The sequence below is a fragment of the Strix uralensis genome, chromosome Z (genome assembly GCF_047716275.1).
Source record: "Strix uralensis isolate ZFMK-TIS-50842 chromosome Z, bStrUra1, whole genome shotgun sequence".
Taxonomy (NCBI): domain Eukaryota; kingdom Metazoa; phylum Chordata; class Aves; order Strigiformes; family Strigidae; genus Strix; species Strix uralensis.
The window spans coordinates 83,084,998-83,229,176 of record NC_134012.1 but is presented as its reverse complement, the minus strand read 5'-3'; the positions used below and the strand labels follow the sequence as shown (position 1 = coordinate 83,229,176).

The window sequence follows — 144,179 nt, the reverse complement described above, 5'->3', positions numbered from 1 at the left end:
ACTTTCTTACAATTTTCACTGGACCTCATGAAAAATCTGTGATCTAGAAACCCCAGCTAAGCACAGCTATCAGGTGTCAGGAAATGTAATTGAACTGACACCTGCACAGAAAAGGGATTGTAAGGTAGGGATGAGATGAGGGCAGCCATCTGGACAGGGAGAGCCATTTCGTTCTTTGTATAAAAGTCTGTGATGCTAAGTCACCCTACCAATTCCTCAATGGATAAAGTGTGGTGAGATCTGACTTCTAATTTCTAAAGCATATGTTTATAATAACCACAAAGAAAGCATTTCACTTCTATAGAATCTGCAGAGCTACACCAGGAGCCAGCTCTAAGAATTCACATGGCTACAGGCTCCTTTAACACATTTCTGTTGCTCTCTGAGCACCTCCAAATGCAGGGTAAGGGGTTCTGACCATGTCATTCCTTTGTGCAAACAGGGCGATTATGACAAAAGAAAGAGAATACCACAGGAAAACGTACTTATAAACCTAGAACTACATCTCATTAACCTTCAATAATATATATATACTTTACCTATCCCAAATGTTCCCAATATATTGTTCAATTACTTTTTTTTTTTTTTTTTCCTGAAAAGAGTTCTGAAGCTAAACATTTATCTTAGGATGTTAATGATAGTAAAATGTCTAATTTTCTCCCAAAATCTGTTAAGAAGTGTGAAATTACTACAATTCAAATGAACAGATTTGACAGCCTCATTTTTTTTTTTTCCCCTTGGACTACAATACAAATAAAACTTGGATTACCCATCTGGAAAAAAATGTATTGTCTCTGTGCGTGTGTGTGTATGATTTCTCTATCTGATACATATTCTAATAGCAATTTAAGGTCTTTTTGGAATTTGTATTGCAAAGATTTGTTTGTCAATTATGAGGCATCATAATTACTTTTATATTTTGAAAAAAATTATATATGAAAGTATCCATCTTTTCTCTGTATACACATATGTATGAAAATATACATATATACTGGCACACATACAGAGTCACACAAATTAAATCCATATTTAAATAATCTCCTTGACAGAGCTCAGAAGAAAGTACAGGTTTACTAAAAGTGAACATATTTAATGTGATTTAATAGTGATATATACAGTTTGGATATTGACAAATTAGTATATTTTAGCTTGAAATGCTGCTTACCAATATTTAAAAGACATAAAATAGAAGCACATATTCTTTCCAATGTCAAGAGAATTCTGCATTCCAATGCACCAAAACTGAACTAGACTGGTTCACTGCAAAGCACCTCTGAAATGATCCCCCCTAACAAGTGTGCACAATGAGACATTGACCTGATCATCTTAGAAATCTTTATGTGCTACGGAGAAAAAAGACTGGGATTTATCTATGAAAGTGAGAGAGATGGCCAAGAAAGCACAGCTGCATAAAATATGTAATAAGGAGCCTTGGTCTCTTCTGGAAACCACAGAATCAGTGTGGTTTCTTTCTGCTTTCAGACCAGCATTCTGGGAGAGCTGCCAAAAGCAAAAAGAACTGTAGGATGATAGTGAGGCTGACTGGAAAAGGGAAAGACAGTTAAAATAAAATGGATTTTCTCTCTGAGAGGGAAATCTGCAGAGCACATAAACTGCTGGTAGGGTCATCAAATGATGAAGGAAATTTGTTAGGCCAATAGCACCTCTCCTCCCAGATGGAAACTGGGGAAAGGATCCCATTTCCTCCCCAGTAAACAATGGCCAGAATTGATTTTCTGGGCTTTGTCTTGGAACCAGAATTTGGCAAAAAAGTAGTTTTCAAGAGGAAAAGCTTGGGATAAGAGTCTGGAATAAAGATAGCCAGGTGTTGGAACAAGGACTTCAGGAAAATTAACTGGAACAATTGAATTTGGGGTGAACAGCTGCATCATAAGATCATGAAGACTCAGATGGGATGTGTGACGGACAGCCCTCTTGACTGTTGAGTGTGGGGTGCACTGCTCTGAATACACACCCCATGTTAGAGGTGGTAAACCTCTGTATGGAAAAGGAGTTGTGAGGAATGGATGTTGATTGAATGCTCAGGAAGGCTGTAGCTCTAAAAACAGGCAGAACAAAATCTGCATAACTGAATTAACCACCATAAGACAGGTGATTATTTCAAGTAAAGGAATGCAGGCAATGGTTTCATTCAGCAGGGTAAAGGGTAAAGTGCCTGAAACAAATTGAGCAACTGCAGCACTTCTCTTCCCAAATGGCAGACTGGGAAAGTACTGCACATCCATATTACTCTTTGGGCTCTTCTGGAACCAGGATTTGGCCAAAAATGACACTAAAGCAACAATGGAAAATAAATGCTATTAAGCAGTCATTCTGTTATGTCTATTAAAGAGTTTATTAGGTTCTAGAAGGCATTTTAGAAAATATGGCAATGTTAATTTATTTTATATCTTCTGTATATATGGAGAGAAAGGGTCTCCTTTTTTCATTTTTTTTTATTTCATTCCTTGCTCCCAAGCCATGGGCTGAATCACAGCTCTGTAACAAATTGTGCAGCACTGTAAGACTGAATCTGCAAACTCTATTCCAGAAGCACTTAGTACGTGCATAAATCAATTTTTTCTCTTGAACAAAAAAAACCCTTCTATGTTTCACTTGCAGAAGTTACATTTAAATAAATTCTGCACAGCAGGATTTGGAGGAGAATTCAGCTGCTAATAAACACAAGACATATTTTTAAATAAAAAATAATGAGGTACATTTTATTGACTACTACTGTATAGACCATAGACACTCCTTGAAGAAAAAAAAGATAATTTTTAAATAATAATTTTTAAATAACCATACGTAAAATAACTGCCAAAAAAACTTTCTTAGTCCCAACAATCCAATATTCCACTAATTTCAGTCACCAATCTCACTTACTTATTTCCAATTGCATAACAACCAGTAGTGCTCTTTTTTTTACTTAATTAGCTTCGATTACTAATGTTAAATTCGTACATCAGATTTAAAAGGCCATGGTAAGTCACATGATGTCTGTAAATAAGTCTGTTGTGAAAAGTTCATATTCGAATGCACACTATTGATGACTAGGAACACTACAGGTAATCAAGACTGTAAATCTGTCATTGTGACAAACAAGGTACACACCTAGTACAAGGGCAAATATGAAAGTGGAAAACTTGAAGATGAGTATTGTGAAGAAAACAAGCAAATTCCAAACAGTAATTGGAGAGCTCTGGTTAGTTTAGGGGAGTTAAACCCTGCATCTGAAAATTACCAACTTGGAATCACTACAGATACTGAAAAATTCTGTGATAAACCGTTTGTCTGTTGAGAATCACTGTCAAAATTGATATCGTTAGATAATTATCTCATCAGAATGAGCAAGCATTTCAGTTGGACAGATTGGACAGATACTGAAAGGTATTTTGTATCTGAAAATCTTTGAAAATGGAAGAAGTGAATTTGATATGATGGTATTCATGAGTCATTTTTATTTATGACATATGCACACCTGGGCTGGGAGAATTTTGCTGTTTGCTCCATTTTTGTGCTTGAGATAGCTGCTATCTTCTTCTGCCAATCTCCTACTTTTTAAAGATACGCATACTTATTCCCAGATTGTTCAACAGACTGATTTGACTTTTATTAGAGTTTCTGCAATATAGATAGAGATGAGTACAGGTAACTAGAAAGATCAGTTCAGGCCCTCTACATGCCACGTAACTGCATTTATACATTTATGTGAAGTCATGTTCAGTGGCTGAATGAACCACACAGTGCATTCTCTGTTAAAAAAAGGTACAGAAAAATGAGATTTGTGCAGAGTGAAAATGTGTTGTTCTCCAGCATGCTGCTATATTTTATTCCATGCCTTCCACAAAAGATGTTATGATTTTGTATATCATGACAGCAGTGAAAATCCTAGCAGTAAAACCCACTGAATCAATCTGTTGAAGCTGAAATTTTATGACACCACAAGAATTATCTGTAGTAAGGCAAATCACTGAGAAAGGGAGAATTACTGGGACTGAATAAAATGATTTAATGTCAACCTACCTCTGGCCACCATATCCTTTGAGGGTATTCTCTGGTCTTATTTTACTTTTCAGCACCTTCCAGTTGCTTCCCAAGTTCACAAGGGACTTTTTACTGCCCGTCCAGAGGCAGTACAAAGTATCAGAGGTAATACAAAGTACCTACAAAAAAACAAATTAACAAAAACATTAATCAAAAATTCCATTCTCCTATTTGTCACACATTGTGTATACACATACAAGAAGAAATTACTATGGAGCAAATGCTGAAATTGCCATGATGAAGAGTATCTCACAAATCAACTAATTTTACTGATCTCAGTGTGACTGAAGGTCACAGTATTGAATTACCTTTTTTTGCTACTGCTGTCTCACATAGTCAGTTTTACCAAAAACTTGGATGATAGTGTGCTCATACTTATCCCTGTTCCAAGTTAGTGGTCCCTTCATAATTCTGCAAGCAACAGAGTAGGAAGCAGCTGAGTCATTTTTCATTTGCAGTTTTGTAGACAGAAGGAAGTAATGTCCATCGAGCATTCTCTATCCAGCTTTTGATTTACCTGAGAAGAGGAATGGATATATATGAGCTTTTAATAAAAGCACCAACATGATTTGAATACCACATGCCACTCATACAATTCTCTAAAATTGCAGGATTGGTATTCACATTGAGAAGAGTGCATGGAAAGACTTGTCATTGAAATACTCTGAATAAATACTTCTGCAGTGACTCAGTTTTTACTGTCTCTGGTGATTCAGTACATTGATGGATATGTAGAGAACAAGAAATAGGTCCAAGTTAAAGCAGGTCTGTTCCCAGGAGACTCCTGCATGGACAAGCGAGCATACATTTTTTCAGACCAAAAAGCGTATGAGATTTCCACCATACTGACTATCTGAACTAATCAAATTATAATTTTTGTGCCCATTTCTAAAAGCAGTGGTATTGTAGGCTGAGCTCTTGGGACAACCATACTGGGATTAATGCTTTAACCAAATTATCTCAGATCTGACAATTCAATGATCAGGCCTTCCTGTCTCTGCACATCTGTCTGAGGAAGGTACTTTATTATCACCAAATGTTATCTTAGCCTGTTCTGAGACTCTGAGTGTACTTAAGTGATACTGGTGTTTACAGTGTAGTTGCATCTCTAAGACAGCTGCAAAAGAGTGACACCACAGATCAAAGCTCTGTGGAAGTTCTTCAGGTTATGTTCCTAATCACAGCCTATTAAAAGAAACAAAAACCTGTCTGACTCATGGAGTAAGTGACCTGTAAATGACACTGCCTTGTGAACTCTATGGACAGTTCTCTGTTTGCCATACACCTTTTGCTTCAGAAAATTTAGGTCAAATAGCTTTTCAATTTTTTTTTCTAGCAGATTAAATTGGGTCACGTTCCTAGAGAAGTGGGTCATTTTTCCCTGTAAATAAACATTTTCATGTCTTCACATCTTTAGTTCAAAGGCTCTATTGTTTGTACTCAAAACTGCACAATTCTTTTGCTTAGCCAAGAGGCAGTGATTTTTTTTTCCAAAGGGCAGTCTTTAGCCTGACCCAGTAAGACATATGATGTTTTTCAGTACATGACAGTGAAAAGTGTCCCTTTTCTGTCTTCCCATCAAAACACTGACTGGGGACAAAACCCTTAGCCAGTATTGATTGATGTGCTCCACTGACTTCAACAGAGCCGTTCTGATTTGTATCATGTGGGAATCCATGCTAAAAAAGATTAGTGTCCAGTGCATAAACATAGAAAAGTTTTTGCCAATTTTCTAACACACCACAAAAGATTTTTCTCACATCTGTTCAGGTGAAAATAAGGACGTTTAGGAGAACATGGTGCAACTCTCTGACAGGGTATTCTACCTATAAAGATTCAAGCCAAACCAATGATTCAGCAGGCAAGGCTTAGTTGATTTATATATGATAGTTTAGTTAATTGTTAAAATAAAAACCAAAAATCTAACAATGATATAATCTCTCCTAGTTTTCTTTTCAATATTTATCAGTGCTGTTATCATTTGTATCATCATGAATGAAAACATGACAACTCCCATATTGCTTAGGTTTCCAAAGAATTGCATACTTGTCTAATGTCCATAAATACAGCCAGCCATTTAGAGTTCACATATGTGAATATCATGTCAGGTCATTCTTAAGCCAACTTCTCCTCAATCCTTTGTGTTCTTTTTCACAATTATTTTCTAATGTGTAATGTCTACAACAATTTCTTCTCTGTGTTGTTAGCCTTTCACTGTATGTCTCACAGAAAACCCAAAGATTGAAACATTCTTTCTTTAATTCACAACAATCTTGCTCTCAAACTCACATTACGTGAATGTGCCTGACAAACCCCAGAACATCTACTGTCTTTACAAGTTAAATTCCTCTTCACTATTATTTCTTCATTATCAAAAAAGGAATGAGTTCACGTTAAATATAAACAAATCCCAGTTTATTACTATCTCAAATTTCAGTAAAGATAGGTAAATTAAGCATTTTAGAAGAGCATCAATTATTGAACAAATAACATAATTTTTTTATCATAGGAATAATGTTTATTAATTTTTATTTTGTGGAAAATCTAGTCTCACATTATGGATATAATTTACTTTTTATCTTCTGTACTGCTTTACATGCTTCAGGAAAGACTATATAATATATTTAAAGTGTAACAGCAACAGACAAATTTTATTCTTACTCTTTAGTCACAAATTTAGCCTAGTTTTAATATCCAGTATAATTTCTGCATATATAACGGGCTCACAGACAGTCCTTCCTATCTGGTTTTCTGGGGGTTTTGGAACCAAACCTTTGAATAGAGCTATACCAACAGCTGTTGGTTTGGAAAGTCCTTCCAATATGTCCTAGAATTTCCCAGATTCAGAGATATTCCAGAGGTAACTCACCATATTTTCAAGAGAAATGAAACCTACATCCAGATTTGACAGCATTTCTCAGTTTGTTAAGATTTTTTCATAGGTATCTTGGTATCTTTAGCTGCATGAACAATAAAAAAACCTCTACTATTGGCAAAAAAATTCCAGCAACTGCAGTGTGTCTTCAGCAGTTTTACTCTTAAAACATTTGTTTAGCTACTTAATGAACACAATAACTAACATCAGTGAATCTCTGCTTCTGAAATGTTTCTGAAGAGAAACAAAACTAAAACTAAATTTTATTCTTTGTCAAAAGAAGCTTGCAGAGGAATTACAAAATACCTAGTCTAACTTTAAATGAGTAAAAGAGTCCTCTTCTGGTTGCTTTTACCATACTGATTATCTTGTTACGGTGATTTTTACTCCATTTATTTATATGTGAAAGAGGAAAGGTGACAACATGTATGAATGTACGTTGCTTCTGTGGATTAGATTGAAGGGGAGTAATTCTTCAAGAGGAACACAGCACATCCTGCAGAGATCTGTATACTCTGCAGCCCCAGATGATCACCCACAAATACAGACCAGAGCAGCTGTGTTCTCAGATGAGGTCCTTGACAAGTGTTTTTCGTTACATACCTTTGTTTACTTTGAAAACATGGTACTGTATGAGTATAAAATAGATTTTGCAGTTTTCTCGTAATAGCATTGGGCATTCTCATATCATGGCTAGATTACACATGAGGTGTGTGATAAACTAAACGAGACAAAGAAACCAGATCTCATTCCAAAAGTATATAAATGAGTATTTTTATCTGAAAAAATGACAGTCAGGACCAATATGAGAGAACCAAATAAACAAAAATCTGCACACAAAAATGACAGAGAGGGAAGCTGCACAGTCCTAATGGCTAGCACTGGATTGTTTCCCAAATTTAGGGGTTGTACACATTTATTCACCTATCTAACAACTAGCAGATTGAAAAGGCATTGATATTTAGATACCAGATCTTCAGCTGGATGCAGTGAAAAAGAATGTAAATAAAGTAGAGGAAGGAGATGTAAAGATAAAATGTATGAAACTGAGAACTCAAAATTTGGCCCAAATTTGCTTTTGCTTTTTGATGGTTATTTATCAGAAACAGAAATATAACTTCTGAGCCTCTCTTCAGAATGAAAGCAACTAGAAATGGAAAAAACAGTAGTGTGAGACAAAAGAGCTAAAAAGAAGGACTGAATTAAACACAAAATTTTAAAAATAAGTTCTCACAATTCTTTGTAAATGGTGGATAATGTGTGATAAGTACTAATGGATATGGGACTACGTATGCAAAAAGATCAATCATGACTTTGTTTTCCCTTGTGCTTTCAAAACTGGAACAAGAAAGGTAATAATCAAAGTAGTTGCAGGATATGAGAAAAGGAAAAAGAAGAAAAAGTAGAAGAATTGTATAAAAAATTATCAACAAATCAAGAGGAGATTGAGGTATTGAAGGAGAAGGCTGGGGTGAACACCCATAAGCATGAACAAAAATTTCAGATTAGTGTAAGAGAATACTGCTGGCAACCTAAGAAATTGAAGAGTTGGTGTAGGGGAGATTTGGTGACTATGTAACTACATTCCCAATTCTGAAAACACACCAGGACTATCCACCAGTTTTGGTAATCACGAGGTTTATGCCTCTATCAACTCTATACAGCCCAGTGTGACCACTATTAACCAAAATCAAGTTATGAAAATAATACTAAATCTATATTTAACAGCCTGTCATAAAATTTATTTTAACAGTACTTTTAGTCAACAGTCTTATCATGCTTTTAACAACAGTGTGATCAATATGAACATTATATCTAGCCTACAATTTCACCCACCACTTCAAAAGCTTCATAAATCATCAACTTTTATAACTTCTTGATTACCTCCTAATGTTCATACAAAACAAGGATAAAAACAAAAATCACCCTCTGATGAAAGCATGCTGAGCACTTGAAAAACTTTTATTAAATGATACCCAGTTAGCAACACCCTGTTGGGCCATCACTGTGTAGTGATGATTATGGAGTGCTCTTTCGCATAAACTGAATAAATCTCATAAATTGTTGATGGAGGTGCTTTAAAATATCAGCTATTGACCAACTTTACCCCAGCAACAGAAGAGAATTGATTTAGTTTTCCTCTCTTCTAAGAAATTTTATCCCTAGCCTGGGGCTTGGGGACTGTACAGCAAACAGATCAATCCCATGTACTTTCAAGGGCTGGAGAAAACTCTTCCCTCCATGTCTGGGTTTCCTGAAAGGTCTGCATCTTGCTACCTGATTTAATGATACTTGTCCACAGTATGAGAAGAAAGGGGGATGAGAGTAACCCATCTTTAACATCAAAGAGAGTTCAGATAGGGATGATTAAAGCTAAAATTGTCATGCCACTTTTTATGATGAGGATGGGTCTACAGCAGGCATGTAATTGAATTCCAGTTCCACTCAAGCCCCAATCCTCCCTGTCCCTTCCCTGATCTGCCTTTACTGTACCAGACAGTATGCAGAGAAAACAGGCAGTGCTGCACATGGCATATGTGATATTTATGCATATAGACAGGCTTCTTGGGCAGTGCAGCTACACCCAGATTGCAACCTAAGGAAAGAACAAAATCAAAACAGAATTGTAAAGGAGATAGTAAGACCAGAAATGCCTTCTGTTGCTCTTCCACCTCTACAAGGTTTGTGTTATAGATGTTCCACAATACATTCTAAACTTGCACAAGGTATAGGAAATATTTTTGTTTGGCCACAGCCTTCAGTGAATTAAAAATGTTACCAGCATTTTACCCCAGCTCCTGTTAGACCTTTAAAGAAAAATATTTTTTTGCCACTTTTTAATCACTATTGCAGATGAAAAACTGAAATGCTTCTAGCACTCTTCATGCTATTATGCCTCTCTCTTTCATACCTCTGTGATGCTGCTTTGTTAACATACTCTGTTACCATACTGAAAAAATAAGTCCATGGACAAATACTATTTGTATTTGTTGTGGTAAGACAACAGGTGAATTCAACTGCAATAAGGAGTCTTACAGCTTATCAGTGTTGTCCTTGCAATAACATGATAGCAATAACATGTTATCTTACATTTGGGTAACATCTCAAGAATACAGAAAGAAAGCCTTTTTAGGCACTAAGCCTATAAGCACGTGTCACAAGGACCATTGACTTCCTTGGGACTGCCAGTGCTTTTGAAATTAATGGACTTGTAAATGAGACGTGGCAAAAAGATGGAAGACGTCTAAAACCTGACTGAGTTGTCTCATGAGCTCTGACACAGGTGCTGAGGCACCTCTATGAAATGCTTGTGTGGAATTATTTTCCTTATAATACAGTCCTCAGAAGTCAACTTATACAGTGGAAAGTCTCCTACATGAGGCAATGAGAAAAACCTTACTATATCCCCAAATGAATGAGATGTGCATTGAAGCCTCTCATAGCTGTTTATTGACTCAGGCATGGCACTGCCTAGAGACTTGTGACTCCTGTCCCACCCAGCTTGTGATTTTGTGATTTTCCTTTTGTTCCCATCTTATCACAGATGGTCGAAATAGACTTGAATTCAGCCTTTCAGGCCTGTGGGCACATAGGAGCATGATTTTCATCACTACCTTCAATGTTACTGTATGTAGAAACCATTGATCCTACTTGAAACTCTTACAGAAGTGACACGGTCTGGTACTGTAATGTAGTTCTGGAACTCAGATAACATTTTTAAATAAAGTGGTATCTCTAATATGATATTGTCTGATTCATTCTTTCTACATCTACATCAAAGGATTTCTCATTTACTCAAAAAAATTTATAGCTGGTAGAGGTCTTTGGCTGCCTTTCTACCAGGCAGTTTAACATCCAAAAAGGGGATATACTGGGAAAGGAAAGAAAACCAGCTCTATTTTTCTTCAGGAGTTCCTGGCTAAGGGAGTAATCCAGCAAACAACTAGTTTTAAATTTTCTGTACTCTTTGAGCCAGATCTACCTCCCACCTGGGAATTACTTCTTTTTCTCCTCCATAAATATGCACCAGGCGGCTTAGGAGGGCCGTAGGAAGGCCTAAAAGGGCACACTACAGAAGAGCTGTAATGTTACATTCAGAAGACACTGAATACTCCTTTGTGAAGCCTACTGTGTCTAGGCTCTTCTTCCAGAAACTACCTTAATTCTGCGTGGGAGACTGGAAAGGATTAAACTGACTACAAGTCAGTAAAGTATGTTGTGAATGGATATTAAGGTAAAGATTCTTGCATAGTTAAATAGTTACACAGTTAACAGAAATGAAAAGCAAAAATAAATATTTTACTGACCTGAAGGCACACAGGTCTGATTCTGAATATATAAAAGAAATAAAGATATGGTACAAAAAGGCATCAGTCATTTTTCATAGTACTACTGCATTCAGGGAGAAAATATGGAGATGCTGCACTTCCTTTCCTCCTCTCTTACTGAGACTTCTTTTTATTTCTATAAATGCACCACTATGTCTAAAGAATATTTCCTCAGCTATTTGTATATATCTATGACTAGTCTCTTTCATCCTTGGAGAGGTCATAATATCAAGTTCCTAGCAGCATGACAGTGAGAGAAGACAGGGTTTCAGGTTTAACAGGAGGCCCAGGCATATAGGGAGAGCATTAATATATCTGCTGCAGTTTTGTTATTGCTTGCCACAAGTCAGCTCAGCCTTTCTGTTCCTTATTGTAGGCATGGAAGGAACAAAAGCTCAAAAGTTTTCGGTGAGCCTGCAATAGAGAAGCAAGAAGATTTAAGTCTTCAGCTTGTTAAAATGCAGCCAAAATTTGGCTAATAATTTACAGCTAGGTACAGTTGACAAACCCCAAAAAGATGGGGTTTACCAATGCAAAATGTAATAGCTAATCCATTTTTTACTACTATCATCTATACCAAATAAGGGGTTCTTCTTTCCTACTATCAATAACTAGTTTAAATCCAGCATCAGTTTTAAGAGTTTTTCATGGGAAAGAACAAAACAGAATGAAATTTTAGCACACTACTTTAAAAAAACCAACAATGCACAATAAAGTCTGAAATAAAATTTCCCAATGGTAAGTACTGGGCTTCTGAAAAAAATCTGCTTTTTCTTTTTAGTATTTGAATAGGAGCCAAATTCTTTGGAAAGTGTATTAGGATATTACCTTTCAAAACCATTAATCGCTTCTTGTTTGTAACATTCATCTAATGACTCAAACTGGAAATTATATTTTGCCTGAATTCCTTTAATATCTGCACACAGCATGTAATGGTTGAGTCATTCCCTCTCTTTGCACCAGCTAGTTTGAAATAAATACATGCCTGCTTATATGTCACAATTTTTCAAAGTTGTTCACAGACATCTGTATACATATACAAACTCCATTAACAGGTAACAATGTATGCAAGTACCTCCTACACACTCCTTAGTAAAATGCTTCCCTCTTTAACTGAAGAGGGGAGGATTGCTGTTACAAGAAACAAAAAAAAAAAAAAGAACAAACAAAAAGAGGCAGCTTGGGTGATGTTGTGTTTCAGATGTAAGAGGGGTATGGGTCACATAAGCTGTTTCCCAAAAATTTCCCAAAAGTTATGAATGCTTTGAGTATGGGCCAAGCAAGTTCATATCTGAACTTCCTCAATGCTCAAAAATTTTGGAATCAATAGTTTGGGTTTGGTCCATTTTCTTTTAGTGCCTTCATAGGCACTATGTGACACATGACAAATAGGACATCACTGCATGCTCACACCTTTCAGAAATAAGCCTAAAGGCAGAAAAAGTAGTCCTCCAGCTGCCCATGTAGTAAAATTTAATTCTGGGATTTTCTATATCTTATTGTTTTCTTAATATGACTTCTCATTCCCAGAATTACTCAGAGCTGGTCATTTTATCAAGTAAGCTGTGCTCTATCAGACTTGCAGATGATCTGTAAACGCAGCACAAAGTGTTTTGATCTGTTGTTCCACTTACCCTTACAGCCTAGTGAGAGTGCTGAAGGGAAACCATTATCTGAAAAGGTATCAGGTCATTGCAGAGCTGAAAAAGAACCTCTCTGAAACTTGTATCAGAGAAATGTGATGCTTAGTCACAAGGAATTCTTCTAATGTACACATGACATTTGCTCCCTGGATTCATATTGGGAACAAGGATGACTAACATTTTCTAAACATTCCAGAAACTCTCTCCAGTTTAATTCATTGCAGAGAACTTGTTCAGGAGGGAACAAAACGTTTCTCAAAGTCTTTGCCTGGCACAGCACAAGGGAAAAAAGCAAAAAACAAAAAAAACTAAACCACAGCCTTAAAGGTCAATACTCCCATCTTGTGGCTGATGAAAAAAACGCACATATCTAAACAAAAATTAAACCTTAGTTTCATGCAGATAGCTTATAAATAAGAATTTATTTGAATAGAATTTTTCTCCCATATTGTAATTAAATTTGGATCTTAGAAATGCCAATGTTCTATTCAGAGAAGGAAAGATATAGAATTTTTTCATCCACACTTAGCCACAAGACATGGAATTTCTGAAACAAATTCCTAGTTGCAGGAAGTTGAGAGGGTGAAATCCACTTTTGCCACAGTTTGAATTCAGTGTCTCCTGAATGAAGGCAGGGTATGTGAAGGACGTTCACAGGCCAGTGGAGCAGTAGATAGTACTAACAGTTATGGATACATGATGGAGCAGAAAGAAGCAGTTCATTCATGCTACCTGGATGCAATTGATACAACTATGATTTCTGCAGTTCTATAAACCTCAGAAGCAGGGGCAAGTCTCACTTTTCCTAGGTCTTCCAAGGGATTCTTCTTGATTTGTTAGGTATCTGCATAAGGCTGAAATGAACAGCATGCGGCTGATGTGCCTTATTAAAGGTCCTATCTTAGGTACTCATATACTCTACTTATTTACATAAATCATTGTTGAATAAACTTGTTTCCTCTGTCATGTATCAGAAATAGTGTGGCTAGCAGGGACAAGGAAGGGACCTTACCCCTGGACTCAGCACTGGTGAGGCTGCACCTCGATTCCTGTGTTCAGTTTTGGGCCCCTCACTACAAAAAGGACATTGAATGACTCGAGCGTGTCCAAAGAAGGGCAACAAAGCTGGTGAAGGGTCTGGAGCACATGTCGTACGAGGAGCGGCTGAGGGAACTGGGGTTGTTTAGTCTGGAGAAGAAGAGGCTGAGGAGAGACCTCATCGCCCTCTACAACTACCTGAAAGGAGGTTGCAGAGAGCTGGGGATGAGCCTCTTTAACCAAGTAACAATCGATAGGACAAGAGGGAATGGCCTCAAGTTGCACCAGGGAAGGTTTAGACTGGATATTAGGAAGTATTTCTTTACAGAACGGGTTGTTAGGCATTGGAATGGGCTGCCCAGGGAGGCGGTGGAGTCCCCATCCCTGGAGGTGTTGAAGAGTTGAATTGATGTAGCACTTAGGGATATGGTGTAGTTGAGAATGGTCAGTGTTAGGTTAATGGTTGGACTGGATGATCTTCAAGGTCTTTTCCAACCTAGATGATTCTGTGATTTCACTGTGCCCATAGAAGTCCTAAGATAGTATCTTAGTATCCTGATAGTATCCTGATCTTAGATTAGCATCTCAAAGTAAAAATAATGATAATTTATAATGTGTGCTAACGTCAATGTGAGAGCGCTTCTGCTCTGTTCGGAAGATGCTGACACTGAGCTATTTACTGTAATGTTTGGACATAGACAGTTCCTGGGAAATGCCAAACATACAGTTTCAGAGATAACTTTCTCAGTGGAAATACAGCTGGAAACATGGTTGTAAAGTTAGAATGGATGACAGCTACAGAGATGATGAGTCAGGTCGTAGCATCTTAATGAGCAGAAACAAATATGGAAGGAAAAAACTTTCTAAAGAAGCTTGAACATCATTTAAATATGCTGGGTCACATAATACAACTAAATATACAGAATGGGAAGATTTAGGAAACATTAAGGCTCAAGCTGATAAACACTATGTTTTGTTCTCACTTATCTCCCCATGTGACTGAAATGAGACCAAGGACCAGTCTACTGACTTAGAAATGGGACTACTTGGAAATATGTGAACCATGCATGTAGTAAGAAGTTCTGTCTTACCAAAGTGGAAACAAAGAAATACAGAGCTCTCTGCAGATTAACAGAATTGACAACAGGTGAGGCTGGACTTGAGAGCAAGATCAATGCTCAACAGACATGGTAGATGTAATATTTCAAAGTAGAAGATTCATGAAGTGCATTTTCAAAGACTGCAACAACCAGTCAGGAGGGCTCAAACTGTTTGCTAACAAGGCTGCTGGCAAAATGTCTCAACAAAAGTGTTCAGCTAAGGTTTGTAACACAGAAATTACAGCTCCTCACGTGAATGGAGTTGTCTGTCTGCAAATTTGCTCATAAAGCAGACCCCCAAAACAGTGTAAAATTATGAAGGACCACAATACTGAAGTCAGGGCATGTCAGCCTCAGATTAATAAAATGGCATATTCATAGGCTACAGATTGTAAAAAGGGAGAAAAGACACAAGAAGAGCAGTAACAATAACAACATCTTCAACTCTACACTACTCTGTAAGTACACAGGCCAGAACACCTTGAAGGGATTAGCAACTTCGGTTAGTGTTTCAGTTTGTTGGTATGTTTTAGTCTGAGTTAAAAAAAGAAGTATCCCTTTGAGACAGAAGCTGTCTGGTACTTATTGATAATTGTGTCTGATAACAGCTAAAATGGGCATGAGGGATATTCACCATATTTAAAAATGACTGAGAAGTGAACCCTTGAAGTATGAAGATGAAACATATGCTGAGCTGTGTTAACAGTGTGGTAAACTGTACTAGACATTTGTGAGGCTGCATGTGGAATAGTGGGGTTAATTTTTGACACCTCACCCTGTACAAAAGAGATACTGATAGACTTGAGAGAATCTAGAAGAGAGCCAGCCACTAAGATGATCAGGGACTGGAGAACATGGTGCTAGAGAAGCTGAGGGGACTATGTGTGTGTGCCTGAAGAAGAGGAGATCTAATTGCAGATTCCATTGCTGGAAGGTGCATTCTAGCCTTCTCTTCTGAGAGATGCATAAGGAGAAGAGATAATGATAGAAGGTGCAACAAGGGAAATTGCAATTGTACATGAAGAAAAAATTATTCTTAGTGATAGTGCTGAAGCACTATCTGGACTGGAAGAGGTGTTTGGAGGTGGTGTGGAACATCCATTCTTGGGGATGCAAAGCTCAAGCCTGATCTAACCTTGACATTAATCCTGTGTTGAGCAAGAGCCTGAAGTAGAAGACCTGCAGAGGTCCCTTTCACCTAAATTTTTCTATGACTGCATATTTTAAGAGCGTAGGCATAATACTATAAGAAATATTGTAAACAGGATAGATCTTAAATCATATCAGGGAATATTGTAAAATCACCGATTTGTCTACAATATAGATACAGCATTCTCAAAGGCAATTTGCACATCTTCTCTGTCAGTCAGGTCTAGTCTCATGTAAGATCATCAGAAATCACATCAACTATACCCCAGTCCAACATGATAATCTTAGTCCAATGTGATAGATGTCAAAGATAAACTGAGGCTAATCATTTACTTGCTGACTATAGGCTAAGGTTGCTACCTTAACAATTAAAAACTATTTCTGTGGTCAACAGAACTAGTGAAGCTTTGTTTAAGAAGAATTTGTGTTCTTCGCTCTTTCATATTATTCAATACACATCTTCCATAACCTCATCAAGGAAAGAATCAACAGTACTGTGACTGGTGTGAAGGACTAGCCAGCAATCATCTGCTGGCAAATAAAATGTGTAACAGTTGAGTTCTGCCTCCACTTTGTTCTGTGGACAGAATGACCTGTGTTCCACTCTCCCATCTAGCTGCTGTATATGTAAAATTTATAGAAACACACTTATTGTTGAGACTTCTTCCCTCCTCGAAATGTGATTGAAATTAGCTAGCAATTTCAAATCCTAGGGTGTACGAGCAAACTGTTGATTACATAAGTCTTGTTTTCTAGGCTTAATACAAATATTTATATTAATATATATTTATTAATTTTAATCATAACATTCATGCAACAGAGGCAGGTAAAACACAGCTGAGAAGAAATTCTGATCATGAATTTTTTTTCCCATTAGAAATCAGAACAGAAACCAATTCTGCCATGAAATACAATTTTTCAAAATGTTACTTTGGGTCAGACAAGCTGTATTTATAACCTATCATTTATTTCAAGTAACAAGCAATTTGAACTAAAGAAGACTGTATTTCATTTTCATGTAGCTAGGAAATACTGAAAGACCAGAAAAAGTCAGAATGCTTTAACTCACTTCAAACATTTTTTACCAGATTTTTTGCCAGATTAATATATTCCTATAGAAAAACATATTTTCATGAAAAGTTCCTCCCACAGAAAACTTTACATCAGAAAAATATTGTGCAACTGTAATATGCCACAGATAAATAGATCTTTTGGGACATAACTGTTGTTAGAGGAACTAAGTGGGATACATCTGTAACAGTGCAATAGATAGTGCAATAGTGTCCTCAGCCTGAGACAATTCCTGAGGTCATATCTTCAAAACTTACATGCATGAATTTCTACTCCAGGTATTGTTGAAATATAGATACCAAGTGGGGATGTACATAATCACCAAATTCGCACACAACTGCTTCCTACAAGTACAGAATTCCAAGTCTTCCTGCTTGCTGAATTATGTTACTAACTTCTTATGCTAAGAAGATAAACTGAATTTAGTTGCTAAGTAATATCTTAAGGTTTCAGATCTTCAAGTGCAACATGAACTCTGCAGTACTAAACAGGAGTGTTGATATTGATATACAATGTTTAAAATAACTACAAGAATAATTACAAAAGGTTACATTGATCATACATAGCCAGACTGTGCTTCCATGCAAAATATAGAAGCAAACCGGATCCAATTAATAGACCACCTGGTTTTTGCTTATCAGTTATGAAATCAGGGTCTTAATAATTCAAAGAAAAAGTTCTGGGTTTGGTGAAATCTTCATGCCTATGTTCTTCTCATGTGGTTGTTTATATTTTGGTTTTGTTAGGGTTTTCACCCCAGCAGAGAAAACAACTGTATTTGGTAGAAATTGAACTGAAAACTGGCAGTGTTTTCTCCTCCCCAACATGCTACTGGGGATTTTCAGACTTGTTCACTGTTTGACCTGATATTTCAGACTAAATGAAATTAAAACCCGTATGTCCATTTGCTTATTTGAGACAGGATATTTTGGGTGAGAGTGCGGAGCTATATGCTTTCAGTCTATCAGAAGTATCCAGTGACTGATTTTTAAGTATGCAACTCACAATGGCACTGTCAACAACAAAACTGGAAGCAGTTTTCCACCACGCAAAGCTTATAGTCTACTAATGAAGATATTTCTTGGAAAGTAGGAAGCCTTCAGGCAATGGACATAACTGAAATGAGTACCCTAAGTGGGTGACATCCTAAAAATTGAAAGTTGGGTATTTTATCTTTGTTTTCTTACCAAGTCATGACTGTAGCTTCTCTTTCAGCTTTTGTTTTTTGACAGATATCTAAATCTAGCTTTCCATCTTCATGGCTTTGTGTTTGTTATCAGTAATGAGAAACAAAATCTTTCAGGTGTGACTCATTTCACCTCACTTCAGATTTCTATAACATTTTACATCTGTGCCTATCCTTGTAGGCTCTCTATATAGTCAGCGAAAAGAAACAGACAGTTTTAAGACATGATTCATCTGACCAGTTGCAGACATCTATTTTAGAACAACACTAATCACCACATTCCTCTATGGTCATTTCACAGACCTTAGGGTAGCTTAGATGCAAATATATCTACCTGTACCCAGATGAACCCTTCATGCTAAGGAAACTTTCATTAATATTTTCCTTTATCCATACGAACATAATATTATTCTTAGGATGAGTAATCTTACATTATTCAATGTAGTAATGGGCCATTATTATCATACACTAAATGTTTGTTTTTATTGCTGCCCAACTGAGCCTTTGAACTGAAAAAATGAGAGTTTGCACTGTTCTACCCTTATGCTATGTGTGGGTGATCATACTGTATAATTTCTGCATCATTATCAACGTATTTATGGCACTGCCTATGTCGGAGCAAAAACAGGACCAACAAAAACAGGAACAAAACCAGTGTCATGTAAACAACACTTTATAAGCACCACCTCCACACAAGCAAGACAAGTGAAAAGCTGGAGAAAACCAAATAAATAAATGCAAGCAATATGCACTGTAACACTGCAGACTGCTTATACACTTTACAGTTCAGTGGTTAAATACAGAAGGAAGAACCTAGACAAGCAAAGGTGGATTAAACAGATGAGAAGAAAGGTATGAAGGGACTGAATCACCTAGCTGATCTGCTCAGGGAAAAAACTAGTCAGAACTCTAGAACACTTTTAGGATCGGTTTCTGATCTGTTTAACCTATGTTAACTGATGCTTTGCCAGCTTCATTTTCTGCCTGGCTCGTTCCTGCTGTTTCTTTCCAATATGTTATCTGCCAGAATGAGAGCACTGTCTAGGTCCTGATTTCACAGTGATGTCCAAGACTGCCCAGACAAGGCCGTATCTGAATCTGGGATATTCCAGAGCAGTGGGATGGAATCATTCAGTCCCCGTTCCAGCTTTTTTCTCCCAAACTCAGCAGTACAGCCTCACCAATGAGTGCATTACAAAATGACTAATACTCAAATATTTGCAGCTAGTCCTATATACAATAGAAAAAAGCTGCAGTATGGTCAAGAACCAGCTGGACATTTCTTGGCTATTGATGGTACCAGAGAAAAGTAGAAAAGTGGCCCTTCTTGCCTACCATCAGCTTAAAAAAGAGTTAGAGACATTTTTTGTGAGCAAAATAAAAACCATCCTGACTGGAAATTGTATACATTTTTGTCTCAGAAAGTAAATGCTCGTAGCTGTAAAAACCACATAAAAACAGAGGAGTTTGCATCTACAATAGTCACATAATGCTGCAGTACTGTAGACTTCTGGAAAATCTTTCCAGATATCATATTGTTCTATTTCTTATCCTACATAGCCAAAGAACTTAACTCAGCAACAGTTTCCTCCATCTTTCATAGGAGCAGGTCCTTCTGATGAGAAGGATGGGAATTTTTAGTAGCAGCTGCATTTTTTCCCTTGCTGAAGAATGAGAACTAACTTGAGGAGAAGCCTATGACCTCTAGAAAGAGAGTCACAAGTCTGAAATGAATGCACCTTTTGCATCAAAATATAATTGCAGTCAAACCCCCTTCATTTGGAAAACTTGGAATCTTGATTTTAGCTGATTTAGTTGGTCCACTGATAAAAATTAAAAATTCAAAGAGAACGCGCCAAGCACCAGACAGTCCCAAAAGTGTTGCAATATATAAACCCACTTTTCATGACAGACTACATATGTAATTAAAATAATGGGAGCTAAAAATAAAAGAGCTTTCACTCAACCATGTAAAGATGATTCTATGTACAAAGGAACAGCTGAATGCAACTGCTGTTCAGCTATTTAAAACAGGATGTATGGGAAAGTCTGGGTGAGAGCATTTTCTAGGTTTCTCTTTTGTGGTGGGAAAATTTTAATCTATGATTTGAGATTTGCATTCAAAGAAAAACCATTTGGTCTTCTCTTTTGGAATACATAACTTTCATATCTAGTTCACACACTTAAGCTTTGTCCAATTATCATCCAATGCCATTTACAAAAAGATAATTTTCTGTCTCCCCTTTAAGAAACTCTTGCTGTAGACTAAAGAGAGAAAAGTTATAATCCTAAATCAAAAATTAAAGAGGCACATAAGCTTCTGTATTAACATATCCAATCAACCTAAATGGGATTAATAAACATACTAAACAGTTTTTAATCCAAGCCACCCAGCAACCATGTTGTAATGAAGACATTTACTTTGAAAGTTTTGAAAAAACAAAGTTTCAGATTCATGGATTTGCTGTGTTATCATTCCAGTCTGAGTATTTCTGGTACTCTGCCATTATGAATAAAGTTAGAGCTACAGATTTCCTGTAAGAAAAATAAATAAGATTTTTTAATTGTAGAGTTTTGGCCACTTTCAACATTACTGATAATAAATAACTTTCTTTGTCAACACGACGTAGCTATTAAGAAAAACTTGGTATGTAATTTGATCAGTGGCAGTAAAGAGCATATGCTGATTTTGTACTAAATAATGTACATGAAGCTCCCCTCTAAGAAGATTTGTTTTCTATATTGCAGAACTATCTTGCTACCAAAAGTAAGCAGTGAGGTAAATCATGAATGAGATTACATAGCAAAGTAAAGCCTATACTGTGTGTTTGACTTCCACAGCAAGATGAAACAATAGTTTGTATGCCAGCTGATTTACTCGGTATAAAAATATAAGAAAAAGTTTACAGTTTTATGTTTTTGTACAAATATGGTGTTCAGTGTCTGCCCATACAAATCTACAATTATTTGGCTTCTGTTTTACATGATCTTGTCACTCCATACCTAAATGCCTCAGTTGTAATATGAATGGAAGATTTTTTTCCTTTTCTATTAGCAGCTTCCCCAACATACAGCTGCTTCCTGAAACAACTTCTGCTGAATAATGTTTCCTTAATTTCTCACTGTCTGACATTGATCTGTACTTATTTTTGTGTTAGATGTGCTTCTATCAATAGAGAGTAGGACCTTGCCCTTCAGTTTCAAAAACAAAAATTTGTTTAATATTTAAAGTACAGAATAGTTCTGAAATAAGTATTTTGGGCCTTTAATGGAATTTTGAATTGATAACTCAAAAATGAAGGCTTTTTTCTTCTCTTATGTTAAACAGAGACCTTCTAAAGCTCTCTCTTTACCCAGCATGACCCTTGATATCTCTTAATATAACAAAAAAACACTTGCAGGAAAACAGTGTTGAGAAATTTAGTTAATGTGTTTTTATATAAAATACAAGATGAAGACAGTTCATCCAGCAAATCTGATTCAGTGCAACACAATTTGGAGATTATGAAGGAATAGCTTCTTTGCATATTTGGCATATAATAAACAATAATGATTCATTGCAGTCATTTATGATTATTGTCAATATTAGCACAAATGAATTATTGCTTTAGGATATGGCTTGAAAGTTAATATTACTAAGATGCTATCCTGTCTACACTGTTTTAAAAGATAAATGAGTTCTTCAAACTGTTCCTGCTGAAAACAGCTACAAACGCCAGGACAGATCTAAAGCTGCTAAAGGTCTTTTGAGGTCATCTGAAGATGGAGTAGCGAATAAAGCTATATCAAGTATTTCTCAAAATACCTGCACAGAATGGCATACTGGTTATTTGAATTCTCTCACTGTTATTGTTATGGTTGGACTGATGCTAGAGACTATCTCACTATTTCTATGCTATTTAAGTATTAAGTCAGCGATGTATTAATGTCAACATATCTACAATTGAACACCACAAATCAGGAATTCTCAACATTTAGGAATTTAAACAACATTTGCATAATCTGTTCAAAATTAAGCAATTAGAAAGGCACAGAGATTCAAAGTCTCAACACAGTCATTCTTATAATAAGCCATTTATTTTAATTAAGCCAGGATAGGAAAAGTTTCACTTAAAATGGGTTATACAGTCTATTTCTACTACCAGACAAAAGTACTTCTAGGCGTATGATGGACATCACACTACAACGATCTCAGAAAAAGAGATAATAGGCCAATAGAAGAGTTCAGCTTTACAAAATCACCTTTCTCATGTCTCAAGGTCCACAGGAAGACCTTTCTAGAAGTGTCTCAAAGAGACCTATGGGTCAATTATTCAATAGACTGAACAAATGCTGTACGCTGTGCTGTACGCTGTGCATTGTACCACTGACAAGGAAGTATGACACAAATGGTCACTGCAAGTGCCTCATACATGATTTCTCTGAACTAAATGACTTTTTCATTTCAAAAAAAGTAAAAAAAAAGTATTCAAAAGGAGGATATGTAAGAAGAGTTAAAAAAGGGTATCTAAGGTGGGATTTATGTAACACTGAGGCATATAACATTCTGATGCTGAAGACATACAGTTTGTGTCATCTAAACATTAAAGTTGTCACATTTTTTAGTTCTTCAGGATTATGTATGACATTCTTCATCAACCCTGGACTGCTCTCATCAAAGTTTGAAATATTTTCAGGCACAAGAACAGCAGTAGTGAAGATTTCCCCTCCATGTTCTGTTTCTATGTTTCAAAGGTGAGACAGAAGAAGGGTGAGGAAAAAAGAATTTATCATCTCTGACACAGCCTCTGGTCCAAGAAAGATATCTCTTCTACTGGGAGGGGCCTAAAACTGAATACAATATTCTGGATGCAGTTTAACAAATGCCAAGTGGAACGAGTATCAATGTAACGGAGAATTACATAAATTAAACCACTGAGGTATGGTATTTCAAGTTACAGCCACAAGGTAGCAGAATAACTTTAATTTCAGCCACTTCTATGATGTAATCAATGTCCAAGCAGATAAGAGAAGCATATATTAAAAAAAAAGAAACCACCACACATAGCTCTCTCCTCCCACCCCTAAAAACCAGCTCCCAAACATTCCTTAATGACATAAATGGTAACATTCAGCTGTGCCTGGAAGTTCAGTGATGGGAAAATCTGGATAATGTGTAACACAATCTCATTAAAGACAAAGACTTAAAATTTATATTTCACAACCCATGAGCCACAGTTCTTTTTCCCTATTTAAACTCTCAAGAGGGAAACAAAGATTTTGGAGCTGAATATCATCATCAGTCAAGCCTGTTCTAAACTTCTAAGGAATACTAGCCGCCTTACTGTCTGTGTTTGTGCAATACACTGCAGAGTGAACAATACTTCTACTTAAGATGACATATTTTCTTCTCTGTTTTAGTTTGTACTTTACCTCATGTTACTATTGCACATCAAGGATATGGTTCCTCAAGGGTCTAAGCTCTGAGGCAATTCAGATCTTAGATCACAAGAATCACTTTCTATAAGTATTTAGAGACAGATTTTAGCCACCATGCAGAATGCTAAAGTCCTTCACTTTCACAGACAGACCATAGTTCTGCAACAGATCTATTAAAATTATAACATTTGATACAGGATTCTGAACTTTTACCTTGCAAACTTGTTAACTATTTTTTTCCATATTTTACTAATTTCTTGGAATGTTCCCCAGTTCCCATGATCTGGAAGTCAGCAGGCACTTAGCTTCTGTCTGGTATCAATCTGCACAGGGTCACATGAACTCCTCACCTACATGAAGTAAGAATAGCTAGGATTTTTTTACTGATTATTTCTTATCTGTAACTTCTGGGTATAGCCAGATGGGCCCATCCAATCTGATCCTTGTGATGGTGATATTTTATATGTATCATATATAGCATAAAAATCTATGCACAGTATTTGGGCATGATGGGAAGCAAAGACATGGGAAGCAGAAGGGCAACAGAATGTAATTACAAATCTGATGTGAGATTAGCTCAAATAAAAGTAATAGGGAATTAATATTTAATTTATTTATTGACTACTACTAATGAAATTTGTTGTGAGATTTTCACGATGATTTTAAAAAATATTTTATCCAACTTTGCTTTCAATATAACCAAACTTATGTCTGGTGTCTGATTACAAAAACAACAACAAAAATAAGAAAATCACATTTCTACCTTACAAAGAATTACCTGTATTTGAACGTGAATGTCAATGTTTTTGTGGCTATAAACATTATACAGGAAATGGGAGGCTTCTTAAAAAAATAAAAAGTAAAAATTTATTTCAATTTTATATAGTTAAATTGTTGTTTCTTCATGTGATTTCTCATGGATACATGAATTGTTTCTGATCCACTGCTTACATGGAAGAGCAGATTAAGCACTTTTGTCTGGGACAGGGAGGGGGAGATTCAAGGCTGAGGATGCCTTAATGCAAACTCATGGGTCTTGATAAATGGCAAATGTCATTGATGTGCCAGAAACCAGGAAAACACTGCTCTTTTACACCTCTAATTACAGTAAGCTGAAATGAATATTTGAACTTAAAATTAAATGTAAGTAATTATTTTAAAATTTTCATCCTATTCTGTGTTGCTGAGTCACTCCTGCACTGTTCTGTACAAAACTTCAGAAAGAGTTGAAAGTTCTGTCTAGTCATTTACTTTACTTATGTTACCACTCTACAGAAAATCAGACACTTACGTTTTATCAAGGCTGACCAAAAAAAAAAAAAGAGGAGAAAGTTAGAAACCATTCTGTTATTGCCTGGCTGGCCGGGAAGAGAGATGAAGTGGTGAAGTGTTACACTAAGCAGCCTAGGAAATGGGGAAATAACTTCTGATTAAATGCAGATGCTGAACTAAAAGTTGCTGCTGATCACACTCACTGATCCTGCTTTAAAGAAGGAAAGAGTAAAGACATGACCTCCATTCACTCACCATTTACTTTACCGCCACATAATTCCTCATGCATAAATACTGCAGTGAAATAAGTTCAGTCTTCTACAAATGTTTCTACACATAAGCAGGGTATTACAAGACAAAATAGAATGACTATTTGTAAGAAGAGAATAAATCACAAATAGAGGAATTAGGGTTGTGAAGCAGCAGAACCCTAGTAGACATTAGAGATGAATAATTGAAAAGAGAATAAAAGGAATCCATTTAAACATGTGGAATGCAGAGTAAGCATTAAAATAAATTTTAAGAGAGGTCAACATAATACTGAAGTACAGAGTTAAATATAAAGTTTTGTGTTAATACAGCCTGACTGTAAAAGAATCTGTCTTTATTTTGTGATCACTAAAAGGCCAACCAAAATTAAATCAAGGTTTCCACTGATTTCAAGAAGTTTGGACCAGGCTTCAGAAAATAATAAAATTCTGCATTTTTTTCTTGCCAGATTTAGATATTAAAATTCAATTTTGTAATGTTTCAGCAAAATAAACCAAAGCAAAAGACACACAAGCTTTTCTAGAATTTGTTCTTGCATACGACAAATGAACAAGTACACATTGCTCATTTGAAATGCTCATAAATCAAAGAGTTCTCACCCTATAATGCATGGCACTGTTTATCATATCAAGGCAGAAAAATTGCTAAAGGGGTTATGGGATGCTATCAGAAAGGCATCCAAAATGATATATCACTGACCACATGTTTTGTGTTTGGAAAACCTTCAGTGTGCTATATATGGAGCTGGGGAGGTTACACTTTTGGTATCCTATCCCACAATTTAATCTGTGTGGCTGGACCCTTCTGCCTGCACTGATTTTCACTAAGGCCCTTGGGGTTAGTCCATGTGTATTTCATTTTAGGCTGCAGAAATATTTTCTTTTAGAAAAAGCATATGTCATATAGCCAAAATTCTTTAATGCTTCTACTTTAAATGCCCCAGTGAAGACACCCAGTATTCACAGAATTCTGATTATCCCCTCTGGGCAAATGAAGCCAGTACAAAGCTAAGCATTCAAATTGTCATACAAAAATCTTACTTCTAAGCACCTTCAGTTTAAGCTTTCCTGCTAATTAAATTATGGTTCATAGTGAGATAGGCAGTAATACAATAAGATCACTGTTCTTTCATGGAATATTACATCAGAAGAAAATGAGAGACTTCACATATTTGTGGTGTATATTTCTTATTTGGGTAAGGAATATTTTATATATTTATATTTTATATATAATGTATGGTAAATTAAAATTATTTACTGTATTCATTAAATATTAAACTTTGATTCCTAAAACATAGGAACATTAGAAAGCCATCCTGAATGACCGCAAAAGTTTGTCAAGCCCAGAGCCTGGTCTCTGGTAGGGATCATAGGCAGATGCCTAAGTATGAGTAAGAACAGGGAAAGGATATACATTGTCTCTCCTTAAAACCTTCCAGCCTTCAAAAGCATTTTCAGCATTTTCAGGTTTCTGTATATTTAGTAATCTTCAGTTAATTTCTATTCCCTTAAATGCTCCACTCTTCTCTTGAATTTATGTAGATTTTTACTATCCACAACATTCTTTGACAGAGAGTTGCACTAATCAGCTATCTATTGCATGAACTACCTCTTTTATTTGTTTTGAAATTGATTCCAATTGGTTTTCACTTGATTTTCTCTCCCTCCTTCCATCATCCCCCCTGTATCTTATGGCATTATCTACAACATTATCTACAGTTTACAGCATTATCAAAACTGAATTAATAATACATACCATAGCTGCAGCACACGTCAGCTGTTAAGGACTGATTGCTCTCATCTGTCAGAGGTAGAAAACAAGAGCGCTAAACTTTATGCCAATGCAAATATATGAGCAATGTAACTACCCCTAAAATTGGCTGCTTCTTAATCTATGAATATACAGCAATTTGTAAAGTCTATAATGAAGAAATTACACATCCCCTTTGTCAGGAAACCTTCTGACTCTCCTTCACTTATTTCAACAAAAATGTAAATGAAAATACTATCAGAATTCATTCTGCAAAAACATAGCAATTCTGTGAATGACTATCTTATTTCACCTCAATCATTCCTAGGAGCAGCACTCTATGAAACAGAAGCTCGAAAGACATTAATTAATGTGGTGAAGTGGGAAAATCTCCAAACCCAAAATTACAGAGCTTGATAGCCACTGCAGAGTTTGGATCCTGCAAACAGTAGGTCACTGAGCCAAAGTGTATCAGCCAAGGATCTATGGCCATTTGGTTTGCTTCCCCATAACTCTGTGTTGCTATTTGCATCAAGATTTTTACATTATTGTTGCACAACAAATAAAGGTACTGAGGCCATTTCAACTACAAAATGTGTTTAACATACAATTTTCCTCATGTGTAGAAATATTCTCCATTGCTTTGAATGCAAACAAATCCAGGAGATGTTTTCTATTTCAGAAAACAGTGGAAGTGGGGGAAGGATAGCATTATATACAAGAACTGAGGGGAGAAGCAAAAAAGGAAATAGTTTTTCACACCACATAAGTGAAGTAGTCCTCTGTGTCTGACTGTATTAAACTTTCCCACCTATACTGATACAAATCAACTTTCATTAACATCTGCCAAAGTGTTACTTTGAACAACAGCAAGATATGATTTGAGGTTATTTTTATTTTGGGTTAATCCTATCTAACTTTGTTTGTACAATTTTGCTTCTGTTTTACAATATTTTTTGCTCAGTGTTGGCTATTTAAATCAGATTGCCTTGTTCTAGCACATCTAGCTTAGAAATCTCATGCTTTGATAGCACATTTAGCAACTGAAACTGGTTGACCTGGCAGTGCTAAAAAACTTAATTTAAAAAGCAACAAAGATTAGTTAATCTTCTAGAGAGATTAGTAAAATACCTTCTTACACACAGTCTGTTCCAACTCTGGTTTTAAGCCAATGTGAAACTTTCAAATAGCTTCAGCTGGAGATAGATAAATTTTTCTCTCAAGCAAATCATCAGCTTGGGAATCTCTGCCTAAATATGGACTTCACGATGAGAAGAATGTCTCTGAATCTGAAATCTGACCAAATTCTCTCCACAAATAGAAGCAGACAATTCTCAACAGTCTTCAAAAGACTTAATTTCTGAGACAGAATTACTGTCTTTCAAAAGCTTTTGTATTTCTATTAATTGCTTCTGCTATTTTTGCATTAGCATGTAGTTACTTTCACAATGAGATTTTTGTCTTGCCCTGCCCCAAACCCACTAAAACCAGTAAAACAAACACCCAAGTTCTCCTCAAAATTCCCATTTCACTTTTCAGTATTTTTTGCATTACAAAATACTACTGTATTCTGAATTATTTAGGTTTATATACAGTACTGTCTGTTGTTTTGCGGAAGCATTTCAGTATGTTTACTACATTTTTTTATTGCTGTGCAATTTTAAAACTTTCCTGTGAAAATGCAACAGTGATACACATTTTCACAATGCACTTATTGTGTTTATAAATGGAAGGAAACCCTCAATTTGTTAGCAGAAATTATAATGTCTCTCCAGAAACCCTCACCTCCATATGAATTCTAAGAGTTCTCTGTGACACGACTGATCCTTAAAACAACCAAAGCAATTTTCAGTAAATCACCTTATTATTCATATTCACTGTCTGTATTCATTTATATCCAGCATGCTTCTTTATCACTTCATTACTTTTCATTTTTACTGACTGCAGCTGTTCCAATTTCCCTTGCAGAAATCTAATCATAAGCTACCATGTGTCATCTTAGTGATATTCACTAATTGTAGTAAGTTTGTCTTTATCATGTCTTCTTTATTACTTTACCCAGGATCTTCTATCTTCTTTAATAATTAACCACACTCAGATGTTACAGTTTTATTAGTCTGAAATGTAACACAATTAGATTATTAACCTCTGCTTTAACACTACTCTACAGCTGCCTCTCCAAATAATCATGTTATTTAAAAAGGAAGGGGCGACTCAGCCTCAGCCATTTTGGCCCTTGGGTAATGTTAATTGGGTCAACAAGATTGTGTCTAAGCTATAACCGAGAGCAGAATTTGTCCCTGTACAAATGTACAAACTACTCTGGGTTTATATACCTATTTTCTTTGTATAGGTAAACATATTTTTGTGTTTATGACTGCTTGTGCTAAAGGTTGTTGACCTTTTCAGCTGCAGAATTCAGAATAAGGGAGCAAAACTCTTTGAAACAAGTCCTTCCTAGCTGTTTCATCAAGAAAGCAAGAACAGGCACTACATGGTAGACCACAGATACACTTCACAAACTGTATACTTCTTGTTATACCGTCAACACTGTGCCACATACAGTGCACCTTCCATGCAATAAGCCTGCTGGATTCATTCCTACTTTTGGCAGCTCTGAGTCACAAATGCAATTTTAACAAGGTTTCTTCGAAGAAAACAGCTAGGAGTATTCTACAAGAATCTTCACAAAGCTACTGGGGTAATAATAGGCATTCCTGTGGGACTGTTCTTTGCCCAATTCTTCCTAAGGGTATCCAGGAAAAAACAGCTGGCCTTTGAATTAGTTCTTACTGGTCAGAAAACCACCAATTTAAATTCTCTAAAAAATGTCTATTCAATGATTAACTGAGGCATGAAATAAAATTTAAAAAAACCCAAACAAAATAAAAAGAAAGTTAGGAAAGAAATGAGGCATAAAGGAGAAGCATCATTATGTTAGTGAATAAATGAATGCTGTATCTGTATACAAAAAGTATTCCTCAGTGTTTGCTTTAGTTCTAATATTCCTGAACCAAATATCTTTGGTGGCCAGTCAAAAAGATCTGGATTATATGGATCGTGGGCCTGATGTAGAATATCAATTCTGCTGTTACCATCCTCTCATATACTTAGTTAAGATACCCCACAGAAATGCGCAATCAAATCCCAAAGAAATATTTCAAAGGAGGGTGTTTGAAAATAATTGCATCTTAACATACGTGTGCCACCAAATCGGACAGTTTTGTAACTTGAAAAATAGTCCTCTGTGTAACACAGTCTATACTTGTTTAGTGTGCTTCAGCTCTCACTGTAGTTTACCATCTTTATATCTTTTAAATTTAGCTGCTGAACATGTTTTCCAGATAACAATGCTGTAAAACACAATCAGTTTCCTTCTTTTATTTTTAATACCAAGCTACAGTAATAATGGTTTACATCTTTGGTTTTTCCACTTTTTCTTTGCAAAATCCTTTGACTTTTCTGTTTTAAAAAAATCTTTATTATTACTTTATTTATCCTGATTTTAAATTGATTTTTAAAGTACTCCATGTTCAATTTATTTAATTTCATTCCCCATGTTTTCTTTTCAAGGCAGACATCTTAAACATTTTAAAAATTGATGCTCTTGACTGCTAAATACCTGCCTCTACTTTCTGACTGCTCTTCCCTCAAAACCCCTCTTTTTTTCTTTCTTCCTAGATCTGTTTCACTACTTAATATAATTTTCTTTCTGTCAACCATTTGTTTACTTTAGAGAACTCTTCCTTCCTGTGTTCACTCATTGTATATATTACCCCATTGTGACTTCTTTTCCTATTCATTGATGACTACCTGCACAGATTCCAGCTATCATTTAAATCACTACAAAAACCATGATTTCCATTTAGCTATTTCCCTCAAAATAATCCAAGCAACTCCTAAACTTCATGTCTATGATGTCAAGTTGGCCATAAATCTGTTCAGTGCAGCTCTTTTAATTTACTCATGTTGGTATTGCCATTCACTTCATTAAAAAACATGAAAAAAATTAAGAAAAATATTTACTGTCTTCTCCATTAAACATAATTATCCAGCGAAAGTATTTCTACCACATGCACTATTTTGTTTTTGCCTGGTGGTATTGCTGTTTACCAGGGCTTTTAAGAACTCTGCTGGAGTCCCAGCTCTACACTGTTTACAAACACCGAAAAAAATTACAATCCTGACTGGAAATACCTTGCAGTCTACAGGAATCAACAGATGGAAAGAGCCAGATGAAGCAGTACTGGCAACAAAGATACTGTCTTACCATTCTAAGCAATGGTCTGCATGTCAGTAACATAACAATTGCAGAAGCACTTGTAGGCATCACACAGGAAAAAAAAAAAAAAAAGAAAAAGATGGGTTTGGCTGGAGATAGCAGCATTCTTATCTTGGGAATCTCATTTCAAACACAAATGGTAGGATTCTGAAAGATCTAATAGTGCTTGTTTGAAAAATCAACAATGGGATAATGGCAGCTGAAATCCTGGGCAACCAACAGTAGGGAGAAGCACCCCAGCTGCAAAACAGATAACATAATAGATAAACTGCTGTAAGGTGTTGCAGGTGGATCAGTCTGCTATTCTAACAGCAGAAACTCAAATGCCTGATGACCAGCTTATATCATTCTGGCTTTCTTCTGGAGGATGTAAGTGTTAGTTAAATAAACAAGGTAATAATTAGATATGCTATTGACAGTTCACATGTTCCAGATCCACACATTCAAAATTAACAGTCTCAAGACTTATGCCACAACTTGAAAAGCTAAGCTGTATATAAATTTAATGTATACATCAGAGAGGCAGCAACAACACTGGCAAACAACAGTGGGATTATCACAGTCCAGTGCTGCATGTTATGAAAGAACAAGTCTTCATGCTGCAGCCAGCCTTTTCTTTCAGAATACATTTGCTTTCACTTGTTTCACACAGTGTTTGCATGTTTCTCATGTCCACTCTTTTCAAGTGAGGATTTTTATGTTTCCTCGGTTTTTTTGAACTGCCTGTCACACTGCAGCATTTTTTCTTTCATTCTAAACAAAGACATTCAATTTCACCCTGGTTGAGACACACTGTGATGGGTTGACCTTGGCTGGATGCCAGGTGTCACCAAAGCTGCTCTATCGCTCCCCCTCCTCAGCTGCACAGGGGAGAGAAAATATAACAAAAGGCTTGTGGGTCAAGATAAGGACAGGGAGATATCATTCACCAATTACTGTCATGAGCAAAACAGACTCAACTTGGGGAAAATTAATTTAATTTATTACCAATCAAGTCAGAGTAGGGTAATGAGAAAACAAAAACTAAATCTTGAAACACCTTCCCCCCACTCCTTCCTTCTTCCCAGCTCAGCTTTGCTCCTGATTTTCTCTGCCTTCTCCCCCTGAAGCTGCACAGGGGGATGGGGAATGGGGGTTGTGGTCAGTTCATCACCCATTGTCTCTGCTGCTCCTTCCTCCTCAGGGGGAGTACTCCTCACACTCTTCCCCTGCTCCAGAATGGGGTCTCTCCCATGGGAGACAGTCCTCCACAAACTTCTGCAGAGTGGATCCCTTCCATGAGCTGCAGTCCCTCAGGAACAGACTGCTCCAGCGTGGGTCCCCCATGGGGTCACAAATCCTGTCAGCAAACCTGCTCCAGCGTGGGCTCCTCTCTCCACAGGTCACAGGTCCTGCCAGGAGCCTGCTCCAGCGCAAGCTCTCCATGGGGTCACAGCCTCCTTCAGGTGAATCCACCTGCTCTGAGTGGGGTCCTCCAGGGGCTGCAGGTGGAGATCTGCTCCGCCGTGGACCTCCATGGGCTGCAGGGGCACAGCCTGCCCCACCAGGGGCTGCACCAGGGGCTGCAGGGGAATCTCTGCCCTGGTGCCAGGAGCACCTCCTCACCCTCCTTCTTCACTGACCTTGGTGTCTGCAGAGTTGTTTCTCTCACATATTCTCACTTTCTCTTCTGACTGCGGCTGGTGTTGTGCAGGGTTTTTTTTCCCCCTTCTTAAATACACTATCACAGAGGTGCTACCCGCATTGCCAATGGGCTCAGCCCTGGCCAGTGGGGGGTATGTCTTGGAGCCAGCTGGCATTGGCTGTCAGACATAGGGGAAGCTTCTAGCAGTTTCTCACAGAAGTCACTCCTGTAGCCGCTCTGTTACCAAAACCTTGCCACGCAAACCCAATACACACACCAAACCACAGCTGATTAGGAATACCATAAGTACTCTTCATTATTATTAAACTGAAGTGTTCTCAGTACAAAAGCATCATAGGTACCTGCAACTCTAACAAGTTTTAGGAATCCAGACACCTCTACTAGTCTATAATCCAGAAAGAAATTATATTTTTTGTGAATCATAGTTTCACAAGAGTTCAGTTCCTTTGCTGAATTTTCTGCCTGAAATCTTAAGGTGGTTCTTTTCATAGAAACTTTTTTCTTCCCCTGTGTGTGCAGGTCATTGTCCAGTGAATTGTATCATATGGTGTCTTGGACAAATGTCCTTTACAGTGTTTGAATTAGCAACACTGTTCTGATATTCTAACAACCAGAAACAATCCCCCTGATGATCTGGTGGTTGGGGTTTTTTTTTATTTTGGGAGGTCCTTGAAGTCATTTAACCTTTAAAGCTTATAAGGGACTTCTTTCATAATAAGATTATGTCTGTGATTAGTCCTGAGGCTTCTCCCTGGGGATTCTCTTTTGTGCAAATTTGTTAGATACCTTCATGGCTGAATGGCTTGTTCTGCAGTTGATAGCCTGGGATTACACTGAAATCAGACTGTAGCTGATATCCACAGGAATTTGCTGTGTCCCTTTACAGGAAAGCAAACCTTGACTCCTCCCCTCCTCATTTGGAATGACTGAGAACTCTCTAATAGAGTTTGCAGAGATTTCCTTACCCATTATGCTGCACTGCAGGTTTTCCTGTAGGAGGGGTGCTCAGACTTACTTCTCTGCGTTTTTAGTCAAACCATCTGCAACAATAGCAGAAAGTTGATGAAATAGCTGAGAGTGGGGAATGATTGCTGTTTGTTTAGTTTTATGTCCTGTTACAGTATTTCCTGCACGACATTTAACATGTGTAATACATGGAGCAGCATGATCATGTAAGCAGAAACAGTTTTCCCACACAATATTCAACTGGTATCCTCAAAAGGTCCAATCTGCATGCTTTCAACTTCTGCTGTGTTTGTAGCTGAAAGGATTCAGCACCTTCTAATTCTGGTTTCTAAAATCTCAACTGCAACAGAGAAAGTCTTGAACAAAAATAATTTTGAACCTCATGCCAGCTGCTGTCAGGATGTGGAAATGTATATGTGGTGGCCATGTGGCAGCTGCAAACTAGAACTTACTAGTCTGACTAGTACTGTAAAAGACCAATATCCCACATCCCCACTCCATTCATTCTGCTCCCTGTACTTCTATCTAGAATCCAGCCATACCATACACCAATGTAAATAGAGTTCCCAAGCCTCTCTTAAATTGCTGTGGATTGGGACTTAAAATATAACCTACCACTAAGCCAATACTGGGAATGCCTTTGCTAGCACTCTCCACACTTTGAAATCACAAGTTTAGGTTCTTCACATGGTCTCAGAGCTTTCTTTTCTTGTAAAGTTGCTACCCAAATAGTAAGGTCTTTGGTATCATGCACAGAAGAACAAGATTCATTTGCCGTCTTTTTGCCTTGACATGTTTTTATGGTTCAGGTAGTGGAGCATTTTGGAGTAAGAAGTAATTTTCTTTTGAAGTTGATTTCATTTTTATCATTCTTTATTTCCCTCTTTTTTTTATGACACAGCCTTATTAAACTTGATTCCAGCCCTCACTATAGTGGCTGATGCACTATCAAGGAGAAAAGAGTTCTAAGGCAGCCATACTATCATGACAAAAATCAATCTTACTTTTTAAGCCACATTCATTGTCACGGTTCTGAAGTTCAAAGAAAATGGCTAGACCAGATGCAGCTGAAGTCTTGGTCATAAAGTCTATAGCACAGGCTGTGAAGAACAGTTTTTCTTGTGCTTTCATATTTTGAAGTAATTATTTTATAGTGTCTGCAGACTTATCTGAAGACCTATCTTAGGGCACCATCTCTTGCTGCATTACTACAATAAAACATATGTTTAGTTTATGAAGTAATACCATTTGTTAGGTTTAGCAGTGTTACACAATCTAACAGTGAACACACAATTCTTAATTTGCCAGGTGCAGTTTGGAAGGAATCTTCCCATGAAAATGAAAGCTGTTTTCATTGGAGTCCTGATTACTAAGATGTGCCTAAAGATTTCTTCGGTAATGTGGAGTATGTGTAGCACACTGACATCTCTACTGAGAAAATATTTGAGCCAGTTGGAGACATGTCCTCACTCACAAAGGTCAGCCAATGTGAAGTGTAACAGCTATTATTTTGGGCTTTCAAAGACTGGGAAGTCTGTACACTGTTTTTTCCCTTCTCTCCCTAGAGAAAGGATAAATACCAAATGGGCCCAGCTGAGATCTGTAAACTTAACAGATAGAGATGGGGAATAAATGATCTCAGATCAGTGGTCACCACAGATTTTTGCTTCAAGACTAAGTTAAGGGCATCTCTTCATGTGGGTCTGATTTCCTTTCTCTTTTTCCCCTCGGGAATATTCAGCTATGGGATTGTATGTGGCCTCTTGCCCTGCATTTAATATCATCTTTCTTTCTGATTTTTTTTTTATCAGAGAAGTAGCTTTAAATTCATATTATGTCTCCATTGCAGCCTTGCTGTTAGAGGATTTCTAGATATTACACTGAATTAACCCATCTCCTACCCCAATCAAGCCCAGACCCTGGCCTCAGTCTGGGTTTGTGGTAGCTGTGACCAGTCTCAAGATTCTAGATGTGTCTTCTTACCTTCACACTGTACTTCATCCTAAAATTTGTTGAGCATTCAAGTGCTCCTGTCATTAGACAAATCATGAAGGCTGGACACTTTCATTATCCTCTTGCTATTCAAGAAAAATGTTACAGTAGATGGTTCTGAGTCACCATTTTGGCTTGCCTTGATGTAGATATCCTCATAACGCTTGCAGCAGTAGTTCACTGTAGAGACATTATTTTATCTGCACATTTGCTTGTAAACTCAGGTAAACATGTAATACTGAACCAAGTTTGCAGACAGGGTGGAGAGTTTCTGTGCTTCTTCAGTTGGGTGAACAATCCAGATACAGAAGATTCATTTTTGTGTCATTACTTAGTCACAATTTGCAACAAAATTAATTAGAAATTAAGATTTTGCTGTGTAAATGACACCTGCAAAATCCAACAAAGTGACATGAAAAAAAAAACCAAGCTATTATATCCAGGTAAGCAAGGTATATTCAGTCTGAGAGGATGAATACATTAATGAGTTTAGACTGCTACCAATAATCCATTTAGTTGTGTCCACAATGCTCCAAGTTGGAGAGACTAACTTGCAGCACAGCTTTGTTTTGTTCAACACCTTTGCAAGTATTGAAATAAAGTCTTTCTAAGGTCTGAACTTCAAACTTGTCCATTTGCCACTACTGAAATGGAGCTGAAGAAAATATGTTTCAAGAATGGTATTTCTGGAAGAGAAAGAAAATTCATGTTTCAGTCTACAGTGGAAAAGATGTCCCTCATTTAGTGGCTTAAAACTATGTTTTTCATTCAAGTTTTCAACATTCTGCCTGTATAGCACTGTCTACTTGAGCTTTCATTGGAAAATTTTTGATGGCATGAAGACTATTGTTGACTCAGTAGAATTTCCAATATACTTAACATTAAGCCTATGTATCAATGCTGTGTGGGGCAGAGAACTTAATATCTCAGATCTTGAAGATAAACTTTCAACCAGAAGCCCCCAATGATAAGCAAGGGCTTAACTGCTATTTGCCTATGATATGGGGTTTCTATCCTATGTCACCACCAAGCTGGTATTTCATTCCATTTCTTTAGGTTTTGCCACATAGGCACAGAGACTTTTATTTTCTATGACCTGGAAGCCATTGCATAAAAAACATTTCTTCTGGGAAAGTCATCACATGAAGGGAGCAGAGGTTACTGCTGTTAGTACAGATAGCTTCCAAAGGAGTAGGAAAGAAAGACAGCTGTGGCTTCCAAATCCCTCACAACCATTCCTAAAACTCTTTGACATGTTGAAGGAAATGGCATGCACTTTTCAAAGGTGCAGAAAATCTATACTCCAGCAGTGAAAACCTTCTTGCTGCATAGTGCACAGGTAGTTGTTATGAAGCTAAATACTTATAATAATAGCTTCATAAAACAATTAAACTGTGTTATTGTTTGTTACCAAGGATTGCGAAGAATGAAAAAAACTTACTCAAATGCAAGTTCAATCACTTTTTATACAAAAAGCATGCTCAGGAAGAATGCAATTTATATTCATATGTATTTTTTACCTGTCATTCTTTCAGCTTGATGGATGTCAGAATACTACATTTTTTTAGTAGACTCGCAATTGCTAGAGAACTTAAATACACCCTGTGATTATATGCTGCAGGGCCAACAGCTGAAATGCCAAATGGCCATTGCACTGCTCCTGGCAACACTATTCTCCCTTTGTGGCAGAAATTCAGGTGCTTGTCTTAAGCTGCAATTAGCATTTGATGTTTGGAATAGGTTTTGGTTTCTCTCTTTCCCTCTCTCACTCCTTCTTTCTCTCTCTTTTCAGGCCTATTGAGTCAGTCAGAACACTCATAAATTATCATTTCAGCCAGGTCAGAAAGCAGGTTTCCTACTACATTGTTTGACGTTATGGAATTGTTGTTCCTTTTTGTGTTAAGAAAGGGCATGGCAAACTTGCCAAATTCGTAACCTTATAAAGATATCTAGGAAGTACTGGCAATGTATGCATAAGAGTGAAATTAATATTGAAATGACTAGGAGGGCACCATTATAATCACCAATAATGGAGTGACCAAGAATAAAATGTTGCAGAATCTCAAAGCTCAGATTAAATATATATTATAAATACAGATTATAGATATAGTAAAAGTGACCAGTTTTCTATTTACAACTTCTGAAAATTATTACAGAGAAAATGTACAAAAAACTCCCCTATTTTTTTGGTCTTCGTAAGTAAAAAGAGAACCAGTAGATGGCAAAATAAGCATCTATTATCTGTATCTTCATGGACATATTACATGGACCCTTCTATATGAAGAGATAAACCATCTTCATTTGATTTTCAACTCAATTCCTTGGAGATACATGAATTGCTTCCTGGTTTAGCAAGAGCTAACATGCCACTTCAGGGTGACCAGAAACGTCAACTGCAGTTCTGCTGGATAAGCTATTTTATACTGCAGTGACATATATAACAAGGTATGCCGTGTACATGGATGTTAGAGTTGTTCAGTTACCATTTGGACAGACGCTAACTAAATCTAGTTAGTATCCCATATCAACTTGCTAAAACCTTAACAAAATCAATTGCATATCTAATTCTCTATGAGTCGCCTAAAGCATTTTAGCTAGATGGCACTTAACCACAATCAGGGAAAAACATGTCCAATCAGAATGTCAGCAGTGTTTTACTGTTCGCTAGTCTGACAGCATAGTCTAGAATATTTTATTGCTCCTGAGAGCACCTGCACTTGTTAATTAATTATTTCCTAAGTCTAGCAAAACACAATAAACTTAATACCATCTTGATTTCTTCACCACTTCAACTCTCACTTTATTTTTAATAGCTTCTATTCTGGAAAAGCTGAAATAAGAAACTAGTGCTTTGTAAGAGTGAGTGTTTGAAATACAGCTGTCAGATGTAAAGCAGAGACAACTAATGTTAACAATGAGTTTTAAGGTGTGATCAGACCTAAATAGTCATGAAGATGTGAACAGATTTAATTACCAATCTTCTGTAAGTTTTAAGTATCCTACTCTATACCAATTGGTTTTGGATAGATTGGACAGTGACATGGATTCAGTGGAACACCAGTCTGATTTAGCATGACGGTTCCCACATCCATTTTCCTGGTTTATTGAAAGGCTGAGAATAAAAATTGTAATAGTTCCTGGGGATCTATATAAAAGCAAACACAATGATGTATGACATGACAAATCAAGGCCTCTTGTAAGATTTCAAAAACAATTGTATTAGTGTCATTTTTCTTGCAGAATAGGATTCCTGTGTAGAATATGAGATCAGACAGAATCTAAGAAATATTAGGTTATTTTTAGACAAATTTAAAAATACTTCAAAAAAGAAATTATACAGTAATAGCAGTGGACTAGCATTAACATTGCATCAGCAAGAGACATTTTTTGTTAGATTTTAAAACCTTCATCCAAAAAAAAGCCCTGTTGAAATTGATGTCAGTATGAATAAGGACTACTGAAGGGTCATTAGTAATAGTTCCACTATATTAAGTCTTGTAGATATACACTGTGCATCAATATGAAGCCTAGATATATTCAATAGTTGCCCAGAGTACTTCTATTCAGGATGTCCTTTACTCTATCCCCTGTTCAAAGTTGCAAGTAACTAGACAATCATGTAAAGCTGAAAGACCAATAAGTAATTGTGTCATATCTGTCATCTCCTGCGTTGACATTTTCATGGAATGATTAGCATGATTCCTGAATATATTATTTCTATGAGCAAAATACAAATCAAAAGCAAATAAAATCATGTCAATCATTACACAACAGTACTTGAATATCCTATACCAAGTTGGTTCCTTCACGTTCCCGACTGAAAAGCCCGTGGCTTACATCAGCAGCTCAGTGTATAACAATAGGTATGGGGAAGCAGCAGAGGGAAATATCTAAGCCATATTTTCTACAAAAAAAAAAGACTGTCCCCCACAGCCACTGAGGTTCCCCTTATCCTAATGAGGATACACTGATATAAAGGCAAAAGGAGAATCCATCATATTATTCTACGTAGTTCTGTATCTCTATTTTCTTTGCATTCCCAGGAAATGAAACTAGAATTCATATCTAAGTATCTCCTGCATAGAAGGCAAATGATGTGGTTGCAATTGTAGCACTGAGGTTGTTTAAAAATAAGGGCAAAGTACTGAGTTAGCAAGGCTGACATACACACATTCTAATATACATACAACTGAGGTTTTAGGGTAGACCTCAGTTCCACCACTGCCATGCCAGGGTAATATAATGCCATTGAAGTGCCATTCTGCTGTTTGGTTTGGTTTGATTTTAAATCTACAACTCATAAAGTTTCTTGCAACAGATAAAGAAGAGGAAGCACAAACTATTGTAACTGCAATAAGTTTCTCTCATTTAAAGTGTGGAAGAAAACGAGTTAAGAATAAGCATACTTCTGAACACTCTTCTGCTATAGACTGTAGAGGAACTACCATGAAAAGAACTGAAGATGGTTATTTAAAATATAGGTCTCCACCTTTATATTACACTAACTCATTTCTCAAAGAGACATATTTTGATGTGGCTGCAGTGACAAAATGTCAAAAAGTCCCATGAATTTCCAGTTATTTTAATAACACTTAGAACAGGTACCAAGAACATGGGAATGAGAACAGGCCATTGTCTAAAACAAATGCACATCATTCCAGACAAACTCTAGACATGTTGCCTTGACTTAGCATTGTGATGCCTGTTAGCACAGTACAATTAATTGGCTTTTTCACGGAAAAAAATGCATTTAGATCGTATACTATTTCCTGCCAATGCAGACTTCTGAGCATCTCACCGTTACCATAACATCAGTCAAGATACTAGGAAATAGTGTTATCCAATAATATTAACGACAGAGAGAATTATTCAGTTGCTATGGATTAAGACCATAGTTGACTCTGTAGCAGGACAAATTTACATGGACTAAGAACATAAACCTAATACATTTTTATGAATTAAAGGCATTGATTCATGTAACTTGAACAGCCTGTGGATTCTTTCTTCCTCCTTGAATGGACACGACCAATAAGATGTTGTTCATTTGTTAGCTCACACTTTTCTATTCCTCTTCATGCTGAACTTTTTTCATAACTCATTAAAAGTGACTAGCATAATCCTAAACTTCCATAGTGCATGTTGCCTCCCTTATAGCAGTACCTCTCTCTATCCTTCCTTTCCTTGCCACTTTTAAAATGTAAGCACATAGTCTTTGGATCCATCATGGTGAAAAATTCACCCTTTGCAGTCATCTGTAGATCTCTTCAAAGCCCAGATAATAGTGAACAACTGTGTCCATATACACCTCAATAATGTTATACATAATGCATTTCAAAAGGTAACAGAAGTCACTAAAGATCTTTGCTTGCTTGTTCTGGCTGGTGTGCAAAGCTGATCATGTGTGGCAAAGCTGATCATACTTATTTAGGAGTGGTTAGCAGACCATGAATAAATGTTAGCAGAAATTCTAACCTTTCCATGTTAAAATAAAAAACGTCAATAAATTATTTAAAATAACACCAGCAGCTCAGACATGAGATTTTGCATTTTTCAGTTCATGTCAGCGTACTTTTGATGGGTGCATCACTATTGAAGGTTCATCATAGTTGAAAATGACAATATAGGAATAGCATGATATGAAGTTTGGGAACTTACGTAGGCTAGGATTTGATGCCACTGATAACAGTATTCTTGCTTCTAAGCATTTTGTTATGGAGGAAATACATTTGATCAGCTTCATCTCTTGACATCTGAATATGCGATCTAAATTTTTTGGTTTAATGTTATAAGTGATGAACCACTTGACCATGTAGATGCTCATAAACAAGTGTACCGGGTCTGGCTGAGCCGGAATTGGTTTTCCCCTGTAGCAGCCCTCATGGTGCTGTGTTTTATGTTGGGAGCTGGCAGGGTGTTGATAGCACACTGGTGTTGTGGCTACTGCTGAGTAGTGCTTACACAGCACCAAGGCTCTTTCTGACATTTCCCCCCCCCAGTGGGACGGGGTGGGCAAGATCTTGGGAGGGGACACAACCAGGACAGCTGACCCGAACTGACCAAAGGGATATTCCAGACCACATGACATCTGCTCAGTATAAAGCTGGGAGAAAGGAGGAAGGGGGTGGGGTCACCCTTGGTCCTCCGAGGCAACCACTACGCGTATTGGAGCCCTGCTTCCTGAGAAGGCCCGACATCGCCTGTTCATGGGAAGTAGAGAATAAATCTGTTTTCTTTTTTTTTGCTTCCGCGCGCGGACCTTTGCTTCGCTTTGCTTATATTAAAACTGCTGTTGTTTTACCCACAAGGGTTGTTTTGTTTTCCTATCTTATTTTCTTTCCCCTCTTTGCCCTGTTGAGAAAAAAAGGGGAAAGCGGGGGAAGTGATAGAGCGACTTGGTGGGTACCTGGCATTTAGCCAAGGTCAAACCACCACAACAAGGTAAATGGGAAGTCAAAGCCGTAAATCTCAGTGACACAAAGTATCTTTTCAAGCTGGTAACATGATTTTGCCCTACCACTCAATCAGCAAAGTATTATTTGTGGAGGAATATATGAAGGACTAATTTCACTCATCACAGAAAGGCATCAAACTCTCCTCTTTTAGCAGCTTTTTAATAACACAGAGGAACACTGTACTATATGGTCTCTTTCACTTTTTTTCATCCATTCATCTTTTATAAATGGAAAGGTTTGCTTTATCTGCTGTCAGTAATTAATCACATCTCCAATCAAGATCTATTTTTTCTGTAGTTCATTTGCTTTTTAGGTTAGGAAGACATTTAGCAGAAATAAGCGGATTCTGCTGGAGTGTTTTCATATATATTAAAATATTTTACTCAATACTCTAGATCTGTTTAATTTTTACAATGTTTCATACAACTTTGTAGTTTTAAAACATCTATTCTGCCTGTGCTTCATTATCTCACTTTCTATTCTTTTATCCTGTTCCCATGCTAGTTTAAATGAAGCCTTTACTATTTCTCTCCTCTATCAACTTGTTTTAATAATTCAATATTTGAATGACTTTATCCACTATAAATCAAAAATGGCTGATTCTATTACTGGTATATATCTTCAAGACAGAGATTTTTTAACTCAAAACAAATATTTGTCTATTAAGGACAATATATAGTGGACATGTGCTTAGAAGACTTTACTGACCAACTAATCAATAGCTTCTGATCACCCTTATATTTCTCCCTTTTCCCATTCTCTCCAGGTTCAAATGGTTGTCTTCCATGGAAATTCCGTTAGTGTTCCCTTAACTGTATTAGTACCACAGCAAGTCAACTGAATGTAAGGTCTTATCTCCCGATCTTCCATTCAGCTTGCCACAGCATATAGTGCAGCAGACAATATACAGAACAAGCCTCAAGGGATTTCTGATAACCACTATTCTTCCACATCAGGAAGACTTCTCAACTTCTACATCAAAGCAGCTCTGCAGTTGCTTTATGCAGTCATGTCAGGGACTGGAGATGTGACCCAAAAGGGACTGCTTCTTAAGCAAGGTATTTTGAAGAATAGTTAGGTATTGACTTCTATTCCTTTAAGTGATTCTGGCTATGAACCTTTAAATAAGGAGTATTTACTGATGCAGAGAAATATATATGTTCCATTGAACACTAAAACAAATTCTATTTTTTAGGTTTTGGCAATAGCTGTTGTAACTCCTGACAGAATTTCCTTGTTTTATACTTTCCAGCTAATGGAAGCCAGGAAGCACTTGTAAAAACTGTAACATTTCCTGCAGTGTGTGAACTGTGGCTGAATCCAGGTTTTACATTCCAGTATATTGATGTTTAAACCTTGGTAATGGTTTACCTGAACAGAGCCAGTCTCCTGCTCAGCAGTGCAGTATTTTTGTACAAGTAGCTGGGAGGGGTCCAGGAAGTTCTGGAGGTGGGAGGGAGCCTGGGAAATGTCAGCAACAGTTTTAGCAGGTTGGAATAGTTCAGTGGAGGTCAGGGTAAAGAAAAGGGCTGGAAAAGCTTGAGGGAGCCTCTGGGTGCTCAAGATACTGATAGGAGACAGTAGGATTTCAGAATGTCTCCCTAAAAGGATAGGGAAGAGCAGAAATTAGTAAATCAGAGTTTCAAAGAAAAAACTGGGCTCTGTTAGGGGTTTCCGAGAATACTGCAGGCATCATTCAGTGCTCAGCATTACTCATCTGTGCCTCAGTCTGTCCCTCAGAGGGACAAAAGGTGTGAATTAGGTAATACATTACTATGAACAATAATGCACTAAAACTAATGTTGGTGTTTAAGACATTTCCTGATTATTTCCACACAAATTTCTTGTTAATACTGGAATTGAACATTATCTAGCAAGTGAGCATAGAAACTCCTAGAAAAAGAAGCTGAATGTGAAAATGAAGACAACTAAGTGATGAAAATTATCTTTGTTTATAAAAGCCAACTCTCCTGCTAGCAAACAAAACAAGAGTTAGTACAACTCAGCAGATATTCATATTATATTCCCCTCCTAAGTTACAGGCCTGATCCAAAACCAGGTTGGGGTGAGGGAGAAAGACAAGGGACAGATTCCCTAGATGACAGCGATCTTGGTATTAGGCCTATTATATTGTTTTATTTTTTCTGAGAAACCTACTGACAACAGAAAGTGATGAAGAAATACCAAAACAGAAAGAAGTTTTGGTACTGTGTTGGTTTACCTGGAGACATACTCAGATTTTCAGAGCAAAACTGGAGAAAGACAAACCCACAGAGGCAATCAATTAATCAATGTAGCCTCCATTAACATCACTGATTATTAAAGTTGTCTAAGAATCTGGCCTGAGACCATGTAGAAGTGTCAAAAATATTTGACTTGCTATAAACACTATTGTCATTCTAACAGTAATAATAATAGAGTAATTTTCCTCAATTTATTTAATGAACTTTCGTCCCTTAACTCTCTGCTTCATTGGCATCTATGTTTTAAATTATATTATGTATTATTATCCTCAGGTAGTATATATACAGCTAAAAATAAATAGATACTTCTAATAAAAAAAAAAAAAAAGCCCAGCATTCGGTACTAAATCTTGCCACTTCAGTTTACGTGAGCTGTGATGACTTTTATTAGCAGCAATGGTCCTGCTTGGGTTAAAAGATCTTGTCCTTCTGACAGATTAAAGCACTTGTTATATTTCTCTTGCTGCACAATTCACATACTGGTTTCTTTGGTCTTCTTTTTTTTTCTGGTTTACAGGGTCTCTGGGCTCTGAAGCTTTCCTGGGCCCAGAAAGGAAGCATTACTGTTTCTCCTAGCAGTTTGGCACATATTCCTTCACAGACCAGGGGGATTCCATAGCCCCCGGTCAGTGCTTGCCTCCCCACTCAACTGAAACATGCCCTTCCTCATACAGTCTACCATGCCAGCCCTTTGCATTTACCATGTAGTAAGTAGAAGCATGAGGTAAGTATAGAGCAAACTTTGTTTAGGATTCTAAAACAAAAGTATATTTATACATAATTTATACATAATTTACATTTCAAAAAATCTCACGGTAATCCATTTCTCTGCCTTCTTTCCACACCATGCTAAAAAGAAATGGGGGAAAAAAACCAAAACAAGATTTGAGCAGTATGAGGCAGGCAGGATGTCACCATGCATATGGCATCTCCCCAGAATTCTGGGTCCCTCCTCTCTCTCTCTCTCTCAGACTGTCTCCTCCCACCCCCTCCCAGCTCACCATCTGTCAAACAAGAACTTCTGCACATTTACATTGTGTAACATCCCCACCTCTTCTCTTTCCTGACCCAAGCAAGTACTATGGCTCACAGAGTCATTGCTGACCCAACCAGTGTCTGGTTCAGAAAGCCTTACATCAGCCCTTTTTGCCTGACTTCGGGATTTTCCATTCTGCAAACCTATCTTTGCAGAGCAGTGTGGTAGGCCTAGTTCACCAAATCTTTAGCCATCTAAATTGTCCCAAGGCATTTCCTCTACATTAGGCAATTATAAGGCTTAATGATTGATTTTTGTAGGCACATATAACAGCCTTGTCAGTTCATAGTAGATGCTGAGGCACTTAGTATCTCTGTGTCACAACATCAAATAGAAACTCCTGATGGAGTTCTTGAACTTTAACAGGTTATTATAGGTTAAAGGACAAGGATGGAACCACTATCCATCTCTGAGCTGAAGGAGAGACAAGGAGAGGGCACAAACAAACTTTCTAACACCCCTACCCAGAAGTACAGTGAAAATTCTGCAACACAGGCTCCACCCAAAGGAACAGACCTGGGCTGCCAGTACTATTGATAAAAAGGCTGTCTTCAGCCTTGATACCTGCACAGTTCCTTACGGGAGACAAGTCTCCTCTATTCAAGAGTGGTATTTTCTTGACAGATATTGGGCAAAGGACAAAGGTAGAATAGCTTTACATTTTTATTTTCTGTTAGAGCTAGCTAAACCAGAAACAGCCTGGCTGTCCTTTAGTTCCTGATCTGTTTCCTTAGGAGCTAAATCCTAGATTTATGATTTCTTCTCATTAAAATGGCTCCCTGTTTTTTTATCAGCAATACCTAGAGCTGTGTATCCAGGTCTGAAAAGTTTTACAGTGCTATGAGAAGGGGGTTAGGAAGACAGGGATTATTAATTTGTTTTAAATTATTGCACAGCCTTGGGAAGAAAATACAAATGGTACATTGCATATTTCTTGATTTAATACATGTATTGTTCACTAAGATGCTGCTGCCTGCCCTTGCAGTTAATTTCAAAGGCACTTTTAATTACAGCTTCCATCATTCCAACTGCTTCTGTGTTATTTTTGCCAGTGTCCTGCCAGAAATAAAATTGAGTGTTAGAACAGCAAATAGCATTACCAATGAAGCAAACCACTCACAAAAAAAAACCCAGCAAGTATCTTTCTCTCAGAATAAACAAAGAGGAATGAGCATCCTGCATTACAAGGTTGTCACATACAGAGAACTCCAGCAAGCTTACTTTCTCTGTTCTTCATCCAGCAACTAATTTTTAAATAAAAATTAGTTTCATGCAGTTCTGTGGTACATATTCCCCAGTTAGCTCATGGTGAACTTGGCTCAGGGAACACTCAGAGAATTGTTGTATCACTTCTAACCATCACCAGATCACATGTCAACACAAATTTGGTCAGAACTGCACAGCTAGCAAAATCAACCAGTCCTGTCTCCTGGAAGAGACACCATCTCTCCTGGTACTCAGACTGCTCCTTTTTGACAGTGCCTACAGCAAGAAATAGAGCTGGAGGTTCAGAATTGAAGACATCGCAAATGAAATATCCACTTCCATTATCTCATCGCTCACTCTCTACCTTCTCAGTGTATCTGCATCAGGAGTAGTATACCCTTGCCTAGGTCTTGTATCTGCAGAAGGCATGGTCTTGGTGGAATTGAAGCAGTCATTTATAGTGGAAGGCCTACTCTTACTCCACGTCTACAAGCTGCTCCAGGTCTGTCTGTGTCTGACACAGGATTCTCCACACAACGCACTGTGATATTCCTTTGTTCCTTCAGGTTCCAGGTTGGTGGGATCGGAAGTCACATTTTGGAAGCGGCTGTACATAAGGACTCTGTGAAGGTAACTAGTCTAACAGTCCTCAAGGTCCTGTATACCCTTAGTACACTGCATTGTTTCCCATAGCTATCAACTCTAATTCTAAGAGCAAATCTGAGTGAAACAATCAGAAGAGCAAAGGCTACAAAAGTCAGAAGACCAACAGAGTAGGAAAAACTGGGGAAGAGGAGGTGTGACATTTGAAGATTGCCCCTAAGCACTGTCCTTACTTGCAGGGGCATGAAACCAACATGCCAATGGGCATTAAAAAGGTGATTTGATCACTCAGAATCTGGCAATCCATATTCATCCCACTTCATTACAAGTGGGATCAAATTTGGGGGTCAAAGAGTTGACAGCATCACAACTAAAAGGCAACCTCTGCTGTTTGTATAGTTCTTAATTCAGGTTAACTGTGGCTGATGGTCCTCCTCTCATAAAAAAATTCTGCTTTGAGTCAGCCAAGAACATCGGTCATTTCACTAGCTCACTTCAACTTGCTATTGTGTGACATGGACATTATAGCAGACATAACAAGGGAGCTCCAGGAGGCATAATGCAAGCAGTGACTGGCAAAGTTCAGCTGCCAAGGAACTGTAAGTACACTCCAATCAAAAAAGGTTCATACAAAAAAATCTACCATAAAGCTGCAAAAAAGAAGCAGCTAAAAGAAGAAGTGGAGAGCGAAGAATGTGTCCACAGATGTTCTGTTATGGCAGTCAGGTTACTGCATAGATTCTGGACATCTTTTTTAAGGTTCCTGGCTCCCAGGTCTTCTCCTTCCACTTCCCTAGACTTCACTCCTTTTGACTCTTCTACTACAGATAGTTCTCATTCTAGTTTTCCTCAATATTCCCAGCACATGAAAACTGGTCCCAGAGATCATTCCACATTCTTCTTCATGGACGCTTTGGTGTACTCCAGTATGATGTCACTCTCCCAGATGTACATGCCCCTTATGGTAGAAGGGGTCTCTTTTGATGTCAGGATGTTCATTGTTGCCTATGGCTTTCTTCTCCACACAGGGCCTGCATTGATTCAGATACCTAATAACTCCAAATACACTACTTCAGTTAGACCACAAAATGACATGTGTTCTTAAAAATTACTTTCCATCCATATATTCCTGCCCACATTGAATTATATCTATAGTCCCCAGCTGGGATCATGAAAAACACTTGTGAAATGCAACTTACTTTTCTGCAGTGTCATAGAGCTCAGACTTCAGCTCCAACTGAGCAGCAGTGGTTTTTTGTCAGCACTGTTGAATCCAGCTGTTCCAGATGTTTGTTAATGGGACTGAGGTGGAAAACAGTATCAAAGAAATGGAATGCCCTCCCACATGCATGTCCTAGTGAAGATGTGGGATAAAAGGTTTTGGGTAACATCAAAGAAATTGTCATGGAGCAAGGAAAAGTCCAGATTTCATATATACTCAAACCATGAAACAGGATGTGAATCTAAGCCAATCTATAAAAGTGTGACACCCTAAAAAGAGATTTATTAGAGTATTTGGCTACAGTTTTGCTCCTTCATCCTTCATAAACCCCAAAATGCAATTTACATACAATGAAATTAATCTTTGTGCTAATACCTAAGCACCACAAAATTTAAATTTCACTCAATACAAGAGAATTTCATAGTAGTCTTTATAGTCACCTGAAGAAAAAAGTTAAGACTTATCCCACTGCTTATAATGTTTCCCTTTACCTTGAGTATGGATATAATTTTTGGGGAAAAAAGTTAAGAGCAATCACCTCATGTTGTAAATTGTTTTGTTTCTTTTAGATGAAAATGACAATATATGAAAGTCTTTGTAGCAAACACACAAATCAATGAAGAAATTTGAGAAAATCTGGTTTAAAATCCAGGAATTTTAAAATGTTAGGTTGCTTCATTAATCTTAATCATTAATTTATATCCTGTACAGATTCAAATTAAGAAAAACATTCTATATTTGGAGTTTAGTCCTGCAGTCTTTGATTACTAAAACAAAATTTACTCAAGTGAATAAATCCAATTCGCCTGAAAGGACTACTTGCATAAGCAAGTAATTCTTCCAAGTATAAATGTTCTGAGAACAAATATTTGTTAATTGCACAATAGAAATTACCAGGAAGTATATTGTTGTCACAAGCTTGAAGGCCAGATGGTCTTTTCCACACTCGTATTGCAAAAAATTACCTTGATCTATTATGAACTTTCTTGTTAAAAGGAAACTAGAAGTCATTACTTGACTCAGCAAAGAGGATTCCCACACTCCAGTCAGCAGTCAGCTAAAATGTTCTTGTTGCTTTTAAAGTTCATATGCTACTTCAAATTATTATTTTTAAAGAACCTCAGTATTTTCAACTATCTAGAAAGAGATTATTGAATTATCATTATCATTCTCTAGAATAAAAGTCCATTTAGGTCTGAAACAAAATCTGTTTCTTAGCATACCCATGCTCCTAAGGACGTGACTTAAAAGGAAGACTGAAGGCTGGTGGTCCCATTGCTTAATTTTCAGACCTGTAGTGATATTGGCAGAAATAACAAGACCGACTCTTTAAGTTTTCTGGGGTTTTCTTTTGTGTTTTGTGTTTTTATTTCAGTCAAAAAGAAACAAACAAAACAGAGTCAAAAAAAGTAATTTTGTATTGCAGTGGTCCTTAAAACCAATGGAATTTCCTATCAAGCCCCAGAAGAAATCATCAGGTAATCATCAGTCAAGCTGTAACAGATCCAAACGCTTTTTCCTCCACTGTTGTAAGGAGGTCCACCTGAAACTGTGACAGCCAATGAGAGCTACTGAAATAAAACCTAAAGCATGTCTTTCTTTGCAGTAACATTACAACAGAAACTGACAGAGCTTCTGGACATGGGACACAGCCCACACTTTGTTGCCAGAGTGCAAGCAAATCATGATTTCCTGAAAGAAATATTGTCTATGATGCCAGTCCTGGATCCCTACTCGCATTAAGATGGAGAGAGGGGTTTCTCTGAAACTGGTGTTCAGGGACAATAGTTTTCTGCTCTGTTGGCTGAGAAACCTCACAGACAGGGATTTAACCTCTGAAATGTGCATTTTTTTCTGAATATGCACACTGATTTCTGAAGATCTGTCAGAGACTGTAATCATACATGGGTTGGCCATGAACTCCTGTACTCCATTCAGAGAGTGATGTGATGAACAGATGAATAGAAGTTTCCTACTACATAGTTCTCCATGGAAGTATTTACAGAGGGAGTAAGAAAGGATTTACCAATCTAAAAATAATACTGTAGCAGAGCTGTTGGCAGTTTTCGAGGAAGACAAAGAACATGGCTGTTTCCAATAAGATTCCTTTATCTCTGAGTAGAACTCCTCTAAGGGACTGTGTTAGTCTGGTGACAATATTTACATGTGAAACAGACTCGCTTCCTGAAGGTAAGGAGAATATTCATACTGTCAAGTTATAATAGGGGCTAGAGCCTTGGGGTGTAACTAATCTTACTACATGTAGCCATCTAAATGTTAGACGGGTAGTCCAACCACTATTTAGGCTCCTTCTGCACACACTTCCCCATAGGTTCTCATAACACCTATTGTAAGATGGGAAGAATCAGTTTCCGGAGAAACTCTCCCTCTTCTTTAACTATAGAGAAAGCCCAAAAATGTAGCTTTCACAACATTCTCAGATGTCAAAAATTAGATACAATCAATCCCATTTTTGGCAAAATATACAAAAAACCCTTAAGACAGTTTGAGACTGAACAAACCTGAGGATTAAGGAATTTTACCATATTTTACAATATAAGTGTCAGAAAAATCTTTTCAGATCTATCCAAGAACTGAAACAGAAAAGACAATATTGCAAATTCTTGATGGTAAATGAGGAAATTCCTTTAATTCCAGTTCAGATCTCCTGCTTAGCTGCTTGAAAACTTCTCAAGCTCTCCTACAGTACATCACTCTAGGACAATCCTGTTTCTAAGCACCCATGGATTAAATTATAGTTGCAGGCAAAACCTCAGCAGATACACTTTTTATCTCATCTTATCTTTAGTCTATTTGCCCAAATAGAAACCTGACAGTAAATAAGAGCTCTGGGGTTTTTTTTATAAATCACTGCAGCTCTCCTCCAGGAAGACAAGCCCTGAAATGTCTTTTTGCATCCCTGAATGTTGAAGCACCTGCGAAAAGGTGTGAAACATTTTTATCCTGAATGCTCAAACACGGAGTTGTTCACACAGTGCTTTTTTAATGGTTAACAGCATGTGTTGTATCATTTTAAGAACTTGCCACGATGTTTATTTTGGATGGGAGGTTCACTCATATTGTGTTAAAATCATGTTAGTTTATTCAAGGGCATGCATTGTTTAACTACTTTCACTTCCAATTTAATTAACTTGAACAAAAAGAAACACACCCAAACTTATGAACAATTTCCAAGAAAACATTAATCAAATTTTGATACTGAAAAAGGATTTGAAGAGGAAAAAAAAAAAATACTCCAAATCTAGAGAACTAGAGGAGGAGGAAACAAGTAATAAATAAAAATGCCCATACATATCAAATCATGATTTAGCTGATACTAATGGATATCTTCATAATAATTACAATGGTAATACTTCATATTATATATAGACATAGAAAGTTAACAAAAGGTAGACTTCACTTTCCCTACCTTTAGCCATTTCAATGTTACACTCTTAGCCTAAGATGGCAGGTAGGCTCCCTCTTGAGTTGATGGAGAAAGGAAGGTACAAGAGACCTACTGTAGCTGTTCTGAAAAAAAGTAGACTAGCTATGGCTAGGGGGTTACTTCATTTCACTGACTGTAAAATGAGCCTTCACAAATGGCTTAGATTAGACAGATGCATTTTCAATGCAGAAGATGTATCTTACCACAAAATGCACTGGCATGACTTACTAAGGAATCTTCTCCAAAACTGAATTTCAGGATCAGGGCTGTTTAGAAATGTAACAGAAATGAAGATCAAAACCCTGTATCCAGTTTACCAGATACCCAGTATATTGGCACTAGATTTCATCCGAGGCTGAATCTAACGTATTTGTACACGGCTTTCAGATTTTATGTCCCTTTTTGAGCCTTCAAAGGATCATATTTTCATTTAACTTGGTTGCAGAATTCTGGGTTTTGTCAAATAATTTTATCATGTCAGATAAAAATTAACCTAGATGAGACTTTATAACAATAAAGTAGCGTACATTTTAGAGGTAATTTGTTCTTCAAAGTAAAGAATTACTTAACTGTTCAATAGAATGAGCACTTTTTAAAGCTAAACTGTCATTTTGGGGAAATAAGATAAAAAATGTTATCTGACTCAGTAAAAAACAGTCAGAAATTTCATTAAATTGATTTTATCTATTATGGGAGGTACTGTACAAACATAATTCAGGAAACCAGCTTTTATATTCCAAACAGTATGAAAAGCTTGAACTATCCAGTATATGAGGAGCATGAAATGCAAATATGATTGTTCAGTGGTCTGTTTGAGAAAACAATTTCCACCAAACTTCAAGGCAATCTCTGCACTGACCTCTACACATTCTTTTAAATCCACCTATCTTTCATGTAAAACTCCTCAGCAATTTTTATTTAAACAAAAAAACCTAAACCTTGACCCTCCATTTGTCTAAGATAACTAAAATCCTTGTAAGTATTAAACCTGGGATAAAGAACTGTGGTTTCAGAGATATCATACAATGCATTGTCAGGAAAAGGCGTGGATAGCTTGCATACGAAATTTCCTGAAAACTGTGTTTACACGGAATTTGCTTTGTTATAAAGCTTTTAAACCCATTCCACTTCTTATTGAACACTGTTCTTTTGGGAATATTTTTGCTTCCTACAGCAAAATATAGTATATGGTTTTCCCTCCAATATTTCTGTTCCAGATAGAACTTAAACTGGTATGAAAATCTGCATTGCCTTTCACAGGTGGGAAAATATCATCTATTAATTATTACAGCATCTGCTTTTATCACTGTTACCTCTGTAACAGGAAATAGAGCACAAATAACCCAATAAAGCTGGTGATAAAAATATAAACACTATCTTGCTTTCTTGCTATTGTGTTGGCTTTTCTGCAATTCTGGATAGCCTGTGTCACAATATAACTCACACAGTCACACTGGAGAAAGACACCAGAGGAAATCGTGTTTATGTGCAAGTTGCTGGAGAAAGAAGCTGTTAAGCTGGACCTGAAAATTAACTTTACAAAACTACTTCATCAGCTTATTTTGATATTGTTTAGAAATACTATACAACTCTTCACACTATATATATGTATATAACAAAAAATACATACTAAAGTTATACCTCTAAATATAGATATTGTACTTCAGTAGTAAAAGTACTTCAAATTCACATTCTGTAATTATTAAAAAAACCCCAGCTATAATCATACTGTTGAAGTTATCCTATTCTTTTAATTTTAGATTTTCTCTTGCATTTTTTGACTTTGTAGTGTTTCACTCCCTATTTTGGTGAAAAGAAAATCAGCAGAGGCAAAACCAGAAAAAAATCATGTATCATATATGAATTAATGACTGTTATTTCAAAATAGCATCTTTAAAATCTTATTAGATGGAATTGAGCATTCAAAGTATCTGATTTTTCTTCAATATTATATATATATAAACAACAGGAGGTCAGTATCTATTCAAATTTTACAATATATTCTTGTTTGCCATAAGTGGCTGGAAAGTCACAGCACCTTTTTTTCATTAGACTACCAAAGTGTTTGGTAACTTTGAACAGATAGCTGTGCCTAGTCAAGTCCCAGATGCTGCCACAGAATTCCAGTAAATTTAACACAAGTTTCAGTCTTTTAATTGGGTCTCTTGTAAAGGGAACAATATTCTTTTCCTTTCAATATCTAACTGAAAGTTGATTTAAGACCAAAAATGTTTATTGTATTTGAATTAAATTTTTAAATACAAATGAGGTGACTTATTTGTAATTAAAAAAAAAAAAAGTTCTCTGAATAACAAAACTAATGAAAAATGGCTATTTTTCTATGCATTTGTCTTGTAAATCTCTTCCCCTGTTGCAATGATCTCAACTTCTTCCTTCCCTCCACCCACATTTTCTATCAAATACCTTTCCCCACACAAGAGAAAACAGTGCTGTTGCTACCCTGAACTTTCAAGCATGATAATTAGCTATTTAGTATAATGTATACTGCTTGATCAAGGCGCTAACATCATCCTGCAGGGGAACTGGTGGAAAAGATGAGGCTCTAATTTACCCCTACTAATCTGACTAATGCCCACACTTCCCAAGACTTGTGAGACCATACTCAATCCTCTGCTTCTCCCTCAAATGGAATCAGCTGAAACTGACTGTTAGGTTCAAAGACTACTTGGGAAAATGGCACATATGCAATTGAACTGATAAACTGATAGTATAATTGCACAATCTTCAACTCTAGAAGGGTGATTAAAATCAAAAAATTAAAAGCTGAAAAAGGAGTATGTTTGTCATCTTTTGAAAACACCATTTTCTTGACCAAATGGAGTCACCACAGTTACTCAAAATTATCATCTTGCATTTTAGCAGGGCCTTTGTAAGGGCAAAGAAATGATAATGGAAAAAAGTGTCCTTAAAGGATACAGCAAAAGACTAGGCATTATGACTGTGAATTCTATATATGTCATGTATTCCAGTCTAGCAATATAGACCAAATAAACATGTAAGAGAAGTTGAAATCAGAATCTATCAGCTGGTGGATTTGCAATGCCTTTTCCATATCATGACACCCTTTATTCCTCTTCATTATTCATTCTTTTTTCTGTTTTTCTCTTTCTGTGACAGGAGAGCTCACTGCAAAACAACATTTGACCAATACTCTGTATTCCAAACAATGAACACTGATACTATCAGCCAGCACAAGGATATGTGAAAACAGTATTTTTTGTAGTCTATCTTTAAGCAAGTGGATGTTTTTTCTCCCTTTCTGATTATAGTGACAAATCTTCATTTGTCATCAACATATGCAGAAAAGATTGGTAACTACTATAGATACACATCTTGAGCACATTTTAACTCTGACTTATCTCTCTGAAAACACCCACTGGCATTCTTTGAATAAATCATGTCAGAAGTGGTTTCTCTTTCTCTTCACAATTCTTTGAACAAGAAAATCTACATGTATTTATTATGTGGGCCACAATGTAGAACATTTGGCAGTTATATCAATTGTGTAGGTGGAAAATTAGAAGCAGAAAACCAATCTTTGTAATCCTAGCTACTTTCCATATATTGTGTACATCCTTTCCAGAACACATGTTGACATTCTGTCCCTAATAAAGCCATCAAAAGATCTGTCATGGATTTTTCTAAACTAAGGATTTCATTCCCAGAATGGATTCAACTCTTTAGTTTATATGTCTACAGTGTAGACTTCTACATGTCAGCTATCCACCAGAGTGCCTTATAGACAATAAAGAGATAAAAGAGTGTTTCAGGTCATGAGTAACCTAATCTTTTTTAGACCTCTTACAATATGACACTTTTCACACACTGGAAAAGCCTTTTTCTCTTCACTGATTATAGGAAAAGCCTAAAATGACTAGTTCAGTTAAAGATATCTCTATTTACTCAGATAAATTTTACTCACAGGACAGTTCAGCTGCAGGTAAAGACAGCCAGTAGTGGTAAGTTCTTTGTGAACTACAAGTAACATCTACCAATGTAAAGCATATACTTCTTTGTAGCTGTATTTCCCTTCTTCAGGTAAAATGGTCACAGTTTTCCTCTTGCAACATCATTTTAACTGTCATTCCTAATTAAAATTTGTCATTCAAACAAACCAATAAAAGAAAAAATAAATAGAATTCTAGTACATGGGGACTAAGAGGGAACCTTTGTTTTGGATGCTATGACTATGTAAATGTTCAGACTACATTTTTTAGGAACTCATTTTGTGAGGTCATGATGGGGGAAAATATCAGAATTATTCACTGTCTGTTACACGCATGTCTGCTAATCTATTTCCTCAGCAGCTTTAATAGGATTCTTTTACACGTGGAACTCTGATAAACATTAATGCAGGTTAAGTTAATGTTTACAGTTGTGGCATTTGGTTTTTTTTATACTGAGGAGTGGATAGAAAACAGTTTGTTAACAGGAAACTAGGCTGAGTTCATAATAAACACAGGACTAATGATGTTACTATTTGCAGCTTAACTCTTTACCCCCTACTATTTAACATTATACTGTTTTGTCCTTTTCTTCATGATATTCCTTATATTTTGAAGATATTCCAAGAGTTATCCCTTAAGCCCATCTTTTTTCCCTCTTGAAATCTTCAAGACCAATTCCAAACCAAGCAACTTAACTTGTAATTCAAAATACAGTATCCATTCGTAATATCTGTAAATTCTGATTTTGCATCATACCTCCTAAAACCATTCAACATCAACCATACTACAGTAGGTCAGACTAAACAACCATTGTAATTCCCTTGGGTGTAAAGCCTGTTCACTCAGAAATAAATTTTTGGCCTTCCCACTGGAAATACAATTCCTTCATTGTGACAGGTTTTCTTACGTATCTTGCAGGCCTAGAGATTTGGAGAAAGTCAATAAAATATGTCTTGAAACACATGCAGTAAATTACTTTTGTGACGTAAAATAACAGCATCTCAGGACTGCAGTCAACATGATACGTAAAATATCAAATCAAACTGAATAGCTTGGATTATTTTAAAATTATATATTGGATTTTGAAAGCCTAAAGAAAGTAAAAAAGCTGAGCATTTATCTGAATTTAAAAGGGTTTTTTTCACCACCAAAATAGCCTCTGAAGTCCAAACAGTACTTAGAAAATTTAAACAATTAATCTAATATAATGTATCAGGAAGGGTTAAACCAAATTACAATAAGCCAGTTTTATTATATAATGTTATCATTACAGTGCTTGTATCATTATATATCTTACATCATTATACTACTTACTCTAATTTTAATTCTACTAAATGCATGAATTTACTATCAATCTGATTCACAAAACAATCCCTTACCAATTTGTCCATCAGGGTCTTCATGCAGACAAATTTTGGAAAATTCAGTAGCTAAAAAAAAATCACCAAGTTCAGAATGTTTGTGACATTAAATCATAGTTCTATTGGTTCACAAAAAACAGTACTGATACCATGTGCAAAATTTCAAATAGAAAATTAGGTTGCATTAACTGGAAAGCTCAGTCTTTTCAGAAAATCTTACCTACGCTGATACTATGTACCTAGCCGCATATATGCTTTTAGCATTGTACATATGACTAATACTAGTAAAAAAGCTTGGTCTCAAACTTTCTTTCTCTTTTGGTTTGATTGACCTTGTTTTGAAAACAACAGACCCTTTTCAAGGCTCTCCACAGCTTTGCTATTTCCCACACGAAACACATAATGCTGGTTCAGCATCACAGTCACTACTATGAATCTTGATGCCATAGCTGCAGCTAAAATGGCTGTCTTAAATTAGATATTGTGACTACAAGGCATAGCAGTGTGGTGATCACTGTGGTCTAAATTCCCCTCTTTCTTTATCTTGCTACTTTGGAGGGTCTCCATGCTGTTCTAAGTACCAGCTGGCTACACGGCTCAAACACACCAATACAACTAGTTTAAATGTGACTATAAAACTAGCTATAAAATAATTCCAAATGTATCTATATGAGTTACAGGAATGACTACAGTATAGACAGTGTAATCTACTCAGCTGTATGCGAAAAGGTGATTTTTATCCTGTATACTTTGGTTTTGTTCAAATTCACCACCTAGTTCTTATTGTTCTCCACGATGCAAGTGAAGCACTTCAGGCAGACCAGGCCATATCTCCAGACCACCACAGGACTCACTTTCCTAAGTGGTACAGTCCATCTAATATACACCAGTATCTGTGTCATTCAAGAAATTATAAACCTGGAAACTGAGATTAATGTTTTCAGCTCCTTGTCAGACCAATAATCCAGAAGCCTAGGAATCATCTAATAAGGTGCTGTGAATCTACAAAATACAGCTCCTGGAGCTTTGTGATGGCTGGCCCCAAATCAGCTCTACAAAGGGGGCCGCAAATGTCAGGTGGACAAGCTGGTGAGTTATCAACTTTGTACCATTCATCTGCAGAATACTGCACAATAGTTCACAATCTCAGCAAAGACTTACCTTTTAGCTTTTTCAATCAGCTTCACAGCAGCCATAATGACTCAGCTGAGAACGAAGGCAATAAATTCCTAGAAGAAATAAAGTTTTTACATCTGTGAGATATGTATTCCACCCTGGCTGAGTAAAATACTTTCAGAAAAGGCCATGAGGCTCTAAACAGGAGGCGAAATGGGAATGAGAACAAACATGGTCGAGAATGTAACCATTCATGTTACTTTAATAACAGCACTCAAAAAGCACTCATTAAAGCCAACAAATGCTGTTCTTCTAGCAGTCAAAACTAAACTGTGTCCTGGTGACACAAGACCTTAGATTAGAGCCTGGAAGGCTTCTAAAAGGGTTGAAGATCCCAGGAAGATAAATGTATGTTAGATGCACAGGTATTTGATAATGGTGCCAGACTGAGTTAATGAAGAAGCTGCAACCTGTAAATTCTGCACAAGGTCAAAAAGGCTAGTTCGCTGCAGAGTTTGGGGGGAATGTTCTCCTGAATTGCTCTGCAGGGAGTTATTTGGATTGCTGAGCTAGCTAAAGCCTCTGCAAAGGGTGCTGACCTGAACCAAGGTCTTGGTTCTGAGCCCAGACCTACTGGAGAAACAAGATTTCCATAGACAGTAAAGACAAAGTAATCCAAGCATAATACTCATATCCACTGACTCACCAATAAGCACACTATTATTAATAAAATTAACTCTGCCTCTGGCAAATACGTTGGTAATTTTAACAACCCCATTGTGGTCACTCAATGCTTGGTCTCTGCTATACTCTAATAAAGCATCTTTGATGAAGGTGATACAATTTCTTTAAAGAGAAATCATATTACATAGTCTGGAGAAACGCGTTGATTTGTTCATGCTTGTTACACTGGAGAATATCCTGAGGATGAAGAAAAAAATTTTTCTTAGACATTACAATGTGTATTAAATAAGATTTTTATTGTATTTCCACCTGTGTACAAAACCCAGGGCACTCTGAAGCTACCTCTATTAATGCTGTATCATCTGAGTCAGCACTATCCTGCAGCAGAACACTGCACATCTGTCCATGGGATTCCTGGTTTATAACAGTGATAAGCATCAGTTCTGAAAATTTCCACCTAAGAGATAACTTTCTCCTTTCCCCTTGAGTTTTGAGTTAGTTCTGGTCTCTAAAACCTGTTACAATTTCCTGTGAGCTGGAATAAATATCTGCATCTTTTTTTTTTCAGATTATACTTTTACAAGCAGAAAATATTTAGACATCACACAAATGGCATAACATGATACATGTATAGTATAACTTCTAATAATTTCTAGCTCTGTTGCTGATAAGCTGGAAAAGAGAATAATACAGGATGAGCAACTTTGCTGTGATTCACAGAAGGTGAGTTTTCAGACTAAGAAAAAGCTGCTAAGCACAAACTCCTATTGTCAGAGTAGAACTTCCCCTTTCATTATGACTGTATACTTAAAAAAAATTCTAGGAAGTGCTAAAGTTATATTTGTTATAGCAAGGATCATTTTACAGAAATGGAACACAGCTTCTTAATTTTCTTATTAGCAAATATTGACACCATTTGATTAAAATACTATAAGAAATCTCTAACATTAAACCCAAAGCTATGCTTGCCCCATGACCTAGATCCACTGATACTAGTAAAGCAATTCCTAAATTAAATTTGGTACTTAAATCCAAAACTGTGATCTAAAAATTCTTCTTTCACCACTTCTCTGAATTTGGAGATAACTACTCTGTTTGGGCACTAACATGTCCATAAGATTCTCCAGACATTTAGCACTTTGGTTTTGCATGGCTAGAACTCTGCTTCCAAAGCAGTTTGATGTCTGGATCAGAATTCCAGACCAGACATTCTTCCTCTCAATTTTCCTAAAGAGCCAGATCCTGTAGACACACTCAGAGTATGCTTAGCACAAATTGATAGGATTTGTCTCCTCACAAAATGCAGTTGTCACCACTTCTTTTAAGGCATGGGTAGAAGAAGAGACCGTGTCTGCCTTTTCTGTAATAGCTTAATGTTTACAGCATTCATTGGATTCACCTCCCTTCACAGTCTGGGCAGATTCACAATGTTTCACACCCCAAGAAAAACGTCCTGACTTTTGAGTCCTTTGACAAGATGGTTAAGTTGTCACTGTGGTGATGAGTCCTAATCTCAGGTTCCCTCTCCTAGGGCCATATGCATTCTATATGATGCTCAGGACACTCCTATGTAAATGAACTAACCTAAAATGAGTGGATTCAGACCACAGAACAACTCGGTCACATTTAAGGCCCTCTTCCTGGCTACCTGAAGGCTGTTTGGACATGGTGATGGAGTAGGCAGCCATACTAAACGGACTGTCCTGGTAGCCTTGTCTTTTGTCACCCTCTTTCATGAGGGCCTGGCAGCACTTTCATCATATGATCACACGCATGCCTATCATATCTAAAAGGCATGATATGCAAAAGCACAACGTCATAGAATATCTGCATTGTACTTATCTGACAGGGCACATACTTGTGTATTCAGTCATGTGACAGCCATGTTAATGTACTGGTTATTTGAGAAAAGCACACCTCATGACATAAAGAGCTATGTAGCTCAGCCTGCATGGGTGAAAAAGGCTCATTGCGGTAGATTCCAGAGTTACTGTTCTGCTACCTGTTTCTGGCCTGAAGAAACCTTAGTTATCCAGTACACTGTATTGGTTTCAACAGAATGCTACAGCCAGTTAGGCAAAAGTCTGCTGGTTTTGAAATTAGTCTAGGAGACTGGAGATGCTTTTTTAAAAGTCAAAAGAAAAAGAACACCAAATTATAACTCTGACTTTGAAGATGAGTGCTTTATTAGTCTGCTAACAAAATGATGTATATTACCTTCTCTGTCAGCTGTCCACTGTTTCTATATAACTTACATTCAGAAGGTTCCAGACTCTGGCCTGGAGGTTGCTAGAGATGCCTATCTGTCTGTGTCTTGCACTAAAACACCTAGACTTGAAAAAGAGGTTGCATTTCAGACTTACCCATGTGTTTGGTAATCATCTTACTTCTGGAACACCCAATATAGGATAATAAAACCCAGTATGGATTTCTATATGATGCCAGGACTGTCTTCTTAACAGAGTAACCTAACCACTAAGATAAAACCATCAAGAGGGTTTCATACCACAAAATCAAATTATTCAGATGGACAGGCAGGTGGAGCAGTGGGATTTAGATTACATGTCTCAGAAGGTAAAAATTATTATAGCACCCCTGAAACAAAGAGTTACAGCAATCTACAGAAGCTGGAATCCCAGCAGGAGTCTGGTTTGCAACATCCACTAAAAAAGCAGCTATGTGTTGATGTGTGGCTTCTATAGAAGGATCGTTGCAAACTTGTGATTTGTCTTAAAATCACGTAGTTAAAAAATAAAAAGTTAATAGTTGCAAAGTTTCTGCACTACAGGGATCTTTTTCTTGTGTGTGTGCTGTTTTGGTTTTTTTGTGTAATGTATGCCATAAAGCCTGGGCAATGATCTATATTTAAATGTTGCTTTTGCACTAACCAAGCAAAATAATAGAAATGGATGAGGAATGTGTGTATGCATCAAGGAAAAAGGGGACAGTTACTTTTTTTATCTATGTAGAATAGAAAGAGAAAAATAGAACAAACTGAGAGTTTTCACCATGGTTATTGCAGTCACAGCTACCTTTTCTCTGTAACCAAACAGTAATAAGTAATTATATTATGCAGACCAGCTGTGAAGGCAATGAATGCAGTGCACTGCAATACAATGTAAAACTCTGCAGACTATGTAATTATTTTGAGAAATCATTTTCATCTCTTAGTGTCTCTTCTCAGCACGCTCTCAATGTTATTCTTCTATACAGTTTCATAATTGAAATATATCTGAACAATAATAATACTGGTTATGCAACATACCATGAGCAGCATGTTAAAAAAAGAGACACTTAATTGTTAAGAAGCTGTAATAAAAAAGAAGTGTGGGCGGAGTGCAGAAAGCCCAAGGTAATAATAAGAATCAATTAATCTTCTGCCCCTAATCATCTGTCCTCATTTCAAATAATTTCATTTGTATAATGTGGTGGAGCTGAGGCACTGATGGACCAACGTTAGCTAGAATGTTACACATACCTTTAGTCAAAAACTTTATAAACATCTTGCAGTTTCTAGTTCAGCCCCTTGATTTTGTACAATAAAATATGGATTTCTTCCTTTCATCTCCCCGCACTTATTTGTAGAGTATTTATAGACTTATTTGAGGACTATACTCTGAAGAAATATCTATATTCCTGTTAAACTCATATAATACAGAGCTCAAAGATATATAGCTGACATAGTAAATAGATAAATAGATAAGCAAATAAGCAAGCAGAAGATCTCCTCCATGTTGCAGGAGAAAACTGTGAATCAGGATTTAAATTGTAAGAAGGCGGCTCAAAGGAAATAGAAATAGCATAAGAAATGTGAAAAGAGTAGAGGTATCATCTGCAAGAATCTTAAATTCTATTCTAATATGAAAATCCTTCTACATGAGTATAAAGTAAGAATGACAAAACAGATTGGTGGAAGATTTATAACAGTAAATGATGCTATAAAAACTTATCTCTTTCTTGTCTTCCTGTATTTTTGTGATACAGATAGTTTTGATCTCTACAAACTTAGGATGAATATTGAAAAAAAATTATTTGGAGAAAATGCAGAAAGAAAAGCAGCATGACTGAGGATGTGAGATACTTTAAAGCTGTTAAGGAGGAAAATCAGACTATTTTATTTCAGTAACAATACAGACTGTATATTAATTTGGTTCACAGCTACTCTATGATAGTTGGTATGTAATCCAAAAAAGACCAAAAAAGAAGACATAGAAGATATTGTAGAGAACAAATTTAACACAGAACATGAAGGGCATTTTCCATAACATTTCCTATGAACATTAATTAAACTAACACAAGCTGCAAAACAAAATTTTTATGAAGATGCCGTTGTACAGTAAAAAGGATTTTTGGCACATTTGTACCACTGGTTAATACAGATGGAGCAGAAACATGGGCAATCTCCAAGAATATCAAGTATCAGCTAAAAGCAGAGCTGTAAAACTTGAAAAGATTTATGCATAGAGTATTGCTGGAACCATACCAAATCCTGCAAGGTCTTAGTTCTGGTACTTGAAGAAGGAGCCCTTGAGTATCTCAGACATAATAAAAATAAGACTACAGCCCCACAAGTTCTGCCAAGTGAATTCTAGCATGGGCCTAGAATCAGATAGGAAAAAATGGAGACTATGAAAATGAATAGCAGAGTAATCAAGGTGAAAGACATCTTGGAGACTGTGAATAAGCAAGTATAAGAAAAAAAATGTAAACGTAAATTATCACTAATCTACAGTACAATGTAAACCATCAAGGATGATAAGAGCTTTCAATGATAAATCTTCACTTAGAAGCAATATGAACAAGCTCTGTAGTATTTTCCATGCAGTGCATAATACATTGTAATAACAACAGTGAACATTGCAGAAACGTGTTATGTCTCTCTTACAGTTATTGATGTTGCCATGCTATTCCTTTAATGGAAGTAAGCTAAGCACGCTTCTGGCTATTTGAAGCCAAGATCTTATATTTACTCATTGTTCTCTTGTGCTATAGGGTAGAGATCGTTTTTACCTAACAATCAAAATAAATTAATACTGTTCATATCTTCTATAAGAATGGAAGAACAATTTCCAAGGAAAATGAGTTCTATGTACATTGTAGTCACATTATCTAGAAGACTGCCTTTGACACTATTTGAAAAGCTTTGGTTCCTGTTCGTTCACCCCTCACCTTTGGCACAGAACACATTTCCACTGTTTTTTGCAGGAATAACACTCTCCTGAAGGGAGAAGAATTAGATCTTCCTGATCTTTTTAGTTTTTGCTGTCTTTTCAAAGTCTAGTCTTTCAAATCCTTTAAATTAATATTTAATCATAATTACTTCTGTAATTATGTTTATGTTATGGGGTTCCATGGAACTACTAGTATACTTATTTTATAATGCATATTCTAAAATACTTTGCTGAAACTGAATTGGGAGGAAGAGTTCAAAATGACAAATTATGTTTAACTTATAGTACTAGAAAAAAATCCTTCCTCAGCATTCTATGGCACTTTAGAAAGGCATAAAAGAGTATGCAAAACATTTATATTCTTTAAACTAGTTTGACCTTTTTGTTTTATTCATCATTATAGGTAATGATTTTCTATACTATTATGATCCACTGAAACAAACTAATAATATTTGTTATACAGATATTGAATTTAACTAATAACTACTTCTGGGCCTAAGCACACCTCATCTTGGGATTCCTGCTTAATATACATGTGTTTCTTACTACTAATTTAAAAAGTTTAAACTCCAAAAGAGCATTTAGTGATATGTTATGAACAGTTGCCTGAATGAACTCACCCAAAGCCACAAAGACTGTGGGAAGATGCAGCAGCTGTTCTACAAGCAATAGGAGTTAGCTTTTTTCTGAATTAGTTTGGCATTCCAAAATAAATAATGGTCTGTAAGTCCGTAATGTATTTTACTTCTTTGAATATGTGCAAATTAATAAGAAATGCTAGCTCAGTCCAGCAGTTCATCTTTTCTGATGTCTTCCTTTTAACATTGCCTAATGTAAGATGCATAGGACAGCACCACAAAAAGAAATAAATAAATATTAACACCAATAATAATTTGGAAGTAATAACGCTATATCAGGAATGTTTCTTTTTATTCTCAAAAAATCTTATTCTCCAATATGAAGTTGTTCCTCACATATATACCAAATATCACATATACTTCAAACAGTTTTGAACTGATTATTTTAACCCATGTGAAAGTCCTTAGTTTCCCTGTTTCTTCCTCTGGCATAGTTAATTGTATCACAGAAAGAAATCCTTCACTATGACTTGAAAGCAAGCTCAATGCCACCATAAGCATTCAGTTGAAATATAGTGACAGAAAGGGAATGCAAAGATTTGTTTAAAAAAACCCAAAACAAACCAAAACACAGCAAGCTATTGTCACCTTTGAAACTGGGGTAAAACTGGCAGTAGTAATACAACTCACTTCCAAACAATGAAATTACAGCTTTTTCCAAAATCTCAGTCTTCTTTTAGTTTGAATGCCATTTTGGTTTCCTTTAATTTTATGCTAAAACCTTTAACTGGAAAAATGTATCTAGTCTTTTAAACTGGTACCAACAGAGCTCAGATCCTCATTCAGCAAAAGTTACACATGTGCTTAAGTTCATCAACTTTGAGTAGTCCCACTGTGGTAATTAAATATATTTTATACTGTGTAAAGGCAAGCATATGCATAAATTATTACTGAATGAGGACCTTTGCTCTTAAACATAGCTTTGAAATTGTGCACTGTTGGCTAAAATTTCCACAAATCTATAAGGTGCACCCAAAGTGTTCTCATAAAATTAAGACAAAAGTTGCAAGATGTATTTAACTATTATAGTGATGATTAACAGCCGTAGTTTATTAGCCTCTGGGGAACTTGCACAAATTCCACTAACTTCCACTTAACTCACCAAATTCTTTGCTCCAATTCAAAGAAAAAATGGGGGATTTTTCTAATAGCACCAAGATCTCCAGATCCTCATAAAGTATTTTGATTTCTCTTTTTCTTGCTTGAGGTACCATGGGTTCTCTTGTTTTATGAAGAACAAAATGATTTTTTCACCAGGTCCAGTGCGAGAACTCAGACACTGCTGAAGGGATGTCACTCCACTGAGCATCACTCTGGTAAACACAAAAAGAAAAGTCCTGAAAGTTGTTCTTTTACTGAGTGTTTAATGAACCCTGAAAATCCCTACTCACAGGCCTGAATCTGGCTGATTATTACCTTTGCGATTTATTCAGTTATTTATTAGTGAAGTCATTCAGGGGGCAGGGAAAGAGGGGGAAGGGATGCCATGCAAATGTTCAGTAGGTGAGGGCAAAGGCAGTTAGTTGTCCCGTATTTCCTCTACGCAGCAAAGAGACGCAAAGACTCGAGAAAATCGTCCGCTCTCTGAAGAGTTACTGCATCCCTAGAGGCACTGAGAATGGGCAAGGGGTGACTGGCTTCCTCCTGCAGGCAAATGACTGGCCGTAGAGTGCGTTTTTAAGGGGTGATGTAAGAGAAATTAAACTTGACCAGCCAAACACACCCCAACCTCAACGAGGTGTTTTTCCTCCTGAGAAGGGCGAGAGAGGTGGCCGTGGAGCACGCCCAGCTCTCTCCTGCCCTACTGGGAGAGGGGCTGTCCGGCGGGAGACACTTATTCATTAATTATGAGCGGGCAGATGTCCCTTTAAGGTCTGCCGTGCTCTCCGAGGGCTGCAGCCGGAGGCTTGGGGGGCGGGGGACGGATTTGGCTTTATTTGTACATTTTAGCGCTGGGCTAGTTTTACGGGGAGGTTTCCAAAGCTCAGAGGTCTTTGAGGGGTGGGTGGGAGGAAAGTTGTGTGCGGGGGGAGGAAGCTAAATTCTTCTTGATGCGAAGAAACAACGTAAAGACAGAATAACAAACAGGAAATGCCTAACTCGGCTGCAAGGCGGACGGGCGGCGCAGAGCGCTGAACTCCACTGGCAGCGCAGCACCGCTCCCGCCACCCCTGCCCTCGGCCCGGGCTCCCGGCCGCGGGCTCGCAGGAGCCCAGGCATGGCTGCCTCTTACTGGATGCTGACAGGTGAGCAAAGCCCTCTTTCTGTCTTGCTTTGAAGACCCAGGTCCCGAAAGCAGCTCTGCTCCTTGCGGGACGGGGGTGAAGGTGTTGGGGGCTGGCACCCGAGTGACCGCGTCCCCCCTCCCCGATCCCTCCACCTGCCCCTGCCCCGGGAATGCCCTGCCCCGGGAATGCCCTCCCCGGAGCTGCCCTGCGGCTGGAGCCCGTGAGGGACTTCGGTTTGCTTCTCTCTGGGAACTTTAATCCCTAAACCAATTCTAGAAGCCGGGGGCGCCGCTAGATGAGGATGAATGAGAGAAATACTATGACTGAATCTGGCTTGGGAAGAGAGGTGTACCTAGCAACTTTTTTAAAATTAGGGTAGCTTTTCTGCTTTCCTTCGTTTGGCTTTCAGATGTTCTGAGTGGTAAAAGGGGAAGTGAGGAAGAGGTTAACTGAACCCATCTAACTTCAGAGAGATTAATTCATCCGGAGATGGAATATGTAATATTTCCTTTTAGGGTTTCATTTATTGTTAGGGACTTACTTGCTTTTTCAGAGGAAAAAAAAAAAAAAAAAAAAGTACCGTAAGGAACAATCCCCCTAGCTAGTCAATCTGTAGTAACAATTAGGAGGGGAAATCAGGGGAACCCAAGAAGTGGGAAATAGGCTAAGGCAGTGCTGGGATACATGTGCTTGCAGATTTTGACACTGAGCTCCCCAGCAGCACACAGTGAACCTGAGGCAGTACAGAGGAAGAAATCAATTTCATAAGAATTGTCAAGATGCAGGCGACAGCAAGTGGGGAAAAGGCAACACTAGGGCTTTTCCCTCTTCTCTCTGTGCTTATTGTGCAAGAACAGATACAAGAAAATGTGAAAATCTGAATGTCATACTTTGGTGTGCCATATTTAGCCCTTGTTCATAGATGTCTTTTTATTACTTTTATTACACAGTGATATTCTTTTGTTTGTGTTCCTTCACAGAAGGAGGCTTTGTAAAGTGGTAACAATTCAGTGTGCCACAACTTCCCTTCAGAGTTGCAAAGTTGCCACTGGTACTGCTGGCAGATAATTCACCAATAATGACAAAAAGGTTTATTGTCAGATAGGAAAACATCTCAAGAGTAGGTCCCATACAGATCTGTTAGGGTCTTACTAAATTTTTTTTTGCTTTTGGGGGATTTTTTTGGTTATGTTTGGGGTTTTTTAAAGTTGGTGTGAAATAGAATGCACCTAGAAATAAGAGGAGGCATTACAGATACCAGGAATGTGATTCAAATTGTTAACAATAAATAAGAGAAGTAGTTCTCCATAAAGAAGTCAAAATGTCATAAAAATAAGGACAAGGGGTTTTAAAATTACAGTGGAATAAAAAAATAAATGCAATGTAATTACATGCTCCTGGTTTTTTAAAAGAAAAAAAGGCAAATAATCTGGCATGCACTAGCAGACAAAAACAATAGGATAAAGGAGGTGCATAGAGGTGTATGTCTGTGTATTTATACAGAATTTTTTTTTAATTCAACTTGGTGTTGGTGAGGCCCCTGAGAATCTTGAGTACAGGAAGTCTGACAGATGCAGACAGACAGTCAGAAGTGCACAGAAAAGTGACAAGCCTGATAAGGGCTGAGGAAAATTATCTGCAAAGAAAGACTGAATGAGTTAGGCTTGTTTATCTAGAAGAGAGAAACCTAAGGACAAAGTGTTAAGCATTTCAAATACATATTTTTACCAAAGTATTATTAGTGAGATTATTCTTCTAAATGTCAATGTTTTCTTTGTTTTGTGTGACACTCAATCATAACTTTCTATATTGGATGTGTTGGTTTACAAGGAGATTGATGAATAGCTGGTTCTCCATGTCCAACAAAGGACAAGAGAAAATCAACATAATTTGCTGTGCAAAAAACTTAGGTAACACTGAGAGAACTTTCTTACTCTTCAGGTAATGAATTGCTAGAACAGGCTATCAAAAAAACCCACCCCTGCATAATCTCTACTGAGTTTTGATGAAGTTGGATAAACACCTGTGAGGGTTGGTTGAGGTTTACTTCACCTGGCCTCAGTGTAAGTTTGACTAGGGATCTGCTAAAGTTTTCCCCTGCTTTATGTTTCAACAGAAGAGAAAGGAAGAAACCAATCCAAAGGGTTCCATTATTTTTTAATGCTTCTTCACTTACAGTTTTATGCATTCCCTCCTGGAATTCTCTCCTCATAGGTGATGATCATGTTGTTGGTACTGATTAAGAGTACTCAACTTTACGATAGGAAAGACCAGTAATCAAAAAGACAGAACTGTATGCAGAAAATGAAGTGGTCTCTGTCCAGAGTCTGCAAAGGCAGGACAGACACAGGATAAAGGCAAAGCATAAAAACCTCCTATTTTCCTGTTTCCCTCTCCATCTTTATCTTTTATCTTCCTTTGCTCTTGCAACAATGATGTCCAACATTTCTCAGCAGATATTTGAGATTCTTTCCCACTAGTTTTTCTTATCCAGGACTTAAGCATGTTTGCATGAATTCCAGCTAAAATGGCTATAATGTGGGGGAGAAAGGGTTTCCTATGAACATGACCTCTCCTTGTCTAAAAATCTGTACACAACCCACCTTCCTAAGGCAGCTGATCAAGACTTGAAGATGTAGGGCACTGTGTCTCAAATGTTTTCAAACTAATATTACAAAAACAGCATGGCTCCAAAATCCCTGTGAATATATGCTGTTACTATTTTTGTCTTGTACTGTGCTTAAGAAGGTCTGAAAATGGATGCCAAATTGCTGCAATTATTAGTACCTATTTCTTTTAAAAAAAAAAAAAGTGATAAATGGCACGAACTCTCAGGTTCTACATTTAGTCTTAATCATTTACCAAGACTGGAACAGACCATGTAATTTTGAACTTTTATGGTAAAACTGTATGTAGAGTTAAAAGTATCCACTTGTTTTTGCTGTACTGAGGTCAAATTCATTTCTCCCCAACATCAGCAAAACTAGTATGAACTTACAAACTTAGTTATATGGTTCTTAAATTTTTGGAAATGTTGTTTTTCTTCTACTACTCATTCTTTAACATATTCAAACAAATAACAATACCCAGTACTTACTTTTTACCAGAGTAGGCAAAGCATCATGACTAGTAAATGTTTTCCTTTGTAAGTTGGCGATGGTCTTGCTAATTGTGGATATATCATTGAAGTTTAGAGTTGCCACTAAAAACTTGCAGATCACTGTTCATAACTGTATAAAATCTCATTATTTGTTTGTTTGAGAAGACTTCTGCGCATCTCAATGTCTCTTTCTACAATAGTCAATTTAATACATTGAGTGGCAACTTTGTTTCAAGGTGGTTGTTGTTCATTTTGGGTTGGGGTTTTCTTGTTTGTGTTTGGGTTTTTTAATGCAGCAAGTCACCTGCTTGCATGAACTGAATGTTTAGTTTCTACTGGATGGTACTGGATGCCAACCTGCAACCTTTATCTCCAGGGATGTGAGGCTGCTTGTAAAAATTAGACCGGAACCAACAGGCAGAGAAAAGTTTGTAAATACACAGCAGCAAAAGAATGAAAAATAAAATAAATATTAACGTGGAAGGTAAATACGCACTACAGCTAACTTTTCTTGAAAGAATAGCATGAGGTTAACCCTTGCAATTTAATAATTGCAAAGAACATAAAGAAGAAAATTCACCATAAATTCACCATGCATTTACATAGATAAGTGAAAGGAACTCCTAAAGAAAAGCTGAATACACAATCTCTGCCTAAACCACAGAACATTAATACAAGATTATGAGTATGTACAAGCCCAAATGAAACAATTATTTATAGGTGTGCTTATATTATATTCCCTTGGGTGGTCCAGCTTCCTTCTGTGAAACCATTCATGCTAACAGAGTTAAGCATGTGTACTCACAGGAAGAGAATCTGAGGTCTCATAAATAAATCCTATTATGTAATATCTGATAAAGTTGTTTTTACATCAGTATCAAGCTTAGAAACAAGGAATGCACATTACTGGGCCAGATCTGAGTTCAGTGTCCTGTCACAACTCACTAGTGCTAGATAGCTGAGAGAAATGTGTATGTATACTGTAATGGGAGATATGGGATGATTTTTGCTCACAGTAGCCTTCTATCTCATTAAACCTTGACTCCAAAACCTTTCCAAGTCAGCAAATTCCATAATCCACAATGTTTTTTTTCAGAAAAAAGAAATAAAGAAATCAGAAACTTCTTTTTAACAATTTGCCACTTTCTCATCTCTTAAGAGGATGTCCTCATGTTTTTTAGTTATGAGACTGAGTATGTAGACATTCCAAACTTACTGTATCTGTTCCAGTTGCCCTGATACACTTATCAAGGCACATTAGTTTGTCTACTTTCTCAATTTTTTTTTGTTCTTTTGAATCATTCTTCATAGAAGCATTTTTTCTATTCTCCATTCTTTTCCTCATTCTTTCTAAATTTGCAACGTTCATTCTGGAGTTTTCAGCATCGTACACTGTTTCAAAATAAGCTGCAGTACTTGCATAATGTCATTTTTTTTAATATTATTTCTGGCTTGTTAGATTTGTCTAGGCTGCAAATTGAGCTGTGTAGTTACTGTTCGGGTCCCTGTTCTGTGCAAATATAATTGAACTAATCTGTGTGGTTTTGCAAGGCATATTACTTCCATTTGTCACCATCAAACTTCATTTGAAAAGTGTTTATCTGCCTCTGAAGCCTCTCTGAACTACCTCATTCTGATGAACTAGTAGTCAGGAAGCAGGTCAAGTTTCAGTACAGGCTGAAGTGAAACTTGCACGGTTAACCAAAAACTTTTAAACTGAAGTTCCGTTTAAGAGCAATGTCAAAGTAACAGTTCAGGTTTTAATGTTGCCTGGGTCTGGTTCTCATTTCACTCGGTGGCGGCTGTCAGACGAGCTGCCTCATTCACGCACCAGCAGCCGTTAAGTAGTACCGCCTGTCCTCCCAGACTCTGAGGTACTACGGCTTTCACTTACCACACCCAGAAACCTGGCTTCTTGGCCGTACCTTTCTCATCTACTTCTCGTTCTGTAACCATAACCTTCCACAACTGCTTAGTTTTTGTTTTCTATGTTTTTTTTTTCCCCCCTCTTCTCAAACGTGAGAGACTGTTAGAAGCCTCTGACAGTTTGAATCGTCACTGTAAAGAGCTGGAGGAAAAGCAGCGCGGGCCCCGACCCCCTCCCGCCTCACACACGGAGACTGTAGCTGGGACACACATCAATTTACAGCTCTCTCCTGCGCACACAGGTGCATCGTGGCTACCTCCTAGTGCCCCCCCGAAGGCTTCCCTGCGCAGATCTCCGCATGGCTCTGGCTTGCGCCGGCTCCCCTGACGGCGGGCAGGAGGCGGCAGGTTACCCCGGCCGCGCCTCCACCACAGCCCGCGACACCGGGCGCCACCTCTGCGCGCAGCACCTCTGCGCATGCGCTGGGTCCTGATGCGGAGGCGCCGGGGAGGATGCGACCGTGCGCAGGCGTGCCGGGCGCAGAGGCAAAGTGGCGGGGAGGGGGGGGGGGGGGGGGTGTGTGTGTGCGCGCCTCCGGGCGGTGCCTTTTAGGGCAGGCTGTGCGCATGCGCCTGGGGCGGCTGGGCCCTACGCATGCGCGCTGAGCTGGGCGAGGCGCCGGCTGCGAGTTCTTGGAGGAGCCGCCTCGCCGCGACTGGGGTTCAGTCCGGGCTTCGCTGCGGGCCCGGGGCAGGCCGGTGTTCGGTAAAGGCCGTCCATCGCGGCCCGAGCTAGGCCGGCTATCCGCCGGCCGGGAGCGCGTGTGTCGCGCCGCTAGGCCTCCCGGAGTAGGCCTGCTGGCCGCTGCCGCCGCGGCTGAGGGGAAACCGGGGGAGGGGGGCGGGCGCGGCGGCGCAAGGAACCGCCAGGATGAAGTTGGTGAGGAAGGACCTGGAGAAGGATAATGCGGGACAGGTGACCCTGATCCCCGAGGAGCCCGAGGACATGTGGCACACCTACAACCTGCTGCAGGTGGGCGACAGCCTGCGGGCCTCCACCATCCGGAAGGTGCAAACCGAGTCGGCCACGGGCAGCGTGGGCAGCAACCGTATCCGCACCACCCTCACCCTCTGCGTAGAGGCCATTGACTTTGACTCACAGGCCTGCCAGCTGCGGGTGAAGGGCACTAATATCCAAGAGAATGAGTATGTCAAGATGGGGGCCTACCACACCATCGAGCTGGAGCCCAACCGGCAGTTCACACTGGCAAAGAAGCAGTGGGACAGCGTGGTGCTGGAGCGCATTGAGCAGGCTTGCGACCCAGCCTGGAGCGCCGATGTGGCAGCTGTGGTCATGCAGGAAGGGTTGGCTCACGTCTGCCTGGTCACTCCAAGCATGACGCTTACCCGTGCCAAGGTGGAGGTGAACATCCCCCGCAAGCGGAAAGGGAACTGCAGTCAGCACGACCGGGCCCTGGAGAGGTTTTACGAGCAGGTGGTGCAAGCCATCCAGCGGCATATCAACTTTGAGGTAGTGAAGTGTGTACTGGTGGCTAGCCCAGGTTTTGTACGGGAGCAGTTTTGTGACTACATGTTCCAGCAGGCGGTCAAGACTGACAACAAGCTTCTGTTGGAGAACAGGTCCAAGTTCCTACAGGTAAGGCGCTAAACAGTCTCCAGAGTGGGTAAAAAGAGGCTTAAGAGCTGTCTGTAATAATAAAAGATAACGACGAGGGTGATGGGAAATAATACACTTACCAGAGAACATACATTTGTCTGAGTAAAAGGAAATTATTTTCCTGCCTCACAAACTATAAGGTAGTTATGCAAGATACAGGGATGGTTCCTTTCTAGGATACCTTAGTGTGTAGTAGAGAAAGTATTAAATGTTTCAAACTCACTATAAAGGCATATTTAATCTTTAATTAAGAGTGAAGTACAAGTTGGAAAATAGCTGTAGTGTTAATCTGTCAGCTTGTATAGCATGCATGTTTAATAACAACTTTCTAAAGCTTTTTAAAAGCAAGTACCTGGATATGCGATAGGTCAGTTAATTTTGTTAGTTTTATACTACATAGTTAAAGGTTTTACAGGACAAAGCATTTTTTCCTGTTCCCTTAGTGATCTCATTGAGTGAGTGAGTGGATTTTTTTGCCTTTCACTGAAACAGGCAAACTGGGAGCCTAAAATAAGTTTTTCTTTTCGTAAGGATACTTGTATCATTTTTTAATTGGAGCCTGTAATATGTGCTTGCAAAAGGCTGGTGGGCAGCACAGGGAAGCGTGTCCCAGTAGTTTGGTCACGAAGTTTAGGAGACACACTGCACTAAGAAGCCACCTTTTGCGTTTGTATCAAATGTACTTCACAGCTTTGCAAGCACAGTAGCTGTGCAGTTGTGCAAGACTTGATGCTTTTGCACTATATGTGTTCAGTCTTAAGAGGTCTTCCTCTTCTTCAATGCTTGAAAAGGGAGAGGCTTAAGTCTTAGTTTTATAGTAGTTTCAAGTGGCCCTACTTGGGCACTCTCTGAAACAGCTTGCATATTTAACACAGTCTTTGGATAAGAGAAACAGCTTTCCTGCATTTCTTAAAATACAGTTTAAGGGATTTGGTATAGGCTTTGGGTTGCAGGAGGGATCTTTTAAGAAAAGAATTGTGTGGGTTTCAAGAAAAAGGTATTTATCTTGATTACTAGTCAAGGAAATTATTATGTATAGTGGAAGCTCTTTGTGATTAGCTAATCAAGAAAATGGTCCTTTTTATTTAAAAAAAACCCCAACAAACCTTTGACTTTTTTTTACTCTAGGTCCACTCTTCTTCGGGACATAAATACGCATTGAAGGAAGCCCTCTGCGACCCAGCTGTAACTAGCCGTCTCTCTGACACTAAGGCAGCTGGTGAGGTCAAAGCCTTAGATGACTTCTATAAAATGCTGCAGCATGAGCCTGACCGTGCTTTTTATGGTCTAAAACATGTGGAGAAGGCCAACGAAGCCATGGCCATCGATACGTTGCTGATCAGCGATGAGCTTTTCCGGCACCAGGATGTGGCTACACGTGCCCGATATGTTAAATTGGTAGATAGCGTGCGGGAGAACATGGGCACAGTACGCATTTTCTCCAGCCTTCATGTGTCTGGAGAGCAGCTTGGCCAGCTGACAGGGGTGGCAGCCATCCTGCGCTTTCCTGTTGCTGAGCTCTCTGACCAGGAAGATGAATCTAGCTCTGAAGAGGATTGATAACACTGACTTAATTCCACAGTTTCTTTTCCAAATCATGTTGAAATGACATTAAAGGCCCTCCCTTCCTAAATACTGTGTGCAGATGTGCCATGACATGTAATTTAAGTTTTTGATAGTATTTCTTACAGTGTATAGCTCTGCTCAGCACACTAATGGATATCTGTTCTATGGTAATGATTATTGGCATACTGTGCATTGGAGCTGACTGGTTTTGCAAGTTACACCCTGGACCTCCAGCAGTACAAGAAAACATTTGACTCCCAGAAGCTGCTCATTCTGCATGTTAAGGCAGACTGGCAGCTTAGTCTTTTGATGTGTGTATGACATGATAAACTAAGAGGGAGAAAATAATGCCAGACTATTTCTGTCAAATGCTTGAAAAGAGTATTGCAAAACAAATGTGAACTTCTCCATGCAATACCTATAAAAACTCAGCTTGATCTTAGGAACTCACCATTCTTCCTAAGATTTGCCAAAGGAGTGGGATCAAGATAATCTGTTAGGGCGTTTTGTGGTGTTATGAGTCTAGCCACGTAAATATTTCTGTGAAACATCTGAACTGATCGTTCAGAAACCAGACCCTTTAAACTAACCATTTCCTCCCTAATATGATAGTAGATGCAAGACAAATTGTAAAGCTCAGTGCACCCATTTCAGTTATCTTTCTGAATGCTATTATCTTTGGAGATTGTCCTGAAAGCTAACAAGGTATGATATATCTTCTCTGACTCTGTTCTGATAAATTGGCATTGGGATTATCTAGCACCCAGTTCTGAGAAGGTATATGAAAAGGCTTACAAAATCAGGACCCTAGTTTCCATGAGGAATCTTTTGACAACAAGTAGTAGTTTAGGTAGATTCATAATCTGGTATTTTTCTATATGTGTACCTCTTTAAAAACATACATAAGCTGTGGTACAGAAGTAAAGATTGAAAATTTATAAATCAAACTTCAGTTTAAGATAATGACAGCTGTAAAAATCAGAATTACTTTCCAGTTATTTGATCTACTCAAAGTATTGAGAGCTGCTATGAGTTTTGTTTCTTTACTAGACAATAAATCTTAGGCTGAGGAAGCAGAAACTGCTTTCAGATTCTGACATACCTTCAAGGGGATTGTTCAATTTAAACCAGTGCTTGATGGTGTAGGTTGTGTGTGTAAATAAGCTTTCCTTTTTTAAATGTGAAGTCTAAGGAACGCATGAACAGAACTTTATGAACACTGATTCTTCTCTCACTGAACACAAGCAAGCCCATTAAGACAGTTATTTAGAGTCAGCTTGCACAGATAAACTATGTTATTTGAGCTTACGTTTTTGTCTTGAATGGTGTCAACTGCCACAAGTCATAGAATGCTCAGGTAGCTTCCTTCAGCCATTAGGACTGGTTAAATTAAAATTCTTTTTTTTTCTTTTAAAAATCTGCCTAAGCTGATTATACTCCTTGCCACCTAGAAAGCACCTTGATTCCTGCTATATATGGAGTTAAACGTAAAGAACATATGAAGCAGGTAGAAGAATCTGATCTTCAATAAATATTACTTATATGCAGCAAATTGTGGCCTTAAACAGGCTCATAATGTCTAAACAAGGTCATTAATTTCTTTAAGATAAACTGGTATATTAGTATTTCCCTTCTTATAAGTAATGCCAATTTGTTGCAATTGTACGCAAATGACGCTTACATTCAGAATTGCAGTACACCAGGAAACTCTTGGTTTAATTCTCAGCAAACTGAGAGACAAATCAAACTGTTCCTTGGTTGTGGAATGTTTTGTTTTCTATTAGACCAAACTGATTCCAATTATTCCATTTTAAACAAGTAACTATAAAGAGGTTTTGCTGTGTACTGTAAGATTATGGCAGTTCTGCAAGTCTGTGTTTTGTGCTTGTGGTAGTGTATCACCAAGGAAAAGCAGCAGCCATTTTGCTGCTTGTTTGGTTTTTTTAAGGTATAACAGCCAACATCTGGTAAGAAAATATGTTCATAGTGATTCTTGGAATTATTTACACTTCGAATTAAAATTCTGCACTGACTTTACAATTCATGAGTACTTTTTTTAGCTATTGCTATCATAGCATTAACTTTCTGCAGGAAATGCACATCTAGTTGCCCAAAGTATGGAAGGGTGGGATTTTTTTTTTTTTTTGGTAAGCATTTTTGTAGTAAAATAAATATACAGTCACTATGTAGACAAATGCTTCCTGTTTCAGGAAACAGCCTAAGGGTTTGATATTGAAAGTAGGCTTATTTCAGTAGTTGCAGATGCTTGACCTGGCAAAGTTCCAGAGTTGCTAGTATCTTTTACATTTAAAGGAGTTTGAAGAGTTGAAAAGTCTATATTGTCAAAGATGCTTGCTTAACCAGACCTTAATGTCTGCATGTAGATAACACAAGGAAGATGCGTGTTACCTGCAGATCAAATGAGTGAGTGCTGGAGCCATGGGAAAATATTTTTTTTCTTTTCTTTGGAGCTAAACATACATGAACTAAAAACTGTTTGCAATATGAAAATTGTTCTCTTGCATCTTAAAGTTTTTAGTAATTTTGAACAGTGTCTCAGTTTAGTTTCTGGTTATGTTCTGACATAATTCTGTGAATTAATACCATGGTTTATCTTCCAATTCTTCAGTTTTCAAAATAAATGAACGCACATTGTCGGACTTCTTAATGTTTGTTACCTTTGGTAGGAATAAAGCTTTAAAATCTATCATGAAATCAGCTTGATCCTGAACCCTGCTGTGCCCTTCGAAGATTCAAATAAATTCATTAATCTGGGTCATAAAGCCTCTCTTGCAAGCTCAGACTTTGGAGCAGGCCCCAGTCTGTTAGTTTTGTCACCTCTGGCATTTAAATCCAGTTGTTATATAAATTTTTTGTGGTTGTTTACCAAATAAAGTTTGGTGCAAAACATGAGGTCACCACCAGCAAGAGACTAAAATAATCCTGCTAGCTATAAAGCAAAATAAAAGATAAATCTTTCAGTAAAACTATAAAGCATTTAACAGTATTTCACCTAGTGAATTCCTCATGTCCCTCCTGCTGTCTTCACCCTTGTATACTATGTGAGCAAAATGATGGTAATGATCTTTTGACCACTCTCTGACCACCAGTGTAACAAGAGACCATAGCTCTTCAGCTTTTTGTGATATAACTAGTGTGATGTTTTTAAAGCCATGTAAATGTCTGAAGTAATTTTCAGTTGCTACTGTTATCTCAAAGGTTAAGTAGCTCTGAGTATTAAAACTATCTTACCCTTTGAAAATTTTTTAGCTTAACTTCTGAGCTGCTCAGCTTCGTTTGCCTTTTTTCGTGAAGCTACATTATAGCTGCCTTCTCATCTGACTGATTTATAGCTTGAACCTCTCTAATTTCTTTCTGGAAGCTGCATTATCCATCCAGAAAATGTGCTCAGTTTCATAAAGGCAAAATGGGGATAAAAGATATGACCATTTTTAGTCACCCAGTCTGTTCACTTGTTTCAGTTTTCATATCTCTAACTTTTTAAAGAAAACAAGACTGTTTCTTAAAGGAATAGAAGTCTAGTTTTGCAGGAAAAAGATGTTCTCGGAATGTTTATGCTGTTGTTCTGTTTGAAGCCACATTTGTGCAGTGTGTGGTCTATTGCTTCTATAAAAAATCTAAGCAATTTTAAAAATATGAAACTGCAATTAGGGTTTGCAATTAGGAATCCTTGTTTATAACCCAAAATTGGAATTCCTGCAAGACACATAATAACAAAAATACGAAGAAATTACTTCAGAAAACTACTTATCTATATATTTTTTCGATATGGCAAAATCAGACTTGAATTATTTTTTCTTGCTCTCTGATATATCAGTTGCTTTTTTCAGTTCCCCCCAACCTTTTTTTTTAACGATAAAGTGAAAATGTTTGGTTTAGAATGAAGTTCTCAAAATGTGGCTAGGTGCAACGGAGGTGGTTCAGGTTGATGACTGTTAGAAAAGTAGTTTCTTCTTCAAGCTGTGCTAATGGGGGGAATGGTACTGATCTGAGAGTCATTCACTTCTCTCTTCTTGTTCAATATACACCTGCAACTTGTTTCAAAGTGAATGATGAAAATTTTGATGCTGTTAGAATTTAGGATTTCTGTTTTGGTTTGATTTAGCAGATGGTGGGAACAGAAGAGAGACATGGCATTGCAGTTGATTATTTTGCGGTATCTGTGTTTCTCCCATAACAGCCACAACTTGCTTTTAGGAACTGTTGTATTCAGATTTTGTATAGGAAAATAGTATTTTGCAAACTCATTATTCTGCTAGTTTAGAGTTAAGAAAATGCCTAACCATTTGGTTCTTGTGATTATTGTTATAATTCTTAATTTAGGCTCTGACGTGGGTCAAGCCTGGGCTTTTTCAGCAATGGAAAGAGTAAACATACACTGTGGAGCTTCTTGTGTGACAGTTGCCCAAAGAATTGCTTAATGAGCATAATGCTTACTCCTGCTACATTTTTTATGCTTGACTCAAGTAGGGCATTGACTTTGATTTGAGGATAACTGCTTGCATGATATAGAACATAAAGGAAAGAAATGTCTCCAGTCTAACAACCAAACTGTAGTGCATATTCTCTGTAAATTTGTGAACTTGACTGTTTTAGAAATGCAGTATAGTTTTTCTGTGAAAGAATTGTCTCCTGAGGTGTCTTAGCCTAAAATAGAGAGTGAGGAAAAGGTCTCTGAAGTCATACTTGTTTATTCTGTTGTCTGAAAATAATTCTTCCTCTTGTCCCACTTGAGGGCTGTACAAGAAACAGAGCGGGGGCTGATACCAGAGCAGCACTTGCTTCCAAGTCAGTGTCTTCTGGGAAATGCAACATGAAGCAGCAGCTTTCAAGCCCTGCCAGCTCCTGTCAGATTTCGCTGTATCAACCTCTAATTTATTGCCTTCTTTTTGGGAAATGCTATGGTCACAGCTAATGTAATTACTGCCATGCTGATCTAATAGTTACTCTAGAAGTCAAATTAGAGCTGATCATGAATCAATCCTCTGACAAAATAGCTGTTTCATTAGAGAACATTAATTAGTTGAAAGGAGTCCTTCTTTTTAGGAATGTACATACCAGACTTGCTGGGAAGTTTTTTTCTCTGGTCCAAAATGGAATTTCTAACCAAAGCCAAGCCTAGAATTGCAAAGAAGTCTAGGGGTTTAAGGAGTCATATGGGACAGAAGATAGGAAGCTTAAGACCCTTTTCCATTTCATTGTTAACACTGGGCTAAAGATGCTCCCTTTTCTGTCAGTGTCTTTGGTAAGTACAGTTCCACATTGTATAAGCAAATAAATGTTTTTATATTTTGGTCAAGATAGCTAAACCACAACTGACTCAGGTATGAGATCTCTTGGGATGTGGGACACAATTTTCAGATTTCTGATCTGAATGGGACAGGAAAGTGATTGAAAACTGAGGCTGTTCCTACATAATGCACTCCAGCTGTAGTCTTCACATTTCAGAAAAAAGCCCTGAGTGGGGTTCCAAGTTTCAAAAAGATTTTGGACCTGGTGGCAGCCAAACAAATCTAATTTTGAAGACAGGCAGATTATTTCCTATGCAGCCTTAATACAAACTCTTAGACATTTGCTTTACTTAGAACAAATGTTTTTAGCTGGCTTTTACTGAAAGCACTTCAGAACAAAGAAATGAAACACAAAATGTATGTAAACTTATGTATGTGTGTGCATCTGTAAAGATGCAGTATCCTCAAAGAATGTGGTATTTTCATGTAAAAAATAAAGTTAACTTGAATCTTAGCTTGTAGTTGCTTTTGTAGCTGAAGGAATGACTCAGGATGCAGGCTTGACAGTTATCTTCAGGCCTCCATATTTGTTTATGGTAGGAGGGGCTTCATAGTAAGTGCTACATTTAGGATGTCTGACAGCTGGTTGTTGAATGCCCATGAAGGTGTCCTTCAATGGCTTCTGAAGCTCTGAAAGCTGCAACAGGTTTGGCTGAAGAGAATTGCCTTTTCTTTGACCTGCAGTGTTCAGCCTGGTGACTTCAAGTGTTTAATACTGGTACAAGTATTTAAGTTTAGGTGTGAGAGAAATTAATTAATTGCATTCATTTATCCTAGTGGAATAGTTGCCATAAGACCACTTCTACTCCCTTCGGTAAAGAGAACTCTTTTATCCCATATAATTGATTCCTCTCCTGACTAGAAATTGCTGTTCTGCTACAGGGTGGCTAAGAGAAGCTGAAATGGGCTTTCTTCAGCTATGGTGCAGGGAGAACATCAGCTGCCTGCCAGGACAGCTGTGCGGACTGGGGCAGCAGCTGCCCTCGCTCCCAGGCTATACCTAGGACCTGCTGGGACAGCAGTGGTGAGAGGCAGAAAAGGAGCAGATGCCTCATGAGGGAGCTTTTCCAGGTTCCAAAGTCATGAGGAAAGATGAAAAGCTATAGTTCAATGGAAAACATGGGATGCTGTGTTGGGCATACAGCTTCTTCCCCATAGAGAGCTGCAGTGGGTGCTTGAAATATCTGTACTCTTAACAACACATCCTCAGTTGAGGGTAAGGTGCCAGCTGATGTGATTAAGCATGTGTCCAAGGAAGAGGAGCCTTGAGCGTGAGGCTGAGACTTGAGATATTGAGGCCTTGCTAATCCTGTCGCTATGGAGTAACTAATTTCTGACAAGCATGGTACACGTGTCACATACAGCATTATTACTGTATCTGTGGCTTGTGAAAGACTTTGTTTTCCTTTCATACCTGTCTGAAAGCCACCTTTTTCAAAAGTAGTATGTAGTGCTTTGTGAAACACCTCAATGTGTTGTGTTGGCGATCGGTGTCATAGGCAAAGGATAGTCAGACATAAAAAACCCCAAACCACAGAAGCTGATTGAAATAAGCCTTTCAGAGTTTTTGAAGGGATGCTTAGTGAGAAGAAACAGTAACAGAAAGCCAGAAAAAAAAAATAATGCTAAAAATTTGTTTGGGTTTTTTAACAGTGTTTCAGGTTGTTTCAACTAAAGCATTGTTTTTTAAAATAACCAGGTCATCAAGTCAGTCAAATGGCAAGTTTTTAGACTTTTTCTCTTGAAAGTCTCAGAAATCAGTTACTAAAACTGTATTAATACACAGTCAAGCATTGTGATCTTGGTAAACAACAGATTTATGACTGTTTAAGCAATTGCAAGGCATCTGCACATATTTTATCCAAGCCTACTTGCATGGTCCTGTGTATTTTTGTTAAAAGACAAAAGTCGTATTACGTGTTTAGAAAGAACAAATTAATGTTGACAATGAATGCTGACAACTGTAAGTTTAGCTTTTCCTAATTTTGAAGACTTGTCTTTCTAGCCTAAGTTATATACATCTATTATAGGGTTTTTTGGGTTTTTTTCAGGGCAGAGTACTGAAATTGTCACTGAAAAATGTTCAGTGCTTTAGGCAGTAGTACCTTGAAATTGAAGTTCTCACTTTTACTTCTTAAACACACTTAAAACTACTCTGTTCCCTAGCTTAAGCACTTTTATTTTGACATAATAACTGGCAAGAAATAAATATATGTTGGAGAGCAGAAATTTCCTACTACTGGAAAAATGAGAAGTTGGAACAGCCTTCCAGTCAGAAAAATCAGAGCTAAAGGTCGCTTTTATATGGAATTTTTTTACCCTGAAAAATATGTAGTTGCCAGCAATAGATAGGAATCAATTCAGCAATCCTGTACCCTATGCTCTGAACAGAAACAGCACTTGGTATTGTTATTTTAGTGGAGCATTGTGTTGCCCCGTTTATATCAGTCCAATTCTTAGTGCACATGTTTGCACCACATCTCAACAGATTGTACCACAATACTGACCTCATGTCAGACGGGGATTAGCTGTCTGAGCTGACTATACAAAAATGCTTAGATTAGGTACCTGATACGGGCTTATTAAGTACTTGCCTTTTGATCTCTGCCAGTTTGATGTTCTCCAGGAGTTTTAAAGACTTATTAAAAACATTTTTGAGCGTTTTATTTGTAAACAGGCATCAGTCTCAAGTTATTGAAATGTGTTTCCTTTAGAAAGCATGTTTCCTCCAGTGATTCTGAGGCAAGCTGCTGTAAACTGGTCCTCTGAGTATATCGGCACAGTTTAGAAAAGTCAGTTTCAGAAAGAGGCAAATGTGGTATACAAAGAGCGAGCTATAGACCAAAGGAGAATAAAAAGAGGGCACAGCATCAGCTCTGCTGTGCTTTCTCTAGCTGAGCTGAAAGGAAAAGCTGGAAGTGATCCATTGCCACTCTATGCTGCTGAAACTGTAGTTGAAGCGCTACTTGCATAAAGCTGATCTTTGATAAGGTAGCATGTATTTGCAAAAAGAGTATTGTGATGGCACAAGATACTTCTGTGCCTTTTTAGGAGGTCCTTTTTTAACACTGACAGCTCCCGTTGGCTTTAGAAAACTGAGTCACTCTTAAATAACATGAAAACTGACCTTAGCTTTGCAAACTTCAGTTTAACCTGGACAAGTGACATCTACACAAGGAAATAAAATTTCCTCTCTGTTAAGTTTCCATGGTACTTTTGTGAAGTTGATGCAGGTGTTTGAAAGAAAGAGTAACAGGTTCTTTATGGAACCCCTGGTAATACCAGAATACTTTATGAACAGGCCTGAGCCAGACAGATATCTTAAAATCACGGGTGTACTTCATGTGCTGTGGGTAGGAAATGTAAGTTATTAGCGCCAGTAATTCATGTAGAAAGCTCTATCTTAAACTGCATCTAAAAAACAGGATGTTTTTCTACCTCTAGAGTCCAGCTTTAATTTTTGGAGAGGGAAACAAACCTTCCTCTTATAATCTCTTCAAGGCTAGTTCCAAATTTCCCTGAATTGTTTATTGACAAGTAAAAAAGAACATTTGCAGTAAAAAGACCTGAGATTAATTCCGTAGTCCTTTCAACTGGTTTACCAGTAAAATCACTACACCAACAGTACATCAAAAGAGGTGCTCATGCTCTTACTGGTACTTGAGTGTCTTGATCTTTAAAAATTAGTCAATATGGTTGATGATGCATATCATTATGCTGAAGTTTTCAGTATGTTGCTATTCAATATTGATAATTCATGGTGATATACTGGCTTTTGCAGAATTTATTAACTTTTTCATTGGGAAAAAAAAGTGTCTTGACTATAAAAATATACCACATAGAAAGAATGTTAAATCTCCATAAACATTTACTACAATTTAAAAAATTACTTTATTTCCCAAACCACATAGTGAATTGACAATGGTAGAGGCCCCAATCTTGGTTGTGTTCCACTTCAAATATGATTATTTCAGGGAACCAGTTTCTAATGTACACTAGAGGGGTGTATTTCTCATTTCATCTGAGTGATACCAATGTGAAGTTGGTACTAGTGTGAAGTTGGTGTTCTGGCTTTGTCGGTTTTTCTGATGATCTCAGGTGAACATTGTACACCACTTCCTGACTTACTGGTACATGAATCCATTTACAGAAGTTCGATTTTATCTGTTGCCTGTAAATTACATTCACCTCCCAGGTAGACTGAAGATTAGCTACTAATTTATAAAATGTTGAGCCTGTGAAAGTCCTTGTGATTGTCTTAGACTGTAAGATGAGTAAAGCTGCTTAAGTAAATAAATACACATAGCAGTAGTCTATGAATTGCCTAGTGCAATACTAATTGTTCCTGTTGATTTTTATTTTTTTTGTCCAAATGAACAAACCTTTGTATTGCTGATCTTCAGTTTTTCTTAGGGTGCAGTGTCTTTTGTGATGTGTATGTGGTGGTGTTTTTTGTAGCCTTTTCTAGATTAGGCAGCTATTTTATGGTTGTTTATGTTCATGGAAGACTCGATTTAATGACCACTGTGGTCATTTGCAGTCCCATATTCTTGTCTGCTTGGATTTCTCAGTTAAAACTGTAAAATATATGTTTTCATGGAGCCTTATTCTTTAAACTGTCCAGTGCAAGAAAAGATTTCTTACCACTGCTAAGTCATAGGTAGAGACAAGTAAGGAAGCAGACTGGCTGAGGATTATCTTCTCTTTTAGCAGTGAACAGTCATAAATTTCAAACCGGAAAAACTGTATGCCTTGGTAGAGAGCTGATGCTGTGATTACCCATGATGGTGCATGCTTATGCCAGACTCAGGATTTTGCTAGCGAGCAAGTCAGAGCTGATCTCTGCAAATAGGCAGTGCCTGCTACCCTGTGCTCTTGCAGGACAGAGCTGGCATTCCCTGCAGGCAATTTGCTGCTGTGTAGTTGGGAATGAAGAAGCACTTCCATCTGACCTTGTGGTGCGAGAGTGCTAACATCTGGGAACCATTCATGGTCAAATTCCAGCGTTTCAACAAATATGTGACTTATTTTCCATTACTGCCTGTAGCAATCTCTTATCAACTGTATTCTCACTGTAGTTGTTTTTCTGGTTACTGATAAAGTTTAAAAAAACATCTTGAAAAATATTATTGACAATACAGTTGATTCATTGTAGAGAATTAACATATGCAATAGGAAAGAAGAATTGTTTGGATAATAGCTTGTTTTTTTCAGTCTAAGCTCAATATCAAGCATTTTAAAAATTTTTCAAAATTAGATTTTAGCAACAGTAGGTATCATCCCTTACTCTCCAATTCTGCTCCTGGAAAACTGCAGGTACAATTATTATAGTGCAAAAAACTTGGTTTAAACTTTACAAGAATACTTACGTTTGTAAAAGTGTTTTCTATCTTAGACTGTTGTAGCATCTCCCTGTGCCGTTTAAATGCAGTTCAGTTTTGTAAATAGCTTGTTGATTTACATTTTGCCCAAACCTGTTAGCTTTATATAATGAGTTTGTCTGAAAAATGATATAAGTCTTTGTGCTAAGAAGTAGTTTGAAGTTTAAGAGTTTTCAAGTCCCTGTTGAATTATGAGACTACATATTGCAAACAGGGAAATATGGGATTCTTTTTTATGTAGCCATAACATAAGAAGCTGGAGCAACATAGTGGTTCCCTCTTACTCTACAAGAAGATGGCTCAGATAAAGAAAATAATGTTCTTTTGTGCTCCAGTGAAAATTATCATAGACGCTGTACTAACAGAAATAATAGGAAAGGTGTTCTCTATATAATTTGACTATAGTTTGGAAGTTGTTTTTTTTTTTCTTTTAATATACACACCTGAGATGTAATACCGAAGTGTGTCCATCCCCGCTGGCTCTGGAATTTTTGCTTGGTCTGCATAGCAGAGTTGTCTGGGACCAAAGGAAAAGATACATATTTGTAAACTTCCATCTTTTCCCTTCCACTGCACTTACTTCAGTTTCTTGGATCACAGCTGAATTGATATTAATTTTATAGACATAAAATATGAGCTATTGACTTTTAGCATGCATGTTGACTGCATATGCTTTTGCTGTGCTATATAAACATTGGCCTGGATTTAAGTTCTGTGGTGCTTTGGCTAGCTGGGTGTGAGAGGGTCATATCAGGATATTTGTACTTCCTTTTGGAGGATTTCTTCCCTTCTTGAAGCCTTGAGTGATTTGGTTGAGAGCAAGCCAATGATTATGCTCAGCATGAGGTGATGAGAGACAGGAGTTTGTAGCCATTGTGAAGTAAAGAAACGGAAAAAGTTGCCGCTTTTCAGAAAGCATTTATTGCCACCAAAGCATTTCCACTCTGATATTAGCCTTAAGACTGCTGACCTTTGCGAAAAATTACCCAACAATCCCTGAAAACAACTGGAGGGAAAAATTAATGAATAATGATACCAAGTCAGGAAGGAAAAAAAAACCAGTCCTTTGTCCTGGTAGAGAGACAGTAACCTGAGTTTTCAGCTAGGCATCATTTTTTGCGTCAGTTATGAGATTGTCACATTTCCCAGAATGTTCAAAAGGAGTTTCTAGCTTCCTGGGGTGTTTTATAGATGGGTGATTTTATGTCTAGACTGATCAGATAGACAGATTTTTGTGTGTGTGCTGTGGTTCACTTTCATTTAAAAGAAAATAGACTTTTTAATATCTAAATAACAGCATAGTGGCAATATATCCACCCTCAGAAGTACATTAATTTGTCTGCAGTGTTTGGCAGTTTTCTCTGATTTTTTTGACAGAATATTTTTATTTTTCAAAGATAGCTTGCTAGCTGACAAGGGAAAACACAAGTACAAAGCATGGATTCAAAAGAAACTTAAAAATAAGTACACTATGGCATTTGCAATTCACATTTGAACACTGACAGGTAGTAATTTCCTCCAACTCACAGGATTCGTCAGTGTGATGGGTATTCAGTGCTTTCTTTTTCCTTAATCCTATATTAATATACTGAAATTATAAAAGGTGTATGCCATGTTGCATAATGATAAAAGTCACCAGTCTCTTCTCAAAATAAACCTCCTTTGGGTAGAGAATAGGCATGACACTTACAGTTGAGCACATATTACAGTAACATCTCTCCCTCAGAATTTGATGTGTTTCTACAGGCTTGCGCATGTTTTTCTCATGAGCTTCAACTCTGATGTAAAATACATCTCTGATTCAAAGATGCATTTAAGTTAACTATTAACCATAATAGTGTGCTGCTGTGTAAAGATGGTCATACTTCTTTTTTTAACAGGGTAGTGATGGGTAGAACTTTTTAACCAGTTGTGCTATCTATTGCACAATCCAGCTATACTTTTGGATTGAATCATAGGCATAATGTTGAAGGAACTATTACTTGAAGTGATTTATGTGATTACATAAGATAGAAAAGGTATGGGAGCTACTTGCTTAAGAATGAAAAAAAGATTGTGTTCACTTCCTCCCATTAAGTGTTACAGAATTTAATTTCTTAGTAAATCTGAAAAGAATACTTAGAAATATTTAGGAATTATTTCACATAAGAATAATAACACTTTGGATACACAATTAACATCACACTTGTTTAAAAGAAACAGTAAGATTCTTAGTGGATTTTCTTGGCCTTTCATTTAGCCTAAGAGCAATAAAATTGGAAATATGTGAAGTATGCCAGTTAGTGTAAGAAAAACAGTCCAGCTAACAGTGTGAAGTCAAATAAAAAATCACTATGGAGGAAGTGTCTTTGGGACTCACTAAGGATTTTAATATGTGTTTCCTGCAGCAGTAGCTGTACCTGGCTTACTGTGCTGGTTTCAGTAGGGCTACACAGTAGAAATCTTACGACAGCAGGACATCAGCCTGCAAAACTGGGCTTCAGCATAATTGAGCGAGTAGAAAACCAACTGAAACATCATACTTGACTCTTCCTATCAACCCAGAGGAATTTTGTGCAGAGAAGACCCTACAGGTCCATGAGCAGTTTTGGAGGGTATTGTGAAGAACACGTTTTTCTTTAGGTTAAAGAGTCCTTGTTTATTCACTTTTTGCATGAAATTAATCTCTTGCTCCTTTTAAGCTTCTGGGGTTTATTTCAGAAAATAGCATACACATTCATTTTAACAATGCTTTCTGTGTGAAATCTGAATCAATTATAGATGACTATAAATATCTTCTGTCTCAAAAAAAAAAAAAAAAGGTCAAGAGATTAAGGGTCCTGGGTGTTTATAGATAAAGCTAGATGTTAGGAAACAAAAGTTAGAGTGGGATGTTCAGGAGGAAGTGGTCTTTGATAGCAAAGGAGAATGGACCTAGAGGGGAACACAAAGATTGTAGGGATTTGAATGGAATTAATTGTTGATTGAAGAACTACATCCAAAAGTTGGACTGCACATCACTGGACACAACTGAAACATCTTCTAGGAGTTACCCTTCCATCAAGCTGCTAAATTTGCTAAGCCTCTGTACATCTGAACAAGCTTCGTAGCTGACCTCACAAAGTTTTCTGTATGTGACTGCGTATTTCCTTTTCCCCTTCTTGAGAAACTGCAAACTGCTAAGAATTTTGCTGATGAGAGGACTGCTTTCCAAACTTTAAACAGTTTTATTCTGATGACTGTCACCGAGTGGGACATGTATTCCTGGTCTCTGCTATTGTATTTCAAAAAGTTTTGCCTTTGCACTGTGTTATTCAAGACCACATTACAAAGCATTGATTCAGTATATTTTCAGGCTTGACACCACATTATAAAGCTATTTTCCAGTACAAATTATTCAGTACAAAACCAGCAAAGGAAGCATTATTTATGGGTTGTACAAAGCATTTAATTGGTTTTGAAAAGTATGTGGCTACTGAATCTGGAACCACTTTCAAATATATATTTCTTGGTCTTTTGGGGATATTTATCTACTTCTAATAAGAAGCCTTTTTTTAAATTATTTGGTCTCATTCCAGAAAGTCGGTCTTTTGCTCTTCAAAGGTTAAAGTAAAAATGCTGGAGGCAAAATTATACAAAGGTTCTTTTGTAGCCTTGAAAAATAAAAGGCTTGATTTAAGGGATACTGAAAAAGTTTCAGAAGTTGAAACTTTTTTCTTAATATACAGCTTTATTTGAAATACACTGATATTTAGCCAGCCAGAACTGAATGCAGCAGGAACTCCAACTACAGCCTTCTTGGCCTTCCACAATAAAGCCAGAGCACTGTGGCCCCTGAGCTCACAGATGGCAATTGTACCATGCCATGGTTATTTTCTTCCACTTGGGATGCCTGTGACTAAATCTCTTTTTCGTAAGACAAGACTGTATAATTCTGCAGTGACATTATCGCACATGAAGCAAAAAATAAAATGTGAAGATTCTCTTATTTGCTGGTCCAGCAAGAATCAACTTTTGTGTGTTTGAGCTTTTTAGCATTTTAAGTTATGTCTTTGCAAGCAGATCCGTGTTTAATCTTCCCTTGCTACCAGCCAGAGGTAGTCCAGCCCTGAACCCAAATCCATGGTGTTGTGTTGATTCAGCTAAAAGATCCAGCTTTCAGGAGGTTTTATCTGCTGAGGCTCAGTGCTGCACTTTTTGAGGAACACAGTCTGTTCTCTACTACTGGCTTGATTCCAGCTAGCTGAGGGCAGCAGCACAGGCTTGCACATGCCAACACACAGTGGTATCAGTTTCCTCAAGTGAAAGAGTTTTCTAATTGCAGAGGGTGGTATTATTTGCCACCATTTTGAAAATAAGCTTTTGTGGGAGGCCAAGCCAGTGCTCCCAGTCCTGCTTCCCTCACTGAGTAACTGTCACCAGCATCCCAATTGCTTCCTTTCATGCTGTTTGCTCTGTATGTTTTTTCTAAGATCACAACAGAAACAGGTAGTCTTTCACAATATCAGCATAAAATACTTCTAAAGGCAATCAAGTTTTGCCTTATAAACTAGGACATCCTTCCTAGTATCACTTAGCTTTCAGTACATTTTGATCAGATGCACTGTTCTGTGTTGCTGTATTGTACTCCAGTGCTGTTCGCAGATCTTTAAAATATCCTTACATCATTGGTTGTAATATGTGCTGTATAAGACATTAAAGCAATATTATTTTTTAATTTATTTTATTTTTGCAAGAGGTCCAGGTATATGAGAACTCCATAAAACATTTGAATCTTATTTTAATCTTCAGTTTAGATTTCTCTATTCTCTTTTATTTTCCAGGATGGAAGCAGTCTGGGATTTCTTTTTTGCTAGTAATTTCTTTTGTTTCCCAACATTTCTCAGTTGTGCATACATTTGCAAGACATTTCTACTTGTTTTGTCGTCCTTCTTGATTGCACTTAGACCTGCTTTGTTTCAGTCTCTTCTTGCAAAATACAGAGGAATTGATAAAGTCAACTGAAATGCTATAGCAGTAAGTGTGAAATGGAACAAAAATAACACTTTGACCACACACTGGTGGGGAGAAGTAGTGTGCAGCCAACACGTAAGCCCTGTTCAATGCAAAGTGCAAATTTGTCCTTTCCCAGTTTTGCAAAAAACATTTCTATTTCTCAGAATAACCACCATTTATAGAGGATGCAATTGTTATTTGCTACAGACCGTACACAGATAAAATATCCTAACTGAATTTACTCTCTTCTCTTGGCTAAATCAGTCTTCATGATGTCATTTATTGTGGGTGATTTGTGGTGATCTATTTTTTATCAGTAAAAAGCCAGGTGTTAGGCTTTGTTCTACAGTTCGGGTTATGTTTATATCCATCTGTTCTAGGAAAATGAGAGTGTCTATTCTGCAGTTCTTTGAAAAGGTTAGAGTGGCCAGGCGACATTCACTTGGATAAGTGCCAGGGAAGTCTAGTTTTGCACAGTTTAGAGGCAGAACAACCAGACAGACAGAACGAACGTTTGGTTAATAGATCTCATTAAATAAAACAGAAAAAAAATTTTTACTGGCTACTGGACAAGTATGAGCTACTACTCTAGGTTTGTAATAGAAATAATATTTGGGTTGTTGTCCTGGTGACTGAGTGTTAACCTTTCACATATAGGTACAAACTGTGCTCAGCAAAGAATGCCACATGCATCAGCTAGTGTTCTCAGCAGTTTCAGTCAGTAGTGAGAGAGATGTTGTCCCAGGTTTTCTACAGTGCCTCGTTTCTTGGAGAACATGAAGTTAATAGATGGAACTTCAGCTTTATCCTTTGATAAACATTTTTATTCTGCATTTCAAATTTGTATTTTTAGTCATTCTGTTAACACAACATGAAATAATTCAAAATCTTAATTTACCTACATTAATTGTGATTAAATATATGGTCAAGTACTACGTACCTTACAAAAAAATGGGGTTTTTCTCATTAATCGCCATAACTCTCAAAAGAATCCTCTTCAACTTCCCTGTAGCTCTTCTTTTTCCATTGCTTCTGCCAATAGTCTTTTTAATTCATATACACAAGTTCGCCAGAAACAGATGAGAATGCATGCATCTTAGAAACTGGAAGTTTGGAAGAATGCAAACTAGATATTGTTATTAATATAAAGGATTGTTTTCACAGTCACAATCAGTGATATTTTTAAATGTTCTGAATAGTCGGCTCATGTAAAATGTTCTTTGTACTGTGAAATGAAACAAAATGTGAAAGCTAGGCTGCCATAAATCAGTAGATTATATACTGTTAATTAACAGTATAATGTGGGTCACTGTAAACTCCATTCCATTTATCATCTGCAGATTTGAACGCATCTTTGACTAGTAAGATTTTCTTTTACAGAATCTGTGGAAAATGTAGTAAGATACCATTAAATCTATTAATTTTAAGTTAATCTTACACTGCTTATCATGACCCTTTTATTCAAAAATATTATGCTCATGTTTCATAGGACATGGAAACCACAGGAGGTCATGTAATACATTTGCATGTTAAAATATGCCACACAGTTTGTGTATGAAGTCAAACCAAAGCATCTGATTTCTGGCTAAGATAGAATGGGAAGAGGAGAGAGCTAAAGGATAGCCATACTGGATCAAATCAAGACTGTGTTTTGTCCAGTATCATGTCTGCAGGAGTACATGTAAGCCAGTAGCTAAAGACAAAAAAATAACTGAGCAAGCATATATCATATGCCTCTTCCAATTTCTGAATATTTCCAGCTGAGGGGATTTCCTAAACCAGATGTGTGTTCTGTATGGTTTGTAACCTGGAGTGGATTTGTCTTCCTCAGTTACCCATTGAATGTATATAACATTTAGCATACAAAACATCCTTTGTCAACAAGGTCTGCATGTTTATTCCCTCCTTGTGGAGTCACCTTCTTTTTATTTCTGACTATTCTGGCCCATCTAGCTTCTTTTGACTCCTCCAGCTTTATTTGTTAGAAGATGATTCTAATTTGACCTCACTCAGAAGCACGAGGATTTGGGGAGTTAGTAGCAAATAGGTGTCATTTTTTTATTCCTCTTCTAGTCTTCTTATTTTAGCATTTCACATTTTCAAACTTTCTGTGATAGCTATGAGGATTAGAAGTGTATTTGTTAAAATATCACATAACAGATTCAGGAAACTTTAAGACCATTTACTATGATGAATACACAGTAAAAATCACGGTAGTTGTCAATACTGCATCATTGTGAAGAAATTCCCTGTCTATCAGCAGATGCTGGACTGATGATGGAGTACACAGTGATGGAGTATACAGAGCACAGAGTAACTTTCAGTAGCTTTAGGAGAAGAGCTGGAATCTGTGGCCTTTAATATTTCATATCATAATATGTTTTAAATATCATCATAAGGTGAGCAAGGGGGAAGAACATTTCTTTGAGCACCGCTAGAAGGGTGTTTTGTCCATCTTATTCAGGGGCTAAAGCGAACAGACTTCTGGAGATCTTTGAGAGGCAAGTCAACATGGATAGATTTTGCATCTACCATTCTGCAACTAAACAATGAATTTAGACACTTACTTTAGCAGATGATCTCATTAGAACCATTTCATTGTCTAGGAGGTAGGTTGGGAGTCTAAATTACATGGTCTGAATCCCACACATGATGTCAAAAATAATAATAACAATTGCTTTCACTCTGAAATTTAACAAAATATTTGAATCAGTGATTACTGAATTTTTAAAAATCGATTTTGTTGATTTTAATTATGCTTTGATGACCGAGAGTGAGGAAGGAAAACAGTTATTGCACATGAGCAGGCATAGCAGAGTTTCTTTAAACATAAATGTTTAAGGAAGACAAAAGATGCATGGATTTCTTTTCTGACAAATTATTTCCCATCTGACTGTCAGCCATGAATTTTTCCTTATCACTTGCAATGGATCTTTTCTGAAGAATGAAAATAAACTCTGTTTTAGTTTGTTCACTTCTTTATATTTCCTGACTCTGACTACAGGAAGAAAAACTAAAATAACACAAATGAAACTTCCTTTTTTTGCTGTCCAGTGAAACTGGAAATACCTCCTGAGTGATAAATAGTCTTCTGTGATAATTTTTCTGCATTAAGCAGGAAATAAGATGCTGAGAGAGATGCATTAGTATTGACCACTTGGGAGCTTAATTATAGGAACAAAATTTCTATGAGAGTATCATTGTCTCAATGGTGAATATCACAGATGTATTTTAGTAACTGGACATTATTTAGATGCTTTGACATGCAGCATTATGAATTTGGGTATTTTTATGTAACTGTCAAATGTCAGCAAATGATCATGAAATGCTTCTTTGAAAGGAAATGAAAGTTGTGTACAATTGTCTTTTTAAGTAGTCTTGATCTACAAATTCAACTAATTTTTGACTCTTGTGAATTAAATACACAGCTCTGCAGCAGCAGAGTCAGTGGTTGCTTTTGAAACTGATTTCAACAGAACAAAGATGGAAGAGATGACTATAAGAAATAAAAAAATAAAGAAAATATAAATAGCCTTATTTTTATATATGAATAGTAATTTTGGCTTCTTAATGAGGTGGGTTTTGGTTATAACTTCAAGCTGGAGTTTTCACCCAGGTCATTTTTCTGAAACTTGCTATACAGTCATATTTTTACAGTATTTTTCCTGATGATGATCACTGAGCTTTAGGGTATGGGAGATCAGTCTGAAGAAGTATCTGCTCTCATGACTGATCTCATCATAGTCCAACACCACCATTGTAGAGCAGCTTTTCCTAAGTGGGTAAATGTTGGATTCCTGCAAATAGAATTAAGAGAAAACGATATGCTTTTTTTTTTTCTGTAATATAGATTAAAAGTAAATACATCTGAAAGCTTTTCCTCATTCTTTTCCCATCTGTGTCTTCTGCAAACAGTTGAAAAATTAGTTAATTCTCAAATTAATGAAAACTTGGAAACTACTACCTTGAATGAGGGAAGGAACATTTTGTGTAAAATTCTTACATTAGTAATGCATTGAGCTAAGAGGAGTAAAAATAACTAAAAAGTTACTTTATTTACTATTGAAGGTAATAGTACTTTACTTAGTTATTTGAATTGTGATTTACAAATGAGTGATGGACATGCAAAATAGGTTTTAGGTACAGAAGTCCAGTTACTAACATCTCTGAATTTAGCTCTGTATATATGTGTGAGGAAGTCTGTTTTAGATCTCTTACCAGCTGTGATAAATATGTCCAAAATGCCACTTTCAAACCCTGTCTTATACCCTCATTAAGACACAATTGAACCTTGATTTCTTAAAAGTCTCGGGGTTTATGTGTATTGCTACATATTACTTTTTTTTTTAAAGCTCTCTTTTACCTCGTTGGCTCTTCCAATGTTGATGTGAAAAATGCAATGACCTTCAGTGGCTCTCTGGAAGACATGTTCGGGTACACAGTGCAACAGTATGAAAATGAGGAAGGGAAATGGTAAGCTCTTTTTCTTTTCTTAATTGAACACTCCAAATTATCAGCTATTCAATGACTCAGGTGCTATTTGTAAGTATGCCTGATACGTATGAGTCAGATTCTGTCAGTCATATTTCTTAAACTAATGCACAGTCCCAAAGAAACCTGGAAAGATTGGGAGACTGAAAGATCCAAATTTGTATCTACATTTAGTTCCTCAAAGACATAAATTAGTTTACAAAGTGGATAAATTCCCTCGTTGATGGAGCTGAGAACGTTTTGTGTTAAGCCTGAGCCTCTTTTTTCCATTTATCAAATAAAACCATTATTTATCTTTTCTTTGTGTTAATGTATTGGCAGTGAAATTGCTCCTGGTTTACCTAACTAATCTGTATTACATATTTTTTTTTAAAGTTTTTCATCAGTGGTTGTCTGAACTGAGTTTTTTAACTAGTGGGAAGATTTCCCTGTCAAAACATTTATTAGTACAGTACTCCACCTTCCCTTTTGAAGGGCTAATTATGCTTTGCAATTGGTAATATAGTCGCATTTGGAACTTGGAGTCTTCTTAACCTGTCTTTTCCTTATTGTTTTCCTGAATTAGAAGTTGCATTTTGGCGTGCTTAGTGGTATCATTGCTTCTTGGTCTTTTGAAAAACACCTGCTCATGCTTTTCCCTTGTAAAAACGAACTTCACAGGGTAACCACTGGGTTGGTGGACTGAAATAATGATTGGATGGTAAAAGTTCTGGGAATCCTGAGATCTCTGTCATTATTTGCACATTGCTCTGGTTTTCCGAGAGCTTTGCTAGTAATTTGACATTCTTGGTAAACCCAGGGACTCCTGTGGGCAGCCTGGGACAACAGGCACATAGCTGCATGACAGCCAGGTCAGACTGGTCTGCAGCGCCCGAGCAAACCCCCCTGCAAGCACAGGGACTGTCTGACTCCAATTCTGTCCACCGCTGCAGCACAGTGTTCACTAGCCATAGAGGATGTTCAGAGAAATAAAATTGCAGAATCTGCTTTTGAAAATGCTGGCTCTTGATTGCCCAGGTTGTAGGATGTTTAAATATACATCTGCATGAGGGTCATGGGAGAATAATAATGACCTTCTCTGAGCTAATTTAGACCTTCAGGACATGGTATCCATTCTAGGAGCTGGGTTTTGCAGAGTAAGCTGTATTGTTGTAAACTGTCCTGAAACCTTTCAAGAGCAAAATATAATATGAGCTGGAAATGGCGACTCTTCCAGTAGCTGAAGGAAGACAGGAATCTAAACTAGTGTGCTAGATCTGAACATCTCTGAAATTAAACTCCAGAGCTGCTGTTAAATTGTCAAGCTTTCAAGTTGCTTTCAGAATAGCAACATCCAGAGCAGGAAATCTGTAGGTTGACAGTTAAATATACAAAGCAGCCTTGTGATACTTTTTGTCAACTGCTATAATGCTACCTAGATACCACAGATAGAGCTTTTCAGCAACACATGTTCTGTGAACCTGACTGCTGCTGTTTCTCAAGAGAATTTGGGTCCCCTAAAAAAATCTCCTGTGCAAAAAGACAAAATAGCCTTTCGGACCACTTCTTAATTTATTAGTAATGAAAAAATCTTAATGGATCACAATGAGCTATTCCAATAACGCTTTTTTTAGAAGCTGGATTGTGTACTGGGTTTAAGTTCTCCTTTCTGTCTTTTTTTAATCCGTAGGCTACATTTTACATGTTATGTCATTCTATTCAAATATCTTCTGCCTGGATGCATGAATTTATTATTAAGGTTGAAATGGTTCTCTCAGTAACCCTTCACAATCTTCTAATTGTCCAGGTGCAAATCTTTCTGAACTATTAGTATTAATGGCAGGATTTCTGTTTCAGAGTATGCTGTGAATTCTGATTTAATTCAAGTTATTCCTTACACAATTAATGGAGCCAGTTGTTACCTGCTGAGTAATGCTGGGCTATTTAGTGTAGCTAATGAAGATGTGAGAACAAAAAGAGTGTCCATCTCTAAACAACATTTCCTGCTGAAAACTGGATTTAGGAGTGGATGCTAATTTGTGGTGCTTACAAAATACTGTATGAGAATAGTGATTTTTGATCACACCAAATTTTGAAAAAAAAATTGCACAGGATAAAAATCCTTCACATTTTAAAAATTTGGAATTTCTTTTAATAAACCTTTTAATAACATTATTTTTTATTATGAAAGGAAGATGATGTATTTTTCACTGCTGGTTCACGTTACTTAAGAATGAATTCTTCAGGGTGCTTATGAGCCTCTCCTTTGGCATTTGGTCTCTCAGCATTGAAAATATATTTTCTTCTAAAATATATTAAAGATCAAGGAGATATTAAATAAAACATGTATTTCCTTCTGTATTACTTTGAATACTTGTCATCCACCCACCAATATTGCTTTTGTTTTCCACTGGAATTTTTTAAAATGTTATTCTATTGTGTAATGGTATTCTATTGTATTTGGTACATAGGCACATTCTCTTTCTGTGTCCTTAATAAAGAGGAGACAGAATGGCTGCTTTTGCTTGTATCTGAACTAGCATAACAGTTACATCTCTTGCTCTCCATCTTGTACTCCTAGTATGGAACTTGCTGCAGCTGTGCTCTCTCTGTAAGTTTTATTTGCTGACTTTCATGCCTTTTAAGAAGGAAGAAATTTCAGGTAACTTATTTCATTTGCAGGGTACTTATTGGTTCACCGTTAGTTGGCCAACCTGAGAAAAGAACAGGAGATGTATACAAATGTCCTGTAGGAAGGGACAGCCAATCACCCTGCATAAAACTGAACTTACCAGGTATGAAAGAAAATAAAGCTATGTCACATGGAGGAATAATAGAGGTCAGATCTTGGGAGATTTAGCTAGTAAATATGCATTAGAAATGTTTCGATAGAGAAAAGTTACTTAGGACTTCAGAGTTAAATGTGAAGGAAGTTGTGTTTGTAACATCAAAAATAATTTTATTTTAAAGCTTCACATTGTCCTATGGAAAACATGCTCATGATTTTAGAATAGGCATTTGGCTGTTATCAAAACTTTATTATGACTGGCATTAACTGACCGTGCTTGGCAATCCTGGCCATGGAGCCAGGAAGGCCATGGAGCATAGATTCATGGATTAGCCTTTCCAAAGCTCTCTAAAGCCAACAAGAGCCTTCATAATGCCATCAGTAGTATTCTGATGAGAACATAACTAGCCAGAACCAGGCTGATGCATCTTAATATGTTACAGATAAATATTAATCATTTTCTTGCTCATGTCAAGAGATATGTGATGTAGACAGGAAGAGAGTTCCTGCTAATATGAATTTCACTAAATACACATGTCATGGTATTTTTTGTCTCCTCTTTTCCCTTGAAAACCTAAATGTCAGTAATGTAGCATAACAGTAACAAATATAAAAGCTGTTAAGTCATTTATAGCAGGACGGCGTAAAAATTACTCGTTTTCTAATTAGCAAAACTCTATGAATAGTAATCTCTTGCTTTCATTGTGCTGTTATTTTTACTTCTTTTCTTTTCTGCGGTTCAAGAAAACTATTTGAGACAGCAACCCAGACAAATTTTCTGGGATAAAAGCCAGTCCCAGAAATTTTTCTTGATTGTTGCAATTGAAGAAGGAGGAGGAAGGGTGCTAAAATATTTGATGAAACCAATGTCAGTCTGGGTTTTATTTTAGAAGCTGGAAGCTCCATGCTAGGGAATATATACTTTAACATTTTATTTCCATGTTCCCAAATACTTAACATTTTAATCTATTTATAGCTTCTACTTCAGTTCCTAACATCGTGGAAGTAAAAGAAAACATGACTCTTGGAACAACCTTAGTGACTAACCCAAAAGGAGGCTTTCTGGTAAGAAAGGACTTTTTGCCAATTTTAAAACTCTGTTTTTTCCTCAGGTATCATAACAAAAACATTTCACCCTTTTTCATCTTTTAAAGGCATGTGGACCACTTTATGCTTATAAATGTGGACGTTTGCATTACACAACTGGAGTTTGCTCTAATGTCAGCTCCACTTTTGAAACCGTTGAGGCAATTGCTCCATCTGTGCAAGGTATGCATGCCACAGAAATTCTCTTATGTGTGTGAAAATACAAATTGCCAAAGACGACAAATGTATACACATAGGCATACCAAAAAATATGAACTGCTTAACTTAGCTACCAGCATTACCATGTTAAGTAAATGTTTTCATTGTCCGTATATAACCTAAATTCTTGCTACTTTTGGAATTTATCTCAGTATAAACAATCATTAGAGTGCTATGTAACATCCAAACACAATTGCTAAAAATAGTTGCTTATGTTTTTTACTTAAGGCCAAAAGCCTCTTTTAAAATAATGACTGCATGTTAAGAACTAATACAAACCCAATTTAGTAATATAGATAAAAATCTTAAAGACCTGGTTCTTTGGAAAAATCAAAGAGGAGCAGGTTGACATTGAAGAAGGTAGAGGTCACTGGTAAATACTCCGGTTATGTGATCTAATCTTAAATTTCTGCTTACAAGAGAGTGCCTTGCTGATAAAGGGAACACAAACGATTTAAAATACAATGCAAAAAATGATGAATGACAGTTGGCATCAAACATGTCAGTTCAGCCCCACTGCAGAAAGATATGCATCTGTTACTAATCACAAAAGTAACTGGAGCTATGAGATCTATTTGATCCTTGTTAGTATCAATTCTTATGTGTCAATTTGTGTTGCAGAGTGTAAAACCCAGTTAGACATCGTCATAGTCCTTGATGGGTCCAACAGTATTTATCCATGGGAGAGTGTCACAGCCTTCCTAAACAGCCTCCTGAAAAACATGGATATAGGTCCCCAGCAAACACAGGTAATACAGTAGATATTTTATGGTTGTTTCATTTTCAAGGAAAAAAGGGATTTACAGGAAATGGGATGAAAGCATCATCTATGGAGCTCTTCAATTCTAAGAATTTATGTCAATGGAGTACTGAAACAAAATAGCTGAAACCACAACTAAGTGAGTGTCTGCCACCAAGTAGCAATGTCAGGGAGGATGACCAACTTTTTAACCTAGAGACAAAAGTTAAGTGCGTTAAATGAGGCCGTTTGAACACTGTCCTTTCCCACTTCCTTCCTCTTCACAACCACTTCTTGTCTTCTTTTGTACTTCATAGCACATGCTCCTGCAAGGCACACATGCATGGTTCTGACAGCCTTTAGTTGTAAGCTTTTTCGAGCAGCATTCAATATTTTGTACTATGGACTACTGAGCATACAGCTTTTAAACATTTGGAATCATAATTAATGAGTGGCTGTTAAAGCCACATGTTATTAATGGCAGAAGCTGCATATATATAATAAGTGGAGAGGGCCAAATTCCCAGCTGCTATAAATCAGCACTGTTCCACCAGAATTAACAGAGCTACAACCAATTACCCCAGCTGAGGATCTGACATATGTTTCACAGTCTGCTGAACAGACTATGTAAATAGCAATCCCAGCAGAACTCGGGGAAGGGGAAAACATGGACTCTGGGATACATTTTAACACAGAAAACTTTATGAACAACAACAGAAGAAACTGGGTCTTCCTTTCACTTCTCCCTTTTCCCATTCCCAAAATCAAGGATTTACTGGGATCCTGTATAATACTTGATATGCTGCAAGCCAGTACTTAGCAGTTTTGCTACTTCAGGTTAGCTCCTAACATTCTGCTCCTGCCTTCACAAAGGAGACTGTGAGAGGTTGTAAAGGATACCTCTGTCTGCAAATCCTCACCATTTTCCAAGTTAATCGGGGTTTGTGAGTTACCACCCAACTCCCATTGGCTGTACCGAACACTGGCTGATAAAATTATTACTTATAAACAGTCAACTTTACAATCATGTCCCATTCTTAAACATGCTGTTCTTTGAGATATTGTGAGGAAGAAGGAAAAACACTTTGTCAAATTTAACAGAAAGGAAAAAAAAAATTCTTCCTGGTCCCTTAAACTGGTGATTACCCAAACATGTGCCATCTTGGGAAAATACTTAAACCTGAACTTCCCACTGTGGGGCAATGGCTGTATGGAAATCATCACTGCCTTCTGCCCAAAGGGCTTCATGGGAATAATATGCAGGGCCATCAACTCTACTGCACCCTCACCCCTCTTCCTCACCCTGCAATTCCTAAATTTTTACATTGCCACACCTCTGTTATGTTCGATTTTGGAATCCTGCCTCATCTGTGTGGCTCAGCTCATGCACAAAAGGTCTCTTCATGACCTGCACTCCAGCAGCCCCCCATCTCCACTTCCAAATTCCATTCTACCCAGTTTGGCATAGCCAGCCCTCTTCTCACATGTACACTTACTCAAGAACATCAGCTTTGGCATCTGATTGCTACAGAGCAGAAACATTTGAGAGAGAGATAAGAATGGAATAAGGAGAGAGGCTGAAAAACTTGAAATGGAAGGCAAAACCTACGTGGAATTTTCTCAGTTCCTCTTCCCTGCCTCCCCAGAACATATCCCATTTCTCTCCTCCCCTCTGAGCCCCCTACTTGGGAACCCTGGCACAGCCAGAGGTAGCAACAAGTTTATATCGTCTCCCCCACCCACAGTCTCCTTTCTCAGAAACTGTGTTTAAATGACTATTGAATGGGGAAGAGCAGAAATGACAAAACATCTCCCCTCTCCTCTGGGAGCACAGAATAGAAATACAGGAACAACTGTTACTTTCTGTCTGTTGAAATTGATTTTTCCATGTTCATCTTTTGGGGATGTTTGAGCACATAGAAATCAGTGGACTTCCACTGACTTCAGATTGTTTTTCTCCTGCACGGGAAAGGAATGAGGTGATTACAAAGTAACTCCTTAGGACCTTGGGTGTGACTTGTTCAAAACTGTGTTTTGATTAGAGACTTGCAAGACGTTTTATTTCCACTTACCCCCTCCATGAACAATGGTCATTAGATTTGTGGCAAATCAAAAGATAAATTCCTCAGTGTCCCATGTTTGGCAAATTTGAAAGTGAAAGCCAGAAGATTCAGATGCAAAAAGCCAAAGTTTATGGTATAATTTTTTCAGAAGTATTTCCTTCCCTTCCTCTTTCTGTTCTCCAGAAAATCCACAACACCATACTGATGGTTAAGCTGCATATCCTGAGTTTAGGGATAAAAGAAGTAAAGGGAAAGTAAGGTTAGAAAAGTAGAAAAGGCAGAAGGAATTAAATGAGAAAAAATGTTGCAAGTAGGAACAAAATATCTCTCCTGGCCTTATTCCACATTTTAATGTAACTGCAAAGCAAGATAGCTTTTTTCCTCTCTTTTAAAGTTTTGTAGAGATAATTACCTTTTTAATATGAGGGTGTATTTTTTAATCCTTTACATTAGCAACCTTCTGTGGTAGAAGAATATCAAAAGAGAAAGCAGATTACTTTGATATGTTTAATCCCAGCTTTAAAGCTATATTGGAATGGCCTTCAGAAATTTTCAGACATTATTTCTCCATTAATATATGACATAGGCAGTTATAGGTGTTTGACCTCTATCTGATTATATCTCCAAAGGGACTGTATCAGTGGGCTAAGAGGCCATGCCATGTCATATCTTATGATCAGTTTTATCTCTAGAAGGACAGAGTGTATTAAAGAGGTATTAAAAAGATTCAGGATGAGGAAAGACTTTTGCAATAGTTTACAAGTACTTTCTGAGTCCCTGAGAGCAAACAAAACATAGCAGAATTAATTCAATTTTGCTTTGATTCAGGTATCTTTAGCAAGCACTCCATATGATAAAATGTATTATCCATTAGTGCTTCCCAAGGCATCTCTGCTTTTATTTCACATTAAATATGATTTAAATACAACCAAAAATTATTTATGATTTTCCTACACATCCCAATGGTGGAAATCCTAGCATATCATTTCCATATACTAAATGGTTTTTCTTTCATTTTGGTTTCCTTTTATTGTTGTTGGTTTTCACCAAATAGATCAGCTTAATAATTTATTGGGAAAGCCAGAATATACTTTCCAAATAAGGGGTTGTATTTACCTATAGAACAACAATAAATAATTGCCCTCAAAAATGTTTTGTCCCAAAGTAGAACAGTCCTTCACTTGCCTGTTCTCTTGTACAATACTTTTTAACAGGAACTGGGGACAATTAAAGAATTATTCCCTTGTGTAATATAAAAGCCATGGAATGCTAGGGAAAGGAACATAAATTTAGGGATTACAAAGATGTTCAGTAGATTATGGTCAGTAATACTGAGAAAAATATTAGGTTTTCTGGAGTAGAGCAGAATTACATCCTTCTGTGTAGCACTATTGCATTTTCCAGATTTAAAATAAACAAGCAAATCAAAACATAAAATGCCTGTAAGCATCATGCTTAGGGGCTTGCTGAAGTTATGCAGTTTGAGCAGGTTTATTGTCCCATAAAGGCACATTTGCATCACACAGATTTGTGTGTCATTTATAGTTTTCCATTAGAATAAAAGGCTGCAAAAGCTCAAACTTTCATTGCTATCTATATAATATAATTCTAATTTTACAAGGTGGACTTGATTCTGTGATCCTGTAGGAGACTGGAACATGTAGTCTAGTAGTATTTTGTTGGTTCTGGGAAGTTTTTCATTACCCTTTTTTGAGGAATGGCTCATCTTTGATGCCATGAAATATGTAGAACATGATGATCAGTGTTTTCAAAGACAGTGCTAAGGAAGGGTCCCGCAGAACAATTATATCCCATAAGATAACCACATGCCCCCCTTCCTTCCTGATTTACAAGCTATGCAACACAGTGCTGATTTCCAGACACAGATGTTCTTCCCATTCACTTCCTGAGAAGGAAATGCTCAAAATGTTTACTTGCTGTGATCATGGACAATGTTTCCTTTCAAATAGGAAATGATACAACTCAATGTCAGCCTCTAATCTTTTTTAGGAAAATGACAACACCAACATGGGTCTCTAGAATTATGGAAGACTGGCAGATACTTTTCACACTGGTAGCAGTCAATAGTTGATTTAATCCTTGGTACCAATAAAATTCTGAAAGCTGCAGATAAGGAGCCCATGGATCCACAGCGGCAGGCTCCCTGGCATACAGTAGTCTCTGGCTACATTTGTGCATGGTGCTAGAATACTTAAGGCACTCCTCCAGCTCCAAAAGACCAAACATAATGAAAGTCTCTTGTTTATCACCAGTTAATGGCAGTCTTTTTAAATGACTAGCAGCATCCTGTTCAGATTGTGCTGAATGTCACTTTAGATGCATGCCACAGAATAGTTGGCTTGGAGGGAACAGGTTAAAAATTTCATCTTTAGCTGGGGTTTAGTTGGTGCCACATGACTGCTCTGAGCAGTAATACAACCTGTGCCCCAGCCTGTTGTGTAAACACTGTGCAGGATTAATAGGCTGCTGCCCATGAGAACATGCAGCCTCTGGATGCTGTCAGCTGCAGGTGGAAGAGGGCATGCCTCTGAGACAGAATTAAAATATCTTAAAAGGGAGTAACTTATCATAACTTTGAATTTACATCAGTGCTTCCAGATTTGACTGTATTTTCAAAAGGGTACAGAAATCAAGTGGGATAGATTTTGCTACTGCATACCATTATAATTATAGTCCCATAGTCGTCTGTAACTAGCTTTTCATAATGATTGTGATACTGATATTTAGTATCAAATATTTATCCAACTCTAACCCTTCTACTACAAGCAAACAAACATTGTACAGAATCTGAGAGGCAATGAAAGTACCTGAAAAACTACCTATAAAGCAATTGCAAAGTACATACTAAGCCACTTCTAAAATAATATGATGGTATAAATATCCCAGAGGCTTTATTGATCTTCAGTACCTAAATGCTAGAGTGCTTTTAATAATAGATGAGTGAGACATAAATGCCATGTAATACTGCATTATCCTAAATAACACCTATAAATTGCCATGTGTAACATAAAATTGAAATATGCTAATGGAACATTGTGTGGATTCTTCCCAGTAAAAGCTGTCAGGAACTTGCCAAAACATTAAAACTGACAGAGATGAATGAGAGAAATTAATTAATATTTAAGAATATTGCTCATCTCTTTATTTCACACTTGTTTTGCAGCAGGTTCCCTCAGGCATTTCTGGTTGAGTTCCAATCCCATGTGTTGATCTTTCACACAAAGACTTGTCCTGATGAGGTCATCTAGAGTCTTTCCATCATCCTCCCCCATTTGAGAAGCCACCATTTTATTCATGTTGTCTCCTCTGGCACTTGTCAGATGTCTTACTTTGGCTTACCTCCTGGTGGGAGAACAGCCGTGTCCTGGACTGCCCTGCTGTCTTCATCGAGATAAGGGTACTTGGGTCTTCCTCTCATCCTGAGGGCTGAAATTTGCCATTTCAGTTCTGTTTCTAGGCTAGGTTTAGGGTAAATAAACGATTTATTATATTTATCGATTTATTATAGTATCATATACTATTTATATGTACGTATCATATATGTATTTATATGTAATAAACGATTTATTATAGTATCATATTGTATTAGGATGGAATGAAGAGAGTTGTGAGTGAACCATGGCCTCGTATGCTATGAGGAAAACTGTTTTGAGAAGTTGTGGCTGGTGGTTAGGGCATTGGTCTGCCTTGGCCTAGAGGAGAGCAGAGCTGCAACACAGATTACTGCAAGTCAGGAAGAGCAAGCCTGCTTTTGGCTTTGTTCCTGTTTTTAATAAAAACAATTTAGAAACTTCAAAATGTTTCATGAGATTGAGTGTCTTCCAGCCAGTCTTGCTCAAATGCTTATAGGTGTTTCATACTGATGGAAACACATGGAATTCAATTTTTTTCTGGCTGTATCTACCCCACTGCAGGAGACACAGATGTTTTCTTTAAGGGTAGTTGATTTTTAACATGAACTGTGTGTTTCAGGTTGGAATTGTTCAGTATGGACAGACTGTAGTCCATGAATTTTTCCTGAATACATACTCGACAACAGAAGATGTGATGGCTGCGGCCACAAGAATACGCCAGCGGGGTGGCACACAAACTATGACAGCCCTGGGAATAGATACAGCAAGGTATGCTCACAAAATATTGGCCTGCATGTGGTAGAAACAAACATAAACAGATATGGTGATGATTCTGATTTTGTAAATTAAAAATATGATGTGGCTGACATCTGACTTCATTTTAGCTGAGCAAACAAGATTTAGGAGGAGGGTGGATAAACAGACTCTGTCCAGTATCTAGAGCAGTTATATATGGCACTCTGGAAAGGCAGCTGTCACTTGAATTGAGGAAATAGGGAAAGACAAGCGACATGGAGCAAAATTGTAGTCCTAAGCAAAGAGCTGGCAATCTTTGACGTCCACACAGAGCAGGTAGGAACTGTGTGTGCAGAGGGATGAAGAAAATTAAGTTTTTCAGAGGAAACAGGAAAAAATAGAACTTTTTAATGTTAATTTGTCTTCATTCTGAAGTTATTACAGGGTTTGAGCCCACTCTTGTCAGAAAGACTAGAAATTTTATATCCAAAGTCTTTGAAGCTTCTGGATCATTGGGAGATGTTGTAGCAATAGCATTATTTAGAAATGCTTCCTTTATGAGAAAAATGAAATCTGAGTTTTGTAGAACAGACAGTAAATGCAAAATCTCTTAGACACTTCCAAACCATGCAGTGTTGTCCTGATATCTTTTTTCTTTTCTACTTTATTTTTTTCCAGCATGACAGCATGACTTTATTCCATAAAAGATTGTATTTGCCCTTTCCAAACAACCATTTAGTGAAATATGCAACATCTTTCTGGTCAACTATTTGATTATCTGACCAAAGTTTTGTTGATATAATGTCTTTAATCCAATGAAATTCTCACATGCTCATCAGTAATGTTTTCCTTAGATACAAGTAGAAGCTTGAGGGAGTCCTAACAAGTTCATGAAAGCAGAGCCAGTCGAGAATTGCCAAATACTCAGAAACCACATGTGGTTCAGAAAGTCCCTGTGCACCACAAACTGCTGCAGGCTTGTATATACAGAAACTATCAGCAAAAGCTTCCTCTGTTCTTGAAATCTTCCTGTCCAGCCACTTTTGGCCATCGTCAGTGGTAGATCTTAGCTTTCACTCATGTGGCCAGTCTTAGAGTTCTGTGGTGTTTCTATAGAAAGAGGAAGCCCTGCTTCCTTCCTTCTCCAGAGCCCTAATCTAGCCTTGCCTTTTCTGGTCCCCTCCAGAGTCTGGGTGACCAGCTGCCCAAAACCTCAGTGCCCATTTGCCCATCTGTAAGTGTAGAATTCAACTGGTCACCCCCACCTGCCTCTACTCAGCTGCAACCTACTTCTGCCACATCCCCAACACCTGGTTTACTGTAGATGTGCAGAGGTGTGCTGGTAGCTGCTTTGTCAGATACTTCGACCCTTTGAAGTGCTGCTAGAGGGTGCAAATAGGAGGTCTTTTTGTATGTGGGTTTCAAGATGGGAGATTGTTGGTTGGGTCATTTTTAAGCTGCCAAAAGATGCTTTAAGGTGCCAGAAGTTTATTTGGGGAGGGGAGGAATTTTTCACTGTCCAGCATTGTATTTTCTGCTGTTGCTCTCAAATGAGTGAATAATGAATGAATGCTTGTAAAACTCTTTGGTTGCAAACTGTCATGTAAGTTCCAGTTGTTGTTGTTGTTTGTATTTCTTCATGGTTAATATTAATCTCCTTTTCCTGCTTCTTAGTTGTTATAATGTCTTTTCACTTATGGTTGACTATGCAAATATGACGTATGTGCTAAATGCTGACATGGTCTTTCTCCAAACGCTTTATGCTCCCTTTAGGAAAGAGGCTTTTACTGAGGCTCATGGCGCACGAAGAGGAGTACAAAAAGTAATGGTTATTGTGACTGATGGGGAATCCCATGACAACTACAGATTAAAAGAAGTGATTGATAACTGTGAAGATGAAAACATTCAGAGATTTGCTATTGCTGTAAGTGAAATTTAGTGGGAAAATTCAGAATCTTAAAAGCATGTTTAATCTTCCAAATGTAATTTCTGTTTATAAAGTTCATTTCACAGAATCTGTATGGAAATATAATCATTTCAGAGAGGGAAAAAAAAGAAGCTGAAAACAGCATTAAAAATTTGCTTTCTGATTTTATAGGACATAAGAAAAAGCAATCTATCTGTCTTCCTGGTGATGATAGGTATGTGTGCATGTGAAGAAAAAGGAGAAAGAGTTTGAGGGGCAATGTAAAATCAAATCCTTTTGTTAAGAGCAGTATTGAACACAGTAGATTAGTTCAAAACTTCTGAGAAAATTCTGTAGACATGTTACCTACTTAAAAAAAAAAAAAAGCAAATGTAAACCAGCAACAAAATCCAGGTTTATTATGACTGTTCTGTGTGCTGGCATTCTAAATTTGTCATTTTCATGTTGATCAAACAGTAGCTGAGAGCATCAGCGTTATGGAGGTTAACCCATATCAAGAAATACAGAAATATTAATGATAGATTTGGTGTAAAGTCTCCACTGTATTTGTGTATTCTATACTCAAATAACCTGTTTTCTGTCATTAATTTTGAAGATACACTGGATTGTTACTTCTCTGTTCCTATCTTTCTTTGTTTTGGTACAATGAGGTGGCAACTTCAGTACAATACAACTTCAAGAAAGATGTATCTTTAATTTAAAGAAAGACATAAAACAAAAGTTGAATCCAGCAGCACACAAATTTTCAGTAGTTTTCTTCATAAAGATAGAGATCATTAAAGAAAAATTCATCCTTGAAGCTGCAATAATTTTTAGCAGTAAAATCCCTATCTAGACGCAGATTTGAATTTCTCCAGTGTCCAGGAATGCTAGAACATGGGCATTCGTTTTTTATTTCCCTCTCAAAGCAAGTTAGGTGTATAGAGCACTTCTTTCTATGTAGAATACTTGTTGGTCTGGGAATTGGAGAAGTGAGTTGTTTTGTTCTGCAGCATCCTGTTTTTACAGCAGTGCTGTTAAAACTGCAGAGCAAATCTAACGTCTTGTACTGTGATGAAGCTGCTAACACTGAATGCAGGTGTTGTTTTTATATGTATTTATAAGGCAAATCTGCACAAAAAAATATTTATCCTATGCCTAATTAACTTCTCATTAATTCCTTATATAAATGTGCTATGAGGAGAACAATGCGTATGCTGGTTTGAGTGGTGTGTTGTTTTTTTCCTAATTAAGGCCTACTTCAACAAATCATAGAATCATAGAATAAATCATTAGAATTTTGTAAAGAAGGGAAAAAAGGACAGTTGAGCATAGCAGACATTATGCCATACAGTTTCTTTGTTTGCTATTGTATTTTCAGTAAAACAACTGAGCCCTCATACAGTTCTGTTCTTATTGGAAAAGAATGGTTTCAAATCAGTTTGAGGGAGGTTTTAACAGAACAAATAAAGGTTAGATGTGATTTCCCAGTATTCTCTAACAATGTGCCTCAAAGATATCTTCTAAATCAGGTTATAAAATGTATCCTTGACTACTTTTTTTTTTAAATTCTCTTTAGATCCTTGGCAGTTACAGCAGAGGAAATTTAAGTACTGAGAAATTTGTAGAGGAAATAAAATCAATTGCCAGTAAGCCTACTGAAAAGCATTTCTTCAATGTCTCAGATGAATTAGCTCTTGTAACTATTGTTGAAGCACTTGGAGAGAGAATATTTGCCCTGGAAGGTATGACATTATTTAAAATTTTACTTCATGCTCTATCCCAGCCAAAACAAGGACACTGCATTACAACTGAAGCAAATACAAGACCACCTGTGTTTATTTTCCTTTGCAATGTATTGTGCTGCATAAAATGTATTATGCAGGGAATTTTTTCATGCTGACCATAAACATATTTTACAATAGACATCACAAGCATAGATAACGATGTGAAATATATTCAGGTGCATTAGAGGCTATGGTGACAATAGCGTAAAAGGGTAAGTAACCATTACTGTTTTAGCTGGGGTAAACACAAAGTTGCCTTCTGTTAGGTAAAAAAGCATTGCCAGACCATATCCTCATCATTTGTTCATCTGCCTATACCTTTATGTTCTCTTTTTGGTTAGTTATTAAGTACAGCATATTACTTTGCTATACAAGTTAACATGTACTTGGTGTACAGAGTTGGCAAGACATAGTTTTGGAAATGTTCACAATACTTAGATTTTAGCACAGAAAAGTAATTCTCTCATAATGTCTGCTTACATTCTCCATCCAAATTAGGCCACTGTCCAAATCCCTGTTTGTTTCAAGCACGCTACTGGTAACAGAAGACTGAGTTTATTAGTTATAAATTATACTGGCCAACTCTGAAGGAATTTGTGTCATATAAAGAAAACATCCATCTATTTGGACTTATTTTTTTCAACATCTCAAATTTCCAAATAGCTGGAATAGTGTAGTTTGCAGCTGGAACAAAAGATGATGTTGAGTTGAATGTCAAGAAACAGTACAAATATGAGAGAGTATTCTAAAGTTTTTTAAATTGGACCTATATTTCTCAGACATATTTAGGTATCTTTTTTAGTGTATCATTTAGCTTGATCAAATAATACTATTTTCAGCTGATTATTACTAAATATTTTTCCCATTTATCTTTTTACTCTCTGGAAGATTTTGTTTTGCAACAAATTAATTTGAGGGGAATTTAAACTCTCTAAAGCCCAAAATTTAGCCTACTTAAGCTCACTGAGTACTTCAAAGTTCACTGAATAGGGGGCTCTTTTGTTAAATTCCTCTTTACTTGGAAGCATACACTTTCAGTGGAAAAATAGTTGTTCAAACAGAAATTAAAAACTTAGTCTTCAATTTGTGCTTTGTTCTTTAAGAAAGGTGAGAAAAATCATTGTCTTTCATTAGTAGAATAAAATCTGTTAGTTACAGATATTAAATGGATATAGAATAAAAAGTTAATCAACTGCTAGTCATGACAACAGATGAAGGATGTAAGACCTAACATGACTGAGTTCCTGGACATCTGTGAACTCAAACTCGAGGTTTCATGCCATAGCTTAGCCCTTTGAACAACCAGATGCCACTGGAAGAGACAGTTTCACTTTGTCATACTCCCCTTTGTCCCTTTTAGCAATCAGTAGACATTAAGTAGTGCCTGTCTGTCACATGAAACCTCAGCCTTCAAATAGTGGAGTAAATTGTGCTGACTTGGACTCGCTGTTGGTGAGGAATGCTTTATATCATGAACTCAAACCCTTCCATTGACTTTAGTAGTTCATTCGTGTAATCATAAGAAAAAATTGCAAAGTGTTTGAACATTAAACAAATTCTGTAGCTTGATAAAATATCTAAACAATGTAGTTATGTTGATGGTAGTGAAATTAACTGTTTGATGAAATTGTACAAATGTTATCTGTTTATCTGATAGTCAGCTCTTGAGATAACTACTCCTCGTCATCATGTACTTCAGTATTTTGGTACTTTAAGCATATTGTACCTCTTTAAGTATCAACAAGTTCTGCAGTACTCCTTGAATTCAGCTTTAATTTTCTGCAAAAGATGCAGTAACAAATATGACTTCTTGGTTATTACTACTTTTTATTTAACATTAACCTATTATAAACAGAATATTTGTGCCTTGATCTATTTGCCTTATTTTCATTTCATATAGACGTGGCTGTATTACAAAAAATATATATTTGAAACAAAAAAAATGTGGTAAATTATTTTCATCCACACTGTAAGAGACAAGCTAGGTAATTTCACCACTCCCAAAAAGCTTCTTGATTTCCAGATTTTCAGTAGGAACTCAGACATGTGCTAAGATTTCTACATAAGACACCTGTGACATGAGACAAGAACTGTCAACTCCTCCACCTGTAGAAGTTACAGAAATGGCATAATCTGTCTGCAAGACAATCAGAACAGAAACTGAAAATGGGATCTTAGCTTTTTGTCAAAGCATAGCAAAGTTGAATTGCTCCCAATGGGTTGGAACTAGAAGATGCTGACTGAACCAGTTTCTGTTGATTCTTCAGGCATGGTTTCCTGTCCCTTCCCAAAGCATTTCAGGATCTATTCAAGATTTGTGACTGTGTCCATGGATGCATTTTTGTGGTGGGGGAGAAAAGCAGATTAATTCTGTCCCACCCAAATTTCCAGTGACAATCCAATTTATTGGAAGTGTGCAATGTGGAAAAGATTAATTAACCCCATACGTTGTAGCTTAGTGTCTGTGCATAACGTGGAGGTGACAGAAACCTTGATTCTTGAAATTCTGTATCTGAATCTGTTTAAATTTTCAATCTAAATAGCCTCTTACTAGTATAGTAGCACATTTGGGTTTCTTTCTCAGATTTCTTGTTTTCTTTTTGGTTTTGGCCTTTAAAAAATGCAAAGGAAAACTGAGAGGGAAATGAAAAATCAAATCCAACAAAAACCCATTCTTGACAGCCAGTGGATTTTTACACATAATCTTTTTTATATGCCTCTGTGTCTCATGGCATGGACTTCGGGTTTGAACAGCAATTTTATGTTTTATCCAACCCGTAGACAGGCACAAATGTTTTTTCACAAAATATCCTTTGTAGGACGCTTGGTAGTTTGAAACTCAATGGAAAGTTAGACTGAGGGCCATTATCTAAGCAACATTCAGAACTGCACACACCAACAGTATCGACATTGTCCTCTGCCTCAGACTCTGAGATTCCTGTCTTTCTCAGCTCATTAAGGAGCATCCTTTACTGCATGAAAATATTGTTTATTAGCAAACGTGGAACTTAAGAATTTTATGCTTAAGAAGGACTTTTTCAGACTTAGCAAAGCAACTACATCTTGTGAAATGTGATGGCCTATGTTTGTGTGTCAAACATTTTGTGTCTGAGATCATGTCTCCTTCCTATGACCGGCTATAAATCCCAACAATTAGCAAAGACATCATGTCCCAGGGAGCAACCTCTGTGGGTTAGTTGCTGAGTGTCAAAAGTTCAGTATTATTTAATAGTCCAGATGCCTGAAATTCATGCAGCCATTGTTCGCTACGTCTCAGTTTCGTTCACACAGCTGGAGGTTCGCCTCAGCACTCATGTGGTAACAAATCCTGGACAAGCATCAGAGCAGATTTCATAGTTCCCCCCTATTGCCCATTACAGTATCTTGCTCTCAAAGAGAAATCAATATGCAGAATATAGTTACCTTACTTGGCCGCTTACAGTGGCAAGATAGTCCTTGAGTATTGCTTTTAAGTAGAGGAAGAGGCAGACCTTTCTCTTCCCTGATGATATTTCAAGTGTATGTGGGAGCAAAGCAGCCCATCAGAGTTTAATAACTAGCATATAACTTACGTGACAAGATACTGAAACTAGTACTAAATCACCTGATACCTTTTTTATTCAAAGACACTTAAGAGAACCAGGAAGATTTTCATCTAACTTTCTGGGCAGGATTATAGTTCCCAAGCCTTTCCCCGAGGCTTATGAATCTTGGACAGCTGGGATTTTCCTGTGTTGTTTTTTGCAAAGATTCATACAAACATCAAGTGTTTTTCATTTAAAGTTCCTCCAGCTGCCTAAAAATTTTTAGTTGCTTGAATATATGGCCAGGGTTACATGGCTGGTGTTTTATTGTTCGCTTAGCTGAAGTGGAAAATGGCTTAACCATGTTAATCAAACATTCCAAACATATTTACCATCAGCCTGAGGTCAAATATAGTCAGTTTTAGCCCAGAAATATTTGTTGGACAAGTTCTGAGACATAATCTTAAAATGAAAACTCTCATACTTAATAGTAGCATTTAACACAGACCTTAATTTCTGTAATTATTATAAAAATCTATGGCAAATGATATTAACTGAATATTCTAGTTAATTATGCTATTCTTTAGTATCATATGGCATTTTCATTACACTATTCAGATATTTTTTCAGATTGAAACTACTTTATTTTTGAAACTTTTTTCTCTTTAATAGCAACAACAGACCAGCAGGCAGCCTCATTTGAAATGGAAATGTCTCAAGCTGGTTTCAGTGCTCATTATTCTCAGGTAAACAAACTATTTGAAGACAGAACTTCTTTTACAAAGTAGATTTTCATTGGTGATTGCATGAATTTGGAATGAGTGTTTCAGAATTCTTTGTACAGTCCTGTTTGCTGTTGGAAGTTTTGGAGTTTCCCATAATCCAGTTATTTTTTTGTAAAATGTATGTAAAGAATGATTATAAACAATGAATCTTAAGAAAGTACCTTCTTTACATGAACTCTAAATTTAATGCCCCCATAGTGCTATCAGGAGAATAGTCTATAATATGTTAAGAAAGACAGAGAAGGACATTTTACCAGGGCCTATAGCAACAGGACAAGGAGCAACAGTTTTAAACTGAAAGAGGGTAGATTTAGATTGGATATAAGGAAGAAATTTTTTATGATGAGGGTGGTGAGACACTGGCACAGGTTGCCCAGAGAAGCTGTGGCTGATCCCTCCCTGGCAGTGTTCAAGGCCAGGTTGGACGGGGCTTTGAGCAACCTGGTCTAGTGGAAGGTGTCCCTGCCCATGGCAGGGGGGGTGGAACTAGATGATATTTAAGGTCTCTTCCAACCCAAACTGTTCTATGATTCTATGAACTCTAAAACTGTTCTCTCTAAATATTAATGTATAAATTCATACTGCATTGTATTGGTGAAATTGAGACAGAAAATATATAAAAAGGATATTTCTGCTATGGATATGATCTGCATTATTAGTAACACAACATATTCTTAGTTCTGTTAACACATTGAATACCTCAGCACTCAGGGGGTAAGTATTTATTAAACTGGGATGCAGAAATTCCTAGAAATTTGTACTAGCAGAAAATCACTCCCTATGTATTTTATTTATTCTTGAAAAATTAAAAAATCCATTGTAATGATCAGCTCGGTGTACACAAATGAAATTAAAATTTAACATGAGATAAAAAGAACTGGGAAGAGTTAATCTTTAAAGATACAAAAAAGTAGTAACAGTGGAAAAGAGCACAATAGGAGAGTAATTGAACTGAACAAACTCCAAGCAATGCAAGACAAACATACATAGGAGAAACTTCAACATGGCTTTTTATACAGCTCAGCATATCACCAGTAAAAAAGAGAATAAAAGATCTTCAGTATGATTTAACATAAATACTTTACTGCAGAACTACTCTCCGTTCATTTTTACTCATTGCACTACATTATACATGATACTTCAGATGGTGTATCGTACCTTAGAAGCAAGTATTATCTTGACAGGGAACACAAGGATTATGTATAAGATAATCTATTTGGTAGAGAGTGTTCTTAAGTTCACAAACAACTGACCTGCTATCATTAGAACCTCACTTCAGAAGTGGGTCTTCAGCCCTTGGTGCATTGACAGACTCAGGGTCTCTGGTGTCTGTCTTTAGGCAAGAAAGGTCAGCAAACCATTTCTCACTGACAAAAGGCCCTTGCACAACATACAAGATCCACAGATTCAGCAGAGAAATTTAAGTGTTGTATTCTCTGATTAGCTTTGCTAAATCCCTTTTGTCTTTCTATTTGGCCTGAAATGGTGGGCTGAAGTTGTAGGAGCTGTGTTTCATTCTGCTGCTTTTCCTGAATGGACCTTTGTTGTTTTTTTTTTTTTTTTTAAGTTGGGTGCATTTTTAACAAGAAGTGGGAGACACACTGTGATTGTAGGGGCCATACTATAATAGGAAAAGCAGGGCTAAGTATGTAAGTATACAGTAAGCATTACCCAGATGTGAGGCATCATGATCAATGAACATCTAAAGCTTGTTCACATAGGAAACAGGCTTTTTGTTTTTCTTTGCATAAGGATTGGATCATGCTTGGAGCAGTTGGAGCATATGACTGGAATGGCACAGTGCTCATGGTGAAGGACAGTGGTACCTCAGTGCCAAGTAATGACACTTTTCATGACAGCCTTTCCGAAAAAAATGAACCTCTTGCAGCCTATCTAGGTAAGAGAAATAACCCGTCTTATAACACTTTTTGACAAATGCTAGAATGCTCAAATCTCATTCACAAAGAGTATCTTACAGAATATTATCTTACATTCTAGGAGCCTGGAAAAATTTATAATGTATGAACATGTCCACTGTATGATTTTCTTGGTCTTTAAAAAAAAAAAATTACTACTTCTACAATCAGAAAACTAGTCCAAAAGTACTTACAGGCCTAAGTATATCAAGACTTTCCCTAATAAAGGTGTCTAACCTGTTCAGAGAAGATTTCACAGATTCCTCTAGTATTCTTATCAGGTTTTCCTATGCCTTGATAATTAATCAGTTTTATACAATATTCAGTCTAAATCTTTGCTTAAAATTAAGCTGATTTCTGTCAGTCAATGGACAAGAACAGTTTACCACTACCTTTTTTAGAATAATCTTTGCATATTGGTAGGCTATTGTTTTCCTCTCAGCCTTTTCTACCAAAAAGCATCAGTGACTTTGCTCTCTCCTCTAGGTCTTTCTACACCTCATGGTTCTGTTTGTTCTGTTATCTCATTTAAGACACATTTTCACTGATGAAGAGTCAACACTGGAATAATTTCTTTTATTTTGCCTAAGTGCACTGTTTATCTTCTTTGCAGAATGGCATTAGCCATTTTTTTTTTTATTCTCAAATTTTGTAAAGTCATTTTAAACGTAGATTCTGTCCTCCATAATACTTGCAACCCTGCCACAGTTTTGATTCATCTGTAAATTTTTATAGCTCTTCCTTCACCCAAGTTATTAAATTGTTGTTAATATTAAACAGAGCTAGATTCAAAATGCCCACAGAATCACATTTGGAAGACTCCATAAGTTTGACAGTGAGCCAGTGACAATTGTTCTTTGAGTGTAGCTTTTCAATCAGCTATGCATGAGTTATTTCATCAGTACCATCATATTCTTACACTGTGTGAGAATGGCGAAGTGAACATGACTCACCAGCCTGTGAATAGGTTTAATAACACAGTGGTGCTCATGACTCTGAGACTGCAGGCAAATACACATACAGCCTTTTTAATTAACTCTGCTGTTATTCTGTAGCATAAGTAGGGCTAAACACCTAGTTGCAGAATAAGCCTTAAAAAGGCTCTGAATCACATCAAGTATTTCTGATACATTCTGTCTGTACTGCATCTTGACTTTTCTGGTTCCTAGGATATACTGTGAATTCAGCATTGACACCTGGAAGTGTACTGTACATAGCAGGACAGCCACGATACAATCACACTGGCCAAGTTATCATTTATAAAATGGAAGGAAAAGAAGTACAAGTGCTTCAGAGGTTAAATGGAGAACAAGTAAGTATGCATTCGTGATTAACGTACGAGAGGAATATGGCATGAGGAATAGAAATAATGATTTCAAATGAGAACTCTGCATCAGAAGAGCAAACAAAACTGGAAGTTGTAAGCAAGATCAGAAGGAAAGGTTAGGTAAATGCTCTGATATAGTCAGTAATGGAAAGTGGACTCTACAGTAGTCAGGGACCCTTGGAAATTTTCTCTTTGAGGGTTAAACCTTCACCAGTGTCAAAGTGGTTGTAGTCGTCTGTGTAGTTGCCATTATCTGTGTCTGCTGAGTGGAAGGGGTATGTCACTGGAAGGAAATGGGTGCAACAAGCAGGTTTCTGTGTGAGAGCATCATCTGGAATAGCATGAAGTATTGAATAGCTGCTTGTTATATTGAGTAGCAGCTCACTGAGAGCTGTTCCTGCAGGAAAAAAAAAACCAAAACAAAACAAAAAACCCCATGTAATCACATAATTAAAGATGGTGTTATAATATTAGGTACGTAAGGGTTGAAAGACCTGTCTGCTCGGGTCTCCCCAGGCTGCAGTACAAGCTTCTTTCAGGAGAATTCTGGTTACCTCATTTTCACCTATAGCTGATGTCTGCAACTCAACTAATCAATCAATTCTTTTAAAGTCAATGAAGGAAAGTAGGCATTTTTAAGGTTTGAGGGATAGGACCTACTTGAAGCATCTTCTGTGAGATGAGATGCATCTTGCACTAGAAGAGACTGCTTGTCATGTTGAGTGTAAAAGAAATGCAGGGTGTCTAGTTTAGCTGTGAAGTATCAAATAAATCACACACCTTTGTACCTAGTCTATGAATGTATCTAGCTCTTTGTGTAGATCTTGTTCCTCTGCGTTTAGTGGCAACTTGAAATTTTGGAGACTGCCTGCACTGTGTTGTCTCAGAGCTTTTGTCCACCATTGAACCTTTACCCCTGGCAAGCCTAAGACCATTGATTTTGCTCTTTCTATGTATTATTGTCAAGACTGAAAAGAAAACTAACTTCCCCAAGACACTGCTATTCAAATGTTGTCTTAAGAGGTCCTAATCCCTTTAGCAGGTAGAAGGCACCATTTGTAACTTTGCAAACTCAGAAGAGTCAAAAATTGAACGGACCATTCTTAAATTAGAAAAAAAATTACAACAAACCCCAAAACAGAAGACAAGCTTCAAAGGCAAACAGATCAAAAAGATCTAGGTAGCAAAGAAAATTTCTGCCTAATGGTCAACATTTGGCATTGTTGTAAGCAATTGTAAAATGGATCTCTGAATAGGATATGTTGCATGATGTTGCTGACTCTGTCTCTGATTTATACCTTATATTTTCCTGCAGATTGGGTCATACTTTGGGGGTGTGATTACCACAGTTGACATCAATAGGGACTCACTTACAGACCTTCTTCTTGTTGGAGCTCCTATGTATATGGGAACTGAGAAAGAGGAGCAAGGGAAAGTATATGTTTATGGTCTGAACAAGGTAAGGATGACGTTTATTGATCAGAAACAAAACATGCTCCTTACTGTCTTCATATCCTTATTTTAAAGAAATATGGTAATTTGAGCTGAGAAAAATGAACTGTTGAGAGTATAACAGATTATTTTTGAAAACTTTATTCTCAAAATCTTTTTTTCTCACCTTTTTTTTTCTAACAGAGTGTGTTATATAGATAAGGAGTATATCCTGTAAGCTGCAATATGGCATACATGCAAATTTATAGAATTAATTTTCTATCACATTTTCTTTTTGCTTTCACAAATTAGGGAACAGTAGGGCTCATCCAGCTTTTAAACATGTCACAACTAGTTTGAGGAATATAGCAGCTACACCTCTCCTTGCAATGTCTATGCATACTTTTTCTTCTTTTTTTCTTCTTTTAGTCCAGTACCATTGTGTATCATTATAACAAATGATTACCAAAATATGGTAATTATGGTAATTTGGTAATCATTACCAAAATATGGCCTAGCAATGATGGTCTCCTAAAATACTATTGCAAGAAAAGGACCTGAAGAGCCTGGATCTGTTTGACAAGGAACTCTTCCAGTTTCTACATGCATGTTGCTAACAACAAATTGCTGGTGGATAGGGTTGGCAAGAAAACAAGAATTCTATGTTCTCCAGTAATGTTAGGGTTTGAAATTTGTTTTTCCTGTGCTTACTTTTTTCCATCTCCACATAAAGGAGATACAGCAACTGCTGGCTGCTACTAATCTCTAGCATGAAACTCATGGGACCAATCTCTTGGAAAGTTTGGTTACATACCATGCTGCATGTGTGGTTTTGTACACCGGACCAGAAGAATATATATGTTAGACCACGGAGTATGTGTCTATTGAGGACAGGATTCAGTCCATATAAGAGAAATGCTGTCTTTTGTTCTGGAATAACAGTATTGTCTTCTGTGTTTCATCAAAAACTTGATTTACTTTTCAGATTAAGAGAATGCCTTTACAAGAACTCTACGCTATCTTAAGAATCAAGTGTTTACTTACAATAACATCCAAATATTGTTATGATACTATGTTTTCCTGTGAACCTCTAACTTCAAGAAATATGCAGAAGCATCTAGATGCAGAAAGAGAGGGAGCAAGAACGTCTTTCCCACTCGCTGCTCAGAAAGAACATTTGAATCACAGTTACAGAACCACAGTTTCTACAGTGCACTCAGTCACTAGGAATATGATGTAATTGTTTCATTTAATTAATCAGTTTGTCTTCTGGACAGGAACTCTTAAAAGCCTGCATTGCTAAAATGTTGATGGAAATCCACAAATTCTAAATCTGTTCTTTCACAGACAAAGTTTGAATATCAGATGAGTCTTGAACCTGTAAAGCAAACATGCTGTTCGCCATTAAAACAGGACACCTGCAAAGTCCTTAAGAATGAGCCTTGCGGTGCACGCTTTGGGACTGCGATTGCTGCCGTGAAGGATCTCAACCTTGATGGATATAATGATATTGTAATAGGTTCTCCCTTAGAGGATGATCATCGGGGAGCTGTTTATATTTATCACGGCCATGGCAACACAATCAGTAAAAAATATTCACAGGTATGAAGTCAAACTTTACAGATTGACAGCTGCTGTGAGTGTATGTAGCACAAGTCCTGTTTTCACATGTCTTCCCAACATAGTATCAAACCGTGGCTTGACCTGTCATTACAGGTTGTTTTTTAAAATGCTCTGTACTTTTAAACTCATTTTGATTTAACTGAATTTGACTCTAGTATTGTTAGAAAGTATATTTGCGTGTTTTTATTAGAAGCCTTCTAAAATGTTCTCTACAGCAAAAAAAGTAGATATTTTGCAATTCTGAAAATCTATAGTGTGTTCATCACCATGGTAACCATTTTAGGAGTATTGTAATGAAATTTAATATATTTAAAGTCTAAAAGCCATCTAACTGCCAACAAATGTGTCTTGAATGTTCTTATAAAATCCTTCAACACGGACTGCATAAACCTCTTAATGCTTTTAACAGCGTATTGCATCAGGTGGAGATGGGGAAAAAGTGAAATTTTTTGGCCAGTCTGTGCATGGGGAAATGGATTTGAACGACGACGGGCTGATTGATGTCACCATTGGAGGCCTTGGTGGGGCTGCCCTCTTCTGGTATGGATACCCGCAGCAGCTGTCAGGCCAGAAAATAACCATTTGTCTTGGGCTACTGATGTAACTTGCATGCACTACTGTTTGGACTGTTGTGAGGATACTGGTTTCATCTCATGCTTTGACACTGGCTGTGAATCTTCATATTTTCATGTCTCTCTGGAGGAACAAGATTAAAACTTAATAGATAGCAGTAATAAATATAGGAATGTTTTAGAAGCCTTGTTCGCCTAGTATGAAGGCCTTGTCCTCCTACACTATATTCAAAATAGAAACCACTTGTGGCATTAAGATCAAAATAGATACCAAAATAGATTCCGCTTGCGGCACTAAGAAACAGAGAAAAACCCTAAGGGTTCTCTTTTTCACACTCTATTGCATATTATCTTATTAACAATGTCAAGGACAAGTTCAAATGTAAAGGAGTCTCTAAGAAAACACATTTGGCTTCCTGATAAGAAAACTCTAGTTTGCATCCCCACAGAAAATCTTTGAAAAATTTGACTAAACTTTCTGGTTTACAGTGAATTAATTTTCTTTACAAAAAACCATGATTCAGATGCATAATGAGGAATATATTTTTAAGGGAGACAAATCAGTAAAGAAATAAATAAGGTAACGTAATCCCTCATTTCTAAAGCACAACTAAAACTATTTCTCTCTCTCTGGTAAGGCAACTGCTAAGCCAGCTCCTTGCTTTCCCTCTCCTGCTGTTCCACCTAACTCACCTGCTAGGTGATCAGGTTTGTCAGGTCTTGCTACCATCCTCCTCCCTCAGGTAAACTGCTCCTCACCTTCATCTGGTAGTTTGTCTTCCCCAAAGCTCAGTGTATGAACACAATGAGATGCCCCTTCGCTGCATTGTTTAGATCACAGATCTGAAGAAAGGTATTTTGCCAGCTAAATGTTCTGCTAGTTTGGTACACTGACATACTCCATCTTGAGGCCAGAAGGGAACAGAGCCAGAGCAAAGGGAGAAGCAGGAATGAGTTACAGGGACAAGGGTGAAGGGGAGTTCAAGCAAATTGGTAGTGAATCTCAGCCTGTTAACTACCCACAGCCTAAAAGATGGTATGCTGCCCTCTAGCTTGTGTATAATGATATGTTCATCTGTGGATACCCTCGAGGATGGATCTGGGACTTCTGTCTCTTTTAAAATGGGACTGGCTCTATAGAGCTGCTTAAATGCTTTTGAAAATAATTTCATTTCATTCAGTACCTGTTCTGAAACAAGGACAGCACTGTGGAGAGATCTTGTGACCATTTTCTCTGTCATTTGTTGTTTACTGGTACTATGTATAGAGTGTATAAATTACTTGTCTAGACCATCACATACGTGTATTTTAATGTTGAATGTTGCATATTTTCTAAGTTCATTCTTAAGTTAAAAAAAGTTGCTGCAATTATTTTCAAGGCACTTCTCTCTTTGTGTTTTTGTTAAGGTCTCGTGATGTGGCTGAAGTAAATGTTTCCATGCAATTCACACCCAAAAGCATCAATATCCAACAACAAAATTGTCAGATAAATAAAAGAAAAACAATATGCATAAATGCTACTATTTGTTTTAAGACCAGACTAAAGTCGAAGGAAGATACATTTGAATCCAGTAAGTAGATAAGCACTAAGCTATGGAATCTTTACACTGTAAAACTGCTATGCTTGCATTCATTTATTTCTCCAAAAATGGAATGCAACTCTTCTAAATTCACTATTCAGAGTGCATTTAAGATACCCTGGGAAAAAAGAATGTGTAGAGACAAATTGGTTCATAATATTGATCTCAACTTCCTTTGCAGGTCTGCAGTATTGGATTACTCTTGACTCACAAAGACAAATACCTCGAAGCTTGTTCACAGAAAGCCATGAGAGGAAAATGCAAAAAAATATAACTGTCAAAGCATCAGAATGTATTAAACATAACTTCTACATGTTGGCAAGTAAATCATTTAAAGTGTTTTTCTCATATTAACATTATAATAACCCAAATGTATTCCATTAATTGTAAATTAAATAACAAAATCTGCATCCAGAATTAATCTTAAGAAGTGTACATAAAATTTGCTTGCTACTTAGAATTTATATATTTGTCTATGTATATAGATATAAACTATTTACTTTTATGTACAGTCTGTTTATCTTTGTCTCTTTGTTTGTGTCTGTCTTAAGAGCATAACACACAGTAGAACCAAACAGCTATTATGGTTATTAGTTTAGGGGCATTGAAAACTCAGCAGGGGCATGTGAGCTGGAAGTGTAGTTTGCATATTGGTGCAATTCCTCCTACTAAAATGTAGTAAAAACCCTCAGAAATTAGGTTTGGGATAGAGAATACTTATTCACTGCAAACCAGAAATGCAGTTAACAACTGTTGAGTATGAAATTGTCCAGATTTTAACTAATGTGCAGAGTGAATGGAGATGTATATTATAAGCTACTCACATTTAAATTGCTTAGTGACTTCAGAGTTGTTTCATAATTCAAAACTAATCATAAATGCTTGAATTTGCTTGAATATGCAATACATCTCCTAACAGCAGGCCTCAGTTTGACTTCACACTAAGTGACACTGCTGTTTGTCTTACTGTTCCTTTAAGAACAACTAAAAGAGAAAAGCGTATGAGTTGACTGTTCTGAGACAGTCTTAAATGAAATTGTGTTGGATATGTTCAGGCTACATGACATTTTTATGATGAGATGAGATACACAAAAACATTAGTAGATATTTATAAGGACTGGCTTGCACGCTAAATGCTTTATCATCAATTGCAAGCATTGAAATGCTTCTCTAGCAAGGATGGTGACAGTGTGACTGAAAAATATTTTACTTCATTATTGTTTGGATTTTTTTAACCTCCTCAGATATTAAAGTGAATGTCCATAAGAGCAATTTTGTCTTCTTTATGTTCTAGGATAAGCCTGACTTTCAGGACTCTGTAAAGGTTTTGCTGGAGTTCAATTTTTCTGATCCAGAGAGTGGACCTGTTCTTGACAGTAACCTGCCAAATGCAGTATCTGAATATGTAAGTCAGCCAGATTCTGAATTAATAACCAATGTATTTAAGGTGAAATTCATAGCCCACACAAGAGCTGAAAGTATTGTCCACAAATTGGCTAAAGAGGCAGGTTCGCTGAGCCTGTCCAGAAGGTGTTTCCTCTAAATGAGTCTTTGGGAGTGAAAAGCTTGATTCAGTGTGCTTGGGAACCAGGCTGGGGTTTTAAAGCTGTCCCGAGTTAAATGAAGATAGAAGAGAGTACAAGCAATTTTATTGTAATTTTTTATGTAGATAGAGCAGAGGAATGTTAGTTGTTTACTGTGATGGTGCTTGGCATCATTCATACTTCTACTATTGCCTCTTTTTCTAATCTAGATGAATCACTTAGAAGGGAATGAGTAAAAAGCTTATGTTTCACCTGTGCATTTTACAGGATATTGGCATGTTTAACTTACTAATATTAGGGAAGACTTCTCTGATTGTCAAACAGAAGACCTTATATAAAATTAGATAATGATTTAAAATGCAAATATTTAATTTTAATAATAAATGTAATAAAATTGAGAATAAAAATACTATTGTTGCAGATTCCTTTCACAAAAGATTGTGGAGCCAAAAATAAATGCATTTCAGATCTTGTTCTGAATGTAAAAGCAAGCATAGCTGGAGACAGGTAACTACACTGGGTTTATTGTATCACTTGATATCTGTGCAAAATTTATATGTAAATTGTAAATTCTGTAGTCTAATAAGATAATGATGTGGCATAATTTCCAAATCAGAAAAAATATAGTCTGGACACTGAAAGAAGTTCCTCTTTGTGTTAAAAACAGATTCAAAAGTTAAGGTGTCCAACATTCTTACCTTATTTTACAGCTCTTCTCCATTTGTTGTAAAGTCACGCAATGATAAGTTCACCATCCAGCTCTCTGTGAAGAACAAAAAAGACAGTGCTTATAATACCAGAGTTTTGGTTCAGTATTCTCCAAATATTATTTTTGCTGGCATTGAGGTAGGAATTTTTCATATTATCACATTTGTCATAATCTATATTGCTAGAGATCTGAGAAAGCCTTTTTATTAAGCCTGAATTTCACTGCTCTGGCATCATTTCAGTTGATTGGAAGAGATTCCCTGGGAGTTCTGTACTCACTTACCCCTCTAAAACAGTATATTTACTTTGACCTGAGTGGACTCTTGCCTAGCCTCCGTTAACTTGAGACGTGAGTTTCACAATGACACTTAGGCAGTAAGTGCCTGCATCTTAGATGAACGTCAGCACCATGAATCGTCTGTACATCTGTAGAGCCAGAAGTGCTTTGTTATTGTCCGTACAGCTCCTGAACCTCTAGAATTCTCCTTTTGCACATGTATAGAGAAAACACTCTCTTGGTAGGGAAGCATAGATCAGTGCCTTACTTATCTCTACCTCAGACAGCATTTCCATTTCAGGTGGGAAACATTAGAAGAAATTTGCTTACTATCGACAGTCCTGATGTTGCACATTAGGAGAAGTCAGGGATCCATATCACTTTGGCTGACCCTGTGACAACAATGTCACTTTTATTGCCACGTTAGGAATACATTTACAAAGTTACATGAAAAACTGTGTACTTACACATATGTTGATCTGCTAGACCCCATGACTAATTTGCATGATGTCCAGTTTTTATATAATTGCTAATGTTACAAGCACTTTCACTGGAAGGGAATAATGACAACTAATTGAAGTAGATGTCCATAGGTGGAAATTGTTTTACAGAAGTTGTGGCTTCCTATTGTTGTCCCAGTTCAATTAAGGCTTTGACTCTTACAATGTTTTGATGATGAAAAACAGCAATGGTATATATGTTCAACAGGCCCTTGATGCTTAGTCAGAATTTAGAGTTTGCACAAGGCCATGATTTCACTTTCTTCTTCCTTTAGGATATACAGAAAGATAGCTGTGAATCTAATCACAACATCACCTGTAAAGTGGGATATCCATTTCTCAAACCTGCAGAAGAGGTAAAAAGTCCCCCTGCATGCAAGTTCTCCTTGCTTCATGTTTTTCTAAGGCCAGGGCAGTCCCTATCACCTCTGTATTTCTTTTCTCTTGTGTTCAATCCAAAACCCGTCCATGCACATTTCTCAAGCTATCCTTGTCACGAACTGCACTTGAACCAGATAGGAAAACATCAGATCTTCAGTACCTGGGCAGTCAGCTTTGGTATGTGGGGTAGTAATAGGTGCATATTGCCATCCTTGACACTGTCAGGCAAGTGGCCCATCTGGCCAGAAGGGTCTGTCTCCAGGTGTGTAGGATATTGGTTAGGATGTACAGGTAAGACATTAGATACTGTGGCTTTCCACAGGTTGGAGCCTACGCCTCTAGTTATTTTGTATATAAAATTTACTCAGCTGGTTGAAAAGAGAATAAGCTGGTATGTGGAAACGCTAACCAGGATCTGCCAAACGGGGAGTGAGAGGCCTTTCCAGCAAGCAGTCCACTTGAAATCAAGCTCCAGCTTGAACAGCTCCCGTGATAAATCTGTATCAACTGCTGGAATAGAGAGGGACCTTTAGCTAAACTAAGCCTTTGAAAATATGCATCTAAGCCTCACTTAAATAGTTCTGATATTGAATTGTGAAATACGAAATTGCATGCAAATAAGACCAGCTGTCTTTCCTGGCAGTTTCTTGTCCATTCCTCTGTCATATCAGGTCTTTGTTGCAGATGCATGAGAGGGAGGATCACTAGAGATGTCCTCTTACATTGTCTCCCACATACACGCTCCAGCTTGCGTCTTGGACCTGTAGAAATTAAGTCAGCTTGTTGCTTTCTTGCAGCCAAATAAGCATACAACACAATGCCAGTGCCCACAATGCTCCATTCCCAGCTTTCCTGGATTTTTCTCATTTTCCTTTCATGCTTTGATTGTTAGTTTGGCTGTAGCTATAGATCCCTAAATTTAGAAATTTTATACTCTCCTTTGCATTCAGACATTTCTGATTCACTGAAAAGCATCCCTAACACATTCCTTTTTAAAGCCTCTTCCTGGCTCTTTTATAAATATGAAAAAATATCCAAGACAACATTCTCTGGGTCACTTTGTAATAAGGATTTATACACATTAAAGGAAAAATAAAAGTCTGAGCTGAAAAATCCTTTACAGTAACAAATAGTAAAATTTTTGCTTCTTATAAAATTACCCTGATGTGTCAGGATGTAGAGAGGGACATGTTTGGGAGAGTGTTCCCAAATGTTGTATAGTGTCAAATTGTGATAGATTTGCCCTAGTTATAATGAGTAGGGGATTTTGTGGGAACTAGTAGTCATTTATTTAAATTGTAAATATTTCTGTTTGGTATACTAGGTGTTTTAGTATATATTAAGTGTGATTCCAGCAGCCTTCTATAAACAGCTCATCCACATTGTAATTGCCAGGCTTTTGAAGCTTTGTTTGTTTTCTCTCATTAGAGAAAAAATGGTTTTGATAAATTGATTGCAAGACCAGTTGGTTTCTATTAAGAATTATTTTGCTATGTATTGTAATAAGTTTTACTGAGGCTTCTCAGTTCTGAAAATTTGAGGCTTCTGTTTAATAAGTGATAATTATTAGATTTCTGTCTTGGTTGGGACAAATTCAAAGAAGTGGTTTCATTCATAGAAAAGTGTTAAAATGTAAATAAGGATTCGATAGATAAAAATAGTAAAAATTTGCTCATTTTTCATCAGGTCAAACCTTATTAGTGTGCTTTTATTTCTTTTTTTTTCCCTTTTAAAATGTGTAATGTATTTCTCTAAACAGATTTCCTTCAAAATATCATTCCAATTCAATGCATCATATCTCCTGGAAAATGCTACTGTTCATGTATATGCAACAAGGTTAGTTGCAATCATTACTTGTTTACCTTCTGATTTTTTTTTTTTCTTAGAAAGCTTTATATCTTTGTGTTCCATAGTAAAACAAGGATGTCTTTTCTGACTCAGAAGTGGTTAAACAATCTGTAGAGCTGTCAGCTTTACAGATATACTCAGTCCAGCAGTGGACTAAATAAATAGCTTTTTCTCTCTAAAACCTGAAAGTCGCAAATGAGTCATAATTTCCAGTAGTTTTACCTTCCAAAAAGGTTTCTTCTCTTACAAAATTACTGCATACTTTAGCATGAACCACAGTTTATGCTAAACAAAAAGGTCTGGCCTTCAAAGAGCAAGAGCATTGCAGATGTTGTCTGTGATAAAGGAATGCACTTGCTCTCAGTGTTTGCTGTCCCTGCAAAATCCAGGGATGGTATGAGAGTAGTGGCCCCTACTTGGTCCATTTTCGTTCAGTCCACTGCGGTCTGTAATTTTAAAAAAGATGCATTTCTGAGCTGGGACTGGTGCAGGACTCAACTTTTTAGTTACCGAAAATAGTCTTTTGAATTTATTTTTAGGAGATAGTAATTAACTGGAAATGAGTAGTGTGTTTTCATAGCCAGAGCTGTAAGTATTTCAGTTTCTTAAGATTCCTTCCCACTAGGAGTTGTGTTGCATCTGTATTGTCTTATATGAGTGGCATATGTTGTTTTACTTTAGTGACAGTGAAGAACCACCTGAGACCTTGAATGACAACAGAGGACACATTACAATTCCAGTAAAATACGAAGTAGGATTAATATTCGTAAGGTATTGATGCTTCTCTGTACTTTTATTTGCTAGCATAGTAAATAGTAGGTGTTCAAAGAGAATATAGTATTGTTTTGTTGTTGAACTGTGCTCATTATCTACAGATGACAGATTCTAGTATCATGAACAGGAAGCATAGGCTTCATTGAAAAGAGCAGTTACATGAAATAATGAAGCAGTTACTGTCCCTATCTTGCTGTATTTCTGTTTTATCTATTTAAATTTGATCTGCAGTTTGCAAGTACAACAGCAGCTTTGTTGATTCTTGTACTTTAGCCATTCAAAGGCATTTTCAGGTACTTCCAGCTTCCTCACGGCCATGAGTTTGTATCACTATAGTATCGCATGGTGTGGTGTTTGATTTCCAGCTTCAAATATTAACCTCAGTTTTAGATTCTCAGGGGTTTGTTTTTATAAATTCAAACATAAACTTTAATGCAGGTCTTGTAGTACACTTTATTTTCAGAAATAGCTAGAATTCAGTTAAATTCCATCCCTGAAAAACATTATAAATACTATCAGTAGAATACACTGCATGGTGCACAGGTGTAAATAATTAAGTCAAATTCATTTTGGATGCATTTCATGGTTCAAATCCAACCTTTGTTTGTCCCATAGGGAATAATGTTGAATTTAGAATATGCTGGTTTTGTTCTCTTTTTACTTGATTCTGTCTTTTATAGGACCCTGCCTGTTTCACATGGCAATACAAGGGACAGCACAGCTAGAATAAGAACAGCAAAATCAGGCCCTGATGTATTATTTTTAGGAACAATATTTGATCATTTTGTAGTTTTGTCTGAACAAAACATTTTAAATGTACATAATAAAAAGTAAGTACTACTCAGAAAATGAATGAGTTGAACTTCAGTGGAAGTAGCAGTGCAGTCTTAATTGAAAGACTAGTCCTGGGGGATTCATGAAATAATGAAGAGACCTGTATTATTAACTACTAGAGTTTTTATGATGTTTGTGTGCTTATTGGGGTTTTTTTGTGGTTTTTTTTTTAACCTACAGTGTTTTCAAAGAGCACCATGTTATAATTGCAGCAAATGATACTGTCCCTACTGCTATTAACACAACAGAGCAGATTGGGGATGAAGTTACTCTACATTATAGGGTAAGAAACAATTAAAACTGTGTGATATAGTTACTGGCTTAATTTTTTTTTTTATTTGGTTTGAATCATTTAATGTGATAGCATATTACCTAAATACCAGCTATGCAATATGTTAAAGCTCCTACATGGGTATTTTGTGTTTAACACAATTTTTTGCTTGCTTGCTTCAAAATAAGGTGAGTCAGAGGTTATGAGTGGTCAGTCCCTGCAAAGTAGTTCTGGTGGGGTTTAGAGCTGCTACCCTCAGCAGGGGAAAGAAAGCATGCTCTAGTAAATGACAACTTGACCTAATTCATTGCAGTTTAGAACAGATATTACCAAAATCCAGTCAGCTTTGAAAAAGACAAATGCCATGCTCCAAGAATGTTGTCTTCCTAATGAAATAAATACTGCAAACTAAAATCACTTGGAAAAGATATTTAATGGACTAGAAGCCCATCCTCGAATTGTAGTAGGACTGATTTTACTTGTCTTGAGAGCATCCTTGTTTCCCAGTGTAAAATCCAAAGCTGAACAAGGGTCCCATATAAAAAGGATAAGTCTCTGAATCAACTTCTGTCTAAAAAATGGGTCATGGGAAAGTTCTTGCTCTCACTAAATAGCAATGGCAAAGGGTTTTTTTCTATTTTTTAGCCCACCTACAATGTTTTACTCAGCTACTTTTTTTTAGTCTAAAACTTCAAATTCAGTAATCTCAAAGCTTTTCTGGATGTTTAAGACTTTATTTATCTCATTTTAAAACCTTTGCTTTTTGAATGTAACAGCTGGTGGACTGCAGAGCATAAAATTTATGATCTCGTAAGCAAAACTCATCTCTGCAAGCAGCTTATTACAAATGAGTAGTTGGAAGAAAGAAGTTAAACAGGTTCTTCAGTATTTATTAAGCTTGTCCACTTCAGAGATAGAATCACCAATTTCCCTGCCAGCAATTCCACCTAGGCATTTTCTCCATCCTTGGCCACAGCAGGCCTGTTCAGAAAGAGCAGCAGCTTACGGATATGTCCTGTGATCTTCTCAGGGAAAACAGGGGAAAGGAGCAGGTGAGGAGGAGGGCTGTTGCCTAAGCACACCTCAGGAGGAACTAGCAGGAGTAACCACTAGTACAGTGGCTTCTCTCCCATGTTAAAGTATTTTGGGGTCTTTATTAAAAATTGAAATAAATGACCTTAGACAGAAGTCCCAGATGGTAAGATGATGCAGTAAACAAGATAACAAGAAGGAATTTATGTCAAGATGGTCCCTTTCATCCTGTTCATTTGATTTCTTTCAATAGAGCATTGTATTACCCAAGACCACAGAAGAATGTGTTTGCTAATTCACAGTAGGCTGTTCTTGGGGAAAAAGTAAAAATCCATCACACCACTTTTTGCATAACTGACTATGGAAATGTAAAAAAAAAAAAAAAAAAACCAAAAAAAAACCAACCAGAAGAAAAGCACAGGAAATTAAAAAAATCTCACAATCAAATACTAACAAAATAAGGAAAGTACTAATCAAACATTTTTCATTTTTTTAATAGATTGAAAAAGGTGAACACTTTCCAATGCCACAGCTCACACTGCAGATCTTGTTTCCCAATGTAACAGCAGCCAAGAACACTCTTCTCTACCTTACTGCATTGTCACATTCCCAAGTAAGCTAGGAATTTGTATTTTTATGATTAATTTAAATGTGAAATTTTTGTTGTAAGGAACTGCAAAATGCAAACATTTGGGATCATGCCTTGCTTCAAGGTAGATACTGCTTTTAGTCTAAAATACAAGATGCTGGTATTTTAAGAGTATATACAGATGTGCGTAAGAAGACAAAAAAAAAAATTCTTAAAAGGAAACAAGCAAATTTAAAACAGTGTTGACCAATAACTGAACTATAACAAGGTTAATTTGATATATTGCCAAGTGATGAGAGGTCCAGACTGAGATATAAATGACAGGAGTTTCTTTATAATTTTGCCTACTGAGTCTCAGATTATCTCCATTGTCAGCAATGCTTATTGCAAATGCTGTAGTCCTGCTGTGTACATCTAGAGCTTAATCTCGTGTTCAGTCCTTTCTGTCACTGAAATAAGCCTTCCTGCACGTCTGCTTTCCAGCAGTAGCAGTCCTCTGGCTTCTTCTTTCTCTGGGGTGCTGAGACATCTTGAAGGGGTGGTCATGTCTTAAAAATGCTCTTCACTGAAGCCCTCATTTGAGTTTTTCCATTTCACTCCTCCACACCAGCTGGAGGAGATCACAGTTCCAGCAAACCCCAAGATTTGAGCTCTGTACATACTAAAACTAGAGCTCTATCAATATAGCCCTATCTATCTGTCTGTCTGTCTGTCTATCTATGTATCTGTAGCTATATCAATATATACTAGATGGCTGAAGAACCCAAATATCACTAAGTGGTGACCTAAACCTCTTTTTTTTTTTTTTTTTAATCTTTCCCTCAGAGACACATGCACATGTGCACCTCTCTCCAAATATTTCAGTTAGTTTTGAGGTGTTGCACCACTGAAAAATAAACCAAATGGTCTAAATGAAAGTTCAAGGCTCACTTTAAAACAAAAAATAATCAAAAAAACCCCAAAATATTCTATGTGTAGAATACAAAGAAATTGTGTCTGTTCTCAAATTCCTTCCCCTATTATTTTCATTCCCAGGCAATCACCACATTTGACCCAAGTTTGCACATAAACTCAATAAATCTGTGCTTTTTCTGTGGGTATAATTCACCTACTGTTAGCTACACTGTAGTGATAGTAGTGTGCCCAAGTCCACTGAAAGGGATTTGCAATCCTCTTCATGCTAGCAGTCTGAAAGTGAACGACCTGACTGAAAAAACAAATTCCCCACGCCAAAGACACTAAAGGCTTTCCCAGCTGCCTTTGAAGGAGCCATGGAGGTCCAGCCAGTGCTCCAGCACCTGCTTCCCATCCCTGGGCGCTGCAAGGGAGGCTCCTGAATGCCTGCACTTAACCTGCCTGTCTGCTTGCTAAGGGAGAACCTCTGTGGATTCCCATTCAAAAGCTATTTAAGTCTTCTAATAGCCAACTCTTGCTGGTTCATGTAGTGATCATCTTGCAGGAAGCTCTTGTTTGCTTCTACAGATGTCTAAGTAGCTGGATAGAGGTTAGGTTAAATTGTCTCATAAAAAGTTCATTTGTTGTTTGAATAATGATACTTCAGTACCTACACCATCTGAGTTTTGTATTCTGCACTCTTGCAATATGCAATTTTATTGCATTTAGTTGTTAGTAAATTCTTAATGTTATTAAATATTAAATATTATTAATGTTGGCTTGTTTCCAGAGCATTTTTTGTAATAGATTGCATGTTCAGACAGTGAGAATAATATTTGTATTTCTGCTAACAGAATGCCATCTGCCAGACTAGTTACCCTGTAGATCCCTTAAAAATCAGCACTGGGAAACCGTTTGTGTTGCCAAAAATAAAAGAACCCACAAAGGATACAATTATGGTAAGCCTAGATATGGTATACATATTCATCTCAGATATTAACCCAGATCTTGGAGCTGAGTACTTCTGCAATAAATATAAAAAAGCTTCTCTCAAACTGTATCCTATGGAAACTCACTTTGTATTAATAGACTGAAAAGCTATCTTTATGTAGACTAGCTATAGTTTTATTTTATTTTATAATAAAAACTATAGCTAGTCTACATAAAGATAGCTTTTCAGAAAACTGTATGTGGAACTGAATTTGGGGTGGTTTTTTTTTAAAATGTGTAAATAACAGTAGCACATCTGACAGCTGAGTAAATCTTCACCTTCTATATTCCCATTGTAATTAATAGAAATATTTTAACAGCTTCTCATCTCCCTTGAAACTTTTTTAGATATCCAGTTGAAAATACTAGCACTCTGATCTGACAGATTTTCAATGCAACTGCTAGAAATGTAATTGATGGTCCCATTTGGAAAGGATTAGCCTCTAGTTGAAAAGTAATTATGCTGCCATAGTTATGTTGGCATGCTGGGGGACAACCGTCATACTACCTCCTCAGCATAGAGGTACAAGTTGAGTTTCTGGTGCAAATGAAAGCATGCCATGAGAAGAATGTTTTGCCATGCTTATCATAGTCATTCACAGAGGTGATAGACGTCTAGGCTAAGCAAATGTTTCCAAAGCTTTGAACATAGTTCTGCTGCCCTCCCAGCTAGGAAGTGATACTGGGAAGATACATATATTTTCACACACGCATCCCACCCTGCTTGAAAGATTCAGGTGTCCCACAATTAGAAAGGATCAACACTGCAGAAAATTCACAGGTGTGAAGGCAGAAAAAACTTCGTGTTACAGGCTGTCCATCCTTTAGGAGCTTGGCTGATGCCTTTTGCCACATACCTACAGTAACAGAGCTTCCTCGAGGCTAAGTGAGCCTGCAAAAACTGAGTCCATTCTACCACAGCATGAATATCTCAACTCATTTTATATACTGCAGTGTCATTTTTACATAAAAGGCCCCAGTAATATCAGTTTAGTATTGGTATCATAACAAGTCTATGATCTGTATATACGGTAGTTTAGGTGTTTTTATTTTAGTAATCTGAAAAGTCTCTTCCTATTAATTCATGATGGTGCCTTTTAAACAGGACTGTGATACATACAACTGTGCATCTATTAATTGTGCCCTGGTCCCATCTGACATATATCAAGTAAATGTTTCATTAAGAGTATGGAAACCTACCATCATAAAAGTAAGTAAATCCCATTTGTATTCAGAATACTCTTGGGTTTAAGAAACTTAAGCCAATGTTTCTAATGTGTATTAAAGTTCTACCTTTCATTTTCTTAAGTCTCCACAGACCCCTAGGATTTGAAATTGTTTCTCTTGCTATTCTAAAACTTCCTCAAAACTAAGTTACCTGCATTTTATTATCCTTAAAGTAAGTACTTAGAACTTAGCAGGAATTTCAAAACATAGTAAGAAGATACGCCTTGCTTATTCTGCATTGATGGTACTTTTTTTAATAGCTAGTTATCTATCCATATATTCTAATGCAGCAGATGTAAGGGGGGGGTACATAGAAGCATATAATTTTTAAATAAATTTTATCTGGAAAGTTTTCTCAAGTCTAGAAAGGATTTTTTGATCAAAAAGAGCAGAGGAGAAAGAGTCCACCTCAGAGAACACCTCAGTATTGTCTGATGGTTACAACAATGTTCAGGCTGTGGTCTATTTTGTTCAGTTGATAAATTTCTGATACTGAGTTCCTGTTTTCTGTCTTTGTTTTTCACTGGAAAAGAACAGGACAGAAGGGGAGATACAGCAGAATTTTAGAAAGCTTGAGTCTGTCCCTGTGGCCAAAATTGTATTCCAGATTAATTAATATCCCTCTGAAATCTCTGCTCTCTACTCTTTCAAAGCTGTACTGCTGTCTTGTAAGCAGTAATGTGTGTGCTGAAGGTGACACAGATGAGCAGCTCCACTGACTTTCACATTTTTCAGCATCTCCCAAAACTTTAGCATTAAGGTTTGCTTTCACCCTTCTCGTTTCTACAAAGCTTTCTACTTCAAAATAACTAATTATAAACCATAGCCATTTCTCTTCTTCCAGGCAAGTATTCACAGCTTAACTCTTGTTGTGAAAGCATTACTTAAGAGTGAGAACTCATCACTGATTTTGAGAAATGACCATCAAAAACTGGAGGTAAGAACACGATAATTCATGGATTTACTCTTCATAGGATTTATTGTGCTACTGAATCATTCATTTTCATTCATTACTAGTGAACTGATTGTTACCTGTTGTAATGTGTTATCCTACTCTAAATAAAAGGAATATCATATTACAGTAGAAATGTCAGAAATAGTGAGATGATGATAGCAAAATCCCATTACCCACCAATGTACCTGGATGAGAAGTACTGTCTGAAGTATTTCTGCCTGCTGCAGTATAAATGCTTGCTGCATCTATGTAAATTAAAAGCATAATTAAAATTCTTTTAATAAACCAGTAGTATTTTTTAAATTGTCCTGAGTTATTTAGAAGTGATCTTACTTTGTACATTGTGTTTTCTTCATTATTTATTTATCCTTTCTTTCCACTTCATTACCCAGGGTATATATGTGAAGCAGAATCTTTTATTTGTCAGAAGTTCCTGTCATTTTCTTAGATAAGAAAGTATATAACATTGTATACTTATATATATATATATATATAGTGGTGTCAGGTATAAAGAGAAATTTCTTTAATTTTGTTAGAATTGTTATTTGTCCTTTAATACTTTTTATCCCAAGATGTTTATTGTGCTTAATGCATTGCTTTTCTGTTATAACTTGTACATACTACAATTTACATTTTTAAGCAAAAGTCTTATTATGTGTTATTTGTGTTAACATCCCCAAAATTTAGAGCAATGTGAATATTCAATGTGAATTACATCTCGTTCAAAATATTTTTCAAAATACAAACATCACAGGTCAACTAACAGCTGGTATTGTATCCAGACATTTCTTTTAAGTGATAGGTTAAAATTCAATCCAGGAGTGAAAACAGAGCTGAGAGGCTCGCATATAATGAGAGCTGCCTTTACAAACCAAGGAATTTCAGAATTAACTTTTTTAAGACATAATTTTAAGTTGCATGTTTAGTGTTCAGCTCTTCAATTGGTTTGATAATTCAAATTGACAATCTGAATTATAAAGTTGTGTCTCTAATAAATTCTTGAGTTAACATAATTCGAACTCCTATGTGGTCATGTTTGTTTAAATGTGAGCATTCCTTATTTCAGTTTAGTTTACACCAAATATGCCTGGTTTAAAATCAAATTAGTATCTACACAGCTTTTTGCACATTTCATTTAGTTGGTTTAGAAGCTTGTTAATCACTACCACCTTTCAGGGAGGCAGGCATTGAGTGATGAAGGAAATACTAAAGAAACTCCCTAACATACACTTCAACTGCTCATGGTTTTGGTCCTGTATCCTTTATAACTACAGACTTGTAGTAGGGCTGGTTCTCGTTAAATTAGTGCACTTTAAAAGCGCAAGATATTACATAAATATAGGGTTTCGTGTTGGAGATTATTTTCTCAATTCGCTCCTACAAATTCCTGTACTCAGAATGAAGTGGTACCCTGGAAAATCACTGCATACTGATAAAAGTCATGTGCTCTGTTGATATTTTAAAAGGATAACTTATTTATTGCTTACATTCTGAACACTTTTCAGACCATGATTAAGATTTCCAAAGAACTCCCACCGGGTACAGTCCCCTTATGGGTTATCCTCCTGAGTATCTTTGCTGGACTCTTGATTCTTGCACTGCTTATATTTGCTTTGTGGAAGGTAAGCTGCATGTTCTTGACTTCAGGAAAATAAAAAAATATGCTTAAATTCTCTGCCGAGTCCTTCTTGTAACTAAAACCTCACAGACACTAATATTATCTAATAAGTAGAGAGAAATCTCATAGAAATGACAAAATAACTAATAACACTACATTTTTCTGATGTGTAACATGCAATGCTAATCAGTTGAAACCTGTATTGCCAGTATGTTATGACAAGAAAAATGAAAAGAGATTTTAGTATGAGTCTAAGTTTAATAAAGGGGGGTTTTATTAGCTTCGACGTGGCCTTTGATAACCAAGTTTTCTCTTTGCAAGAGATGCTAGGCCTGGGGTGTAAGTATTGCCACAAGTGGGCACTCTTCTCCAAGCTAAATGTTTAGTTCATACTTTGGTTAGAAGGTTACAGTTTATAAATTTCAACATGTATAATCTCTTGAAAAATTTGACAAGTATAAAATAAAGTATTATTTATTCAGCTGAGTACCAAATATTATTAAGTGTTTTAGCCCTTGACATTATGCGAGCATAACAATGATTCAGCAATCACTCACTATATATTAACTGTACTCCTTTTGTCTCCTTTCCTGACACGTCTCTCTAGTTTTTTCTGTTCCAGGAAAAACAGTGTTGTACTTCAGTGATAAAATATCAAATGACTTTTTACTGTACTGGAGGTATTAAAATAGTAGTAAGAACCAGCGCATGAATGCTACCAATATGGGTTGTATGCTTCAAGCAGTTCTTAGTCACCTTTTTCTTTTCTGCAGGCTGGATTTTTCAAGAGACCACTAAAGAAGAAAATGGAGAAATGAAGAAAAAAAAAAAGCAGAAATTTTTGCTCAGGTCTGCCTCAACAACATTACTGTAAAATTATAAACTTAGACGCAGTGGTCACCATGTTTTCTAAACTCTGGTGCATTACAAAAACAAGGAGCAGAACAAGAACACATGCAAAGGAATGATTCAAAAGAAAATAGCCTTTTGTGATACTCAAGGACATACTTTCAAGTGTTACTCATTTTTGGAGAGTGAGTTCAAAGATTCTAACATTTTTTAATATGGAAAATGCATAATCATATTTTTATATACCTGTGTATGAGGAATCATTTTTCATTCCAAATTATGCAACAAGTCAGCTTGTATGTAGCAATTCCAGTCTTTTATCACCTTACAATTTTCAAAAAGAAAAAGCATCATTTTCAAAATTTCCTCCGTATGTCAGTTCTGTGAAAGCAGACTGTCAGTTCATGAAGCAGAACATGCAGACTTTGAGAATGCACCAAATACTGTGTGATAACTGATGTAATGACAATTCAGAAGATAGAAGCACCTGCAGGATTTTCGGTGAAAATTGCTGAAATACCTTGGACTTCTCTTTCTGCTCATTTTAACGTGTCCAGTTGAACCCAGGATACTCCAAGAAAGAGATTTTTATGGTCAAGCAGACCATAAAGGATTGATCCATTAAATTACATAACTGTTTGAACTTGAAACAGATTTTTGGCAGGCCTAAAAATATATGCACAAAACATAAAAGCCCATCTGATTGCACATTGTACTCAAATAAGCAGGGGCACAATTGTATCTGCAAATTGAAATATCCATATTTATGCAGAAAATGTTTAGAGGTACCCTGAAAGTTTGACTCTTGCTGTATATCTTGGAGTAGCCAGGAGGGTGCTTCATAAACTGTCACTGTAAATTTATTGTGTAGCTATTTAATCTGATGACTTTAAAGTGTACAAAATGATAATTAACAAAAGAGCACAGATAGAAAATTCAGCACTGGCAAGCTTCTTCTAGTATTATACGTTTATTATAGTTTAAGAAGTGATGAAGAATTTGCATATTAAATAAGCACTTAACAAATTATGTTTATTTTGTGTCAAAGATTAAAAGTTTATATGAGAACACACTGAAATGTAGATAGCAAAAGATTTCTTTAAGAAATTTTTTCTTTCTATTTAGATTATTCAGTTTCCTCCTTTTCTTTCACACACTTGTCTTCCTTGTACGAGGATCCCTCCCTGGGGTTCTTGAGCTATGCCTTGTCCTTGAGAGCTTCCTATGTTACTTGCAGCCACACAAAACTAACATGAGAAAATGGAGGTGTGCTGGCAAGGTGTGATATTGCCTCAGCGTGAGACAACTCGGCATTGATTGTCAATAGATCAGAAAACGTTGAGGAGACATACTAAATTCTATAAGATGTACTTGTTTGCAGAAGAGATTTGCCTTGCCAAGGAAGCCGGGAAAATTTGTTCCTCCTCTTGGTACAAATGTCACTGAAATGAAAAAAAAAAAAAAAAAAAAAAAATGCAGTTTTCCAAAAGGTTTTAACTTAGCATTGACTTTAGCAATTGCTTAAAAAGCAGTATTATATTTTATAAAGACTTCTTTTCTTTAAGAAGAGACCATAGATTGGGTTTAACATGCTGGCAACTACAACTCTGGAAGTGTGCTGGAAGGTGCTTTATTGCCTGAAAGATGCTGTCACTCTTAAGTCCCTTCTATTTAGTTCCTAAATTAGAGAGTAGTTATTGGGAAAGGGTGAAATTTATGTGAATGCAGCAAGTGGGATTAAGTTTGAAAGTGTTTACAATTTCTCCTTGTGTCTGTGGGAAAGGTAGTTGTTTCACAACAACAGTCTGCTGAAGGTAGCAGCATGACTCAGAGAAGAGGGTAAAGCCCTCCGTGGGAACACTGTGGGTGGCTGTGCTTTGCAAGAGTCTGAGAGAGCCACCGGGTCGGCGGACTTGCTTGCTGTGCTAGTCTGCATGCCTGAAAGTGCACCCTCGCTGAAGGGCTGTGAGTTCTGAGCACATAAGGAAGACCTGAATGAAAGCAAAAAAATGATGTAGAGGAGTTGTGGATAGAATCCCAGCTTCATTCCTCATGCCAGTTAAATAGTCCTCAAAGGAAGGCAAAAATCCATTTGCTGAACAGTGATGATAAATTAATATTTGCAGAGCTGTTTTCAGTTCCACATGAAATGCAGGTTTTATTTTAAGAAAATGTATGATTTTGCCAATTTGTTTGAAAGATTTAAATGGCACTTGTCACCGTATCACTATAGCATCTGAATGCCTCAGAACTGTAAATGTTTTTTTCCTTATAGTATCTCTGTAAAGGCATAGCAGTGCTGTTATCCTATTATTGTTTTGTAAAGGAACAGACTTATGAAGGAATTGTGACTCACCAATGCATACATAGAAAGTCCATGGTAGCAGAGGAAATACTTATATTTATTATTATTCAGCCAGTTTGTTAACCATGAGGTCATTTTTCCCGGTTTCATGAGATTACTCACAAGTTGTACAAGCCGCACGTCATCTTTATGCAACATACTTTTAAGTGTTTCTTTTCAGTTATGATAAGCTGTTGACCAGAGCTTTTTAATTTTCCGATGACATTTCATATCTTATTTTAAAGCATCAGCCTAACTGAAAAAATGTAAGTCAATAGAAGAGTCTATTTCCCTAGATAAAGACTACGCAAAAATACATAAGTATTTTATAAATGCAAAGTATGTTTCAGATCAGTGTTCTATTCTTTTTAGTCTTGCTTTGCACTGTAAAAACAGTAATAAGCTTCATATAACCACACTGCTTTTCTCTTTGTCATGATGCTTTCTTCCTTTTCATGTTTGTCATTATCAGATTTTCAATTATAATATCTATTTAAAATATAAGTATGCAAAGGGGATAGCACTATAGCACATTATTACTACACAGGCTAAATTAGTAAAATCACTATTTTTATCCATAAGAGCCTTTCTGCACAGCACTGCAAGAGCAGTATTTTACTGCTTTTCATTATATACAACAGAAAACCCTACTGAAAGCAATATTGCAAACGTCAGGAACATCTCACTGAAATTTGGCAGGCACAAAAAAATATCAGAACAGCATGTAATCTGTTTTGGTCCCCTATAAAAAGACATATTAGGGTTGTAATATGATTCTAATAACTAACAAGCTAAACATTTTTTCATTCAAGTAAAAGCCTGATACAAAAATTAAAAATCTGGGTGTATAATCAGAACTTAAGCAGCGGAGGGAGTCTGGCCCAGCTCAGTTCCTAACTTCAGCACTGAAGTAACTAATCTTAGAGGGAAAGGACAGGCTACATTTCTGTCTCATTGAACTTCTCTGGAAAGGAGCAAGAGCTTTAAACCATCACTCCTACTTTAATTTGAGGCCGTTCTAGAGGCTGTTGATCCCATATGTAGTTTTAGAAGACTTAGAAAACAGCATCTACATTAGAGCAATCTCCCTGGGCTGCTGTTTATATTCCTGTGCTTGTCTGGTGTCACTCTAGGGCTCTGTATTATGAGCCCTTGCTACAGACACAGCCCACCTTTCCTGACCCCTTACCTGAGCCCTTTAGTACATATCCTGTGCTGCATCATTTTGAGCATGATGTTCCTCTTCTGCAGAGCTTGAGTCAGGGGAATCCACCTTCAACTGGAGCCAAGGGTTTTCATCTCACTCAGCACTGAGACGCTGGAGTTAGGGTCACATTCATCTAATCAGTTCCACATAGTCTAATTGTTTTAATTTCTTGAATTAACTATTGTATAGATGGTGATCCCTAAAATCAGAGCAAGAGAATCAGAATGTACTATTGTTAATTATACCACTTAATAGGAATAAGAGGGAATTTGCATCCTTTTTAAGAAAATCACAACATTCTGCACAGCATTTTGTTTTTCCTGTAAAATTATATCAAGTGTTTCATTGATTAAAAAAATTTAAAGTCTGGTGAGCCTCCTTTGTAGTTTGTTTGCTTTTCATTGATAAAAAAATAATATAAAGCCATCTCAGTACATAAAGACAAATCCATCTACCTGTCAACAGAAAGCTACTGTAGGAACAAGCATTCTTGCACAGCGTGACATCAAGGAAAGCTTGAATGTGGTCAAGCTGTCAGAAATACAATGTCATTAATTGTATGGATCCTGTACTTAGAGCCACATTTGAAAGCTTTTCAGAGTACCGTGTGACTTCCTGACACAGATTTGTTTTCATGACATTACATAAATAAAAGTTGAAGACATATTAATTCATCTAACCATTCTTACTCTCCAGTGATTTTTCTGTACAACTTCTCCCTGTGACCCAACTGATGTTGTCTTGCATAGTTGTAAATGATTGACATAATCTTCCTTAAAGCCTAGTAAACATTTGTATCAAAACTTCCTAGAAGACAAAGATTACACCTTTTATATCACAGTTAACTTTTAGAAAACATTACAAACCATGTAATTACTTAACTCTTATCTCATCAGAAACTACTTTGATGGTGAATCACAATTCTCTAATAGCGACATCCTGTCTAGTCATAGGGGAGTGCTTACCAAATGTCCTACTCTGTATATATCTGTTCATTAGAGTTTGCTGGACATTTTCCATGGGAGTATTTCAATGAAAATTAGGAAAAAAAAAAAAAACAAAAAACAAAAAAACAACACTTCTATGTTTGTTTATTTGCTTTAAATTGCTTTTCAATGGAATTAAAAAAGAACTGGAATCACTTTCTCACAGCAAGTGTCATGTTATGTATCATTTGCACAAAACTGGTTTATAATTCATTGCATTTAGCAGAAGCAGCCTTAATCCTCCACAGTTCAAAGGCAATAGCCGTTCATGCAGTGGGTGCGGTTTGAGCCCTGTAAGAGTGAAGAGTCCTAAAGATTAAAGCACTGATGAAGTTTTAGTAACTGACTGATACCAGAGTTTAGACAGCACAACTGGATTCTGTTTAAAGAAGTGGATGATAAAGTGAGCTATCCTCAGTGCAATCATGTTTTAATTACAAAGACTGAGGGATGACACCCCAGAGATACTGGACTTTGCTCATTCAGTCAAAAAAAGCATGAGTAAAAGATCCTCAGGCACATTTTTCTCCTGACTCTAGTAGCATAGGGCATAGTGCTCCTTATTTTCCCTTCTCGTACACTTACCCTTCTGCCCTTCTCCTTTTCTCAGTGCTGTAAGTCTTCTCAGAAAGGACAGACATTCCTCAAGGGCTAACTGAATGTAGCACCTCCTAGGGATTTTCAAAGAAATGGAAGAGAGAGCAGAAGTATTCAAAGTGGATTGCACATTTAGATCTAGCGGGCCAGTTGTCTTGGTACACTTTGTCCACCCCCTTTGTACACTCTCTGTTCACCTTCAGCAGTGGCCATGGTGAAATCCTGCTTCTCAGTTATGGTTCAGCTTGATTTGGTACTGGAAGTTAATATTTATTTTAAAGCTTCACATATCTGGTTCAGTATTAATTATGGTCCTTAAGATTTATTCATGTTAAGGGTGCCATTGTTCTTCCTCCTGGGGTAAAGGAATAGGATATCTCTCTCTAGCAAAAGTTTCTTCAAATCATCTTCATTACAGAGCCTTTCCGTCTTATGAGAGAGGATAAGAGGAAAAAACAGAGGATCTCCTCAGTTTTCTCTAAAAAGTATTTGAAGATTTGAAATTCTGTGACAGTAGACATGCTCTGAGAAAAGCCATTAATTTT

General features: G+C 37.0%; 2 protein-coding genes across 4 annotated transcripts; both read left to right on the top strand.

Annotated features, from left to right (window-relative positions):
• The first annotated feature begins 67,221 nt into the window (after positions 1-67,221).
• Positions 67,222-142,419, top strand: ITGA1 (integrin subunit alpha 1). 3 transcript variants are annotated; one of them, XM_074855811.1, is made up of 30 exons: positions 67,222-67,425; positions 95,637-95,757; positions 98,437-98,549; positions 99,519-99,607; positions 99,697-99,811; positions 100,469-100,596; positions 106,643-106,791; positions 108,532-108,682; positions 110,244-110,409; positions 114,648-114,721; positions 116,513-116,657; positions 117,846-117,988; positions 119,319-119,462; positions 120,782-121,036; positions 121,467-121,597; positions 123,037-123,200; positions 123,391-123,527; positions 124,504-124,614; positions 125,175-125,260; positions 125,464-125,599; positions 126,514-126,594; positions 128,379-128,455; positions 129,149-129,238; positions 130,256-130,358; positions 131,878-131,991; positions 133,716-133,820; positions 134,957-135,061; positions 135,923-136,015; positions 137,539-137,655; positions 138,425-142,419. In XM_074855811.1, exons 1-30 carry the CDS (start codon positions 67,398-67,400, stop codon positions 138,467-138,469), a joined length of 3,516 nt encoding a protein of 1,171 aa, XP_074711912.1. In that variant the 5' UTR covers positions 67,222-67,397; the 3' UTR covers positions 138,470-142,419. The 3 variants fall into 3 exon arrangements, with proteins under 3 accessions (XP_074711912.1, XP_074711914.1, XP_074711913.1); XM_074855813.1 differs by lacking the exon at positions 95,637-95,757; XM_074855812.1 differs by lacking the exon at positions 137,539-137,655.
• PELO (pelota mRNA surveillance and ribosome rescue factor) lies at positions 73,009-78,332 on the top strand. The gene is made up of 2 exons (XM_074855692.1): positions 73,009-74,030; positions 75,180-78,332. Exons 1-2 carry the CDS (start codon positions 73,305-73,307, stop codon positions 75,609-75,611), a joined length of 1,158 nt encoding a protein of 385 aa, XP_074711793.1. The 5' UTR covers positions 73,009-73,304; the 3' UTR covers positions 75,612-78,332.
• Positions 142,420-144,179: the final 1,760 nt, after the last annotated feature.

What these genes read in the sequence shown, in the direction of transcription:
- ITGA1 (XM_074855811.1), top strand. Translation starts at nt 67,398, where the DNA reads ATGGCTGCCTCTTACTGGATGCTGACAG. An exon ending in ACCTCTTGCAGCCTATCTAG is followed by an intron (nt 116,658 to 117,845) that starts GTAAGAGAAATA and finishes TCTGGTTCCTAG; the next exon opens with GATATACTGTGAATTCAGCA. An exon ending in AGAGGTTAAATGGAGAACAA is followed by an intron (nt 117,989 to 119,318) that starts GTAAGTATGCAT and finishes ATTTTCCTGCAG; the next exon opens with ATTGGGTCATACTTTGGGGG.
- PELO (XM_074855692.1), top strand. Translation starts at nt 73,305, where the DNA reads ATGAAGTTGGTGAGGAAGGACCTGGAGAAGGATAATGCGGGACAGGTG. An exon ending in ACAGGTCCAAGTTCCTACAG is followed by an intron (nt 74,031 to 75,179) that starts GTAAGGCGCTAA and finishes TTTTTACTCTAG; the next exon opens with GTCCACTCTTCTTCGGGACA.